Genomic DNA, 141,541 nt, shown 5'->3' with positions numbered 1-141,541 from the left:
GGGGGAATCTTCCAGTGTTAACGATTTATCATTAAAATATGAATTATTGACAATATTTGACTTCTAATGCACCATAACTGAGTAGAGGCAAGCAAAATCTGCCTTGACTTGCCCTCAAACAACGCTTTCTAACTCTAAATCTATTTGGAGTATCGATATCATTCTTTCACCGTAAGAGACAGCAGGCTTTGGTGAACAGTCATGGAAATTTTCAGGTCTCTGTGGAAATCTATCAAAAAGATATGACGAGAGAAAAAAGTGTCCCATTTCCAGAGTTTGAAATCTGAAGAAATCTGAGCGAGGGACGAATTTCCTACCCTCAAACAAACCCAATTCATGGCCAAATGGTAATAGATGAGAAAACAATTCTTGAATTGTGAGCATCAAAAGTGTCTGAAGATATATTGGCACAAGCCTCATGTCTTAACTTCGCTTCGTTGGGGAGATATGACGATTCGAAAATGCCTCTCATTACAGAAATCAAGCGGTGATTTTAAACGAACTCTCCATTGACTTTCTATGGGGATTTTTGAGACTTTGTGTTGGTCTGAGGAGATTTGCCAAAATTCTATAAATCCCACAACAATGATAGTGACATTTTCTGAAAGCCAGCAAAAATACCTACGTTTTGATGTATAATTTGTGGAAGTTGAGTGGAAATTGAGCGAGTAGCAAGAAGTTGTTCGGACATGAAGAGAAAATTGCCAAAGGTACAGTGGCTCACTTAGAACCAACTGCATAGCAACCATAACAACGCATGTATTTTGTGAAAAATCACAAAGATGAAACTCAAAACTTGAAGAGGGATAAGATGAAAATGGTAACAGATATGAAAAAGCTGAATCATCCATGAATAGCCCAATAATTTGAGAACATTTTGAAGTTTGAATGGTTGTTCTACGTGAAAGTAGTAAAAAGTAGTTAAGTTTCAAAAACAAGCAAAATTTAGCAGAATTGCGGAAGTTTCCCATTCATTTCAATGGGACAAATTAAAGGAAAAAAGCTTAATATTTTAAAAAGTATAACAGCAGAAAATACCAAAAGTCATTGCCGGAAAGAGCAAAAATAGCAGAATAGTTTAAAATTTGAACGGTGAAAATAGCACAAAAATTGTGGAAGTAGTTCTACGGCGAAAAACGTACGGAAGCAACTTGAAGAATAATAATAATAACTAGAAAAATTTGCATTTCCTGCGAAAATGCAGTGTGGATGCTGTAAAGCTGAAGCTGTCAGCTGAAACTAGCTGAAAAAGCTGAAAAGTTGCAGAAGTTGTAAAACCTTTGCAAAAAATTGTAATAACTTTGCAGAAGCATAAGAACTTAGCAAAAATGTAATTACTTAGCAGAACTGCAATAACGTAAAGAAAACATAATACTTGGCAGAAATACAATAACATAGCAGAACTTAGCAGCAGAAATTAGAATAAATATTATAACTTAGCAGAAACAAGATAACTTTTCAGAAATACAGGATTTTAGCAAACATGGTACAAGATTACATAGATACTTTATTTAAACAAAAATACCTAAACATTGCACAAATACTGTGATTTAGGACAAATACTACAACATAGCAGAAATGCTGTAATTCAGCAAATATATTATGCTATGGCACAAATAGAAAGAATATGCTCAAATACTATGATTTTGCTCAAATAATATGATTAAGCAATAATACTAAGATTTAGTAGAAATACTGTATTTAGCACAAACACCGAAAAGTAGCAGAAATACTGTAATTTAGTATAATAGTAATAACTTGCACAATTACAAATATGGACATGGTAAATGGCCTGTATTTATATAGCGCTTTTATGGTCCCTAAGGACCCCAAAGCTCTTTACATATCCAGTCATTCACCCATTCACACACTGGTGATGGCAAGCTACGTTGTAGCCACAGCCACCCTGGGGCGCACTGACAGAGGCGAGGCTGCTGGACACTGGCGCCACCGGGCCCTCTGACCACCACCAGTAGACAACGAGTGAAGTGTCTTGCCCAAAGACACAACGACCGAGACTGTCCGAGCCGGGCCTCGAACCGGTAACCTTCCGATTACAAGGCGAACTCCCAACTTTTAAGCCACGATCGCCCCCATATATGGAAACACACATGCACAGAGACACACACAGGATCCAATTCAATCAACCAGTGTAAATATATTGATTTAAATCACACAATAAGATACACCCATAAAAAGGCTCTCTCTCTCTCTCTCTCTCTGTCATACAGACACACACACACAGACACACACACACACACACACACAGCAGCAGCAGCAGAAGCAAGTGAACAAACAGGGGCTGTACATACAGTGTTTCCTGTATGTTTCTAGGTGGGTCAAAAAGCCTGGAGCTGCTTAATTTGAATCCACCAATCAGAAAGGCTATGTACTTTTTCCCGCCAAAACAGGTGCACCTGTTTTTACACACGCAGCACAGAGACAGGATTTGTGCAGTCTATTTTTCATAGTGAGGACTCCTCTCAAACAAATGGCTATAATTTGCTTACCAGCTGCCCCACTGGGAAAGACAGTGAGCTCTTGGGAAACGGGGTGATGAGCAGTCAGAATTAGATCGCGGTGAGAGGCAAAGAGCGCTGTTTTTTGGAGTTACAAAACGTCGTGTAACTCCAAAACTAGGTGGACTAGAAGCATAATTCTTGTACTGGGTGAATCAGCGGACTTTGGTGTACTTTGACTGTGATTTTCATTACTCTTTGTACATCCGTCGCTGAGATATGACGAGAGAAGAAACGGCAGACCTCAGATATGATTGGCTGGCTGGGAAGCTGGCAGAAATATATAGTAATAGTGTGATTAAGCATAAATACTACATTTAGCAGAAATACTGTATTAAGCACAAATCCTATAAAAAGCAGAAATACTATATTAAGCACAAATCCTATAAAAAGCAGAAATACTATATTAAGCAATATAAAAATCCTATAAAAATGGTATAAAAAGCAAAAATACTGTAATATGATTTGGTAGAAAAACTATAATTAATCAGAAATACTATATTTGGCAGAAATACTGTAATCAGCACATATACTGTAACATGACAGAAATTCCTCCACTTAGTAGTAATACTATAACATAACACAAATGTTATGATGAGTTGAGCGGCTGGTACTCTGGTGCAGTCAGCACAATCTGGAGCTGAACACTCTTAAAACTGTAGAGATGACAGTGGACTTCAGGAGACATCCCTCAACTCTGCCCCCCCTCATCATATCAGACAGCCCTGTGTCGACTGTGGAGATCTTCAAGTTGCTGGGTACCACCATCTCCCAGGACCTGAAGTGGGAGACCAACATCAACTCCATCCTCAAAAAGACCCAGCAGAGGATGTACTTCCTGAGACAACTGGGGAAGTACAGTCTTCCACAGGAGCTGCTGATCCAGTTCTACACTGCAGTCATTGAGTCTGTCCTGTGCTCCTCCATCACAGTCTGGTATGGTGCAGCCACTAAACAGGACAGGTGCAGACTGCAGCGGACTGTACGGGCAGCAGAAAGGATCATCGGCGCCCCCCTGCCCTCCATCCAGGATCTGTACCTCTCAAGAACCAGGAAACGGGCAGGGAAAATCATCACAGACCCCTCACACCCTGGACACAGACTTTTTGATCTGCTGCCCTCTGGCAGACGGTACAGAAGCCTGCAGACCAGGACCACCCGACACAGGAACAGTTTCTTTCCCCTCACCATCTCCCTTCTAAACAGTTGAACTGTCACACTCCTCCCACTGCCAGACTGCAACTGCACCTTATGTACATTCTGTAGTATTCATTCCACCTCATTTCATTTTGTATTTTATGTATATACGTTTAGATTAGTTTTTTATAGTTGGTTTACACAGCTTTGTGTATGTATGTGTATGCATGTGTAATGTATATATAGATACGTGTGTGTGTGTGGGTGCGTGTGTGTGTGTGTGTGTGTGTGTGTGTGTGTGTGTGTGTGTGTGTGTGATTTACATTGCTGTGCTCGAGAGCCACCATCTACCGGAACCAAATTCCTTGTATTTGTCTGCACATATACTTGGCCAATAAACACGATTCTGATGATTTGGCACAAAAACCATGATTTAGCAGAAATACTATGATTGAGCAGAAGTACTAAGATGTAGTAAAAGTACTTTGATTTAAGAGAAATCCAATTATGGAGGAGTAATACTTTAAAATGGGAGAAATATAGATACACACACACATTCACAGAGCCTAAAGGGAACAGTATTTGTGCCATGGAGTGTTAAGAAGAATCTGAGGTGATGAGCAGTCAGAATTAGATCGCGGTGTGAGGCAAAGAGCGCCGTTTTTGGAGTTACAAAACGTCGTGTAACTCAAAAACTAGGTGGACTACAAGCATAATTCTTGTACTGGGTGAATCAGCGTACTTTCGTGTACTTTGACTGTGATTTGCATTGCTCTTTGTACATCTGTCGCTGAGATATGACGAGAGAAGAAAGGGCAGACCTCAGATATGATTGGCTGGCTGGGAAGCCGTGCAGGCCCTGATATGTAAATTTTATATTTATGAGTCCTCACAGAGGATTAGCTGCCTGGGGACCTGGCAGAAATATATACAAATAGTATGATTAAGCATAAATACTACATTTAGTAGAAATACTATGTTTTAGCACAAATACTATAATTAAGCAGAAATACTATATTTGGCAGAAACACTATATTTAGTACAAATCTTATGAAATAGCAGAAATAGTATGATTTAGCAGAAATGCTGTATTTAGCACAAATACTGAAAAGCAGCAGAAATGCTATGACTTAGCACAACAGTAATAACTTATAGAAAAATTGGAAAAGCAAAATGGACAGCTGGAAAAATCCTGAACATGCTAAGGGTCCCTCAAATCTAATTGTTAATTGAAAAAAAAATCAGCAAAAAAAGTATGACAGTCACACAATCACAAATATGGGCACATATGGAAACACACATGCACACAGAGACACACACAGGACCAAATTCAGTCAACCAGTCTAAATATATTGAATTTAAGTGATATAATAAGATGCTCCCATCAAAAGGCTCTCTCTCGCTCTCTCTCTCTCTCTCTCTCTTTCTCTCTCACACACACACACACACACACACACACACACACACACACACACACACACAGAGCCTAAAGGGAATAGTATTTGTGCCATGGAGTGTTAACAAGAATCTGAGGTCCATATTACAAAAGCTGCTAAAATCATAAAAGGTTGCAGAATTGTAATAAATGATGAATATGAATTAGTGGTCTGTGATAGTGTATTAATTTGTAGGGAAAAAACACATGTTGCCCAAGGTGTAATTGAACCCACGACCTTTGGGTTGCAGACCTGTGTCATTACCAACTGCGCCACTGGGAAAGAGAGCGCGCGCCTGGAAAACAGGGTGATGAGCAGTCAGAATCAGATTGCGGTGAGAGGCGAAAAACGCCGTTTTTTGCAGTTACAAAACGTCGTGTAACTCAAAAACTAGGTGGACTAGAAGCATAATTCTTGTACTGGGTGAATCAGCGTACGTTCGTGTACTTTGACTGTGATTTGCATTGCTCTTTGTACATCTGTCGCTGAGATATGACGAGAGAAGAAAGGGCAGACCCCAGATATGATTGGCTGGCTGGGAAGCCGTGCAGGCCCTGATATGTATTTGTATGTATCAGTCCTCACAGAGGATTAGCTGCCTGGGGACCTGGCAGAAATATATAGAAATAGTATGATTAAGCATAAATACTACATTTTTTAGAAAAACTATATTAAGCACCAATCCTATAAAAAGCAGAAATACTATATTAAGCAATATAAATATCCTCTAAAAATCCTATAAAAAGCAGTAAAACTGTACTATGATTTGGTAGAAAAACCCTAATTAATCAAAAATACTAAATTTGGCAGAAATAGCAGAAACACTATATTTAGCACAAATCTTATGAAATAGCAGAAAGAGTATGATTTAGCAGAAATGCTGTATTTAGCACAAATCTCATAAAATAGCAGACATAGTATGATTTTGCAGAAATGCTGTATTTAGCACAAATACTGAAAAGCAGCAGAAATGCTATGACTCAACACAATAGTAATAACTTAAATAGAAAAATTGGAAAAGCAAAATGGACAGCTGAAAGAATCCTGAACATGCTAAGGGTCCCTCAAATGTAATTGTTAAATGAAAAAAATCAGCAAAAAAATGTATAACAGTGACACAATCACAAATATGGACACATATGGAAACACACATGCACAGAGAGACACACACAGGATCAAATTCAGTCAACCAGTCTAAATATATTGAATTTAAATCATATAATAAGATGCTCCCATAAAAACTCTCTCTCGCCCTCCCTTTCTCTCTCTCTCTGTCTCACACACACACACACACACACACACACACACACACACACACAGGGAGAGACAAGCAAGTTTCTAGGTCAGTCAAGCAGCCTGGGAGCTGCTAAATTTGAATCCACCAATCAGAGAGGCTGTGTACTTTTTCCCGCCAAAACAGGTGCAGCCGTTTTTACACACACAGAGCACAGAGACAGGATTTCTGCAGTGAATTTCTCATAGTGAGGATTCCTCTCAAACAAATGGCCATAATTTCCTAACCGTAGGGGCTAGAACGGTCATTCTTACACCGTTTTGTTCAGAAGAGATGGGGGAATCTTAAAGTGTTGACACTTTATCATTAAAATATGAATTATTAAAGATATTTGACTTCTAATGCACCATAACTGAGTAGAGCAAAGCCAAAACTGCTTTGACTTGCCCTCAAACAACGCTTTCTAACTCTAAATCTATTTGGAGTATCAATATCATTCTTTCACCGTAAGAGACAGCAGTCTTTGGTGAACAATCATGGAAATTTTCAGGTCTCTGTGGAAATCCATTAAAAAGATATGACGAGAGGAAAAAGTGGTTCATTTCCAGAGTTTGAAATCTGAAGAAATCTGAGCGAAGGACGAATTTCCTACCCTCAAACAAACCCAATTCATGGCCAAATGGTAATAGATGAGAAAACAATTCTTGAATTGTGAGCGTCAGGAGTGTCTGAAGATATATTGGGACAAGCCTTATGTCTTAACTTCGCTTCGTTGGGGAGATATGGCGATTCGAAAATGCCTCTCATTACAGAAATCAAGCGATGATTTTGAACAAACTCTCCATTGACTTTCTATGGAGAGTTTTAAGACTTTGTGTTGGTCTGAGGAGATTTGGAAAATTCTATAAAACCCACAACAATGATAGTGACATTTTCTGAAAGCCAGCAAAAATACCTACGTTTTGATGTATAATTTGTGGGGGTTGAGGGGAAATTGACCGAGTAGCAAGAAGTTGTTCGGACATGAAGTGAGAATTGCAAAAGGTACAGTGGCTCACTTAGAACCAACTGCATAGCAACCATAACAACGCATGTATTTTGTGAAAAATCACAAAGATGAAACTCAAAACTTAGAGAGGGATACGATGAAACGGTAACAGATATGAAAACTCAGCTGAATCATTCATGAATAGCCCAATAATTTGTGAACATTTTAAAATTTGAATGGTTGTTCTAGGCGAAAGTATGAGAACGTAGTTAAGTTTCAAAAAAGAGTAAGTTTTAGCAGAATTGCGGAAGTTTCCCATTCATTTCAATGGGACAAATTAAAGGAAAAAAACGTAATATTTTAAAAAGTATAAGAGCAAAAATACCAAAAGTCATTGCCGGAAAGAGCAAAATAGCAGAATAGTTTAAAATTTGAACGGTGAAAATAGCACAAAAATTGTGGAAGTAGTTCTACGGCGAAAAACGTACGGAAGCAACTTGAAGAATAATAAAGTATAAAGAATAAAGAGAAACAGGAACTCAATAGTGTGGATGCTTAAAGCATCCACACAATAATAAAGAATAAAGAGAAACAGGAACTCAATAGTGTGGATGCTTAAAGCATCCACACAACTAGAAAAATTTGCATTTCCTGCGAAAATGCAGTGTGGATGCTGTAAAGCTGAAGCTGTCAGCTGAAACTAGCTGAAAAAGCTGAAAAGTTGCAGAAGTTGTAAAACCTTTGCAAAAATTGTAATAACTTTGCAGAAGCATAAGAACTTAGCAAAAATGTAATTACTTAGCAGAACTGCAATAACGTAAAGAAACATAATACTTGGCAGAAATACAATAACATAGCAGAACTTAGCAGCAGAAATTAGAATAAATATTATAACTTAGCAGAAACAAGATAACTTTTCAGAAATACAGGATTTTAGCAAACATGGTACAAGATTACATAGATACTTTATTTAAACAAAAATACCTAAACATTGCACAAATACTGTGATTTAGGACAAATACTACAACATAGCAGAAATGCTGTAATTCAGCAAATATATTATGCTATGGCACAAATAGAAAGAATATGCTCAAATACTATGATTTTGCTCAAATAATATGATTAAGCAATAATACTAAGATTTAGTAGAAATACTGTATTTAGCACAAACACCGAAAAGTAGCAGAAATACTGTAATTTAGTATAATAGTAATAACTTGCACAATTACAAATATGGACATGGTAAATGGCCTGTATTTATATAGCGCTTTTATGGTCCCTAAGGACCCCAAAGCTCTTTACATATCCAGTCATTCACCCATTCACACACTGGTGATGGCAAGCTACGTTGTAGCCACAGCCACCCTGGGCGCACTGACAGAGGCGAGGCTGCTGGACACTGGCGCCACCGGGCCCTCTGACCACCACCAGTAGACAACGAGTGAAGTGTCTTGCCCAAAGACACAACGACCGAGACTGTCCGAGCCGGGCCTCGAACCGGTAACCTTCCGATTACAAGGCGAACTCCCAACTTTTAAGCCACGATCGCCCCCATATATGGAAACACACATGCACAGAGACACACACAGGATCCAATTCAATCAACCAGTGTAAATATATTGATTTTAAATCACACAATAAGATACACCCATAAAAAGGCTCTCTCTCTCTCTCTCTCTCTGTCATACAGACACACACACACAGACACACACACACACACACACACAGCAGCAGCAGCAGAAGCAAGTGAACAAACAGGGGCTGTACATACAGTGTTTCCTGTATGTTTCTAGGTGGGTCAAAAGCCTGGAGCTGCTTAATTTGAATCCACCAATCAGAAAGGCTATGTACTTTTTCCCGCCAAACAGGTGCACCTGTTTTTACACACGCAGCACAGAGACAGGATTTGTGCAGTCTATTTTTCATAGTGAGGACTCCTCTCAAACAAATGGCTATAATTTGCTTACCAGCTGCCCCACTGGGAAAGACAGTGAGCTCTTGGGAAACGGGGTGATGAGCAGTCAGAATTAGATCGCGGTGAGAGGCAAAGAGCGCTGTTTTTTGGAGTTACAAAACGTCGTGTAACTCCAAAACTAGGTGGACTAGAAGCATAATTCTTGTACTGGGTGAATCAGCGGACTTTGGTGTACTTTGACTGTGATTTTCATTACTCTTTGTACATCCGTCGCTGAGATATGACGAGAGAAGAAACGGCAGACCTCAGATATGATTGGCTGGCTGGGAAGCTGGCAGAAATATATAGTAATAGTGTGATTAAGCATAAATACTACATTTAGCAGAAATACTGTATTAAGCACAAATCCTATAAAAAGCAGAAATACTATATTAAGCACAAATCCTATAAAAAGCAGAAATACTATATTAAGCAATATAAAATCCTATAAAAATGGTATAAAAAGCAAAAATACTGTAATATGATTTGGTAGAAAAACTATAATTAATCAGAAATACTATATTTGGCAGAAATACTGTAATCAGCACATATACTGTAACATGACAGAAATTCCTCCACTTAGTAGTAATACTATAACATAACACAAATGTTATGATGAGTTGAGCGGCTGGTACTCTGGTGCAGTCAGCACAATCTGGAGCTGAACACTCTTAAAACTGTAGAGATGACAGTGGACTTCAGGAGACATCCCTCAACTCTGCCCCCCCTCATCATATCAGACAGCCCTGTGTCGACTGTGGAGATCTTCAAGTTGCTGGGTACCACCATCTCCCAGGACCTGAAGTGGGAGACCAACATCAACTCCATCCTCAAAAAGACCCAGCAGAGGATGTACTTCCTGAGACAACTGGGGAAGTACAGTCTTCCACAGGAGCTGCTGATCCAGTTCTACACTGCAGTCATTGAGTCTGTCCTGTGCTCCTCCATCACAGTCTGGTATGGTGCAGCCACTAAACAGGACAGGTGCAGACTGCAGCGGACTGTACGGGCAGCAGAAAGGATCATCGGCGCCCCCCTGCCCTCCATCCAGGATCTGTACCTCTCAAGAACCAGGAAACGGGCAGGGAAAATCATCACAGACCCCTCACACCCTGGACACAGACTTTTTGATCTGCTGCCCTCTGGCAGACGGTACAGAAGCCTGCAGACCAGGACCACCCAACACAGGAACAGTTTCTTTCCCCTCACCATCTCCCTTCTAAACAGTTGAACTGTCACACTCCTCCACTGCCAGACTGCAACTGCACCTTATGTACATTCTGTAGTATTCATTCCACCTCATTTCATTTTGTATTTTATGTATATACGTTTAGATTAGTTTTTTATAGTTGGTTTACACAGCTTTGTGTATGTATGTGTATGCATGTGTAATGTATATATAGATACGTGTGTGTGTGTGGGTGCGTGTGTGTGTGTGTGTGTGTGTGTGTGTGTGTGTGTGTGTGTGTGTGTGTGATTTACATTGCTGTGCTCGAGAGCCACCATCTACCGGAACCAAATTCCTTGTATTTGTCTGCACATATACTTGGCCAATAAACACGATTCTGATGATTTGGCACAAAAACCATGATTTAGCAGAAATACTATGATTGAGCAGAAGTACTAAGATGTAGTAAAAGTACTTTGATTTAAGAGAAATCCAATTATGGAGGAGTAATACTTTAAAATGGGAGAAATATAGATACACACACACATTCACAGAGCCTAAAGGGAACAGTATTTGTGCCATGGAGTGTTAAGAAGAATCTGAGGTGATGAGCAGTCAGAATTAGATCGCGGTGTGAGGCAAAGAGCGCCGTTTTTTGGAGTTACAAAACGTCGTGTAACTCAAAACTAGGTGGACTACAAGCATAATTCTTGTACTGGGTGAATCAGCGTACTTTCGTGTACTTTGACTGTGATTTGCATTGCTCTTTGTACATCTGTCGCTGAGATATGACGAGAGAAGAAAGGGCAGACCTCAGATATGATTGGCTGGCTGGGAAGCCGTGCAGGCCCTGATATGTAAATTTTATATTTATGAGTCCTCACAGAGGATTAGCTGCCTGGGGACCTGGCAGAAATATATACAAATAGTATGATTAAGCATAAATACTACATTTAGTAGAAATACTATGTTTTAGCACAAATACTATAATTAAGCAGAAATACTATATTTGGCAGAAACACTATATTTAGTACAAATCTTATGAAATAGCAGAAATAGTATGATTTAGCAGAAATGCTGTATTTAGCACAAATACTGAAAAGCAGCAGAAATGCTATGACTTAGCACAACAGTAATAACTTATAGAAAAATTGGAAAAGCAAAATGGACAGCTGGAAAAATCCTGAACATGCTAAGGGTCCCTCAAATCTAATTGTTAATTGAAAAAAAAAATCAGCAAAAAAAGTATGACAGTCACACAATCACAAATATGGGCACATATGGAAACACACATGCACACAGAGACACACACAGGACCAAATTCAGTCAACCAGTCTAAATATATTGAATTTAAGTGATATAATAAGATGCTCCCATCAAAAGGCTCTCTCTCGCTCTCTCTCTCTCTCTCTCTCTTTCTCTCACACACACACACACACACACACACACACACACACACACACACACACACAGAGCCTAAAGGGAATAGTATTTGTGCCATGGAGTGTTAACAAGAATCTGAGGTCCATATTACAAAAGCTGCTAAAATCATAAAAGGTTGCAGAATTGTAATAAATGATGAATATGAATTAGTGGTCTGTGATAGTGTATTAATTTGTAGGGAAAAAACACATGTTGCCCAAGGTGTAATTGAACCCACGACCTTTGGGTTGCAGACCTGTGTCATTACCAACTGCGCCACTGGGAAAGAGAGCGCGCGCCTGGAAAACAGGGTGATGAGCAGTCAGAATCAGATTGCGGTGAGAGGCGAAAAACGCCGTTTTTTGCAGTTACAAAACGTCGTGTAACTCAAAAACTAGGTGGACTAGAAGCATAATTCTTGTACTGGGTGAATCAGCGTACGTTCGTGTACTTTGACTGTGATTTGCATTGCTCTTTGTACATCTGTCGCTGAGATATGACGAGAGAAGAAAGGGCAGACCCCAGATATGATTGGCTGGCTGGGAAGCCGTGCAGGCCCTGATATGTATTTGTATGTATCAGTCCTCACAGAGGATTAGCTGCCTGGGGACCTGGCAGAAATATATAGAAATAGTATGATTAAGCATAAATACTACATTTTTTAGAAAAACTATATTAAGCACAAATCCTATAAAAAGCAGAAATACTATATTAAGCAATATAAATATCCTCTAAAAATCCTATAAAAAGCAGTAAAACTGTACTATGATTTGGTAGAAAAACCCTAATTAATCAAAAATACTAAATTTGGCAGAAATAGCAGAAACACTATATTTAGCACAAATCTTATGAAATAGCAGAAAGAGTATGATTTAGCAGAAATGCTGTATTTAGCACAAATCTCATAAAATAGCAGACATAGTATGATTTTGCAGAAATGCTGTATTTAGCACAAATACTGAAAAGCAGCAGAAATGCTATGACTCAACACAATAGTAATAACTTAAATAGAAAAATTGGAAAAGCAAAATGGACAGCTGAAAGAATCCTGAACATGCTAAGGGTCCCTCAAATGTAATTGTTAAATGAAAAAAATCAGCAAAAAAAAGTATAACAGTGACACAATCACAAATATGGACACATATGGAAACACACATGCACAGAGAGACACACACAGGATCAAATTCAGTCAACCAGTCTAAATATATTGAATTTAAATCATATAATAAGATGCTCCCATAAAAACTCTCTCTCGCCCTCCCTTTCTCTCTCTCTCTGTCTCACACACACACACACACACACACACACACACACACACACACACAGGGAGAGACAAGCAAGTTTCTAGGTCAGTCAAGCAGCCTGGGAGCTGCTAAATTTGAATCCACCAATCAGAGAGGCTGTGTACTTTTTCCCGCCAAAACAGGTGCAGCCGTTTTTACACACACAGAGCACAGAGACAGGATTTCTGCAGTGAATTTCTCATAGTGAGGATTCCTCTCAAACAAATGGCCATAATTTCCTAACCGTAGGGGCTAGAACGGTCATTCTTACACCGTTTTGTTCAGAAGAGATGGGGGAATCTTAAAGTGTTGACACTTTATCATTAAAATATGAATTATTAAAGATATTTGACTTCTAATGCACCATAACTGAGTAGAGCAAAGCCAAAACTGCTTTGACTTGCCCTCAAACAACGCTTTCTAACTCTAAATCTATTTGGAGTATCAATATCATTCTTTCACCGTAAGAGACAGCAGTCTTTGGTGAACAATCATGGAAATTTTCAGGTCTCTGTGGAAATCCATTAAAAAGATATGACGAGAGGAAAAAGTGGTTCATTTCCAGAGTTTGAAATCTGAAGAAATCTGAGCGAAGGACGAATTTCCTACCCTCAAACAAACCCAATTCATGGCCAAATGGTAATAGATGAGAAAACAATTCTTGAATTGTGAGCGTCAGGAGTGTCTGAAGATATATTGGGACAAGCCTTATGTCTTAACTTCGCTTCGTTGGGGAGATATGGCGATTCGAAAATGCCTCTCATTACAGAAATCAAGCGATGATTTTGAACAAACTCTCCATTGACTTTCTATGGAGAGTTTTAAGACTTTGTGTTGGTCTGAGGAGATTTGGAAAAATTCTATAAAACCCACAACAATGATAGTGACATTTTCTGAAAGCCAGCAAAAATACCTACGTTTGATGTATAATTTGTGGGGTTGAGGGAAATTGACCGAGTAGCAAGAAGTTGTTCGGACATGAAGTGAGAATTGCAAAAGGTACAGTGGCTCACTTAGAACCAACTGCATAGCAACCATAACAACGCATGTATTTTGTGAAAAATCACAAAGATGAAACTCAAAACTTAGAGAGGGATACGATGAAAACGGTAACAGATATGAAAAAGCTGAATCATTCATGAATAGCCCAATAATTTGTGAACATTTTAAAATTTGAATGGTTGTTCTAGGCGAAAGTATGAGAACGTAGTTAAGTTTCAAAAAAGAGTAAGTTTTAGCAGAATTGCGGAAGTTTCCCATTCATTTCAATGGGACAAATTAAAGGAAAAAAACGTAATATTTTAAAAAGTATAAGAGCAAAAATACCAAAAGTCATTGCCGGAAAGAGCAAAAATAGCAGAATAGTTTAAAATTTGAACGGTGAAAATAGCACAAAAATTGTGGAAGTAGTTCTACGGCGAAAAACGTACGGAAGCAACTTGAAGAATAACTAGAAAAATTTGCATTTCCTGCGAAAATGCAGTGTGGATGCTGTAATGCTGAACCTGTCTGCTGAAACTAGCAGAAAAAGCTGAAACGTTGCAGAATTTGTAAAAGCTTTGCAGAAGCAAAGGAAGTTTGCTAAAATGTAGTAACTTAGCAGAACTGTAATATCTTAGAGGAAACATAATACTTGGCAGAAATACAATAGCATAGCAGAACTTAGCAGAAATATTGTAACTTACCAGAAACACGATAACTTCTCAAAAATACAAGAATTTAGGAGAAATAGTATAAGATAACAGAAAGAATATATTTAGCCAAACATTCTTAAACATTACAGAAATACTATGATTTAGAAAAACAGTACAACATAGCAGAAATGCTGCGATTTACCAGAGACACTGTAAAATACTATTAATATTGAAATTTAAAAAAAACATACTATGTTTTAGCACAAATACTGTAATTTGACAGAAATACTATCATTTGGCAGAAATACTATGTTTCAGCAGAAATACTCTGGTTTAGCACAAATATTATAACATAGCAGAAATAAATTATATAGCAGAAATGCTATATTTAGAAAGAAAAATATAATATAGTAGAAATACTATGATTTAGCAGAAATACTGTAATCAGCACATATACTGTAACATGACAGAAATTCCTCCACTTAGTAGTAATACTATAACATAAAACAAATGTTATGATTTGGCACAAAAACCATAATTTGGCAAAAATACTATGATTTAGCAGAAATACTATGATTGAGCAGAAGTACTAAGATGTAGTAAAAGTACTTTGATTTAACAGAAATACAATTATGGAGGAGTAATGCTTTAAAATGGGAGAAATATTGATACACACACATACACAGAGCCTAAAGGGAACAGTATTTGTGCCATGGAGTGTTAACAAGAATCTGAGGTCCATATTAGAAAAGCTGCTAAAATCATAAATGTTTGCAGAATTGGGAAAGAGAGCGAGTGCCTGGAAAACAGGGTGATGAGCAGTCAGAATTAGATTGCGGTGAGAGGCGAAAAACGCCGTTTTTTGGAGTTATAAAACGTCGTGTAACTCAAAAACTAGTTGGACTAGAAGCATAATTCTTGTACTGGGTGAATCAGCGGACTTTGGTGTACTTTGACTGTGATTTGCATTGCTCTTTGTACATCTGTCGCTGAGATATGACGAGAGAAGAAAGGGCAGACCTCAGATATGATTGGCTGGCTGGGAAGCCGTGCAGGCCCTGATTTGTAAATTTGAATGTTGCATCCCTAAGATAAGATTGGCTGGGTGAGAAGCCGTGCAGGCCCTGATATGTAAATTTGAATGCCTCAGTCCTCACAGAGGATTGGCTGCCTGGGGACCTGGCAGAAATATATAGAAATACTATGATTAAGCATAAATACTACATTTAGCAGAAATACTATATTAAGCACAAATCCTATAATAAGCAGAAATACTATATCAAGCAATATAAATATCCTATGAAAATTCTATAAAAAGCAAAAATACTGTACTATGATTTGGTAGAAAAACTATAATTAATCAGAAATACTAAATTTAGCAAAAATCTTATAAAACAGCAGAAATGCTATGATTTAGCACAATAGTAATAACTTAAACAGAAAAATTGGAAAAGCAAAATGGACAGCTGAAAAAATGCTGAACATGCTAAGGGTCCTTCAAATATACTTGTTAAATGAAAAAAATCGATAAAAAATATATAACAGCCACACAATCACAAATATGGACACATATGGAAACACACATGCACAGAGACACACACACACACACTCATACACACACACACAGGATCCAATTCAGTCAACCAGTCTAAATATATTGAATTTGAATCTTACAATGAGATCATCCCATAAAAAGGCTTTCTCTCTCTCTCTCTCTCTCTCTCTCTCCCTCTCTCTCTCTGTCACACACACACACACACACACACGCACACACAAGATCCAATTCAGTCAACCAGTCTAAATATATTGAATTTGAATCTTACAATGAGATCATCCCATAAAGAGGCTTTCTCTCTCTCAATCTCTCTCTCTCTCCCTCTCTCTCTCTGTCACACACACACACACACACATACACACAAGATCCAATTCAGTCAACCAGTCTAAATATATTGAATTTAAATCTTACAATGAGATCATCCCATAAAAAGGCTTTCTCTCTCTCTCTCTGTCACACACACACACACACACACACAAGATCCAATTCAGTCAACCAGTCTAAATATATTGAATTTGAATCTTACAATGAGATCATCCCATAAAAGGCTTTCTCTCTCTCTCTCTCTCTCTCTCTCTCTCTCCCTCTCTCTCTCTGTCACACACACACACACAAACACACACACACACACACACAAACACACACACACACACACACACAGGGAGAGAGAAGTAAGTTTCTAGCTCAGTCAAGCAGCCTGGGAGCTGCTGAATTTGAATCCACCAATCAGAGAGCCTGTGCACTTTTTCCCGCCAAAACAGGTGCACGCAGCACAGAGAGACACAGGACTTTTGCAGTCTATTTCTCATAATGACGACTCCCCTCAAACAAATGACCATAATTTCCTAACCGTAGGGGCTAAAACAGTCATTCTTAGACCATTTTATTCAGAAGACATAGGGGAATCTTGAAATGCTGACCATTTAAAATACAAATATGAAATATTAGAGATATATGACATAGATGATTGGTGGGCTTAGAAGCCACGAAGGTCCCAATATGCAAATTTAAATGTGCCAGGACTCAGATATGATTGGCTGGCTGGGAAGCCATGAAGGCAACAATATGCAAATTTAAATGTGCCAGGACCCAGATATGATTGGCTGGCTGGGAAGCCATGAAGGTCCCAATATGCAAATTTGAATGTGCCAGGACTCAGATATGATTGGCTGGCTGGGAAGCCGTGCATGACTTGATATGTCAATTTGAAAATTACAGTCCTCACAGAGGATTGGCTTCCTGAGGAGCTGGCAGGAATACATAGAAATACTATGATTACCCAGAAATACTGCGTTTAGTAGAAATACTATGTTTTAGCACAAATACTATAATTAAGCAGAAATATTATATTAAGTACAAATCCTATAAAATAGCAGAAATAGTATGATTTAGCACAAATGCTGTATTTAGCACAAATCTTATAAAATAGCAGAAATAGTATGATTTAGCAGAAATGCTGTATTTAGCACAAATACTGAAAAGCAGCACAAATGCTATGACTTAGCACAATAGTAATAACTTAAATAGAAAAATTGGAAAAGCAAAATGGACAGCTGCAAAAAGTCCCACAAGCACAGAGAGACACACACAGGATCAAATTCAGTCAACCAGTCTAAATATATTGAATTTAAATCATACAATAAGATGCTCCCATAAAAACTCTCTCTCGCCCTCTCTCTCTCTCTCTCTCTGTCTCACACACACACACACACACACACACACACACAGGGAGAGAAAATCAAGTTTCTAGCTCAGTCAAGCAGCCTGGGAGCTGCTAAATTTGAATCCACCAATCAGAGAGGCTGTGTACTTTTTCCCGCCAAAACAGGTGCAGCCGTTTTTACACACAGAGCACAGAGACAGGATTTCTGCAGTGAATTTCTCATAGTGAGGATTCCTCTCAAACAAATGGCCATAATTTCCTAACCGTAGGGGCTAGAACAGTCATTCTTACACCGTTTTGTTCAGAAGAGATGGGGGAATCTTAAAATGTTGACAATTTATCATTAAAATATGAATTATTGACGATATTTGACTTCTAATGCACCATAACTGAGTAGAGGCAAGCAAAATCTGCCTTGACTAGTCCTCAAACAACGCTTTCTAACTCTAAATCTATTTGGAGTATCGATATCATTCTTTCACCGTAAGAGACAGCAGGCTTTGGTGAACAGTCATGGAAATTTTCAGGTCTCTGTGGAAATCTATCAAAAAGATATGACGAGAGAAAAAAGTGTCTCATTTCCAGAGTTTGAAATCTGAAGAAATCTGAGCGAGGGACGAATTTCCTACCCTCAAACAAACCCAATTCATGGCCAAATGGTAATAGATGAGAAAACAATTCTTGAATTGTGAGCGTCAGGAGTGTCTGAAGATATATTGGCACAAGCCTCATGTCTTAACTTCGCTTCGTTGGGGAGATATGACGATTCGAACATGCCTCTCATTACAGAAATCAAGCGGTGATTTTAAACGAACTCTCCATTGACTTTCTATGGGGATTTTTGAGACTTTGTGTTGGTCTGAGGAGATTTGCCAAAATTCTATAAATCCCACAACAATGATAGTGACATTTCCTGAAAGCCAGCAAAAATACCTACGTTTTGATGTATAATTTGTGTGGGTTGAGTGGAAATTGAGCGAGTAGCAAGAAGTTGTTCGGACATGCAGAGAAAATTGCCAAAGGTACAGTGGCTCACTTAGAACCAACTGCATAGCAACCATAACAACGCATGTATTTTGTGAAAAATCACAAAGATGAAACTCAAAACTTGAAGAGGGATAAGATGAAAACGGTAACAGATATGAAAAAGCTGAATCATCCATGCATAGCCCAATAATTTGAGAACATTTTAAAGTTTGAATGGTTGTTCTACGTGAAAGTAGTAAAAAGTAGTTAAGTTTCAAAAACAAGCAAAATTTAGCAGAATTGCGGAAGTTTCCCATTCATTTCAATGGGACAAATTAAAGGAAAAAAACGTAATATTTTAAAAAGTATAAGAGCAGAAAATACCAAAAGTCATTGCCGGAAAGAGAAAAAATAGCAGAATAGTTTAAAATTTGAACGGTGAAAATAGCACAAAAATTGTGGAAGTAGTTCTACGGCGAAAAACGTACGGAAGCAACTTGAAGAATAATAATAATAATAATAAAGAATAAAGAGAAACAGGAACTCAATAGTGTGGATGCTTAAAGCATCCACACAATAAAGTATAAAGAATAAAGAGAAACAGGAACTCAATAGTGTGGATGCTTAAAGCATCCACACAATAAAGAGAAACAGGAACTCAATAGTGTGGATGCTTAATCAGCATCCACACAACTATAAAAGATATTGAAAAGATAATTAAAAGATGAATAGTTCAATGTCTTGGCTTTTAAAGTTTGAATGGTGTCTGTAGGTGCACATATGTGGAAGCAGTTAGAGTTGAAAGAGGAGTACATTGAATGAGAATTTGAAGAGTCTGCCAATTGAAATACATTACACATTTTTGTTGAATAAAGTTGAATCTTTTAAAAAATCTAAAAGTAAGAAATGACAGAAATAGAACCACACGTCTAAAAGAAGAAGAATCTAATGGTGTTTTTCTAAGTTGAACGCTGTTGAAGGAGATAATCAGCGAAAAATGTACAGAATAAAAATAGCATCTCAATACTGTCAATGCTTAATCAGCACTAATTGTGTCGTTACTTATGTTAAAAAAGGTTCTTCAGTTCACATCGGGCAGATAGAAAGAAAAAAACATCGATCAAACATGCTTTTATCTTTCTCCATACTCTAGCTACAATCAGGTGATTTCAGTTCATTTGGGAAGAGAAAGTTGTGGAGCAATATAGCAATACAGATTTTGAGGAGTGGAGATGCGAACATTACTTTCATTTTTATTGTGCAAAAGAACAAGTGTGTGATGGTAAAGTGCAAACTGCATCCAAGATAGAAACAAGAGCAATATACTGCTAATACAACTTTGGCTCTTTACAAGCATCTGAACAGACAACATGGTAACGCAAAGACCAGAACCCAAGAACCCAGAAGGATTTTGAAACTGAGTGTTTGCTAAACCCAGCCCAGCACCCAGACCCTAAACTTCTACAGGTAACAAAGTAGTGATGTGCATTCTGGCTAGTAGCCTCAGTTTCTTCCTGTTCATGTTTTACGGTACAATTGCAGTGAAGATCCCTTTGAAGTCTCTCTGTGCTGGATTTCATCTTTTCTTTGTATTTTCGGCTTTGTTTACACCTAAAAACTAAAAGAAAGATAGTGTGTGTGTCCCCATTAGGATAGGGATTGGTGTTGGTGCGTTAACATTTATATTGTTAACTGGTAATTATGTGACCATGCTTTTCAGAGTACTGAGAAAGTAATGTAATAAGTAGTGTAACAAATTACTGTCTCTGGCAAGTTTTTAATTAATGTACTCCATTACTTTTTTTGACAAATAATGTGTAATACATTACTTTTTTTGAGTAACGACCCAAACACTGTTTCACTGTATGTATATATGCATATATCCTATGCAGCTTATATCTAAAGGCTAGTGCATACCATAAGTGCCATAGGATGAGAGGGGGGCGTACACACTGAACCCTGGGTGTGTATCACAGACAGCGCCCTCTACTTCCTGGGCTACAGCCTCCCATTTAAACACCACATGCTAACTACTAACAATTATTACTTATACTATGAACAGATCACTGATTGAAGCTTTGTAGTCATAGATTTTCCCCTAATTTTATTGTCCGAAGTGAGAAAACTTGTGGTGCAGCAGCTTGTTTGATTAAAAACGAAACACAAAAAAGCATTAAACAAACAATAAATACAAAAACCAACTAAATAAAACTTAAATTTCATTCATACAAATGAGGCGATGGTACAAATTACACTGTTAATCTTTGAGGGTTTAAACTTTTGTCCCAAAGTTTAGTACTGAAATTCGCAATGGTTCTTACTGGCCTTGGTGCATCTGCTGCTCCCAGACAGTTATACCATTAAACTATTCATTGAGTATCGTATGTGCTTATTTCATCTTCTAACCTATACCTGTTCTTAAAATGTCCAAAAAAAGTGCAATGTCCAAATGTGTCAACAAATAAAATTCTAGCGTGTCCTTCAAAATGTTTGAAGATGTAGCTGAACTTCGTTGCAGTTTCTGCATGTTGTCTAATTGGGCACTTTAAAGGTTCAGGTTGCCACACTGTGCAATATCATCATATAGGTGTGTGATCGGTCAAACAATATGCCTGACAACAACCCCAAGCATAAATCCAGTGCAATAAACAACCACCTGGAGACACAAAAACAACCTCCCTACATCAGATGGGATACCAATATCAATATCATAAGAATGTATCAAAAATATATAATGACATGATGCTAAACACAATACTTAATTCAGTTTGTACTCATTTATTAAATAAGTCATCACAAAAAAATCAGTAAACATTAGTTTATTGAAAACATTCAGTCCAGCATTTTCTTAATGTGTTTTCAGTTAAAAATGCACATGAATTTTAAAAAACAAAACAAAATACCACAATGCTATGAATTTTGACCAGGAGACTGAAAAACAAATCGGTAAAAGTATCAGTAAAAATGAGAAGAAATGGATGTTAGATGAAAGGCAGGGACAATCATGTATGCACCCATATATGCAGTTTAACATTAGTCACTTCTTCACTTCACCACATCCTCGTCTGTTGTCTTCTCTTCTTGATATAAACCCCCCACCAAACAACCTGATTATCTACTGTAAAGACACGGCACCAAAATAGGAAAATATGTGAAATCAGCAGCTGAAATATGCAATTTTATATTTTCATGGTTACATTAAAATGATGTAAAAACCTGATTCTGCATTTTTTCTTTGCCTCCATGAACCACTTTACATTAAAGGTACTCTAAATTTAAAAAACAAACAAACAAAAAAAACCTTTCAGTCTCATATCTGAAGTTATCAGTGCTCCATGGCGGCTCAATCCAAGCCCGGCGGGGAGCAAATGCACCTCTAGTCCAAAGCAAAGAAGAAAAAAACTTGATTCATACATCACAAACCTTTTTCTTTTTTTCTTTTTTTTTGATTTAAGGAATTTTCTCATAACATCACTCTACATTGGTAAAGTTGCTCTTTAACAACAGTTCACTCAAGATGCACATGGGAGAGAAACCTTAGCTCCAAATGCTGTCAAACCTGGCAAGATGCAGAGGAATGATGCATCTGTCTGATGTATCTGCAGAGAAATGAAAACACTATTACTTTAAGTCCGCTCTGGGCCCTTCACTTTTCTCATCTGCTTCCTGCTGCTGCTTGATCGAATTGATTCAGACTTACTTAATTAGCGGCGTGTCCGCCTCCATCTATAAACCGGCAGATGAGTTTGAGACTGTGTGTGTTTGTGTGTGTGTCCATTTTCAGAGAAAGAAAGAGTAAAGAAGACAAAAAACAGAGAGAGCATGGATATGGTACCCGTGCTGAACATCTCTGTTGACAGACGTGTGAAGCAGAGAGACAACACACAGACCAGGCAGTGCAAATGTGTGTACAGAAAAGAAAAGCATTTTATTTGGTATTTGCAGAAATATATATGTGCATGGCTGTGTGTATGCGGAAGGAAAAAAAATAGTGGAGAGTATGAATGTAAGTAATGACACTAAACACAGAAAAATAATGAACACATAGATGGTAAATCTAAATTCCCACAAATACAGGTAAAGACACAATGACAGTGAGTAAGAAATGTGTTGCATGTGTCACTGTGCTCAGATCCACTTATTTTACTCTCCACATAGTGCACGTCGTCTTATATTAACCAGCCTGCCAGTAGCAAGTGTTATCCGAGTGCAAGGCTAATCCTTCACTTCTGATCGAGTTGGATAAACGCATCACAAAAAGTCAATTAACTCGCCTGTCAGATACCTTGATTACCCGGAATTATTTAAAGTCTCAGAGATTGAAAAGAAGTGTACCGCTTGGTGAAATAAATCCTTCCGGTTTGAGTCTGCGCTTCCTCAGAAGCAAATCGGGCAGAAAAAAAAAAGGAGCAACATTTAATTGGTTGTGAGAGGAGAACGAGGTGTGCTGACAGATTGAGCACACGCTTAATGGACAGAGGAACTACTGACCATAGGCCAATAAAACAAAGGGAAAGGAAAGGTGAAGCTTCAGTGTTATTTATTTTATAAAGCATCAGTAAAATCAGCCCTGAAAGATAACTCGAGTAACTGTAAAAACATCCACTTTTTCAATTTGCCTTAGTATAAAATCCTGTTTTAATACAAAGATATGAAGCTTCTACAGTAAGTAAGAGAATTAGAAGTTAAACAGATTTGACGGAATCAAATTTGCCAAAAATAAATAAAAATTAATTAAAGAAAAATGCTTATTGGAAAGTTAGCACATTTAAAAAGTAGCTTGAGTTGAACTTATTATGTTGGAAATTGATTGGAGCTCTGCTTTGTAATGATTCAGCCACACAATAACATGCAGTGTAATTAATCTATTTTGAAAACACCTTTTAACCCACATCTTATTCCTGTATGACTTAAGTATTGTTAGTAGATGCGTTATTTTCATATTCAATTGTTAGTATGTTAATGCTTTAATGGGTATAGATGAAGCATGCAGGAGTCATAAAACTGGACTTTGAGCTGTTACCCAAATAAACAGTTGTCCAATAGAATTAAATTCAATTAGGTTAGTAATTAGTTTGATTCCAATTTTGACTAAAATAAATCTTTCTAGATTTGACAAACCGCAAGCGCCTATAATTGGCTATCAAACTCATGTATGCTACAAAAAAGTACATGCTTAAAATAAACTTGAAATTTCCTGATCACTTGAGAATCTATGACGACAAATATGTTTCTAAATGTCCCAAATCTAAAGTTCAGGAATGATGTTTGTTGTAAAGGTCCAATGCTTCTGCAGTGAGACATCTGCACTGGCTACTGAATGTAGAGCAAAGAGCTGATTTTCAAAACTTTGCATCTGGAGCAGTTTCATCTAGTCTTCGTGTTCATCTTTGCACATTTAGTTTGTTTCATCAAATTGTCCCTTCATCATCATCATCATCATCATCATCAGCAGCAGCAGCAGCAGCAGCATCATGCTGGTGTAAATCTCCGCTCCGTTTTTTCATAAGTCAGTGACGCCCGTTCGTACTGATCCAGGATTGCACTATTCTCAAGAAGTCTACATGATGGAGACAATGCAACATAATGCAGAACATAAGCAGACACACACACACACACACACACACACACACACACATATATATATATATTTGTATATCAGGACAGCACATTTTTTTCACAGTAGAAGACAAAACAGTGGGTAGCATTTTATGCGGCTACTCCACCTTATGCAGGCATGAAGCTGCAAGCATGATCTTATATATCGCTGAGTCACATTTAAACCAAATGAAACTTTAATTGTCAATTAATTTCAAATATGAATCAGAAAAATTACGTGCATTTCAAATGTAGGCATCACCATCGTTATTTCATATGCTGCTTTTTGCAACTTCATGAAAGCACATTTAAGGAGCATACGCACATGAAATGTTACACACAGCTATAAACACTACGCTTCGCAATTAACCAAACATAAAATCAAACACTACCACTGGCACAGATCATGCAAATCTACAGAGGACTTCTTTATGAGTGTGTGATAAGTAAAGACTAACAGGATATTTACATCATCTCAATGTGCTTTCTTTAAAGCATGTAATGTGATGTTGTAATAAAAACATTTGAGTGTGTGCTTTTCCCTTTTGGGCCTTTATGTGAACTTCAGTGAAGTATGATTTTCTGTAGGCTAACTAAGGAGAGCTGGGAAGGGGTTAGACATATTAACTGATACCAGCACCAACTAAAGATGAAATTGGAGAAGTCCATGCTAATGAATATCCACTGAGTGACATAATGTATGCCTTCAAGGGGAAGAGGACATACAGTAAACTTGAGCATCACAAAGACTTCAAACAAACTCACTAACATGGCCAAGATGGCTGCAAGCAAGAAAACCATCTTGGTGAAAATGAACAATTAAAACATAAACATAAAAAAATAAAATTAAATATAAACCTGCGCAAAACAAACAAAACAAACAAAAAAAATCACAGAAAAATAAAATACATAAAAGTATATATTAACTGGGCAAACGATGGATACACAACAACATATAAAGATGTTGATTGTTGGATAAGGGTGCTTACCTTGAGATTGTCTCTTAGACCCTAGTTGTGTTGTACTCTGATTCATGTTTGCTCAAAGAGCCAATGAGGCAGAACCTGAAATATCATGGCTCTTTCATTTAATATCAAACTCCTTTTGCATAGAGAGATCAAAATGCATAATGTGCTACATAACAGCAATAAACGTCATTAGTGCTTTGATGGCGTCTGAGAGCCTTGCATGCAGACTTGGTAGAAAATTAATTCAGTTGGAAACACTCTGGACAGAGCAAATAGAAAGTGCATGCAGGAAAACGTTGCATTTTTAAAGTTTTTCCTCCCAAAAAAACAAAAACAAATGTACTCTGATTGACATAGTGATTTTGTAAACATATACAGTTGCTTTTCAAGCAGTCACGGTACAAGTACAGAGTAAAATCTTTTTTCTATAGAAAATCTTGCTCATGCCAAAATGATGTGCTACTGGATAGAGATTACAAGTTATGTTTTTTTTCAGTTATCACAGTTAGAAATACAAATGCGTATTTTATAGCAAACTGCATTCATTTGATGTCAGTGAATTAAATATCTCTGTGAGGCACCGATTCAAGCCCTTGTGGAAAACTGTCAAACCAGACGATTACAGAGTTATCATCTGCTAAACTGAGGTCTGTGTTTTCTTAAAGATCTCTGACAAACCTCAAAGCACAGTAGAGTTTAGAGTAGGAAAGCTATGAATCAACATTCATAAAAAGCTAGCTGGTAGAGGGTTTTTTTTGTTTGTTTTTTTACATTTTCAAGGATTAACATGCAAGACGGGACAAAGACATATTTGTCCTTTGTATTGCAGCCCTTTGAAAAAAAATTTTAATGTAGGAAAAAGGGAACAAATAACAAGGATCAATGCAAAAATAAAGGTTATTGTAATATTAAAATAATAAAAGAAAATAGGAAGCTAAAATGAGAGGAATGCAAAAATAAATGTAAATATCCCACATATATCTCAAAACATCCCCATAGTTAACTCTGGGGTTGTTGCTCTTCCCTGATCAGAAATCTATGGATACTGACCGCTGTACTGCCTTTTCGTGGCGTGAAAGCCGGTGGCTGGTGGTGGGAACTTCTTCCAGGTCGTCGTCCAGGTCACATCCATTGTCTGCTGCCTCTTGTGAGTAGCTGTGCTTCATGACCAAGATGCTCCTGCGGTTTCCCGTGGCCGGCAACAACGGCCGCACTGCCATGGACGGCTGCGGAAGGTCTGTGAGCAGAGTGGCAGCCGCAGCGTCACGGGCGCTCAAGTTGCCCCGGCTCCCTCGTCCACTGAGTGACAGCTGGGATATGTGCGCGGAGCCGGGGTTGGAGGAGGAGCCACAGTGGTGATCGTGAACGCAGCGGGAAGAGGCACGGCGAAGGGCGTGGTAGTTCTCAAAGTCTTCCGCCAGGTCGACTAAGTCTGCTGAGGCCGCTGTGGGTGTGGTGGCGCTCCGTAACGTACACAGCTCATAGTGAGGTGGCTCAAAGACCTCCTGGAACATGGTGGGGTCAAAGTCCTCACGTCGCAAGATATACTTTTTGCGTGGCTGTTTGATCTGGACAATAACAGAGATGATGAGGAGAATGAAGACAATGCAACAGGTGACGCCAATTATGGTCCCATTAGTGTTGTTCAGGTTGTCCAGGATGTTGGCTTTCCTCTTTTCTGTAGTGTGGGAGAAAAACAGCAAAACAAAAAAGGTAAAGTTTTTTTTATGTGAATGCAATATAATCATGAGGGATGTCTCGTAAGGCTTCTTAAGATCATCATCATCAAAATAAGAAAGCAGAAATGAGATTAGTAAGCGTGTTCACAGTTAATTTACTCAGATAAACCCCTCCAGGAAACAGTAATTGTACAGTGTTAACACTAAGAGCCTGATTTAACTTACTTTTAAAATGTATCTCGGGCAATTAGACCAGAAGTGGTCAGCAATGATTATATGTTAAAACAACCGCCAAGACCTGCTGTGATTCAAACATTTAACCACTTCACACATTTGGCCACATGTCTTTTGTAGGTCACATATTTACATACACACAGTGCTGTGAAAAGGTGTCTTTTCCCCCCCTGATTTCCTGTTTTTTGTATGTTTGTCACACTTAAATGTTTCAGATCATCAAAAAAAAATTTAAATATTAGAAAAAGATAACAAAAGTCCAAACCTACACAGCCCTGTGGGAAAAAGCCTCTCCTGGGAAGGTTCATTACTGGTCCATGTTTTTGGCATTTGTGGATAATGGCTCTCTCGTTTCACTGGAGTCCCACAGCTTTAGAAATGGCTTTATAACGTTCTCCAGACTGAGAGATCACAATTACTTTGTTTCTCACTTGTTCCTGAGTTTCTTGGATCTTGGCATGATGTCTGGCCTACTTTTTGGTCTATCTTTTGGGGATTTTAAAAATAAACACCTTAATTTAGAAACAGCATTTTGTGTTTACTTGTGTGATCATTGTCTAATATTTAAATTTGTTTGATAATCTGAAACATTTAAGTGTGACAAACATACAAAAAATAGGAAATCAGGAAGGGGGCAAACACGTTTTCACACCACTGTATCTGTTTGGTCTTTAAGGAAAATAAAAAATAAAAATAAAACATTGTCTCATTGTTTCCTTTTTATTTCATCACATGCCCTTTTACAAATGACTTTTGTCCTGCCAGCCTCAACCACTAGAACAGCCTGTACAGCCATATTGATTCTTGAAACACTTCATTTCTTTGCAAGCCAATCCTAACAAATGCTGCACTTGACTGTTGACAGGTGGATGAAAAAAAATGGTTAAATGACTTAGTAGGAGAAGTCACGCAGACAGAACAGAAATCTTCAAAAGTCAGTTTGACACTTTGGGGACATGTGATTGACACTGGATACAAAGGTTGTGGTAACATTTTAAAACCAAGTGCAAATATATTTTAAGACAAACACAACTGAATGCTTTTTAAGCCTTTCTAAGAGAAAGTGAATGAAGTATAATACAAGTTAGTTAGCATGCCTTGTTTACTGTAGTACAGCACAAGCCTTGATAACCAGCACATTTTCCATCATACTGGTTATTTTGTGGGGGAACGGTGTGAACTAACACAGCTCAGTCCTGCTCTATAGGATTTTCTGATTACAGTATCAACTTCTAACTATCTAACTATCCAAGTCCAATCAAACTAAACCATTAACCAGGTCAGCACAAATTTGCAGACGCTAGAAGAAAAAAATCTCTAAACCACAAAACAAAAATGTCTGATGAAGAGATTTTGACATGCTTTACTTTAGACTTGAATTTTTACTTTAACTTAAGCTGTCTTACAACATTATAACATCAGTTAGAGATTTGCATCGTCAACCAATTAATGAAACTTATTAGTGGTTATTATCTTAATTGCTAGATTAAGCTAGATAGCAACATGAAAGCTGCCACTTACACTGAAATTGGAAGCATGCTTTTGTCTGAATTTAAGGACCAATTATACATAATATTAGAAGAATTTCTAAATGGGAATTAGTGATGGGATGAGCAAATGGTCAGGTATGTCCTTTAAAAGAGCTTAAGCTTAAGATTAAGTGCAGACTTCCATGAATTATCAAATAGATGGACATAAATTTTATTACAGGATCACAGCTTTAGTCTATTTATTACACGGGTCACTATAAAGACACACACACACACACACAGTACAGAGAGCCAATCAAGGGTGATGGTCTGTGACATTTAAATGCTTGATGAACTTGTAGTGCAGTGGACTGAGCTTCAATGACAGCAAGTGGTTACATTCAGACATGTAAAGGAGAAAGAAATGAAACTTGACATTTTACTGCTAATGAGGACAAATGTGGGGCCAACACACTACCAGAGCAGAGTAGGAGTCTGAGAGACAAGCCCTGTTCTTGCTGATTTCTGCACAATTTCAAACTCAGACTGTAGGCTGGAAAGGTATCTGGTAGTCTGAGTGAGTAATAGGTCACGCAGGATTTACCTAATTGATAAAATTTGTCAGCGGTTCTGCTTAAAGCTTCAGAGGGTTAGAGTGCACATTCAGAATACGCAAGCATCTTTTCTGTGCAACTTTTCAATCTGAGGGAGAAAATATATACAAAATAATATAGCAAGAACACATCTTACTTGCAAACCAGGCACAACACTTTAATAGTCTAAAAAATACATGTATTGAATAAGAAGGATGCTGCATTATAAAAAGAAAAAAAACCAACTAGTCAATTCTTACTCCACTTTCTTAAATTACTGAATAAGATCTAAGACACTACAATCAGCAAACCTCCTCATTATAAATTATGAAGTGCCAGTCACAAGATGTTTGGGATCAATGTATGGATTTGGTGGCATTACAATTCTGAGAGGAGTGAAGGACTGAGCAACAGAGGAAATGTAAAAAAATGGGCATTAGCTCAAAATACGGGACTACAAAGGACAGTGGAGTGGCATCAGCTTGGATCAGTTTGACGATGGGTTCAAATTTGGGTGAGGGAGGAGAGGGAGAAGAAAGAAGGGGGTGGCATACAGCAAGAAGTGGCAGGTTTCTCTGTGTCACTCTCCATGGTGCTGAAACATTTAAACATCCACTCCTATCTTTGTGTGTTGCTGTGACTAGCTGTTGGAAATCTGCTACAGCTGTGCCGTGAGCTGTCGAGGGGTCAGATAACTACACGTAACATCTCACCTTTACACTGGTTCTCATCCCAGGGGTAGACACAGTTCTGCATGCCATTACACACAAGTGTGTTATTTATGCACATGTTACTGTGACAGAAGAAGGCATCTGCATCGCATGGAGCTGGAAGGGGAGAGAGCGCAATGAGCAATTAAGACATTAAAGAAGTTTATTTATATTTGCACATTCAGTTCACAGGACAAGTTCAATGCAATTTTTAGTATATTTACCATCTTTAAAAACAGCAAACGCAAAGGACTCTTACATGCACTACTGTACTGGTCAGCATTAGAAGTAGAGCAGAAGTCCAGCGTGGCAGATTTTCAGACTCAGTTCAAACCTGCTTCCCCTGAACCCATCTGTTCTTCATGAATTTTCATTATCACCCTCCTCTTCAAACATTTGGAGAGACAACTTGTGGATATGAATGAATTTCTTGTTATGTGTGCGAGCTGTATGTGTGTGAGTGTGCGGGGTGTCTGGAGAAAAAGTCATGACATTTTACAATCATTTGCGCACACACACCCAAAACAAATCCTTTCTATTTATACTGCATGTTGTTTATTTGTTCACCGTGACACCTGCCCCCATGGTGTGACCTGACGGAGACAAAACATTCACGTGTTTTGTCTCAGTGTGAGGAAGAAGAGCCATTCATCAGAAAGACATGGCCTTCAAATCAATGTGCTGATGTCGCAGGCTATTATACACTGTATTTTCGCGTTCATGTGAAAAAGAAGGTTTTCAGATAACTGTATCTAGTCATGTGAAAAGCTGAGTGCACCCTTCTTGCTTCCCTATGATTTAAGAGGGTAAGTAGCAGCCAGGTGCTGCTAATCAGACACGTTTGATTAAATGATCGCGAGCAAATTTGAGCACCTTTATAAAAGCAGAGGTTTTGGCAATATTCAGATGTGCAACATTCAGTTGAGTGTTAGGACAATGCTGCAGTCTTCCCAATTGATGTCTTGGCAAAATCATCCCAAGATGAGACCTTGGAACGCTCAGAGAAACTACAAAAAAACCCAAGAGCTACATCTCAGGCTCTCCAGGGCTCAGTTAGTATGCCAAATGTTAAAGTTCAAGAAAGTATGGCAAGTTTGGGTTGCTAGGAGAAAGTCTCTTTTCTCTAAAAAGAACGTGGAAATGCGGCTTAGATTTGCAAAGTCATGTACATCCTCAACGCCAAATCAGACTTGCGGCCCATTTTCTGGGTGTTAAGTAAGAAGTTTCTGTTTAACACTGTATAAACTATTTGATGTCATTCTACCAGTCTAAAGCATTTACACACGTGGTTGTAATTTTGTAACTGTGTTAGTTAGAAATTTAAAAATAAATAATTTAATTAAAAGATAAGATATGGACCTTTTTACTGTTTATTCATTGTAACTGATAGATGTCTTTTATCACCTGACCCTCCTGTTATTTTGCAAAAGTATCACTAAAGCATACAAAGCTGAATATGTCTGCTCCATGCACATGGTTTATGTGAAAAGGATGCAGAAAGCAGAAGTAATGCAGGATCGCTTTCAGTTTCTCTGTGTTTCAAAAGTTAGTGACATGTGAACAGAATGGATGGTTCTGTTTAGCTGCTGGCTGTTTGGTTGCAGAGGAGCTGTCCTTCCCCGGTCTCTTGCATGTCTATTATTGTCTCTCTTTATCTCTCACCTTCTCCCCACTCACACACAACACTGGCACTGGTGCTAAAGCAGCTTGCCAGTGGTATGGCAGAACTGGGGACTATTTGACAGTGTTACCGCTGTGATGTATGGCTGTTTTCATCCCAGCTCTCATCCCAAGTGAATAATAACACACCAAATTAGAGTGACTTATCTGTATCTCTCTCTGTAACCCATCCTGTCTGGGCCTTTGCCAGCATTTCCTGAGTCATATTGGCTCTCTGTGTGTGTTCTAATACTCCTCTTCTCATTTTCTCCCCCCAGCCTCAGTCTGTTTTTCTAATCCTTTATGTCATGTAGTACACTCCACACCAAAGCTGTGACAGTTTGTTTTTGCTAACAGCCACCAGAGGGAGCCCACGCCTTCTCGTTTTCCACTCAGGGCAGGGTGGGACAAGATGTTATAAAGAGCGTGATCCACACTAATCTCCTGCAAAATTAATTTCAAGACATTCTGTAATAAAAGTGCCCTTTTGCCCACACAGAAATGTTCACAGTCGCTGCTGGAAGCATAAATTAAGTCGTAAATGAGTGGCTGATGAAAATAGTCTGGGTGTCTCTGCAGAGCGGGGCTCTAAGAGCAAAGAGGAATCTGCAGTGAAGTGCTATAAGCAACACCTGGTTATCATGAATCTTTAAATTCAATCTACTGTAGATCTCTGCTTCTTGTTAAGTGCAGTTATAGTATTTCTACGAGATGCGTTTGATGAGTCTTTATCGTTTTTTTGTCATCAGTGATTTTTTAATAAAGATCTTTTTTATTTGGTGTATGGTAACACCTGCAATAATGCAAGCTCTCACGTGCTATGATTTGGGATAGTCAGCACCTACCAGAGTCTTGTTTTTTTTACCCATAGAGTTATTTTCTGTTACTCCAGGGACTTTTTCATGCTTCTTTTTTATTTTCTGCTATGATTATCTAGATTTCAATACTGCTGATAATAAATACAGTAACACTACCCAGCAGAGTGCATGTGGTACTGATTTTTTACAATGCCCAGCACTACAGTCTCTCTGTAATCCTCCCAAAGCATTCTACCTGCAAAGCAACCAGAGTGCCTACAGATGATATAATCTAATCTGAGACCAAGCACGCTGACAGGCATTAGCATATTGTGTTGGTCTCAAACTCTTTCATGCACACAGTAAAGAAGCTTTCCTATAAGCAAAAAGTGACATGTGTAGTGAAGCCAGAGCAAATTTCCATCTGCAACCCCGGAGACGTGTTGCAGATGAGCCGTAACAATGCTGACAGCTGAGATGTCGCGAGCGTACATTTATCACCTAAGACATAATTGGTTCTTGGGTAGAGGTAGGTATCACTCGTGCTTCACATTTGTAACTGCATACTGTATACTGCAGGCCTTCATAGCAGGGCTGTTTATGCGCTTGTGTGTGTGCGTGCATGTGTGTGTGTATGTGAGAGAGAGGATGGAAGCAGTAAAGTTCAGTGCTAGTGTCAGCAGGTGTAAACTCTTCACAGATGGTAAAGCTGCATGTTTGTGTTTGAGAACATTGCGTTTCCCACATGAGCAGTTTGCCGGGTGTCAGCAGGTCTGAACGGTACTCTAAGAGCGGCTGGTTCCACTGGGAACCAACGGCTGAGAACAAACATCCAATGGTTTAGGATCTCCATGGCTGGGGAGCACTTATGGTAACAACTGGGCTATAAGCAGCTGCATGTGCGCACAGCAGAGTCACTCATCTGCAGTGATTACATAGGGCATGAAAGCTATTCAGATTAGTTTTTTTTTCATATCAGCTGGTTTTTGCTGCTCTGAGCTTTTCTTTTTCTTTTTGTTACATTTCTGTGCAATAAAAAGTCATTTTATTTCTTAAAACTAAATCTAAACTAAATTTTGACATTGCTTTTTCTAAGCTTACATTTGGCTGTTTAACGGGGGATCTTTTATCTCACACAAATGTTCAGTGACTCATTTAAATATTTGGAATATATGATGAGTTCATTAAAAACAAACAGCAGAAAAATCAATGTTTGTTCATGCAATTGAAACAATAGACCTGAGGGCACCTGTTCAGTAAATGTGTCTAACAATATCAAATAGAGTGCTTTTCATATTTATCAGACCACCTGTCATAAAAACCCCCACAAACTTTTTAGAAATCTGTTAAAATCAAAAATGTTATTGTCAAGGGAAACAATTAACTGCTAAAACAAACTCTTCTCTTCAGGAATGCATGCTATAAATTGTTTTTTGGCATCTTAATAAAAAAAACCAATATAGTACATTTTCCAAAACAGGGCACCACTTTATACATATCAAATAGAGGCAAATAGATCTGTACTGAGAACAGATAAAGAGCGTAAAACAAGCAAAGCCTGAATTGTTTGCGTTTTTCGCAGCTCTGGTACATTAGTGCATTCACTGTTGACAGGGTTGCTGCAGTGCTGCTGAGCTGTGGTGGATGCTGCTCTAAAGGCTGAGGTCTGGCCGGGGATCGCCTGAGTGACTTAGGCAGAGGCGTTGCCCCGGCAACAGCACATCCTGGCTCTGCTTGGTGAAAGGGCCTCACAAAGGGGACACTGACTTCACAACATAAACAACTCTGCCACTATTGCAATTGCTTACTGATTAAGCTAAGCACAAGCACACAATAAACAGCCAATGAAGACAAGGTGCAGGTGTGTAAAGTGACAAACAGATTGCAGTTCAGCCTTTTATTAGACCTCGCTTTTTATGAGTTAATGGTTCTTGTCACAAATGATAATGTCAGTGGTTCCAGTCCTTTTGAAATGGCAGCAAAAAGCATTAAAATAGCTTTAAAATGCAGTAATTCTTTCATTTAAACAGTTTGAAAATAATATTCTAAGATTTTTTTCTTGTCCTATCTGCATTCAGAAAGAAGCCCCATTCAGTTTCTGAAAACGCTCAATAGTGTGCAGCTGCGTGCACCTATTTCCTCGTGTCCTTGTCATTAAAAGGCACCGACTGACACTGACACGGTGTAGACTAATGGGCCCCAGACCCTCTTCATTCATGTCGCTAGTACAAAGAATGGCCTCTCCACACGACTATCTCTATCAATGAAAATCCGCTGAATAAGAAATAGACAGACTTTGAGTGTGTTTGTGTGAATTTCAATCTCGCTCAGATTTTTTGGCCTGAAACAAAACAGGTAGATGTGAACATATTGTAGCTTTGGCGCAGTCACATTCTCTACCTATTTTAAACAAAGGAATTAGCTGGTGCAGATGCTCCACCTGTGTTAATGCAGCAGAGCTGAACTCAAATCCACCTGTGCTGTCATCTTCACATTTACCCACAGGCAAGATTCCCTGTGATGGAAATCGTGTTCTGTGGTTTCCTGCTTGCTGCTGTTTACATATAAATCTTAATGGAAACTCATTATAGACTCTTTCCTATGACAAAAGATTCCAGATGAAATATGACCAACGTGCAAGAATCACAGTGATATCTCTGATTGTGTCTTTAAACTGGTTATTGGAATAATTCTGCAACTGAACATAGCGTGGGAAAATGTAAATGCCTCTATAACCTGCGATTACTAGGTAACCAACAGGAATGCAGCATGAAATTACACACTGATCGACACTCAATTAAGAAGAAAATCTAGTTGAGGCAAAAGCCTTGTTTGCACGATGTGTTGACCAGCTGTTATTATGACTGCACCGCGGGGGGTTTAGCATGAAAAACAAATATCAGAGGAAGTAATAATGTGTCGCGTGTGTGTATGTGTGTTTCAGCAGGTCTGCACAGACCAAACATGATCTTGTACACAAGTTTCTTAAGGTTTACATAAACTTATAAGAGTGCAGCAATCTCACAGTTTGTAGGTGCTTTTATTTTGGCGACTGCAATTAAGCAAAGACCAGATGAAGAAAGCTGCCTAAGCAGGTAGATCATACTGCAGCAAACATCAGCTTACGTTCTTGGTAGGTTGTGAAAAGGATGCGGAAGCGACTTTTGCGGCTGGCCTCGTCTGCCCACATCCTGATGACTCCCAGCGTGGAAACCAGCATGATGTCGTTGGCCACCGTGGAGCAGAACTTGCTCTTCAGGTCTTCCACTGAACTGAGACATGACGGGATGAGATAAGCATGCATATTTTATTATCCAGTAACATAGGCAGTCACTCTGCATCTTAATAATCCACAGTGTTGGAAAGAGCAGTCGTGGTTGCTTTAATGTTTTTTTTTTTTTTTTCTGGGCTGTTATCGTCTGATCACTGCTAAATATTCTGAATCTCTCAAGATAATAAACTGCCGCTGAGCTCAAGTGTGTAGTAGATAGTGATTCAATTATATCCTTATCTCAGTGTATCAAATATTGTTTTCTTTAATCTGGATTTTAAAATCTCATTATTTGGAGATTAAAAACAGGTTACTTTATATTAATAGACTTGTTTGTGAGAAGTGTGCGAGAAGCAAGTGTGCAGCTTGCATGCTGTGAGTTAGATAAAAAGATGAATACCGCTCTCATATCTGTCCTTAAACTGCAAATCTACAGTCAGCAGTTGGTTAGTGTAGCTTATCATGAGGACTGGAACGGATAGCCTGACCTGGTTCTACCCACAGCTAATAAAATCCAGCATCCAGATCCTCTAAAGCAGGGATGTCGAACATAAAGCCAAGGGGCCAGAATCGGCCTGGCAAGGACTCCAGTCCGGCCCAATAGATGGCTTTAGATTGTCCATTTTTGGACAATTAAGTGTATTTTAATAAGTTTTACACATTTTGACATTTTCTGTAAACTCAGTGTTATAATTACAGGACAGTTTTTGAACTGTACACATTTATTTTTTACAGCTAAAGCCCAAACAGTCATGCTGACACATTTCTTTCATTTGCTACAGCAGCATTTATATATCATGTAGAAAGACTGAGACGTACTGTTGGAACTGCACTTCTTTCTCTTATAATGAAATATCTCAGGGATTAAACCTGCAGTTAAAGTCTGGCCCACTAGTGATCAGAGTGGGTTGTATGTGGCGCTCGACATAAAACGAGTTTGACATCCCTGCTTTAAAGCTTGCTGCCTAAAATTTTGCGTAAGTAAACTCAAAAAGAAATCCGGCCCAAATTCCTGAATTTAAATAATTTAATTGCATGTAAATTTTCCATGTAACTTTTTTATTTTTACAATTGTAAAATTTTACATTTAATCAAATTTGATTCCCTCGATTGGTATACATTCAGTTTATAGCCAGCACATTTCCCTTAGTGAAGAATTATTTGAATAAATTAACCTTTTGATAATATACATTTCAGTTGCATATTACTCAAAATTATTGCTTCATGTTTATTGAGGGAGAAGAATCCTATTTTGACTGCGTAAATGGAAATTGTGATGTTACATATGCTGTGATTTGACCCTTTCCAGTCATTCAGCTCAGTTCATCTGTATTTCCCATATAGACATGAGTAGCATCATTCTTTTTATCCAGCTTTCATCAACAAAGCCAATATGTGATTACAATTTAAAATACTTAAACAGTTTCCAGTTGACAGAAAAAAAGATCAGAAGCTCATGTAAGACTAACCTATCATTAACTGAACAGCACAAAGTTGTTATATGAGGATTAAGTGAGGTTAAGTAACATTTTTACAATTGAAGATTTAAAACAAAGCCCTCTTGTGCAACAAGAGCATGTCACATTAAAGATGTCAAAAAAATCACACCTGCCGCCATCATACACTGCCACAAAGTTGCGCTTGCATTCATTGGAATTTGCCATCTCATAGTCGAGAAAACGCAGGTAGATCTGTCCGAGGAGGCAGAGAGGAGGGCAAACAACAAAGAGAAGAGAAAGAAAAAGAAGCGATCAGGGGAGGAAAATCGAAGGACACAGTAACATTTGGAAGTGACAGAAGAAAGATGTGAAGCAAACAGCAGAGAGGAGAGACAAGTGAGAGAAAAGATTTCAGCTCTTTCCTATTACTGCCCGGGCATCTCAGTCATTATCCAAGTGCCTGATATAGCAGCCCTGTAATGAAATAAGACTGACAGACAGCAGCTAGCACAAAGTCATTACATACGCATTTCAAATGAAGACTCAAAGACAGACGGAGTCTATTAGCTTTGCACTCATTATCCATATCTGTTGAGATAAAGAATTACATCAAACTTACAACCTTGTTAAACTTTAAGGAGATGTTGGACATTTTGCCACCAGCTTTGGATGTTCAAGCAAAAGAATGTCATCATTTAAAATTAAAATGCAAAGAACTTATACACCAAAGGACATATTTGGTATATAACAGACTTACCTTATGTCTAACTATTCATGAAGCAACTAAGACGGATACAACACATGCTCTGTTTTAATATCCTAACAATCCCTCATAGAGTGAAATATCCACCTTGCTATCCACCTTGACTCTTCATAGTAGCTATTCTGCACTTCCTAACTGTCTCCACACCATTTTCTGTCACTCATTCATCAGGCTGAGATCCCCCAATCACAGCTATGGTTCTGGTCGGCCGCGCACAGCACTTGCCATCATTACGGTTAATGAGCGGACGGCTCCTGGACTGTGACAGGGAAATTTGACGCTTTAAATACCCAAAGACAAAAGCTGCAGATGGAGCAGGATAATGGACCCTGCAATGTCAACTTGGCTTCAACAACATGACAAGCGAAATGGACTAGAGGGGGGAAAACAAGCTAGCCAATTCTCCCAAGGTATCACACTGATGTCAATAATCAGTCTAATAAAAAATAATCATATTCAGCTATACTGTCACAGGGATGGGGGCAGCGTTTTCTCTCCTATACTGCGACTGTGGAATTAAATACTGTCAAATTCATTGCAGGCTTTCTGATGCAAAGATGTATCCAGTTATAAACTCAATCACATAGGAAGCATGCGACTAAAAGTGATTTGTCCCAGGGAGTGTATAGATTACATTCATATTAATGGCTCTACACTGGGAGAGGGGGAGATACTCTGAAAACACACTTAAGCTGATGCCACTTTGAGTGCTGTTGTGTTCTTGTCAATATTACAATGATTCCCAGTACAGAGCATGAAATATGACTGAAAGCTTTAGACTGGAGATACATGCAGTAAGTGCCTAAAATTTGGTTTCTCAGCAGTTGGGATAATGCCGTGATTAAGTTAGTGATCTGAGATGAATGTCACTTGACATTGTAGTACAATATAAAAAGGTTTCTAAGTTTAGAAGTTTTAAGTTTTTAAGAACAAGGAAAACTTTGGATTAAGGGAAAACTGCCAGAAATCACTTTGACTAAGAACAAAGAATTTATAATACGCGGATGATGGCTCCTTTCCATATGGCAGATTACCAAAGAAAATTTTAAGGTTATAGTGAAGGTTAAGGTTACAGTTAGGGACTCTCTGCCAGTTTTTTCTTTGTCTGTTCTAGAGTTGAGGAGGCAAATAATTGGTAAAAGCACCAATGAGCATGTTAATTAGGACACTTGGCCCCGTCGTTTCATCGTCAGCGAATAGTGGGAGAATTAGACATGAAGTTTTTCACCTACAGCACAAAGAATGCACTAAATTCAGCCATCTGTAGCCGATAAAAGTACTTTTTCAGCAAGCGGAGACTAATTGCTAATGCAAAACAATGTTGATATAATGAACATTAGGATTTTGGCATAGACTTCAACTGGTAATGGCTAATTAAAGCAATAAAACTACAACCATTAAAGAGCATGATCCCCAGTCTTGACCATCATGACTGTTTCTGGATGGAAGCATGACAGTGGTGGTGTTGAGGAAGGGGGCATCGACTGTTTCTCCACACTGATCACGTTAGAATATCTGAACGGATGAACTGTCACAAAATTGTGTACAGAGTCTTGGTTCTAAAGCTGGTTTATGAGCAAGTAATGAGAATAAGGTCAGCTCCATTTTAGGCTTGGTTTTGAATCATATGGAAACCTGTGGCAAGGTTCAAAACCTTTGATACCGGAAGCATTCTGGTTTTCCGTTTCACCTGTTTTTGGTTCAGTTTCTTTTAATCAATCAGTTCCTTTGCTGATATCTCAAAATGGTCAGTTATTGTGTGAAAATGTAGCTTTTAATTTTAAATATATAACCCTTATGAAAGCCTAACCAGTGACCTGCATACTAACCAGTTAAGCTGAAAAACTGGCCCTCAGACTAGCCGATGGCTTCCTAGGGTGAGAGTTTCTAATATTGTAGCATGCTAACATGCTTAACTTGAGTACTTTTGTGTGGCAGGCCATAAGGATGCGTATGTCTGTGAAAAAAAATCCTAGTATTGTCTTTGATCAGGCGTTGCATACACAAACTCATTATCTGACCGATGTAGTTACTGTCTGCACTGACTGGAAGGTGAACAGGAAGGCCTCATTATGCGACAAATACATAACAGTTACTAACAAATTCACAAATAAAAGCTTCTGATGTTGTTTTTCTGTGGCTCCTAAACCCTAACAGGCCGATGATGAAGAAAAAATCTGAGTGCAGATGGCATCACAACACAGAATGACAGCAACGGATAAGATAGATACAATCACCAATTTGTACGGTGAGAGATTGGCTCCAGCAGGGAAATAGGCTGCTTCTTCATTGATTGCAGCGCCCAATAATGACGCCGAATCCATCATTGACCGGGGAAGAATATGCTCTCTCTGTTGCTAAAGGGTGTCTGTAACAGTGCGTGCTGTTCATTACAGTCAGAATGAATGTCCATATTTTGACCATTATCTTGAAAGGATGTAGAAGGTGTCAGACAACGCGGGCAAGAAAAATCCAGACTGTGTAAAACAGACGGGACAGAGATGCTCTGTGGAAAACAGAGAAACTGATGAGGTAACTGAATGCATCCCTCAGTACAGCTAATAAGTTTTCGCTGAATTTGGACAGCTGTCCAAAAAAAGCCCAAAGCACCTAAAAAACAGAGCAGTGGTGATGGGAGAGTTATAAATTTAAATATAATGCCGTTTCAGTTCAAAATTGTTGTAAATCACTCTTATTAGGCGTGTATATCACTGTGAATCCTAGTGAAGGGTAATCTATTCTGAAGTGGAGGATGAATGGTGGTGTAAAGTAACGTGATGGTATTAAATTTGGTGCATTGCTGTGACTTCTGGCAACAACACATGGTCATTACTGCTTACTTGCAGGTATGTTTTTCAGTCAGTCTCCACCTTTCTTTCCTTTTTACTCCATCCCTCTCTCTGCCATCTGCCATGTGCCATCTCACCCCCAAAACTCCATCCCTATATATTTAAGATCTTCAATAAAATGCATTATTAAGCATTGCTTTCCCTTATCCCCTCCTTTCTCATGCTTCCACCTCCTCTCCTACCCCCTTCTCCCGGCTTCTCTCTGGAGTGCTCCGGTGCAGTCTAATTAGAGCCTCCGGTATAGGATGTCATTATCTCTCTGCTGTTTCTGGCACACTGGGTGTAGTGCAGTAGTGTATAAGCATAGGGAAATGAACACCTTGCCTTACACACAGTGCGACCTCCATGCATGCGTACACACAGTAATGTAGTCCCCCTCTCTGCAGCAGCATGTGAGCATGCATGTGTCTGCTTGACAGAGGTAGTGAGGAACCAAAGCAGACAAAGAGTGAAACTGTATTTTTTTTATATTTTATGTGTAACTGAGTGTGAATAGTTGCAGTGCAGGTGGGAGCTTCAGGACTGTGATTTACAGAAGATAGAGTTGTACTAAAAATTTGATTCGCTGCCTTGTCCATCAGTGCCAATGACTGCCAGCCTCTGGCCCATGACTTGGCCTCGGAGGCATTTCTGCAGTACGAAATGTGACACTTATTCAAACTAATACATCATACTGCCAGGCTTGCATGCTTTGTTACTCTTTCATGCACATAACTAACGTATTCACACACACACGGAGCATGCATGTGATGCACACAAACTTGACTTGTCTGTTTTGATGGCTCACTGGCAATGCACCAATTGATCTATCTTTTCCGCAATCTTTTAAAAAAAGAAGAAAAATCAAGCATAACCTTTAACCCTGGCAACACTCCCTGCTAATAACTGTTTCAATTTAACACTTATTGTATGCTTCCATGTGACGACTGAGAGTAAGTCTCCTGATTGATGATGCAGTTGTATAACTCCCGTGGCCTTGAGTTTTCAAAACAGCTGAATCCGAAGGTCATTTCTGAAGGGAAACCAGAGCATTAGCAGGAAATATGCGACCCGAGGAATATGCCAGATAAGAACAAATACTGTGCCCATGAATAACAGTCGAACCATTATCAGCCAGTCATATCATAAGCCAGTGTGTGTGTGTGTGTGTGTGTACAGTACAGAGAGCCTGCAGTTCAGTATGAAAAACCTGTGTAGAAAAAAATACTGTGAACCTAATCATAGCTTCCATCTGATATAAACCATGCCTTAATAGCTTCTCTAATGTGTACTCTATAAATCTTAAAAGATCTCTACAGTAACCATAATAGCATGGCATCACTAATAAGCACTGAATTAGTGAAACTAATAGTGACACAGTAAAGCTGACAATACAGCTACCTTACCTCACCCCCTGGAATAACTGAACAATGCACGTACTCAGAAAAATGGATTCCTATTAACATTAAGTCAGAGCAAGTCACTATTTCATATCCTGCTGTAGTATCTTATTATAATGATCATAGCATATCATCTCTTGCCAACTGAGAGACGATGGCAGCAGAAACCTAAGAAAGAGGAGGAAGAGGAGGAACCATCATGGAAGGACAGGCCCCTGCACAGGATGTACGACCGGCAGATAGAGGAAGTGGCTGACATCAAGAAATCCTACCAATGGGTGGACAAAGCTGGACTGAAAGGCAGCACAGAGGCACTAATCATGGCAGCACAGGAGTAAGCTCTAGGCACAAGGTCCATAGAGGCTGGGGTCTACCACACCAGGCAAGACCCCGGGTTCAAGCTGTGTAAAGATGGCCCTGATGCTAGCAGGCAGGGTATACATGGAACGCCATAACCAAGTGGCCGGCATAGTATACAGAAACATCTGTGCCGAGTATGGCCTGGAAGGCCCGAGGTCAAAATGGGAGACCCCCCCTAGTGTGGTGGAGAATGACCGAGCTAAGATCCTGTGGGACTTCGAGACACAGATGAACAAGCTGGCTAACCACCTGGATATAGCGGTGGTAGACAAGCGAAAGAAGACGGCTGCAGTGATCGATCTAGCGATACCGAATTACAGCAACATCAGGAAGAAGGAACACGAGAAGCTGGAGAAGTACCAAGGGCTCAGAGAAGAGCTCGAGAAGATGTGGAGGTTGAAGGTAACAGTGGTGCAGTGGTAATCAGAGCACTTGGTGCAGTGACTCCCAAGCTAGGCGAGTGGCTCCAGCAGATCCCAGGAACAACACCGGAGATCTGTGTCCAGAAGAGCGCAGTCCTGGGCAGCTAAGATACTGCGCAGGACCCTCAAGTTCCCAGGCCTCTGGTAGAGGACCCGAGCTTGAAGGATAGCAGGGGCGAGAGGGGAATAATTTTTTTATATTACAGCCTATACATATATATATATATATATATCACTATGAAGGCAGCAGTTTAAGGTTAACTGATGAGCCTCCGGGTAAATTTAGATCGAAAGCCAAGACGTGAATCCAGTAGGTTACAATGTGCATTACAACTGGGATCCTAAATTATTGACCAAAGAAATCAAACATGTACTATGTCCCTTAAATGTCTCTTTTTAAATGACAGTTTAAATGCGTATGGGTTTTGCCACACCTAACATTACTGTATTCCAGGTAAACATCAAACCCAAGGCTTACATGTTAGGTTTTGTTTGTCTTTAAAATTGAACAGATTTCTATGTAGCTTGCAAAGAAGACAAATAAATGTATATTTATTAATTAAATGTATATACATTTTGTTTTTAAGTGTTTACATACAACCAGTTCTTTTGATCATCTGACTCTCTACAGTGGCATAATGAAGATAATAAGAATGATAAAAAAAAATGAACCACATGTCTGTGCCATAAGTGAGTCATAGTTAAAGAAGCCCGTCGTGACCAAAGTTATAAAAACATTCTCACATACGTACAAACCAGACATGCACACATCCAAAAGACACTGTAATATAAAACATGGGTTTATTTAATGCCACAATTTATAGTTTTAGTATTACGAGGGAGATCAAATATTTTAACATTTTAACTATGCAGACACCATAATTCCTTCCTGCCCTTGAAAGAATTGTTCTAACCATGAAAGTCAAAGTAAAATTGTGGCCTTATGCTATTAAATCAAACCCCTCAAATGCACTCAGAAGAGGGCCAACACTATTTGAGCAGCAGATTTACTGCAGTCATGGATGTACAGGATCAAACCATATAGACTCATATGAGAGGTGGAAGCATTTGTAAAATATAGCCTTTTCCTGCACTGCTGCTCTGCCCTTAGGAAACACTTAATCCCATGCATTAATGCAGCACAGGTACCTCTAGTAGATAAGGAAGCACGTCTAGTGTGTATTAGGGGTTGGAGCAAAGGTGTGCATGTATATGCATGTCCTGTATTTGTATATGCACGGAAAGTTGTGTGCAAAACACAGGCGAGGAAAACAAATGCAGGCTGTTGCAGGCCTCAGGGTCAAACTGCAAAGCAACGCTATTTTATCAATGGTAACGCTTCCTGCCTCTCTTTGTTTGTTCAGTCCTCTCTCCTTCTGCAGCTCTCTCTTTTTTCCTTCCCTCCCTCTATTCCTCTTGGCAACAGCTCACTGATTAAAAAAATGGGCCTGACCCCAAATAAACCCTTCTGCCTATCTGTCTGACCCTAGCGGGGAAACAAGTCCTCCCCCCAGCCACAAACACTCACGTCGGGATACTGCTGACAGCTGCAGACAAACTGACATGTAATATCAAAGCTTCCTGATGCAACCCCTGATCTTACTGCCTGTGTGGCGAAATATAGAAAGGAAACAGATAATTATTAAGAAAAAATCTCCTCAATATCTCGACAGAAGCCGGAAATTTCACAAGGAATACATCCAGGATTTGTCAGCTGAACATTAGTCTTTCTGATGTAACTATGTTGTGCTGTCATCAGCCCAGCTAATGGGGACGCAATTTCATTTCCATTTTATTTCATGTGACATTTCAAAATTTGGCTTCAAATCAAATTCACAGTTTGATGGGAGCGTAGTTTACGTCACTGACCTTGGAGCGCGGCGGGGCACGGATGTACCATTTACAGTCGACGGCCTCGGTGGCACCGGCCTTTCCGTCTCTGGTGATCTGATGAGACTCGACGATACCTTCTGGGCCAACCATGTCATACTGACAGGCTGAAACACACACATATGTATAAAGACACCCAAAACAAATGCATGCACACATGCGTGGTTCATGCAGACAAACACCGATTAAGAGGTGTAACACATGCACAAGTGCAAACATTACCGAACCAAAACACAGTATGTATATAAGTGATAGTAAAACAGCATAAATACACTTTAGAGAGACAAGAGAAGAAGAGTGGATGTAGAGAGAGAAAGAAAGCAGAAAGAGGGAGAGAGAGGGAGTGTACCTACAGGGCAGAGGTGGGGGTATTCCCAAGTCTGCAAAGTCTGGATCTGAGGAGAGAGCAGAAAAGAGGAAGGGGAAATGATTTTTTAATATATGATTACAAAATCAAAATCGTTACAGAGGAAAACACAACAAGGTTTATCAATGTACTGAGGAACTTCCTGCAAAGACAACAAACTGCTGTCCTCACATATAAATTATTTCGGCGTCTCTGAATGCTTTGCTGCTTTTTCCTCTTTGAAGTCCATATAACATCTGGTTATCTATGACTTTTGCACTTTCGAAAACTTTTGTTGTTTGTCCACCCCAAAACACAATATCTATGTATCTATGGAGCTTAACAAATTTATTAGTCAACCAGTCATAAAAACAAGAAAACATATATTTTAAAAATCTATCAAAAATCTATGGAGTATTTGAAAAAAATGCTTTTTTGTTTCCTTAGAGTAGTTTGATAAAATTACTAAAACAAATCTACTCCACCCACATGCAAAGTCCTGCAGTACAATAAAATAACCTCTTAATATGTTTGTCAGATATTGCTCTAAATAAAATCAAACGATTTGGAGGATTGAGGCAAATGCACGCTTGCGCTTCAGTTCAATATTGTTATCAGGACATTGCAGCTGTGTTTTACAGTAATTTGGCTTTAAACCAAGACAGGTGATGATTTTGTGAAGTGTAGCAGCCAACTTATTGATGCCAACATGAGGTCACCGTCAAGTCAGTATTTACTCACATTCAGGGTCGGGTAGCGACAGATCACATGCAACCTGCATCATTTAATATTATTCTTTAAAGAAACAAAAAACAAAATTAACCGTGATAAAAAGAATCTGTTCGATTATAGATGATCAGTTATTATTAATCATATCTTAAGTACGCCCTTAAAAGGCAAAAATATTTTTTAAATTGGTGACGAATTGTGTTTATTAACTTATGATGAAGATGCCTAATGTTTACGTTTCTTAAAAAATGTCCTGCTTGGTGATGCATTTCAAGGTCGATGTTGGTAATTCTGACTTTTGAGAGTCCTGACTTTACAATCCATGATGGCAGCAGCGCATGCAAATGTTAGCAAAACTGTGAAACCTGTAATCTGCTGTGATCTGTGACCTGCTAAATAAGCCATATAAAGAGCCCTGACCAGCCTCTATCCATGACGGGTTGCAGAAGTGTTTTTAAAAGCATAAAACTGGTACCGCGCTGTATTGCTAGTGGTGGATGAATGACTCCACCTTGCTAAGAAGAACAACAAATCCTCACTTTTCTAATTTTACTACTGGAACACAAATAGCTAAATGCACAAACATGTCAGAGCTGAAGAATCTTTCTCAGTTAGATAGCCAGTGTTTTAAAAAAAATGTTCATTAGGGTTGGAATTTTGTTTTAACCATCAGATAGCTTGCATGGATAATGGTAGCACTAGCTTAGCTCATTAGCTAACACATAATATCACCGATTTTAGCTATATTTCAAAGCAATTCGGGTTAGATTACATTTTTTGCAAATCAGTGGATGAATTGGTGTATCCAGTAACTCACAGTATTTAAATGATCTAATCTGACCCTGCTTCCTGTGCACATGACGCTGTAAGCCTCTGGAAAGTATACAGCAAAGATAACATTTCTTGGACTCGGCTCCCCGAGCTCACTGCATAAGTCTCATTTTTGTTCCATTTAGCAGTGCCAGAACAAAGCATAACTGAGGCTTAACAGACCTAAACGGAAGAGAAGAAACATTAAATATGTCCTAAAGAAAGGTTTTAAAATTTTAGCAGACTGCGAGGCTGTGACGGTAATCCTCAACCAAACTTTTACACATTCAGAACAAAAATCAAACTCAACTTCCCAGCTGTACGTGATAAGAAACGTGTCATGCAAAGTTTAAAAAGTCAGCTTCAAGTGAGAGCTTTTTAGCAGTTTTTCCTGAATAATGTTGCAATAAATTACATCAACAAGGCCAGCCTTTCTGAGCTGTGTTCCCTCCTGCTAGCGCAACATCACAGTCTCGTCCCTTATCCCCAAAGACTCAATATCACTCTTCAAATGACTTCACAGAAGACAGAAATTGACTCTTGAACACTCTCACTAGTCTTTCACATCATCATTTCAGTGTGTGTATCTTGTCAAGGAGGTTTGTGTGTGTTTTATCAGTCTATCAGAATTTCATAAGCACAAACCGGTGAAGCTTAAACGCGTCCAAAATTCATGCGATGTGTGATTATTTATGATCGTTTCTCAATAAAAGGAAAGAGCAATGAAGTTATTAGGCTACTTTTCTGATACAGCATTCCACTATTACACCACTGCATGTCACCTGCCCTGAAACACAGCATTCTCTTTGATGTAAAACCTCCACAGAATTACAATACATTCCCGCAGACCCCATTTTATTCCAGCCTAGTAACAGAGCGGTTGGGCTTTCAAAGATATGCCGTTAGCTGTGATCTTCGGGCTGCATTCTTTTGAGGACAGAGCCTGCAGAAACAAGAAACACAAAAAAAGGCTTCACATTAAATCTGATTGTTCCTTGCCAAATCTAGACATGGCTACCATTGACTGAGCTCTGTGTGGAAAATGAGGTCTGATTGCACAGCGTGAACACCTTGTCTAAATGTCAAAGTTTTTTTGTCTGTATGTATGCCCTAATTTTTCTGTCTAGACACGAGTCGGTACTTGAGTGTGAGCACTTCGGATTCGGAAAAACATTGCAGCGACGCCTGTGCTGCGGTGATATAAAAAAAAAGGGAGTCAAATGATGGAACAGATAGGATTCAGATAGACACTCTTGGCTCAATTTCTGCTTTGTTCTCATAGATTCAGAAGATGGGAACCTCCCCAAACGGTGAGAAGACGAGCCTGTTGAATACCTGTGACAAATGTAGCAAGACTGCCGAAACCCCTTCTCTCTTTGGCACTTTAACACCGTCTGGGACAGTAAAACATTCATGTGAGCACAAAAGCAGTCAGGAGACGTGCTTAGAGTGTACTCAAGAGTTTCTCCTGAGGCTTTTACTACACTTCCCTCCTGATTAATTGTTGCTTTCAACTTAGGCTCAATGATTCAATCTCTAAAAAGCTGAATGGGGAATACCACGCAATTTTAAAAGTGGCTCCTCTGGCCTTGGACAGCTAAGTGGTAGTAAACATGTTTTTTGTCTTTTGGGGAAAGCAATGCTTTGCTTGTACATTTCAAACAAATCCACCCACTTGTCATCTTTCCATCTGGAGAAGTGGTGAAAGATGCCGTATGCTTCAATATTATGAGTGATTTTTTTTTCCTTTTACAAGAAAAACATGGGAATTTACTGTAATGTAAAATAACATTTGACAATTTTGTGAATGAGAGTGGTGTGGCCTAGTTTTTGTATACGGTTAAAAACCACACATTTAGAGCCCATTTAGCATCTTTATTCCATTGATCGTTTAAGCTCATTTTATCTTTACATATACTATAAATAATGAAAAACAAGAAAGTAAAAGGAGGATCTCGCTCTCTATCCACACACACATAAGCAGGTATTGTTTATTCATACACGGGAGTTTGAAATAAACAAAATATGATGCATTGATTCTTCTGTATATCTTCTTTGTCGTCTCTGTTCTTGTGGACTGACTTTGAGGCAGCCTTGGTTTAGATATCAGCCAACTTGCAAAGGTCTGATGTTAATTAGTACGGCAGGTATATTGAACTCGTGATCACCTTAAAGATGCAGTAATTATAGACTCTGAAATATAAAACTATGTTATGATAAATATCAACATTTATCAAGTAATAAGAGGCATTGACAGAGATAAACATTTATCTCATCTGGGCGGTGCATCTGCAAGGCAAGGATCAGATGCACAATAACAAACTAGGCTGATCAGAAAGGTAATCAGTATATTTCCTTAAATGTCAATGCATTCCTCAAAGCCTGCTGACTGCACCACTTATGATAGCCCTCCTTCTCTTTATCCGTGTCTACGTTGCCTCTCAGAGCATCTTTACTAGGTGTAGTGGGGAGTTACGCAGGCAGGAGAGCAGAAGGGCATGAGGGATGAGAAAATCAAAGTGGAAGACACTTAATGAAATGGTAACCTTCAGGTCATCGATGATAGTTGCGGCACAGATTTATTATTGGGCTTTGGCATCACTTACCCAAACACGATCACAGGGGCAAGGAACCTAAGTGGAATACATGCATCTATGGCGATGCACGCACACATACGGGCAAACACACACACACATCCATGAACCTTTGATAAAGGTTATTCTTAACATCAAGAACCAAGAGGGTGCTATGCCTATAAATGTCACTTGTGTGACCTTTGACCTTTTTAAACTTCAGCTCTTGAATCTCATTCTGATGGGTCCCATCCCTCTCGCCATCCATCACCTCCTCTCCTTCTCTGCCCTCGCTGATTAATCAATTTAATCAATTACATGGATTGATGGAATGATTCATGAACCATATACAGAAGAAGTGTACTCCTTCCACAGCAGCTGATTTAACCCTGTTAAATTGGATGCATCAGCTCACCAACACTATTAATACTGATTACACTGTCAATGGGAAATTTCAGAAGGCTCTCTCTGTATGTTGCTACACTGAAGGTAAATATCATAAAATAGAGATTTCAGCACAGAAAGCTGACATGTGGGATCTGTGCGTTCTCTGCAGACATTGTATTCGCTGCAGTGTCTTTAAAGGCCCTGCTTTATCGTATAAATGCTTTTGACTGAGCAAGCTGGATTCAGAGCACATCCACACTTGGCCACACCCTCTCCTCCCTTCATAAAGCTCGCCTAAGTGTAATCTGGGACTTACTGCATTTACCCTTTGCAGCACAGAACAGCTCACTTTAAAGCCTGGGATGCAGACTTTAAGTCCTATATGTGCTCTTCATTCACAAGCAACTTAAAGAGAAAAACACCTCCAGCGTACAGTTTAATCCTAACCACACTAACAGCTTTTTTGTATATTATTATGTGTACAACAGGTATGGTTAAAAAAGAGAAGGTAGCACCGGCAGTGCAATTCCCAGAGACAGAGCAGAATTCACAGAAGCTATAATCTGCATGCTAAGTAGGCTACTTAAAAAAGTACTACAATAAAGTGCCAAGTCTCAACTTCAGTTTCAGTTAGTTTTTTTGAATATTTGAGGAACTCTGCACAAGCTACAGCTGCTTCAACAAACAGGGTCCAAAGTCTAGAGGTATGAAGCTAAAAGGGGCACTTGCATGTCTCTTATCAGTCACTTGGTATTACTGTCTGACATTATCCATACAAGTATCCCAGAAAATACATATACAAGTGTCTACTTAAGAAGACCAACAAAGTCAGTGCAGTGAGGAGAGATCATTAGAAGAAATAGAGCATAATTAACAGAATACAGAATTCAATTATGGTATTTTGTGATTTGACTCTGATGGCCCATCACGGCAGAATGAAATCCTAGTGGTGATGGGAATTAGGGCAGACCCCCCGAAGATGGGGAGGAGGTGGTTTGGACGAAGGAGTCTGCAAGGGAGAATGAAAGAGGAGCAGTGCAAGTTAAAGTATACAGAGTGGAGGCTGATTGGCTTAAAGAAGGCAGGCAGATAGATCATTGGACTACAGCAATGATGTCGGCATTGAGTTTTACAGAGCGGCAAAGAGGAAGTGAGGCAACGAATAGACTAGCAGCCAAGCATAAGCTTCTTCATTAAAGGCAGGAAGGCTGAAGGTGGCACAAGCATACCAGACATTCACTTGGGAGACTCCAGTCTGGGAGTATTTTTAATTTCTGCTTACACTTTCTATTTGCTTTCATTCTTATTCCTGGTTTAGTTACGTTTAGGCATACAACAATTAGGATGTTAACGATAGAGTGAGATAAAGGCAGATGTGGCGACCCCTAAAAGGAGCAGCCACAAGAAGAAAGTCAGGCGCTACAACTATCTGTTCACACAGCCACAGAAACTACTTGATTAAGGTTAGATCTTCGTTTGGGTTAAAGTACACTGTTAACCATCTGATTTTAAAAAAAGCACATCTAAAGGTCACACAAAGCCACACATTTTACTTGCAAACATTCACATTGTGTTTAGTTGTCATTAAAAAGTAACTAAAGGTTGTAATAACAGCTTCCACAAAGGAAAACGACTTTAAAATCCACAAATAGATGAGTTCATTGTATAAAAAAAGGCTGCATGGAAAAAACTTCCCCACAATAAGCAAAACTGAAGGTCTGTGTGAGCAACACCAGGGAAGATAAAAGGGCCTGGTTTGTGTGTCAAAGACTTCAGGCTGTCATTGAAGTTTTTGCTTTTTTTCTCTCCACAGAATATTAAATTTTTTTCTGACTTCATGTCACTTAGATCCCTAAAAATCTGGCCCTTATGCGTAAAAATACCTCCCACACAGTTCTCTCAATATTGGCATAATCCTGCTCAAATTTTAGCAAAGACTAGGGACTTCAGTGTAATATCCAATATTTCATTTCAAACTGAATGCGCTGAAGCACAGCCCCGAATGAGCGGAGGAAAAAAATGTAGCTGTGAAAATACACACGGTCTGGACTGTATGTGAAAATGCCCCCAGAAGCAAACACGAGCAGCTTGCAAATGCCAGCTCAAATTTGCTCATTACATTTCTTCAAAACATGTTTGTACTAGCAGTTTGGCAGTGGTAACTCCGGACATGAAAACAATCATTACGAATTTGCTGTGGTAAAACTTTCTGAAACAAATGATACAGGGGTCCTGATTATCCCTATTTGGCAGCATGTTTAGTGATAAATGTTATAAATCTTCTGTATACAGCACATATAGCCTATACTTTAGGCCCACACATAGAAATGAAGCAGAGCCCTGCAAAGCTGTCAGGAGGTGTGAATTTCTAATAACTGAACAATCCCATAAGTATTGTAATGCTCTTCATAATGCAGGCACAACAAAATGTTTTATTAATGAGACACAATACGTCTCATTTGGAACTGAACATTAGGCTCCATTGCTACATATCCCTTCAGTATTAGCTGCTCCCCCAAATGCATGTATAACAGCATATGAATGAGTTCAAGGTTAGCGGTGTGAGGAAATATTCCAGCAAGTAAACATGCACAGCGCGCAAACACACACACACACACACACACACACACACACACACACACACACACACACACACAGACAAGCAGCCCACACACAAAAACTCAATTTCCCAGTGGCCTCATTTCCTCTCAGCTGCTCGGTGGTGACATTTAAATAAGCATCTGATTAATAATCTCTGCTAAAGTGGTTGATCAAGTTAATGAATGGCTGCCATTAATCACGCCAGGCGTAGCTGAGGATGGAGTTCAAAAGACAAGCAGAGGAAGATGCAGAGTGAGAAAGTGAGGGCCAGAAAACAAAAGATTTTCCACAGTCCGGCCCGTTCAATCAGTTCAATCTGAAGAAGAATTCTGGCAGAGACGATTGCCTGTGTCGTTCTTTCACGGCTTCCTGTTTGGAGCGCACTTTTCGTTCTTGCAGTTTGACCAGCTTTCAACTATCAAAGCAAAATACATACTGGACTGTTTGCCTGAGCAAACAAAAGGCTATTGTGAAAGCCTCTTTCGATGAAACGGAGCTGTAAAGATTAGCCATATAGCTAATACACACTCAACAGTGCTTTGTTGACCCTGTGGATGACAACCCAACTATACAGAGGAGTAGCTGAGAAAAAGTGGGGGGGCAATATCTGCTGGGGACTGATAGGATTCACCACACCCTGGTGACACGGCCAGTGAGCTGGGTCTTTGCCCCAAACAGTGATTAGCACTGATGTGTATCCCAGTGCCACACATCAATGTGCCTGCTAAGAACTGTATTGAGCTAGTCTGCAAAGGAAAAAAAGACAGATGGAAAGAGTTCATCTTATGCTTATGGTGCACAAAATGATAGGCTAGGATGTCACTGACCTGCGAATGTAAAATTATACTCTTTAAAGGAGTGAGATGAGCTTGTAGCTAAAAAAAAAAAATCCATACAGGTCAAAGCAGCTAGTGCCTTCCACCCCTACTTCAAGTGCCCTTGAGCAAAGCACTTAACCCTCAGTATTTTCTAGTGGAGGAAAAAAATGTGTCTTTTTTAAAAAAGAAAAATCCTGTGTCAGCAGCACTGACTGTTACATCGTTTACAGAGACATATAAATTACAAGAAGTGGGGAATCTCTGTCCTTGTGGTTGAATTTATGATTCATGTGATACATTATTGATCTCTATAAGGAAAACGACTATAGAAAAGCTCTTTAGGCAGACAGAGATACAGTGTCTTGGTCAAGGACACTTCAGCAGGGAAAACACGACACTCGGGGTCATCTGGTTTATTTCTAACCTGTAAAGGCTTCTTTTTGTCCCATAGTCCTCTCCCTTGATTGACACCATTCACCATGTTGCATTTGGATCATATAAAAATGGCTGCTGTTATCTTTTCAAAAGTTAGTGTTCAGTTAAGATGACTCGCACATGTGAACTTAATTGTAACAACTTACTCGTCATATCAAGACAGTCCAGTAGAAAAGCGGTCTCCAACCCTCGGGCCACGGACTGGTAGCGGTCCATGAGTTGTTGCTGCGAGAGTTGAGGCTCGAGTGTGAAATTTATGGTTTTCAGGGTAAAAACCATAAATTATTTTTTTATCGTTTTTATTGTTAACACGGTTTCCTGGGTCTTTTCCCATGTATTATGAATAAATCTTCTTTTTTTTGGTACCGGTACTGGTTTTATTTATCAGTGACACCTTAAAGGCCGGTCCGTGGCACAAAAAAGGTTAGGGCCCGCTGCACTAGAACCAAAAACTGCTGTTCCAAGAGTGGCCACTTGAGTTTAGCTCCAAAAATGAGGCAGTTCCTACAAAATGTTGAACTTCTGTACAAAAAACACAATGTTTGCATACTACTTCAACTCCCCTGTATGACAAATTACCACTTTAAACTGTATTAAGGCTTAAAGTTTGCATGAAAAGGGCCTTGGCCACTTTGAGTAACAGCTCTGTACCAACACAAGGTGTTATAGTCCATTGGGGTACATTAGCTAGTTCAAATTACTCAAGTAGAATGTGTTTTAGTGCTTTAACTGTAATTATCTCATGAATTCATGACTTGCTGTGCACTCATTTTTAAAATAACAGACAGCCTAAGAAGTGTGCAGTCAGATTATTTCAGCGAATAACATTCCAGTATAATTTTCTTATTAGCAGGTACCTGTGCACTGTAGTAACCAAGCTAGATTGGCTCAGCTGATAACTTTGGTCACTACCCTTCCATCCAAACATGGTGAGACATAGCTCCTAAGAAAATCACACAGCCAAAAATACCATAAGTGGTGTCTTTTATAATCTACTCTGCAACCTTTCCATGTATGAGCAAATGTAGACATATCGCAGAAGCACCTCTGGCAAATTACAGCTCTAAATCTCTTCAATCAGAATCGCATTATGAAAATATACTGAAGTGTTGCAATGTCTTTAATTATGTGTTTTGTTCATTTACTGTAATAAACTCTTAATTAGTTTTGGTTTCACAGGCTGAAATGTCTTTCTTCACTACAGACCATTAAGCACATCGGCATTGAAGAGAAAAAAATCATATTTATTAATTAATATGCTCAATGGTCCATTCATCCATCTTTCTGTCCCCATATCCTCTGGAGTGTAGTATGCTCCTTTAACAATGCTAGTGTAAGGAGTTTGTTAGGGAAACTCACAGTGTATATGCCGCATTGAATAAATGTGTCCATCCAGATTTCTGGGGGAATTCAGTCACTGGGATGGATTTTTACTTTATTTTCCTTTCTTATTTACACTGATGGATTTGAGAAATCTGTTTACGGTTGTGTGTGCCCATAGCTCTATGTGACTGTGTGTGCATGTGCATCCATCTCTCCCATTGATCAAACTGTTAACTGCTCTCCTCCTTCTCTCCTCCTCTTTCTTTCCAGAATACCCCGGGGAACAATGACAAGGACACAAAGCTGATACAACGCTACTCCTGCATCTTGCCAACAATGTCCCCCATCCTGTTTAGGTATGTGTGCATGTGCTGTTAAGAAACTGCATGCTGCAGTGCTGGAGTGGTATATTGGTAGGAAGAGCTTGAACTATTTCACTCTGGGGTAGTTTAACTTATAAAATCATGTTTTATAACTGGATCTATGCAAAAATATTCTTTATTCCAATATTCTATGCCAATATGCCAATATTCTTTAGCAGTTTTTTTTTTATCAGTGGCTCACTATATGTTATACAATTGCGATCATAATCTAAATAGAAAAGTGCTTAGAAATATAGATCAAGTAAGCAGATTTCTGTATAATCTGTTTTTGCAAGCAGACGAGTCACTCCCTCCTTTGGTCTTTAGAAAAAATAGCAGAGCTGGCTTCACATTTCAGACCTGGAGGCCATATTTATTTCTTATATACAGTCTGTTGTTGTTAGATTAGGATAGCTAAAGCACTTTGGTTCATGTTGTGAACCCAATTCTGAAAAAGTTGGGCTGCTGCGTAATGTATAAATAAAAATAGAATGGTAATAAATCAATATTTTATTCACAGTAAAACAAAAAAAACATACCAAGTGTTTAAACTGAGACATATTCTTTATCTTAAAATTGTACAAGGTCATACTGAATTTGATGGCAGCAGCAGATCTCAAAAAAGTTGGTAAATGACTATGTTTACCACTTTGTGTAGCATACCCTCTTCTTTTAACAACAGCCTGTACATGTCTGGGAACTGAAGAGTGTTGTCCCATTTATTTGTCTCATATAGGATTCTAGCTGTTCAAGAGTCCTGGATCTTGTTTGTCATAGTTGTCATTTTCTGATGTGCCAAATGTTTACAACTGGTAAAAGGTTTGGACTGCAGGCAGGCCAGTTCAACACTTGGACCTTAACAGCTGCAGTATGTTGTTTAGTGTTGCCCTTCTGTAATATTCAAGGTCTTCCCTGAAAACACATTGTCTGGATGGAATCATGTGGTTTTTGTGAAACCCATGTATACCTTTCAGCACTGATGGTGCCCTTGCAGATGTGCAAGCTGCCCATTTGACAGGCATCAATGTCTAATTTATTACTATTTATTATATTTATTTCTATCAAGTTTTACATGTTCTCAGTTCAAACATTTGATATAAATTCTAATGTGAATAAAATATGGATTTATAAGGTTTGCAAATGATTGCGTTCTGTTTTTATTTATATTTTACACAGGATGCCAACTGTCTTTGGAACTGAGCTTGTAAAAGATCACACTTGTAGTTAAATAAACATAAACACGCTTGTTTCCTCTTCTTCTTCTGCTCTTCTTTTCCTGTTAAACAAGGCTAGCATTTTGCAGTCAGAAGCTTCTCAGGCTGACTATACCGGCACACACACTCCATTACACCTCGGGTATTCTGTGCGTACGGCTTCATTGGATGATGAGGAAAATTTGTGCAAAATGACTGTGTAGCTTTGTCAGTACAGAATGCATTTTTTGTTTTCAGTCCTAGCGCTCGCAATTGTGTACCTGTGTAAACTTGTGTGCGCGCATCTAGGATAGGCTGATGGCTCAGTCGGGAACCCATTCCTGATGGAGCGGTTAGTTGTCCCTAGGCATCACAGGTGTTTCCATCTAAGTGACACCCCAATGACAGACAAATTCCATCCAGGTTCCATTTGGGCAACCATGCAATAAATCAACACAACATCGCCACTCTGCCACTCATTACTGCACGCAGAGTGTCTGAGAGGCAGGGAGAGAGACTGAGCGAGCGATACAGTGACATAAAGGGACAGAGCAAGGATAGTTCTGCTGATCTGCAAACAATGCCCCCCCAAGAAAGGTAATTTAAGAGTCTGATTGCTTTCTTGAGATGTGTTTCATTTCACTGTCATGGAATTATGAGTGGTAGCAGACTCCTGTTTCAATTTTCACTGCCGCTGTGCATCTGTTCCAGAGGGCCCGGGGAGGCGATCGATGGCTCACAGACATTTCTATACCAACAACAGGCTGCAATTTGACCCAGTGGGGTGATAAACTACAGGCTAACATACTTCAACTAGTAGCCAATGCAAACACATGAAAGGGGGATTGCTAAGCATTTATTTTTTCCACGTTAGCTCGGTAACAAGTTTAAGATTAGGTATAATGTGATTACAAGGTTAAACTGTGTGCAGCGTTAGCTCTTAAACAAACCCTCAGTTGGTTAGAAGGGTGAAACCTAAGAAGAATGAGGGTGGAAACAGTAAAACTGCAGTCTGACAGCTGAATCTTTAATTACGGAGAGAGTGAGAGGACTAACAGTGGATGAGGGATTATGAGCGAGAGATTAAGAAACTGAGAGAAAGATACAGATTGAGACTTTGTCTCCCAAACTGCTGCTTACACTTTTCCATCACAAAAGTGATGGACCATAATAGGATTGACAGCTGCATTAAGAATATTACACCACCAGTGCAGCCGAGTAGCACAACAAGAGCTCTTAAGGGATCTGGTCATTAGAACAAAGGCAGAACAAGCTATAAAATCTACAGCTCTGGTAACAGTCACAACTGTCAGCCACGCTGATACATTTCCGACATTCATGTTCCCTTTGAGAACATAATCCCAACAACATATGGGCTACTTACCCGAGCTTCTTCTAAAATCTGTTTCTGGAAACACGGCTGGCAGGGTGGAGTTTACAGTCAGAATACAGAGAGAATGACATGTTCTTGAGGCTATAAACTTTGAGCTTGATGAAATTGATTGATTTTTTTTTACAATAAAGAATGAGGTAATTTAATTAGGAAGCTAAAATCCAATTTTATAGCCCTAAGCGCTGGATTACTGTTAGGATTTTACACCAGTGGTGAATAAATTGATGAATATTTTGAATCAATTATGGAGACCAGCAGAGCAATCTGTCTAAAAACACACATCATTTATGAAGTTTTAAGGGATTCTCCGCTGACTGTACACATCAAAGACTTCATGGGGAGGCAAACTGTTATGTAATATATTCTGCGGCTCAGAAGGAGCTTTGTCGAGCTTGAGCAGCTGGAATGGAAATGTGTTTTTCTTCTTTCCTGGAAAATAGCTATAAAGTAGCTTTTTGGAAAATGTAGCATCCGGTGTTTACCAAAGGAATAAAAAAGAAAAAGTGTATTTCTACTTTTAACAGTGTACGTGGCAAATTTACCAGCAAACATTTTTTTTACACATCCAGAAGACAGTGCTCTGCATTTATTCTCGTTTTGACCTGTAATTCTATGCAGCTGAGTAATATCCAGGGTCCATTATTCACTCTTTTTGTCACTGTTTTCCATCCACCAGCTGCTAAATGCTCTGATATCTTGGCACGCTGCTATCTGTGTGGTTAGTTTATATGGTGGGCTGCTTGCATGAGGCCTGTATGAGTCTATCCCAACTGAGCCTGCAGGATAATCAGTGCTGAGCTTTCTTCACCCAGTGCTTGGGTCACATACAGGCATTTTACCCTCTAATTAAATCATTGGCCATTTGATTAAAAAGGTTAATTTCCTATCGTTTTACATAATAATTATTTCATGAAAAATAAAGGCAGGTTTGATCTGTTTTAATTGCATTCATTTGGTCTCACTGGGTTTGTAATAGAAATAATGTAACACACTCGCTGTTTCTGGGCTAAACTACTTGGCCTTATCTTGCTCACCCTCCTTGACTTTCTCCACACAGTCTATTTCCAACACACCCCAGCCTGCTAAAATATAGCACCCATCCAACCATGATTGCGCATTAAGGCCATAACAGCCAAAAAATATTTATGCCAGTCAGCAATTTATTCTTGGAGAGCGTATTCAGACAGAGTGACTGGCAGCGAACTGCCAAATCCGACTCCACGTCCATCGTGACCGTCATTTCACAGGATGCTGTTTAGTGGGGGGGGAAAAAAAGAAAATTCACTTTTTATACATCATAGAGTATGTCACTTCTTCCCCAATATGTTGCATGAAGTATGAAATCAGATGAAATTGGCAGGTAGGTAATCACCCAGAGTGGTTAAGCATAATGATGGCAAATTTCCAGGCAGAGAGCTTTTCCATGCAGCATGGCACATTTTCAAGCCAGTTCCATTACACCCAAATAAGTAAATGCAATCAACAGTGAGAGAGAGGGGGATGCTGTTGGAGGGTGGAATGGTACCATAGTTACATACTAATAGAATTTAAATTTCTATGTGCGCACTGAAAGTGTTTCAAACAGCTCTCAGCAGTGTGGACGAGAGAGTAATGGGTGACCCACGTGTTTGACTTCATATTGCCAGTAATTTGGGAACAATGAAGGAACTGCAGTGCCTGAAATGTGAACTGAAATGCAACTTGCTTTAGATGTTCACTCTATTACATAGTTCAGCAATCTGAACCCATACCTTATTTGCCTTTAATCCCTTTTTAATGGTAGTAATGGTAATAAAGGTCGAACAATGAGCTGATAATCAGGGTTTGTGTGGAAGATGAAGCCAAGGATGTCTGACCTGTGCCCATAATGGCAGGTTTAGACATGCATCTGTCACATTATAAATTCACCCAGGTTGTTTGGGATAAATCCTGGATGTGCTGAATGTCAACTGAGAGCTAATTTTTGTAACCCAGAAACCTCTGCCAAAGTCTCGCATTTTATCCTAATGATGACCTGTTGGGAAAATCTTGCTGGTGTGCTGCAAGTAAAAAATCCATACAGAGGTGGATGTCTTTCACAGCAGCTACCGCACTGTATAAAAAAAGCTGACAGAAGCAATTCCTGCTGGACTCACAGTGAGGCAGACCAGGTTAGGATGTTTGATTATTCGTCAATTCCTCTCATACTGATCAGGGTTTAAAAGCTCAGCACTTCCACAGGTTTGCACTGTTTACCTTAATTGCAATCTCAGTGGAAGACAACAATCGATAACAAACAGCATAGCTTTAAGACCTGAACACACCAACACATGACAAGTATAATTAACTGGACTTTTACCCAAAGTATGAATGTACATTTTGTTTGGTCATGTATAAACCACAAAGAGCATGAATTTAAATGACTGATTGCCAAGAAGTTAAAAGATATAGCTTAAAAAATATCCTTAGTACACAATACCAGAGTTTAGGAAAAGATTAAGGTTTGGAAATATTCATGCACAATGTCAATTACTCATGTTAAAAATATAACATTAATGATGTTACCTCATGGCTTACCACTCGGATGACCTTAAGAGTCACCCTTAGAGGTCACCCTCTAGGAGTGAGACTCTCTTGTAATTTTTAAAGTGGTCTTGAGCAATAGTTCTCTGGCTTTCTGAAGGTCTTTCAAAGTTTTTCTTTGGCTATTTTTCCCCTCATTTTTAGTCCAGTCCTTGTATTCGACCACTGACTTATGAATAATTCAAACATAAAGGCCCCTAACTCAAGTGATGAACTAGCTGTTGGTCTACACATAACAGAGAATTTAGCAAAGTACCGGTTTTAAACTGTATCTTTAAACACTGTATTACTAGCAGCCTGTCACAAAGACACATAGATTCTTTCCATTTCTTTAGCTGAGTCTATAATTTAGAGGTTTACACATTCACCTAATAAGCAAACAATCCCTGGTTTGATTCCAGGAGGAGGCATTAATCCCTCTGGGGTTGCTTCAGGAAAGGACATCCAGTGCACAAAGTCTGCCTATGCATCCCAAAGAACTATTAGTTGAAAAATTGCCATCTATCTGCATGGTGTGCAGTGTGTGCTTAAAAAAAAGTGGAGGACAAAAGAAAAACTGTCAGTCCTAAAAAACATTGACAGCAGGAAACACAACTGAATAGAAAAACACACAATGGAACACAGTCATGGATTGGCCCCTGCAGACCTCAACATCACTCGAGCAGTGTGGGATCATCGTGACAGAGAACAGAACAAAAGGCAGCAACATCCAAAGAAGAGCTTTGAATATGTTTTGAGAAGCCTGGAGAACTACTCCTGAAGAGTACTTGCCCTGGCTCAGACTTTTGCACTGTACTGTGTGTCTATCTACATGAAGCTACCACTAATAGTCTGTTAGTCTTAGAAAATCATAAACAGCGTAAGTGCAGGGGGTGAAAGCTATCCTGCTCTGTCCAACGCTAACAAAGATCTACCCCTAAGATGGCTGGCTGCTCGCTGAAGCTTCATATTTACTGTGCAGACAAGAAACTGAACAAGTTTATTTCCCAAAATGTCGAACTGTTCCATTAAATCAACACCTGCACAGTGGAAAAGACTTGAGATTTACACACTACAACGGAACAAGGTGTTTAATCCCTCCACTTTATCAAACAGGCACAAATAGGTTCGCACACATAAATATACCTCCGGCTCCACTTACTGTAGTGACACTTGATTAAGTCCCTGTTGGCACAGCAACAAATATCTACATAAGATAAGATAAGATAAGATGGCCTTTATTAGTCCCACAGGTGGGAAATTTGTTTTGTTACAGCAAAAGTGCAAAGTTATGTAGCAGAAATTAGAAAACACTGGAATGCAATAAAATACAATAAAATAAAATAAAATACTATATACAATAGAATAAAATAGAATAGAATAATATATACAATAGAATAAAATAGAAATACAAATACTATATACAACTGAGTAGGAAAATACAAAAACACAACTTCGTCAGAAGAAGAATTGCACGTATAGCAGTCTTATTGCACATGTGTGGGTTTGTGTGTTTGATCAGCTGCAAAAGTCTTTATTGTAGAGTCTGACAGCAGTGGGGAGGAAAGACCTGCGAAATCTCTCCGTCCCACACCGTGGGTGCCGCAGTCTCCCACTGAAGGAGCTGCTCAGTGCTGTCACAGTCTCATGCATGGGGTGGGAGATGTTGTCCAACAGGGATGACAGCTTAGCCACCATTCTCCTGTCACTCACCACCTCCACTGGGTCCAGAGGGCATCCTAGAACAGAGCTGGCCCTTCGGATCAGCCTGTTCAGTCTCTTCCTGTCCCCAGCAGAGATGCTGCCCCCCCAGCAGACCACACCATAAAAGATGGCTGAGGCCACCACAGAGTCATAGAAGGTCTTCAGGAGTGGGCCCTCCACTCCAAACGACCTGAGTCTCCGAAGCAGGTACAGCCTGCTCTGCCCTTTCCTGTAGAGGGCGTCTGAGTTATGAGTCCAGTCCAGTTTGTTGTTCAGATGAACACCAAGGTACCTGTAGCTGTCCACAGCCTCGATGTCCATACCTTGGATGTTCAGTGGTTGCAGTGGAGGATGTTTGTGCCTGCGGAAGTCTACCACCAGCTCCTTGGTTTTACTGGCGTTGATCTGGAGGTAGTTCAGCTGGCACCAGTCCACAAAGTCTTGAGTCAGTCCTCTGTACTCCTTGTCGTCCCCATCAGTGATGAGGCCGACTATTGCAGAGTCATCAGAGAACTTCTGCAGGAAGCACTGGGTGGAGTTGTGGGAGAAGTCTGCAGTGTAGATGGTGAAGAGGAACGGAGCCAGAACCGTTCCCTGTGGGGCCCCCGTACTGCAGACGACCCTGTCCGACACACAGCCCTGAGTCCTCACATACTGTGGTCGGTCGGTGAGGTAGTCCAAAATCCAGGTAGTGAGGTGATGGTCCACTCCAGAGTTCTCCAGCTTGTCCTTCAGAACCGAGGGAAGAATGGTGTTGAAGGCACTGGAGAAATCAAAGAACATGATTCTCACAGTGCTCCCAGCGGTCTCCAGGTGAGCGAGGGAACGATGTAGGAGGTGAATGATGGCATCATCCGCTCCAATGCCAGGCTGATAGGCAAACTGAAGTGGGTCCAGTGATGAGCTCACAAGGCGCCGAAGCTGAGCCAGGACCAGCCGCTCCAGGGTCTTCATCAGGTGGGATGTCAGAGCCACCGGCCTGTAGCTGTTGAGGTCCTTGGGGCGTGAAGTCTTTGGCACTGGAACAACACAGGAAGTTTTCCAGAGCTGTGGGACTCTTCCCAGCCTCAGGCTCAGGTTGAAGAGGTGCTCCATCACACCACACAGTTGGTCCGCGCAGGACCTGACGACCCTCGAGCTGATGCCATCTGGACCCGCTGCCTTCTTGGCTTTAATCCTCCTCAGTTCCCTCCTAACCTGGGTGGTTGAGAGAGACAGGCTGGAGCCTTGTGTTGAGTGTGTATTGGATGCTGTTGTTGGGGGTGGGGAGGAGTGAGCAGGGTGAATAGAGGAGGTGTGAAGTGTCTGAGGTGTCAGAGGTGGAACAGCAGCAGTGGGGGTGGGTGAGTCTGCAGCCGATGTTGGAGACTGCCTCATGGCTGAATCAAATCTGTTGAAGAAATGATTCATTCATTCATTCATTCATACATGCACACAGAGCTACTGATGAACTGTCATCTAAAAGCCACCCACATAGCACTGTGTCCATATCTTCTCCTCACACCCCATTCTCACCATCATTGTGCTACAGGGCAGAGATGGTTGAGCGTCACACACCCTCATCACAGCGGGCACATGAGTGATCACCGTCAGCGCTGATGGATCTCATTGAGATCGTTATAATGTTGTGGTTGATCAAACCGTACTCGGGAGCTCCTGCAGGGGGAGTTCAAGCTGTTTTTTCCCCCAACTCTCAATGTGAGCATGTAGGAATGTGTTTTATATGTAGGGATCCTTTATCCAATTACATGGCTGCACATGTGCTCTCAAGATTGGCGCGTGTCTCCAGCTTTGAGCATCCAGATGTTCCACTTTGTTGTATTGTGTTCTGTCATTGCTTTCATGACTGCTCATCCCATGCTCCCATATGGACACATCATTAGTGACGGGCTCATCATTCAGTCAGCAAAGGCCACTGACATGCTTTTTACTAAGACTGGACTTCTGCCAGATTTCACACTGGAAGCGCCGATGCACAAGCACATCCATCTCTTTTCAGTGTTCCTTGCAAACTGATCAGCACCCGCAACACAAACATTCACAGCGTTCTTAAACACTTAGTTTTCTCAGCCTGTTAGCATGTTCTGATCTCTCTGAGATCGCTCTGATCTCCCCGTGACTACGATGACACGTCTTCTAGAGCCACAAAGCGGTTCATACTTGAGTTTGGAGTAGAACCCCTCAATTTTTATACTCCCGTGAAATTCATGTCCCTGTGAAGACAAAGTGAAAAAAATGGAGGCTGACAGTGGTACAAATCTGAGAGATGAGCATGAATTGCTTATTGAACTCGAACTGCAGCTGCACATTTTAAACCCCTGGTTCCAAACGAGGAGAAAAAAAAAGTTTAGAACCGCAGATGAACGTAAAATAGAGTTGTCAGATGGGGTAAATAAGGTCTGCGAGACACCTGTGATAGCATTTGGTGAGTATTTACAATAATCTTCGCTGTGACTGTAGAAAGAAATGAATCCAGTGGAGTTAACCCCTGGTGCTGATATCTTTTGTTGAAGCGGGAGCGGAACATTCGAGCTGAATCTGTAATCAGTCAGGAGCAATAGCCTCAGTGTGAGGCTGCCCTTGAGGGCTAATCTATATGTATCCCTGGTGCTTACAGTGTCCATGAAATGTAGTGATGCCCAGCCTGGAAACCCAGGGGACTCGGAGGCTTGGGAATAGGGGTGAAAGGTCTAATTACTGAATGTGGATCTGCTTCTTTTTTGGACCGTGTTCATATCCTGTTTCATTTTTTTCCCCCATGAACCTTTCTTTAGTACCTGTCTATTTCCAATCTCTATTGTGAGCCACTGGACTGAACCCCATGGATACTGAAATATCTCTCTGTCTCGGGGAGATAAAAGGAGAGAAACGGTTTCAGTGGATATTGATACAATAATTTTCATTTCTCACAGACAAAGTGAAATTGCAGAATTTTGATCATAGCACTCTCAGCGGAGGCGGTCCATAATAGAACAATGCAACCTCCCCCTTTCAGCTGTACTTTGCTTTATATGCATGCTTCGGCCATGGTACAAAACAAGTTTCTCCTTCATCATCCAAAACGTTACAGTAAAGGTTTAGTTTGTTTCGATCTATAAAACTTTCCGAGTTTCATCGTTTTTTTGTAATCTTTGCTGGGTTCTTTCTACGGGCTCTGCACTTTTTGTTTTGATGGCTTTGCTTTCTCTCGTCTCCCACAGTACACTTTTAATAATATCCTGCTGAAATATTTTAGCAGTGCTCTTCGGGGAGCTGCTGGCGCACTCTGCATTCTAAAAGCTCGCTTCATAGTTCACTCGTCAAGGTGATAGTGTTGACAGGGCACCTACTTTTCTTTACAACAAATTATGTTGAGAAGAGCCATATGCCAGACCTCTGACAGAAGTCAGGAGTGAGGCCTAATATATACAGTAAATGCCTCTTTTGTATTAAAATCAGCTCTACTCTGTTTATGTAATCAAATGCATACCTGTGAGAATGTGTGTGAGTGTGTGTGTGTGTGTGAGAGAGAGATTTCAGCTGTCAACATGCCAGCCTTTCTCCTTCCTGTCCCGTCAACCTCTCTCTGCTTGTGCTCTCTATCCCATGGTGCAGAACAGAGAGAGGTTAGGAAAGCCTCTCTTCCCCTCCCCTCCCCTCCTTCATCTTCCTGCCTTTGCCCGTCATTTTTGAGTTGCAAACGTCAAGCCGACAGTCTTTGCACCATTATACGTCACACTGTCAACATTTCCCCCCCATCAAATTGAGTGTCCCGTGCAGGCATTGTATTAGTTACTATTTGACATCCGAGCTCTATATCCTGGAGTTCATGTGTGTGACATCTCCAGCTTTAGTATGGGCTTCTAGGTCTGTTGTTTCAAAGTCCTGCTGTCACTGTGAAGGTCTAAGGTCAGCAGCCTTGGACTCATGAGAATGATGACAGCCCAGAAACAAAGACACCAGACTGAGGCCCAGAGGTTTGCATCATTTCAACGTGTCACACACACATGCCTCACATCGCTTTGCAGCAGGGATGCTGGCCTGTTAGCAGTGTGACATCTCTGTCGAGACACCCAACTTGATGGGCAGCCATGTGAATCCCGACTTTCACTATGATATTATGAGCACTTCAGCCTCCATTTCCCTTATTTACACTCAAATGTGCAGATCCTGCAAAAGTGTCAAGAGAAAAGGATGCAAGCGTCAATTACAAACATAAATTAACATAAAGCGCTCATCATCTATCAGTGATAGTTAGTTTTCATTTATAGATCAATTGCACAGCATGCACTAAAATATGTAACTTGAAGATCTCCTGTAGGATTTTCTTGTTAATTAACCAAAACAAAGGTGGTCATTATACTATTTTCTGTTTGCAGGCTCTAACCCCAGTGCAACTCTGAATTGGATACATGGAAGAAAATGGATGGATGTGCCGATTTCCTGTTTGCACTGCCCGTGTGGGTGCATTTCCTAAATAGTCAGTCAGTAATTTATAAGGAAAGCCGCATGTTTGCCCTTGTGCGTGTGCACAGCCGAAATCAAATAAGGACTCACTCATAAAAAATTACTCTGTGCTAATAGTGGTCAAAAACTCCAGAGGGCAGCTTTAATTTAATATTGCTAGACAGTAAGCATCGTTTCATGATGACAAGTGGCAGTTGCTGGCAATGATAATTAAGCTGTTTGCAATTTGCTAAAAATGAAGAAATTTTAATTACCCACACGATAAAAATAAATGGGGAAAAACGATCCAAAGCCTGGAAATAACATCTCATCTATTTTATTCTTTCTTTCTTTCCATGATGGCATTTTGCATGTAATAATTATGCACCTCAGATTGTTCACAGGTTTTTTGTCAGTGTGAGCAAATTGCATCTTAACTGTCTTACACCGTTCAGTCTGCCAATCTCAGCCAGCAGAGTGAGTTTCATTTGCAAGATATTTGCAGCCAGCCATTTCAATTCAAGTCACATACTTCCCACTGTCAGATATATGAGTATGGTGATGACCAGTAAAGCTGAATCAAAGCTGCAGAGCACATAATGTTGATAACAAGGTTCCTAAATGAACTCTAAAACCACTCGAGCTCTTCTCCATTGCCCTCTGCATGTCTCAGTTTCCATACTGACAGCATGTGCTGAAGTACCTTCTTACGTTACCTGAAATGTCAAACATCTACATGCTCAGCAGTTCAGATCGTGTAGTTTACGGCGCCAGTAGGTGCATAACTGTTCCACAAACTTCTCGCACACCAATAAAGCGCAACAGAATACAGAGATATGACAAAGATATGAGTGTTCTTCCACTTCATAAAAGTTTTATCACAGATTGGCACTTTTTTTTTTTTTAAATCAGCAGCTTCATAAGTCATATAAGCGCCACTTTATGAGTTTGCATCACAAGCTTTATGAGGGCAAATTTGAAAGTGGAAGTGGATTAACTTATGTGGGTTGTGTGTGTGTGTGGGTTTGTCTAAGGATTGTGCGTGTAGTGCATATGCATGTATGCACAGTAGCTGTGCACACAAAGGTACAGTAAATACTTGCAGTGCGCTACATAATTTATAGTATCCATTAACAGTATCCTCAGCGCCCTTTGCAGCCGCACGGGAGATTAAAAAATAGATTTCAGTTTAAGGTTTCCTGATTTTGCTGAAGACACACAGAGGAACCGCTTGTGCATATCGGGACTGACATTAATACTTAAAATAGTTTAACAATACTGAAATGAAAACATGTCACCTCTCTGTCAGTGCTGATGACAGTTTCCGTGACAGGTAGTGTGCGCTTGTTTATAGGTGTAGGATGTGCAAAATAAGAAAGTGCAGCTCTCTGCCTGTTGAAACATGGCAGATCAACTGAAATTCATTGGTTTTTCAGGCTTTTCCTGAACTTTTCACCAATTCAAAAATTACCTTCCTCCAGCCAGTGTAGACATTTCAGATCTATCACAACATTAGAGGTGCTGATTTCCTTTGAATTACTTTTAATGAGATTTTATCAGAGCATAGAGAAATACACAGACGTAATGTTTCATAACAACATTAGAAAGAAAAAATTACATTTTGCTGCATTTTTAACATGCAAAACTACTTTGGGAGTTCATATTTATCTCCAGTTTGATTTAGAAGCAGTTAAAAAGCCTCATGCAACAGCAGTGATACTTTTTTCCCCGAAAAATAATAAATGCAGCTTTAAGGACAGATAAGGCCTACTTGGCAGTGGGACTCTCGCCTGCCACCGGCACAATAAGAAGGCAGCAGGAAGCTAGCCAAGCACTAGCTCTCAGCACTAGCTGTAAGGTTCTAAGCAGCAGGGAAGCTGTACTGCAACATAGCTTTTGCTACATGTCTGCCAGATTTGAGCATGAATAAATAAATGCAGCAAGATCAGTCCAATTTTCCCTTAGCCCCAAGGCTTTATACCAGAATACTTCTGACACCTGCTATGATCATTCATTATCCTTTCCTCACATGCATTATTTCGCGTATGCCAAGTTAAAAATAGTTCTATCCATTTTTGATGGATGCCAACGAGTAAGTGAAATGAAGCCCCACTTGTGTTTGACAGAGCACACAGTGCCAGATGAGGAGATTACTGCTGGTTAAGCTGTTCCCACTGTGGTTCCCACAACCAAATTACTCAACAGGTCACAGTTCACTTGTTAGAAAACAAGGGAGCCTTCTGTGGATAAGAAGGCAGCCCAAAACATCATTCAGGGGCCGAGCGGTGGTGAAATTTAACAAAGATTTTTAGTATTTGGATGTTTTCAACATTTTGTTGGAGCATGTGCAAACTGAAAGGACAACTTGGCCTGCATTAGGAAGATTTTTGTACTTCACTGCAATTTGCAAAGGACAGAAATCAGTTTTAAAAATTCAGAATTAATGAGATCAATTGGACTCGAGCTCAGTTCCCTTTTCTGCAAAATGCTCCACATTCCTTAGATCTGTCATGAATCGTGCGGCTGGTTAAGCTGAACATAACAGACAAAAAGAAGTCAGAGAGACAGCGGTGCTCAGTAGCACCTTGCTGAACCAAGTGAAAGCCACAGTCGAGTCTGTCTGTACTTGTCAAAAGCATGCCAAGCAATCAGCGATTCACATCCTAGTGGGATATCTTTCACAAGAACTACTCAGACATACTGCACAGAATGTGTAGAGCAGCGCAGCGCCACTACTTTCCATATCGTAAATGTGGCACTACTCATCCGCTATGATGCAAACTGCTAATTGTGTGACAAAGCTGCAGAGCCGTGCAGGTGCACATCTGCACACGGGAGGCACAATGAGACAGCAACATGTACGTACAGGGGAGAAATTAAACCAAACATATTTGACCTCTTTAATTGATAGCATTAAGTGGATGGGAACGTAATATTAGGCAGTCAGGGCTCTCCAGACAGTAATTTTCTAGCTTACCTTGTTTAGTGTAAGCCACAAGTGGCTAAGCCCTCAATAGATTTTGCAGTATTCAATTAAAAAACGTTGAAAAAAACCAAAAACACAATCAGGCTCTACCTGCTGTTTCATTTCCTATCTTTCTGATTACCTGCTTTGATCTCTCATTTTCCCCCGATGTTTTCACATCTACCTCAGTAGAGTAACTTACTGAAGGTTTTATTTTGAACAAACCACAATTTGAGGCTTCTAGATCAGTGGAATCAGAAACAAAGATGGTTTTGATGAGTTTGATTTTATTTCTGAGTCTAAACCTGAGGAGAGTGATAAGTGTTTGTGATTCAACAAAAATCATCTTACTCTTACTACTCTTAGTATTACAAACTGCCTATCAAATTGTCCACTCAAAACATGGGCCAAATAGATTTGAGTCTTCTTAAGTTCACCCTTAACGTCAGTTTACAAAATAACTGATCTGACCACTGAATTTGATTGTGTTAGGGTTTCCATTTCCACAACTGATTAATATTTGCTTGAAGCACTGGCAGAAATCCAGTTTCTGCAGCAAGGCAATAATAATGGCAGAAAATTATTATGAACATAATAAAAATACGAATGGAGCGTAAATTACTTTTATCACAGTTGCTAATGATCTACTGTGGGCTGCGTCAAGTCAGTGTCCCCCTTTATAAGCAGATTTATTGACTGATATTATATTGCTGAAAGTTTTCTGGTCAGGATTAAACCCTGAGAATGATCAAATATGTTTTTTAAGCCAAGGAGTTAGCAAGGAGACTAAGAGGGCAGTGCAGAGGAATGTTAAAGTCATCAATCTGCATGGGGAGAGCTCCATGAAGGGACAACATGGGTCTGTTGTCAGGCACCTATATAAGTTATATTTACAGGCGCTAGCTATGGTTCTTAACATTAACCCTGTAATGCCTGAACCAGGAAATAATTGTTATAAATCCTAATTTTGGAGTGTTTATTGAACATTCTGACAAATGTAAATTAATAAATAAAATTAATTAAATATCCAAAAAATTGCATTTATGTGCAATTAATTGCTCACAGTAGCACTGCATGTTTCTGATTATATACATCAGATTTTTCAGAAAGAAAAAAAATCACACTGATGATTGAAATTGTCTCTCTTGGGTCTTGGAACTACTTTTCTACATTTTCTGTAATTTTTATACTAAAATAATGAATGAGTTGCTAATGAAACATATTAATCAATAGTGAAACATAATTGTGATGCTACGTGATGATATATAGCAATTAGTTGTGCTCTAAACTAAAATGATGCGTTTCTAGTGCCGTATAGCTAAAGGGAGACAAGCATCGCTGACGCTTACTAAATCATCTACTGTGACATAGTCAGTGAGCTAATGTGGTACTAAGAGACAGAGCCAGGGTAGCACCTGTCCACCTGTAAAATAAAAAACAGACTGACACACAAAAACTGACAAGGGCATAAAAAAAATGGCCTTGGCTGTGGAGAAACAGAAAGTGAGAAACAGAGACACAGAGGGGTTTGGAGTAGAAAGAGGAGATGGAAACAGCAGAGTGTTGGGAAACAGTGGGAGCTAGAGAGTAGGGAAGAGATAAAAAAGAGAAATCCAGGCTATTAAAGAGTATCGAGAAATGGGAAAAGCTAGTGATGGGGAGTGGGTAAAACAGCGCCTGACAGAAGCAAAGAGAGACTGAAAAAAAAGGAAAAAAGGATTGCGAGCTGTCTACATTCAGATGAGAGAGGCAGGTCATTAGTAGTGATGTGATGACTCGAGGTATGGGTGTGTGTGTGAGTCTGCATATGGCTGTTGATGAAGGATGGCTTTCTAGCAGGAAACCAGCCACCAGCCAAGTGGTCTAGCACCATCCTGGGAGAAACAGCATCTGTCTCAGCAAAATAGAGAGGAGCAATCAATAACTATACAGTTAAGGTGTGGGTGCACTCTTGTATGCGTGTGTGTGTGTGAGCTACGCCTGCACTGGCCGTTGTAGTTGTGCTTACACTGCATCTGTGTAGCTGCACTATGACAGAAATGTATGATATGTGGATGACATGTAAATTTGTAGATGACTGTTTATGATTTTTAACATCTGCTCGCAGCCGCACTCGGCAGTGTTGGTCTGCCTTTCACTTGATAAATCTTCGTGATGGCGGTAACCTGAGTGACACTCGACTTTTGGAATTGATACTGATGGCAGTATTAATACTAGTTTAAGAAAATTTAGTCGCAATGTTTAGGCTAAAAGTCCATCCATTTTCTTAACTGCATGTGCACTTCAGGGTTTCATGGTTTAGAGCTTATTCCGTCTGTCATACGACACAAGTCATCAATCTATAACAGGGTTAGTCATTTTTTGCTTCCTTCTAAAAACAAACAATCCCTTAGATTCCTCAGATTTTCACTTTCACTGTTACCTGATAGACTTCCTGTGTATTCGGGTTGACCCAGTTTGACTTAGATTTTTTGGTGCTTGTGGTCCACAAATGCAGCATTGGCCCCATATTTACTTGGCTCTAACAAACTGAAACATCTCCACTATTACGCTATGAACTGCCACTGGATTTTGTGCAGGTGATCGTGGATCTGTGATGATTTATTCTGACTCTGGTGATCCTGCAAGGATCAGTGTGGTGGTTTCAATTGTAAACTTTCATCAACCGGAGTGAAATTTGATTAATGAAATCCGCTACAAGACTGTCGATCGTACATTATGTAGGACAAATTTTTACCTGTTCAGTACTTACAATACAAATACAAACACAATACAAATAAATAATGGAAATCCAATCAACCTCCAGTGTACTTTGTAGTTTTTGTTAATTTGCTAATCCTGCTAGTTAATGTATTCTGTTTGCAGTTCATTAACCTGTTTCAGAGCGAATAAAATGTAGCAGTAGTATAAAAATATTGCACACTTTGTGTCTATTTCAGAAGAGCAAATATGCTCTTCTGGGTGTGTTTATGGGTGTAGAGCACATGTAAAACACAAGCTAGCATGACAAGGACAATGGCTTCAGCGCAGACTGTAAATTGTGTTAATTTGAAACAACTTAATGGAAACAATTTAAAACAATTAAGACAGATCACATTGTGCCAGCACTACGTCACCACAAACTGTAACACACAGTCAATGTGGTCACCTTATCTCATCAATAACCTCGACTTTCCAGACATTAGAGATATAAATACACTCAAGGAGACGGGCCATTATCTCACCGAGAAATCAAAGAATACCAACATCCACTTATAATTAGAAGTCAATCCTGACTAGAAAGCCCCAGTTACGAGTGGCAAAATATAAAACGCTACTACAGATTCAAAGTGAAGCAGGATCAGCTGTATGTAAATATCTGTTTCTGTGACCTGTGGAGAGTACAAAGTGCAGTTCACGTAATGGATTTTCATCCCTTAGATGGGTTTACTATGCAAAGCCTCTGTGTTTGTTTTCATAATTTTGTTTAATTTTTATTGCCAGGAAACTATGCAAACATTGCTCTGCATGACTCACACAAATATGCAGATTCATGATGGATTATGGTGTATCCACAGCTACCAGAGGATGAATATATATATATATATATATATATATATTCATACTGTATATGAGCTGCATTTATTTCTGCATGTAACCTTTGAAGTCTCATAAAAATGGGAAGAAACACTCTGATCTCCTAGAGAGAATAACCCTGTTGGTCAGATTCACTGCAATCAAAAGGACCGTCTGTTTCTCAATGTGTGTCAGGGGGAATTAAGACCAATGAATGAGAAATCAAATCACACAGCATTTCCTTTCATCTCCTCTTGAATCGATACCATGTCGTAAAGTATGTTGGGGCAGACCTCGCAGCATTCTGGCATTTTCTACTGAAGAGCACGGCTGCTTCCTGACTCTTTCGCACAGTTTCAAATAGGACAGAGCTTCTTGCGACACCTGCGAGTTAATTCTTCAAAATGTCAGGTTTATTCACAGTCACACTGACAGGCTGGGATTACACCTTCATCAGAGTATCTGTGCCTACAATACAAACATTTCCGTCGTCCAGTTAAGTCAATTTAGGCTTTCCCCTGCTTGGCTATTTGACGGATGCCCAGAGTAGTTGGCAGTGGAGTGGAGAGTAGGCTTTGATGTCCAGGCCCAGACTGTTAGAGTATTCAGGTTGACTTTGATAAACCCTATTAGACTGTCGTTATCTCCCCCTCTCTCTTTCTCGCAAGCGCTTACATGCTATAAGCCTCAGAGGAATGGGTTTGAGGGCAAAAATACAAGGTTGCTCAGATGCTGTATAAAACACGGATAAAGGAGAAGGTGCTTTCTGAAAGGGGAGGGCAAATTGACCGAGATGACTCAGAATGAGTGGGGAAAAAAATAAATGACACACTGTTGCGAAAGGTTTGCATATGCAATATCACAATGCCGCAATTAAGAGCCGCGTTGTATATCTGTGTGTCACCGCAGACAGCTGGTCCTCTGAGCTCGCAGACAGAGCAGAGAGCAACATCAGCTTAATGCAAAAAAACAGAATGAAGGATTCGTCAAGAATTGTGGTGGAGGTCGACGCGCTGCATGCATGCCAACGTAAAGCCCCATTCACCACTCACCGCTATCTAAATTGAAAAGAATATTTATACCAACTTAGGGTTCAGAAGTTAATGGAAACAGTCATGCATCAATTGAGTCACATAAAAATGTCCGCTGGAAAAAAAGCGAGATAACTACATCCTTTTAAAAGATTTTTAATTTTCTTAAATTGGCTTTTTGTGTCTGATAGAGGGTGTGTGTATGTGTGTGTTTGCATGTCTGTGTGTGTATGTGGGGGGGGGGTTGTATGCGCATTACTGTGAGAGTTTTAATCAGGCATCAGAAGGGGTATTAACAGGGAAATGTTCTAAAAGAGAAAGATCAAATAAAGATCTCACTCCAGCGTAATGAAACACTGCTCTTTGGTGCGCTGGCTAATTATGCCGGCCACGGTGCAGCAGCGATTGCTCGCAGTGAAAAAGTCCAATGACAGAGGTGGGAATCGGATATGCCTAAATAAGGACTCGCCCCCCACCCATCCAACCACCCACCCTACACAGGAAGCGCTTACTCGTTTACATATCCTGCCCTCATGTAAACTCTTTTGTCACTCATAATGCCGATCTTATAATCCCATCTGCTAGTTTAGGAAATTACTAAAGTTGCGGCTGCTTCACACATCTAAACCTCAGGCAAGCTGTTGCCTCCAGGTGATGAAATCCCTGTCGCGTTTAATGAAAAGAAAAGTCCCGATCAGGATTGCACTGAGAACACCCAAAAGAGATTTCCAAGTGCACTGACAAAACACAAGCTGTGCTAAAAGAAATTGTAAAAACACTACAACAGTTTCTAATCTTTGAGAAATGCCAAACTTTAAAGGCTAAACTCTGCAATGCTGTTTAATTAACATTATCAATATAGTTGTATGGTTGGCATCAAAAGGGCAAATTTAAGTTGGTAAAAATGAAATCAAAGCTTCAAAATTCATCACGTGAGCGTAGCATCTTCACTCCTTGTTAACAGGCATGTTCTTTAGGGGAGACTAATTTATATTCACAACTGCAGTCTAACCAACAACACCCGCCTTTGTCGCTGTAAGTCATGCCATTGGCGTAAATGGCATGACACAAATGGCTTCTTCCATTAGGAGGAAGCCATTTAGGAAGGAGCCATTTATGGGTTGAAAATTGCGGATTTAATCTTCAAATAAAGCTTCATGAGGTGGTGCGCTGGCACCAGAGGGAAGAAATTCTCTCTTCTCTACCAACAGATGCTCAGAGTACCGTTCAAAGCAGTGATACCTGAAGCTTGGTGTTTTAACAAACGCAATGTGAGGTGCACGCAGGATAAGAAACCAGTAGGATATTGTTTCCTTTATTGAATGGAACCAAAGAACATCTAAGACTCAACATTTGCCAACACCAAGAAACTGTGAAAGGTGGAACTTCAAAACACTGTTTCCAGCACGCCGCAGCAAACTGTAGCACTCATGTTAGCCAGTGTTCTCCAATAAATGGGCAGGTTTGTGTCAAGAAGGCATATCTGTAGCCAAGTAACATATTAAGATAGCTGTCTAATCAAAGACAGTACATGGATCTGAATAATTCTGTAATACAATGTTTTACGGGATGCTGAAGTACGAATGGAGGCAGATAATCCCCTTCAGGTAGTAGGTGAAAGAAGAAGAAAGAAAAGTTGTTATGCGCAGCAGTATAGTGGCAATGGTAAGAGAAACATCTGTCCAATCAGAACTGAGAGCAGCACAATTGTAAACAAGAGCTACACAGCAAACATGCTTGAAATCCCAACATCCTCTATAGCAAAAACTGAAGCTTAAAAGGATGGATGCCAACGTTGGTCCTGCGCAGAACTGAGGTAAATTCAAACAGGGTGTTACAAAGTGAAAAATAGGGATCTAATTATTGCAAAAAAGCAATTAAATACATTTATTTTTTAAAAAGAAAAACTAATAACGAGTCCACACAATATCTTTTCCACATACACAGATGTGTTTTACCTGACCATGTTTTTTCCCACTTTTTCTTCTGATTAATAAAAACTTTTAAACTATTTGTGTTTTTTTACACCTAAATTGAATTTCATTGGTGAAATAAAGCCCTGCGACAGACTGGCGACCTGTCTAGGGTGTACCCCGCCTCTCGCCCTATGACAGCTGGGATAGGCTCCAGCGCCCCCCGCGACCCTGAAAAGGATAAGCGGAAGTGAATGGATGGTGAAATTAACACATCAACCTCAGTTACAATGATTCCATCTCTTTCTACAGATGTCTACACTTATGACATCAGCAATCCTATGATGCATATGTGAAGTGAGTTAACTCAGTCAGATGACATTGTGAGTTGGTCTGCTTTTTTCTTTCTCTTCTTTTCTATCAAGAAACTTTAAAAAAATGTTTACGTCACTTTATTGTAATTGATAAAACAATAGTAAAAAACAAAGCGTCTCTTGCTAAAAAGTCTAAAAAGGGAAGTCTAGGCGATGCTTAAGAAGTACTTCAAACTGATGTCATGGTAATGTTCCTGAACTTTCCTTTTGGAAGTATTTTCCAACAATGATTTGACATCGAGAAAAGTTGACGGACAGCCAGCGGCCACTTAATGTCCAAATGCTTACTTGGTGTCTTGCCAAACTGAAGGGGAAAAAAAGATAAACCAGTATTTGACAGCTCAGAATGCAATCTGAGTCAATGTTTCTCTTTGGATATTTCCATGTGGCGCACTAAATACATTATCTAATTACTCACATGTCTTACGGCAACAAAGCTGGGTGTTGTTTAGACTGCAGTCGTGAATATGAATTAGTCTCCCCTAAACAACATGCCTGCTAACAAATACTGAACATATTTTGCTCATGTGATACATTTGGATCTTTACATTTATTTCAAGGAGCATCTTCCATCTCTGCTTTTAAATCGAAGCTCAAAGTCCACTTTTACACTTTGCCCGTTCCAACTCATGAATCCCTCATTTGTTGTTCTGTCTGTTGTCATTATGTATCTACTTATTGTTGTAGGCCTCTTAATTCTGTAATGTACTGTTTATATGATAGATATTCCAACGTAAACAGAAGACACACAAAGCCTCAATAAACATGTCCATAAAAGCAACATCAGGTAGCTTGTGACAATCATTTTTTTTTATCAGATTAACAAATACAAAACTAAGGCTATTTCTGCCATAATAATCTAGTTTTAGGTTTTAGTTTAGTTAACTATAACAGCCTTTTTCTACAGTTAGCTTCCTGGCTTGCAATGACAACATCAGTATTGGCTAAATAGAGTCCTTCTGCTGGATGTTTGGTGGTCTCTCCCTTTACTCTGCATTGCCAAGACACGACATCCATTGAGGGCTATAGTCAAAAGCTTGAGAGTGTACACTTATAGTGGTGAGCATAAGTATGGAAGTACCAGCCTGCTCTCACTCCCGACGCGTAATATACCAACGATTTGTCACGTCCCGAGACGTTCCACGGGAACACGAAAGGTGACCACCACCTTAATCGTGTTAGATAGTGTTTTCCAAAGCGATTTAAGTAAAATAAACACACATGTGAAGATTCATTCCAAACGGTTCCCATGTTTCCTCATTTCTCCGAACTCATAATATAGGGACGTGTTGGGCGGCCGACAGCATAATATACCGACGATTTGTCACCTCGTGTAAAATGTTACACTTTGGGAGTGAGAACGTGTTGGAAGTACACAATTTGAGACACAACAATAAAGTCTATGCAAAAAAACAAACAAACAATCAAACAGAACAATTACACAGATGATGCAGTGCTATAGGATGACGGATTTTCAGAAATAGCATCCATTAACAAACCACTTATCATTTCTAAACTGCTAAAGCAAACCTCTTTATTAAGACACAAAAACACCTTTGTCCACAGGAGAACAATAAATGCTCCTGTAACTCAACATTTAAACCCCATGCTTTTGAAATCAGCTTTGCGTCAGCCCACGGGGCAAAAATCACTGATGTTTGACAAATAGTGTGTCAAGAGATCCACTGCTTGGAGCTAAAACCTTACTCCAGAGCTACTGCCACTAGCAAATGAATATTTAAGCCACACCAAAGCCCTCCTCTCCAAGGACTCAATTTAGGCATTTTCACTGAGCTTTTTCTACTACAATCTAAGTTTCCACAAAGCCCCGCTCTTCAGAGGCAGAGCACGATAAAATCAATGACTCAGACTTTCTTCTTGATCACAGTCAATCTCTCCTATAAGCTACAAACACACAACGAGTTTTTGTAAGGGAGGTTTTAAATCTAATCTCATCTTCCACCTCCCACTTTTCTTTCTTTCTCCTTCTGACGCGTGACCCTGTAATGCTGTTTCCAGCCCTCTTACCTTGCTGTGCTCTGGTGTTTTCATTACATGTGGCGTAGTTCAGTTCATGTCAAGCAACAAAAACATTAGTCAAATGTCTCTGAAGTGGTAGGTGAAGTAATTTCCCACATGTACAGCAACCTACACACATAATCTCCCTTTCTACAACAGAGACAGAGTGTGAAATATCTACTAAGTCAGAAGGTAAAAGCTGGCAGACTTTTGAAATACCAGGAAATACAGTGGTGCCCAGAGGGAGACAAAATTTTCAGCCGAGCTCTGCAGATTCAACTTCATCTTTTCTAATTTAAGAAAAAGGAAATTATGTCCTTGTGGCACCCAGTTATCTAGGGAAAGGACGATGATTCAAATCGCACTTGAATTCTACATTTTACCAGCAGAGCCCCAAAACGGATTACGCCTGAATATTTAAGATTGTCCGGTGTATAAAACGGACAAAATGTGTGCAGCATTGTGCTGCGTGCGTATTCCACTTGAAGATAGAGCCCTGCTGCTCAGCTAGTTCACATCATTTTATTCTTCAAGGCTTTCCTCCTTACGAACATGGAGATATTTTTTTTTTGCTCCCAGCACACAAACCCAGGACCAACACCACCCCTACAAATAAACTGGAGGACAAAATGAAAAGGATTTTTAGATCTGAGGGTTCAGATGTAGCCGCTCAGCGGAGGTCCAGAGTGTATGTCTGTGTTTGTGCGCAGGGATTAGGAGCAGCATACAGATTTGAGCAGTTTCGCCCAACCAAAATCCAGATTGACTCAACTCTTGGATGAGAAATATCCTCTACACACAAACACGCACACACGCACACACAAGAACAAGATTGTATGTCTATGACCATATACGTGGACAGTGACAGCCAGCCTTAAAAATTAAGTTTACACAGGAAAGATCTTGTACCTGCAGAGTACAGATTCTCCAGCGAACTCATTTATTCTCACAAAGATATCTGCAACCCCGAGCAAAGTGATGCAATGTGATTACAAAAAATCACTGCAAACCTGACTATCCTGGATCATATCTGAATAAAAATTATATAAATGTGCTGAATGGATGAATAATCTGCTTTTTGACAAACTGAAGGATTTCCTAAAACAATTTAACCCCCCCCCCCCCCCCCCCCCCCCCTCCCTCCAACCCCTGCAGCAGATCAGATATTTCATTATTAAGAAAGAATAAGCAATCATACTGCATGCAGGAAAGCAGATAAAGTCAGCAAGCCTCAATTTCAATCCCGGAGATATTGAGCCAAGCAAGTGGCATTTAAAAAAATGTAGTAATTTCTTTAGTGCACAGCAACTGAAACTTACTGAGAGTAAACTGTCATGGTACTTTAAGATGTTTTGAGGCTGCTCGTGAGAAGGTTACAGGAACAAGTATGTGCATTTGTGTATTACGAAGAGTCATTTGTATGCATGTTAGGCACACAGGCTTATTAGAAGCCACAAGGTAAAAGCCAATTGGCATCCTTTTATAGATGGTGGCGAGAAAAGCCAGTGTCAGCTCAATGAATATTCAGATAGAAGCAGAAGCCTTGAGGGGACATGGAGCAGCCCCAGTCTTTTATCAGTCTTCCTCACAGCGCAGCCACAACCTATTCACAGCAATCCAAATCTTTCTCTGTATCACCGAATCCTCCTTTCATTTCTTCCATCTTTGTCTCTTGTTCTCTTTTCCCTGTTACTTTTATCACTCATATATACCCTTCCTGTATAGTCTTGCTCTTTCTCTGCCTCCGTTTTCCGTGCTGTACATTTTCCCGTGTTGGGGAATAATGAGAGCCAGCAGCAGTGGGTGGCCATGTGCGTCGCATTGTATAGGAGTGCCGTGATTAATCGAGCTTGCCAATTGGAAAATGAAAATGCCAGCAAGGCCATGCCGTCAACACACTGTTAGTGTTTGTTTGAGAAAGAAACAGACGAACACACACGATCGACTTCCTGACTTTTCCACGTCCTTCCATTCTGCCAGAAAGACTTCAGTCACTCACTGAAAGAAGATGGCTTTAAATGAGCTGCTGGAGCACGCCGGTGTACAGTCAATGGTCTGAGAAGGAAATAAAATTCTCTTGCGCGAACCTCAAAAATCGTAGACGAACGAGCAATTCGAGCTTTGACGAGGGTAAAAGGAGAATCGTGTTTGTCATTTTGACAGTTTTGTCAAGGTGTTTGACTCGAGGATGCAGAGCGAGAAAAATGCTTGGCAGCTCAAGCAAAAAGTGAACTGAGACAAAATAACACGGAACATCGTGCAATCTGGTTTACACCTCTATGAAACCAAATGTCACATGCACCTTTAGGACGACAAGCGGTCAAATTTAAACTGGCCTTTCTTATAGGAGCAGTTTAGGACCCTGCAAGCTCACTTAATGGATCCTCTGGGTGCCATAACCCTCTGCACACATAAGAAAAGGCAGGATGAGGCAGCCGAACTAAGCTGGCAAACTCAAGTTTTGTTGAACATAATACAGTCTATCTTTTGCGCTCTGCTTTGTGTAAACATTTTGTTCCATTATAATCATGTTGAGTATTTGTTCCTTGGTTGAACCTTGAAAAGAAGAATACATGAAATAAGCTGAAATAGGAGGAAACTCATTCAGTTGTAAACCATAAACCACTTGTCACGGTTTGCCCGTAAGCCTAACAGATGGTAATGATATACATTAAACCTCCATCACGGTCTCAGCAGTGTATGAAGCAGAGTAGCTGGTATATGACCCAAGCTGCACTATTAGTTCACGAAATGTACCATCAACTCGTTTTATTGTCATTTCCTATAAGGGAATATTATATACTGGTGTGGCCATCTGCTTGAATCCGCAACTATTTTATTATTCTGCAATATTACGAGGATTACTGACATTCCACATTTCATAATCCCATCATGGTCCTGCCCTCCTTCATTGTTGACATCATTCTTCCAGTAGACAAACAAAAGCCTGCCATTACCTATTAGACTGCCCAGAAGCCAAATGTGATTTAGGTCCCTTTGGAATCGGACATTTGCTCTTAGATGATAAGCTGGGAATTTAAAGTCCAAGCCGCTGCCAAACTGGATGTAAGAAAATGGGGGAGCAAAAGTGTAGATAATGAAAACAGAACGTTCATCATTCATCCCTGAGGAAGTGTCCTACTGATGAGAAGATGAAAATAAAAGTAAAATCCGTCAAGCACAGAAAGCAATCTGCTCTGTGATGCCATATGGAATCAGAGGTGCAAATCAGGAGTGACGAACAAACAAAATTCCTTCACCTTCCAACAATCAAAAGACCTTTTCAATCTGCTCTTAAGGGAATAACTCTCTTAGACGTTTTCGATGGGTTGAGGCCTTAATGTGTACAGAGATAAAACACAGAGCTCAATCTCATTCCTGCCTAATACAGCATAATGGAAAGAGTCGGGCTCTCGGCATGACAGCCATGGATCCACCACAGCGATAGGCTAATGAAACAAAGAGCCCTAGGCAAGCTGTTATACCTACAGAGGTAGGAAGAATGCAAAAAAAAGCCTTACAACAGTCGAGCTAATTTCCAATGCAGTGGAGACCATATGCATCATGTGCACAATGTAGCAAACACAGCGTGCATACACAATAGAGCACTCTATTGTGGATGTAGCACAGGAAGGACACAGGGGTTTGAACAGGAAGGCAGCCAAGATTTTGGTACAGATTGGAGAGTTGCATGGTGTAGACAAACACATGTACACACACAAACACACACCCTACTCCAATCCCCACACCAAGCCACAAATAAACCCCCACACCAAGCATGGTTTACATTACTGCAGACTTCCAGCTACAACAGAGAGATGCCCTGACCCCCGAAGCATCTGTAGCTGAACAGCAGGCCTGGCTAACAAACCGCCACAGAGGATAGAAGCAGGAGGCAGGCTGAGCTGCTGATTGATCTGCAGCGTAATTGGCTAGGAGTGGCTGAAACAGCCAGAGGACGTAAATATCAGCCATCCCGCTGGATAGTGAGTTAAGTTCCACAAGAGGGATAAACTCTGACTGGTTGTCCCCTGAGTGAAGGCTTGTTGTCTGATAAGCTGGGGAACACTCTGTGCTGAGACTCCACTGCTGAGCAGGAAGGAGCAAGGTGTAATATCAGAGCAAAGGATGTGAGAGGAGTTGAGTGGGGCAGATGAACAGGCACACGAGAAAGCGGCACAGCTAAGTTCAATCACTTTTTTCCAACATATGTAGTTTTACAAGATAGCTTATATATCTAGCTGGTGAGAAAACCACTAAAAAAACAGCTAGTTACCCACTGTAATTCTACAAAGGGAGTAATTAAAGGGAAAAATCTAAGTTAGTATCTTATTTAAACAATATGGTGTAAATATCATAAATTGGAATGATAGAAACGGGGTTTTAATATTTGAGACTTACCTTTTAATTGCATGTAAATTTGCAATTTTCACATCACAGAAAGTGCAAGAATCGTGTGCTAATGGAGGTGAATGGGAACTGTTCTCTTTCATAAACTTGGTGTGAACCATGCATGGCATGAGAGAAGAAAAGAGGTAGTGTGCTAGCTGAAAACAGAGAGAGATGAGTGAGGAGAGCGAGGGCACGGCTGACCTCATCCACAGCTGCAAGAGGTGTGCCTGCAATGCTAACTCGCTCAATCCGTCTCATTTTGCTCAGCGCAGAGAGAAGGGAGTCTTTAGCTGAGCTCGAACGTACCACCTGTCGTTTGACGTATTTCACCTGATGCTAGCGCATGAGATTCCTCTTGAAATTAGATTTTTGTTTTGTTGTACCACTCAAAAACAAAAAGTTAGAAAAGAAAATACACAGGAGAGCCTATTCTCTTAACACAGGTTATTTTCTATTTGCTAAAGCCTTTAGCATGATAGCGTTCCTTTGGTGAAACAATATAACACATGGGGAACGTGTTAAAAAAAAAAAGTACACCTACATGTGTTTCCAGTAAGGAAAAGAAAGACCCATAATAATCAGAGAAACAGCAGGCAGCCCTGAACAATCAGAAGAGAAACTCCCAGAGAATGTGACCTGCACTGTAGGCAGCGCTAATGGCAATAAGCACTGGAGCAAAACATAAGGAGGGAGATCATTTTGTTGTTGGCGGTGGCTTTGTGATTTATTAGTAATGACTATATGCGAGAATCTTATTCAGGCAAACACACTGAGGTCTTAAGGGAAGACCCAAAAGTGTACCACGGGAGATTTCTCTCTCCATTTCTACCTGTTCTCTGTGCTCCACTGAATTTGAAACCCTACCACTGCTGGGCCATGGAAAATGAAATTTAACTCCCACTACCTTAGGTGCTATACCACTTTGACAATGTTTTTATTAGATTTATGATGGCAAGTGGACCGCATCTCACATGCACACACTACAAGACTGAAATGTGTTTGAACTAAGTGTTATCAGCCAATAACTGGATACATGTTTGGTACTTGAAAAAGATTTTGTAGCGTGAAAACCATCATCTTTTTGTCTTTTGGGAGAAAAGAGCTACGAGGAACAATTGCAGTAGCTAACAATAGGTTGCAGTCGGGGAAGAAAATGCTTATCAGGAGAGAACAGTCCAGACGACAATTACATTCAATACCTCGATACAGCAAAACATTGTATTGCTTCATCGTGCTAATTATTGGCACAAACTATTGAGCTACTCAAATGGATTCAGACTTACTAGAGTCACTGCATTATGACTTCCTGTGGTGGGGCTTATCAAATAAATGTGAAGAAAGTGAACAGTGGAGAAGGAGAAATAAGAAGGTTACCCAGTGGGACCCAATAGGGGGTGTTGGTTAACTAAATTGACACATAACTGAATGGTTGAAACACTAGATCAGTTGCTATGGTGCAGTGGATAAATACACACTTCAGGTCACTTGAGGGTTATATTTTTCCCTCTCTGGGAAGATATTGTGATGGATCGCAATAAAAATTGATAAAAATTGAACCCCTTGGGGGGAATCTGATGACATGTTTAGGGTTCTGAAAGGAACGCGAGTTAGACAAGTGATTAAAACAAGAAATTCATATACAAATACAGACAAAGAGTAGAAAACAATCAGCCATAAAAAAAGTCATTTAAAACAATATAAAATCTGTCAGTTGAGATGAATAGCAAACAGTCATCTCCACAGATATTGTGATGGATCGCAAATAACTGTGTTGCAAACTACTGAAGATCATAAAAGTGCTACATAATAATACGATCCTGATAGATACTCCATGACTCCCACTTCTGTTTTTCTTTTACACTTTCATGACATATTGTGAGTTTTTGCAGACAAATGTAGAATATGTGAGAAGTATTAGCTGCTAGTTCACTTTTTCTACATCTTCTGATTATCCATTAAACCCTTGCATCTTTACAACGGAGCTCCAGATCAGTACTTCTCTCTACAGGCAAATTTTGGACAAACTCCCTTAAAATTGTCCTTATTACATCCTAAAACACCTATGTGACTATGTTCGCTTTCCACACACAATACCATGAAATGATTATTTACCTCTCTCTGCCTGTCTGTTTAATGTCAGTGTCTTTAGAAACTTCAATCTGAGAGTTTGGTGGATGCAATTAAATAAAATGTGACTCAAACATTTAAATGTCAGTTGCTGGCAAATGGCTTTGGAAAGAGATGTGTTACTGGGAAGTTACTGAACTTTCTACCCAGCCCCAGCGATGGTGCCGCTGTACTCAGCCGCTTCCAAGAGAGACAAGTCGATCTCTGTGGTTCAATTTCCAATTTTCCTGTTTGAGCCCATCTAGGTTCAATCTCATGACCCTGCCTCCTTTGTGATAGGCCCATACATCCTATTCCAGATATAATACTAAATGCCATTTGACTCACTCCAAAATAATTCTCAGCCCAGTTAGAGCTCGGTTGGCTCTGAAGCACTCTGATCACTCAGTGTCATCTTGATTACCAGCCATGGTTGAAATTTTAAATAGAAGAAAACATTAAGAAGATGTTCGGTTAACATCTGAGGTTTCCTGTGGAATTTAAACAATGAGGAATATTAGATTGTGTGCGGCACACATTTCAAAAAGATCGAACGAAAACCATTAAAACAATCAACATTATAAATGTATGGTCGCTTTTCATGGAGCGCCACAGTCTCCATATTTTATCACAAACCACACAGCATCTGTCTCAGTTCCAGGTCTTGGCTCTGCAAACAGCCGAGTGCAGGGAGCAAGAGGCGGGAGAACTTGCAGCTTTTATTTGCTCTGGCTTTCGCTTAAGGTGCTGAAACACCACTTAATCTACCAGTCCACAAGGGTCCAAGGTCACGGCGCCCTAGGACAACCTGAATAGCAGAATGCTGCTGAAATCCCCCAGCAGTCTTGAATGGACATACACACAGAAACACACATACCACAGTTCCTCCACTGAGTAATTTCCCCTGCTGCACACGCTGTATTCGACTTTTCTACTTGCACTTTCATATTACACAATATTACTAGAAGGCTGCCCGTCAACCTAATGCATTAGCTCTCTCACTGACCTCCACAGATGATGCAAATCTGTTGGCCACAACTTCACATGTGCTTTTAAAATATAACAAGCTTATTACTGTGCTGGCTTTTATGACAGACAGCTAAATTGCGCTCATTATAGTTTCTTTCATAGCGCCACACAACGGGCTTTTGCACACAATGGCTCAGTATCACACTTTTACATTTCGCCACTAGTTCACAATTACATTATGGTTCTGCCATGAATACATGTATATGCAGGCATTGTAATGAAAAAGACAGAATAAAACAACGCAAAAATAAAACCACAAATTATAACACATTAAGCCTCAGGCCTTATTCTTCTTTCTTAAAATAGTTTTGTTTTGGAATATTTGCTGATCACTATTTAGTCTCAATCCCTTCTGGCTAAACAGGCTTTTTTTATATGTTCACTTGATTACTGAGCAGTAGAATGTGATAAATTCTGAGATACACTTAGGTTTGCATGCTGTTTCAAAGTGGTATTAAGATTACATGTCAAGACTAAGTGTACAGCATTTTGGTGTTTTTGAGAAACTAGTGTGACATTTTAACAAATACGCTGGTGAAACTGCTCTTTTGCAAAGAGTTCGCTGCCAAGACTGAAGCCACTCACATGTCTTTAAGCTACTACCAGTATGACCAATAACCTTTTAGCTTAGTGTGAAGGCTGGAAAATGGTTACTTCTTGCACTGTGGGCGCCAGTAGATAATAGCATGACTAGCAAGTCTGAACTGCATGCTTTTGCATAAACAGCAAGAGATATGCATCATCAACTCTGCCTCTAATTCAAAGTGAGATTAAGAAATACGTCTGTATCTCATTGTCACTATTCCCACTTCAGAAGCACAGTTTCTTTTTACAGAGCCTGTGTGGAAGTCAGGGTTTCTGTATGGAGCACACACAAACACACACAGATCCTGCTCTTAATGAGTACAGTGGCATGCATTAAATGTTTAAAACTGTAGTTTCACTGGAGTTCACACTGATCCTTTACCAACAAAATTACTTTAAGTGACTTATGTGTTATACACGCCATGTCTCAAATGGCTGCAATTGGGGAGCTGGGGAACCTAATGAGGTTTTGCATTTACGTGACAGCTAACTAAGTGAAGTTAACTTATCAGCCATGTTGGATGTATGAGAATGCAAGGCCAAGTAAATTAGGTCCAAGTCAGACAGGCCTCGAGACTGGACTGGGCCCATCTACCAACCACCCGTTGCAAGCAAAATATGCATGCTCCCAAACTGGTTGGCAAGTGGTTGCTGGAGGTTGATGGCCGTCAACGTGAAAGAAAAATGTGTTGCCATTAATCTCCTTGTGGTTTCTTTGGTCACCTGTAGTTTGTATGGAATATGCAAACTTTGCATGCCTACTTGACTTTGCAAAATGCTTTGCATTTCCTCTTTGCATCACACTTTTTCAATTTTTAGTACTTTGAGTGTTTGTTTTTAATGCTAACTTGACCCAGTCTCAGCAATCCCAAAATGGTTTTTGGTGCAGCCCTCTCTTTTCAACTGATTACGCTTAGTGACAGCCAGGAGCATCCAGTAACAGCTCGCCAACCAGTGTGGAATACACATTTTTTCCTCATAACTGGTAGTTGTATCACATCCAATATGGCGGACAACTCTCGTGCAAGATGTGGGTGATGTCATTTGAGGAACCTCTATATGTGTCAGGTGTTCTAATTCAGTCAGGTGGCTCACTTGTGAGTCACACAGGCAGCTTGCCATGGCCTGGTAAGCTTCCATTATAAATACTGCAAAAGTGCCAGGCAATCTTGTAATTAAAAATGTGTCTGAGTGACTCTAAGTAATTGAGTAGGAAGCTACTGTACATATACCTCCAAAATATCTGGCAAATCCCAACGTAACTTTGATTTCTTTGCAAAAAACAAGTTACAGCGCAGTTTGCAGAGGTGAAAAAAGAATGCTGTACAAGTTCTGTGACACAATAGACTGAGTATAAAGAATCTGGGTGTAATGTGTTTGACAACTAAATTGTGAGTCACATCAACAGGAACTTTAAGTTCATCAAAGACTATTATAGTTGGATCTCTTCTGTCTGCTAAATCTCTTATATAAATATAGAATTTAATACATAGCTCCTTCAGACTTCAAGTACCTCAATATCTATGATAGGACACTAGATACTAGAGATTCCAGTCATTGGTTATTCATTCACTGGCTGCTGTATTAACCAAATTAGTCATCAAGAGCTCTGAAAGGACAGTAGCAGAATGTGAAGGAGAGGCACAATTTTTTCTTTATCTGGCAGCTGCTAAAATGACTGAGGAAAGAGAGTGAGAGGAGATGATTCATGTCACCTTTGTTGCCACATCTTTTTTCTTTTGCTTCCATTCATGAGAGGAGGGCTGTGTAAATTAGCATGGTTAGCAGAGCAGCTGCAGATGTGAGACACTATTCACACTGCCAGATTTCAGAGTATCGAGTCGAGTGAATTCAAGACTTTTGTCTTCATTAATTATGGAAATCATATGCCTCAGATATTTCCTATCAAGTCAAGAGGCAAAGCTTTTCACTGTTCTCTAAGCAAATTTTCAATAGGACTCCCAAGAGAAGCAGGAAGTAGAAACAATGCTTGAATTAGACACCACTGGGAAAAAAGAGGGGTCTTTAACCATCAGGGATGAAAAAAACATCCTTTATGTGCAACTCGTTTTCAGAGCAATTTTGCAAATTACAGTACAGATGTTAATTGCAATTACCGCATGTGAATTCTTATTCACACCCATTAGGAAATAAAGCTATGCAGACTTAGTCAGGGTAAAAACTCAGAAAATGCTACTATTTTGACATTTTATGATCACCTTTAACATTTTGGAAACAGTGCTTATCTCATATAATTATTAGTTTTGGTGAAGAATTGACATCTGCCTCTGTAAAGTGAATCGAAGAATATTGGCAGAGCTAATCGAACATAAATATAAAAGAATCTTTGTGTTAATGAGCGAGCTTAATGGTGTGCTCCTACTCAGATAAACCAAAGCCAACAGAACAGAATGGCACGATGTGCAAGGCTACCGTACTGCAGTGTGAAGTGAACTGAGGTGAAGAGGAGTCAGTATGAACAGCATGAAATTGAAACGCTTCCCTGAGGTAAAAGTTGGGTTTATCCCCGGGCTACTTTGTCAATATACTGTAGAAACCCGCAATTTCCTATGAACAGCTTCACCATTTGGATTTCCACAAAGCAATCGGAGATAAATCTGCAGCTCTCTCCCTTTTCACCCCAATAGCTTTCTTTTCAACTGCCTGCAGCTAATAGCATGTTTTTCAGATGAAAGGTTCATGTACTGCATGTGTTCATTATTTAAACAATGACACGCTCAAATATCCGATGGTAAAACGCCCCTGAAGGTTTGGAGACAAATTGGCATACTCTATGCATTTCCTGGCACTATGCCTTTCAAGCCTTTGACTCACTAAAAAAAAAAAAAAGTTGACAGTGTTATTAAACCCAGTCAAGTGTGGGTGAGTGAATATTAAGTCATTCTTATGCCCTGATTCTTTGTCACCAATCCTCATGCTGCTTCAGTAATGCTATCACGACCAAAGATGAGGTAAATTAAAAAACGCCAAGGTTTGTGCTCGACACTACAGACAGGTTAGCTTCTCCCTGTGAATCAGTGTTGATGAAACTGTTCCGTGTCTCTACACATATAGAGAGAAAAACAAGAGCGAGCCAACCAGTCACAAGAGTGTCCCAGCCAATGACAGCATAATGCCAATGGTAACAGTGAGCGTGTGCAGACAGACAATCAATAACACTCTAAGAGGCTTCCACAAATATCAAGGCCGAGCTCCCCGGATGATGTTCGTTATTCATTTGGGAACCTGCTGTTAGAGCTATAAACTCTGAATATGCTTATAAAGGAAGTCTAAAAAAAAGCCTAAAAAGCTACAAAAACAATCATACCTGCAGTGAAGTTGTAATTTGCAGAAAATCCCACTGCTTCCAGTTCACCATCCGTAACAAATTTTATCCACAGATATCTGCCGCTACTCCTGATGTCAGGCGGGCTGTGCTGACCGCAGTACCGTCCGAGAATCGGGGAGAAGCCAAACGGTCCATCTCGTACCTCAATGTTGTCAAATTTACATTCCCAAGAGGACTCGATTGAATAATTCTCCTCAAAGTGTAGGTCGATACACTGCCTTGGGGGAGCTGCAAGACACAATGGAAATAATTACTACCTAACACAAAGAATGGCGTACACTATTAGTCATGCTTTCAGTGATGAACATTCAGCTTCTTTCATTATCAGCGTTCATATCAAATTCTGGCTGATAGTCAATTCATCTCTAAATAACGAGAGATGTTATTTCCACATTCACTTTGGTACTACATTAATGAGGCTATGTGCACTGACTTATCAAAAACCATCTTTTTATATTAAAAAAAGGCTTTCTAGGCTTGCCACTCAGTCCAGTGTGTATCATCGCTCACTGAGGATAGCGTCAGTAGGGCTTTAGTTGAGAATAAACAGCTAGATCACGTTGGCTTTTTTTCTTCACTACTGCTGTGTTTAAAGAGACGATTTACCTTCAAGGATGTAAACACACTCTGTGTCTGGGGGGTATTTGTTTGGGTAATTGGGAGAAGTGAAGAGCCCTCCTTCTGCTTCCTTTACCCACGTTCCACACTGACCTGCAGGCTTCACTCCAGAATTGTTTTTCACTGAAATATACACACACATACATTGTGTATTTGATAGTGTTAAGCATATACGTATGAATTTGAAGAGAGGACATTTGGACACCAAAAAGACAAGCTGATGATGGCTATTACCTGCTGTATCCTTCTTTGTTGCCCCACACAACCCAAGTATGAGTAGACTTGCAACAACTGTAAGGACAGAAAGATGAATTCATATTGGGGTTTTTTTTAAAAATTACACTAGTTTTTGTCTTTGTTTTGTTTTTTTCATTTAGGTTGGAACAAAGGTATTAATACTGTATTTATTTACCTAATGTAACAATCTGGTCCCGACCTAAAGGAATAAAAAAAACACACAATACCGCCAATAATAATAATAATAATAGTATATTACCTCAGAACATAACCTACAGGCTGCTACTAAAAGTCTCTTCCAACAAAGACTACACCTATATAAAGCCCCTTTTCGCCAGAGGCTTCAAAATTATATATTTTTTAAAACGATAGGCCCACATCACAAACTGCAACAATCTCAATATGACTATTTCCTGCCATAAATAAAACTGAAGGTTAAAAAAAAAAACTTAAGACTGTGACCTTCACTGTGAGTTTACAGGTTGCAGGATGCAGTGCATCCGTTTTTCATCTCATATTTGTTTATCCCCACTGAATCACCATTTTGTTCCTATGTTGATTTCGATCTGTTGCTCTGATATTTACAGTCCGTCTAAACTGATTAAAAGATTATCATGCCGCTTTTGCGCTTGGGTAGGACAAACATTAAGAGCTTTTCAGCAAGTGTGCTTCAGTTGGTGAATAAGGATGTCTTACCGTGATGGAAGCTGTGCCCATGTAGCATGTCTGTTCCTTTCACAAACGGCTTTAGGCTCAACTAATTCCATTTAGATTAGGAATACTTGAAGAGAGAAAAAAAGATAGAGATGTAAGTTTCTGAGTATTCACGCAGAGATTTCGCTCATGTTATCAAACCTTTCGGTGGTGGGTTAAAAAAAAAAAGCGAAATTTTACTCCTTATTAAAATCTCAGAGAGAAAAAAAAATCCTTCCAGATGTGTCACAGCAACTACTAATCACCAGTTTCATATAAAACCAAAAACAGTTCCAAACACTCGCCCGATTTCCATCCAAACGTTTCTAGTACCCCTTGGCGCGTTTGATGCACTGAAAGGATTAATAGTCCCTTCATCAGCCCTTCTCTAATCGCTCCACCTTTGCAATCTTCTTTTAGAAAATATCACGGGCAACCTTGTTTTGTCCGCTTTGGTCCCTTTATCAAGAGAGATGATCCTTCAAGAGCACGTAAAACCACGCAACACTCATCTCTGCGGCGTTTTCTGTACTCTTTTGCGCTGCGTAAAAATCTTCTGGAAAACAAGAGGTTGCCAAACAGATACAAAAAATAATAATAATTAAGTGGATTTTTGTTTGGCTTTCATTTGTCGCCCCGTGTTTCCCCACAAAGCTGTCAGTGTTGTTCTCACTGAGTCCCTCTGCCTGGGTTTCTGTCAACTGCTTGAGTCCCCGCAGCCGGCAGGAGCTAATGTAAGATCTTCTTCCTCCTCCCGTTCATTCACCACCGACTACGGCCGTCCAATGCGCCACAGTCCTCACGTACTTTTGACGCACGCATCGAAAAGTTCTCCAGGACACGACTTCATCCACACACACACACTAACACACACACGCACGACACGCGCGCACGTGTTTGAACAATAAAGCACGCGCTGCAGAATTCATTTTCACTAGATCCACCGCGCAACAAAAAAAAAAGCGAAAGGTAAGCAGAAAAGGCAAGGGGATTGGAAATGAAATAAACAGTCGAGGAACGCGAAGGAGCGAGGTTAAACAAACGGAAAATGCACTGTTAAGCGTAAAGGACTCTCAAGTCATATTTCAATGGTCGAAAAAAATGCACATCGCCTGCTTTTATCAGATTAAGAATCCATCCATTTGTTTCTGCTGTGTTTGGGAGCTATCCTAAAATGCATAAGCAGGCTAACGTAGTTTATATAGAACAACAACAGACCTGCCATCCACTTCCAAGTGATCAAGGATGGCATCTTTAGAAATTCTGCACTTCATGTTTCCAGTTTCTATAGAAATTGGAGCGATAAGAGGACACTCCACTTTTCTTTCTTTTTTTCTAAAAGCGTGCCAGCGACTTTCCTATAGTGCGAGTGTCAGGATGCATCTGCACTCTTCTACTGACTGTGTAGTCACTCTCACACCTGATGACAAAGCTGATCAGAGGGTGCCCAGGGACAACTCAGGGGCTCAGGCTCCCAAAATAGTTTTTGGCTCCCATCAGACAATATCCATCTTCAGATACTCCTACTGCAGTGGCAAACTTGGACTCGGTTTCTCTGTGCATATGTTATTGTTACTGGTTTGCTATTGCACCGCAACTGCAATCAGCTTCAACAGAACTGTTCACGATAGTGGACGTTTATGTCTCATCTTTTGCAGCATAACAGACTCCTGTACAACTTTGTTTCCTGTCCTGTCTCCCTCTTCCTCTTTGTGTCTTTCTAGGTCACAAACCCACCTGAGATTTGTAAGATAAAGATTCACTATTGCCTCCAACGTCCTTCTCTTAATTACATCCTGTTCCAGAGATTGGCTTGTTACTCTTCACTCTAAAAGTGTTTGGTTTTATAGCAGGTAATGTAGACTCTGAAGGTGCCACGCTGACTTGGAGAATGCATGTGGGAGTGGAAAATCTCACAACTCTTTTCAACTAATAGGCTCCCGCTAATCTGTTATAGAGTGATTTAATGGACTTGGGATTTGGACCCCCATACACGAACCAAAGCTTAGCCACTCACTTTCTTGCTACTGTACAAAAAACTCCCATGAAACCTGTAACCCTCTGCACAGTGTAGCTCGCTCTGCTCCCTCCAAAATCTCACAAACACACAAAAATGCTGAAAAGATTTTAAAATGTCAATTTCTCGGCAAAGGCAAAGCTTATTATAGATCTTCGAGTCTGAAGGGATGTCAATACTATCATACAATGGAGTGCCCAAAGCTTGTTATTGATCAGCAGCGATGCTGTGTCATCGGACAACTTCATAAACACAACGGCACACATTTCTGATGGGTAAACTCGGAGATAAAGCAGCAGAGCTATATGGGTATTATTCAAATGAGGCTTATCTAGCCCACTGTATGCAAGAGTAGCCTTAGCGAATTTAACAGCAGCCTCCAGTTTAGCTACATAAACCGCCTCTCTGACTCAGTAGCACAGAGGCAGTGGGAGAATATCAGAGAAATAATTCATTCAACAGCAGTCTCAAAGTCTGCCATTTTTAATTAAGGAAGTCTATCATTTGGCTGAAGATAAGTATTGCGCTGTGTCGGCTTTACCTACATTTGTAATTGTAATCAGTTTGGGGAATTGGGAACATTCAGGTCTGGAACTATACATTTTACTAACAGCACGCACATAACTAAACAGCCAGTTCAACGAAGCCGTTCATTACACATGTTCTGCTCTGTTTGCTGTTTCATCTTCAGTTAAATTTCACGATTGCTCATTGTCTAGAGGCAATTTAACTCCTACAGTCTGTGGCCTCACCCCCCAAAAACAAAACAAAAAAACCCATCAAGGCTCATTATTTTCATTTAAAACATGCAAAAATGCACTCACAACAAGTATATTACTCTTCTGCATACGCAAAACAGAGTAATTCACGATTGCTTCCTGTTCATTTGGCTCAGACCTCATGTGCAAATTGGGCATTCACCTTCTACTTACTGTCATTCTAATGACACTGCCAGCACACTTTCTTTTTGTCATTCTAACAGGGGACAGTGCTAAAGCGGATAAACACTTAGGCTAATGCCTCTTGCCCACTGGGACTCAAATTAACCTTATTAGTGATGCATTGAGCAGTGTGTTGGCTTAAAAAAAACACAATTTATTTGTCATTTGAGGCGCCTTGTAGTTCATTAAGCAAGACCCAGTTACAAGAAAGGGTTGCTCCGTCCACGGGCAAATTTTGAGCTGCTCTTTATGCTACATTAGCTGTCTGGGTCTCTGGCGATAGACTGCCTTTATCCTGGCCCTGCACCTGGAGCTAGTAAGAAAATAATTCCATGAGATGATAACCCATAAACTACTCGTGGTTTTATGTTTGTTGGCAATACAGCATGTCATTTTAGGTCCTGGGCTCTTCCTCAAAAAAAAAAGAGCATCTTGAGTTATGCAAACAAGGTACGGTGTGAAAATTCAGATTGAAGGGAAATTATATTTGACACACAACACAAACAAAGCGGGAGAAACAAATAACACTCACCACTTTTGCAGTTGTGAAGAAGATAAATTCTAATATAGAGGAGATTTAAAGTTATGCTTTAAATAAGTTTCATTAACTGTTAATCTGATGCTTATTTTCTGGCTTAACCAATGAATCGTTTTCTCTTTAACAGTCAGTAGGTAAGGCTTCAAGGAATCTTTGTTTTCATGTTGCTGAATGTGAAAAGAAATAAGACAATTTTTTCGGTTTTCTGCACTTTTTATCTGTTTATTAGCAAACTGACTTCATATCGTTTTACCCGAAATTGATCCGCCACACAGGCCGTCTGAAGTCAGACATTAATCAATCATAACATTCAACGACTAAGACAAATTTTTCTCTTCAGGAATCGGAGTAAATAACTGTAATTTGGCATCTTAATCAAAAAATAATGACGCGTTTTGTTATTTTTTCTGCTCTTTTGTAAAACAGTAAATTTGAAAAGTCATGGATAACAACAACTACACGTTAGCATTAAAAATATCATTTTGCTCAAAGAGCTTGTTCGTACTGTTGCACTAACCATTACAGAAAAGTTTGGAAATTACAAAATGTGTTTTATGAAGGTAACATAAACTTTACCAAATAAAAATACCTGACAGTCTTAGAGGTGAAGAGTCGATGCCAAGGCTGTAATCCATTCAACAAAGCTGTAAAATTGAATGCAATTGATGCCTGACTTTGTTCTTATTTTGCTTCACAGCGCATACATGATGCTGAATATAGAACATTCGGGGTCAAACATGATTTGTTACCTCGGGACACTATTAGATTTAAAGATGGATGCAACATGAGCTACCTGCCCTTGGGGTGAATATTTTAAAATATAAGGACACCAGACACAACACCACACAGGCATGAGATAGACTCCTAGCATCACTCTCAGGATATGTATTTGGTGGTTAACAGTGTCAAGAAAAAAAAACCCCACCTGCAATGCCTACAACTCATCCACTGATTGTGTTAATTGATAACTTCTAATGACCTTCAATCATATTTTGCATGATGAACTCCAAACATTTGGTTCCAGCAAACCATAATCTGAGAAACTTTAAACACTTAGCACTAATTTCCCTCCAAACTGCTCCACATTCATCTCTCTCAGTCTCTTCAGTGATTCTCCTCATCTGTCAATCACTGTAGCTTTATCCATCCAGCAATTAATCTCAACCCAAGAGGGGCAGCTGCACTGTCTATGAACCTAAATGTCTGCTGAATTGCTGCGCCTGGTCTGCAGATTTCTGCTCTAGTTACAGGATTGAGAGGAATTACATCTGCGTGTAGTCCTTTATTTTAACCACTTTTCAGCAAATTCTTTCTCAGTGTTTCCTCCACATGCCTTTCATTCCTTCATTCTTCGCATACACTCAAGCATGAAGCAAGCAATGGCTTACTGTTTCACAGCATTTGCGCTAACATACCCTCTGCAATCTGTTCTGTAGATGACGTCCCGAGCCCCTTTGTTAAACCGACTGTGTAATTCGTCATTTGACCTCATTAGCCACGTTGAAGGGGGGGGGCCATGGACACTGTGGAGTGGCACTCTGTGGGTAATAACACCAGCGCAGGAGTAAGAGTCACCAATGTCATACCACCGCCTAAAAAAATTTTTTTTTAGATTGATATACTGTATGGGGAATGATGCAAGAATCACAGCTTACATGTATTTTGAAAGGTAAGGGAGATGTCATTAGCTAATAATATTATTTTTGAGGAAATATGCTATATTTAAAAGATAAAAAATATTAATATCCACATGACATCAAAACATTTCGTCATGCAAAAAAAGAATAAGATATTAAACAACAGATTATACAAAACACTTAAACAATACTTATAATTGGACTAAAATTTGTTTCTGTATTTACTGTAGAGACACAACAATCGACCAGCTAGGGACCAATTTCCAGCCCTCACTGGTGACCGACTGGGTCAGCCTGACATATGTCAGATTATGAGCCAATTTGATTTCTGCAGGTTCGACACGTGTACAGTTGTCCAGAAAAATAGTCACACACATATTTACAGCCATACGCTAACACCTCGTTAGCATTGGAAGCTGTTCACTGTGAGTGAAGACACAAAGTAAACTATGGGGTGACCACCATAGTGAAATGTGTGTGTAACAACAAACAAAATCACAACCTTAAATCGATCATCATGTTGAACATGGACATTTTAAAGACACTATCAAAGATAGAGTGGCTAATGCTAAAGCTGTGCAGCGCTCAGAGCCAGCCTCAAGCTAATAGCCTTGAACCAGAAAGCTGTTCTGAGAAAAAGGATGGATTTCTTGTTGTGTGGTGAAGTTATTATTAGAGAACCAATGTAAGTACCTGACATTTGTTTTGTCATATAAATCTGTTGCGGCTACTTTTGTTGCTAAGGTAAAATATGTTAAGTAAAAGTGGGTGTACAGCAATTCATTTTCAGCTAATTATTTATACATCTATTCAGTAGCAGAACACTTTGTTTTCAGTTGTTTCAGTGAGAGGGTCGGGTAATGTAGTGACGTTAATTTTTAAATTATGTAGTTGTAAATCACAAGTTCCACATGATACAGAATGAGCGATCACTTGCTGTAAAATGAAAGATCCATTTTTTCCTTAAAAAATAACCAATTTTAAGTAGTTCATCTGCAAATTTTATGATAACAAACTGCAAAACTGAAGTGTACTGTCAGCTGAAATAACATGTTGAGGTCATCCTGATAATAACCATTATAAATATGTATTTTGGTTTTTAATTTTCACTTCCTCACCAACCGTGGAAGTGTAAAAATGTTATCCGCCCTCATCCTGTGCTCAGTGATGCCCCACTGTAAGCTGGCATGGACAGAGATCATTTCCGCTGAAACGCCAGGTGGGCTCTGTGTCATGGAGAGAGACGACCTTTTATATTTGACCCAGTGTTTGAAGATAAAGCATAACTGCTAAGATCCTCTCACCCTTAAACATCCCTGCTCAGTTTTCACATTGTGACTAACCACCGTGTTTGCTCATGGTACATTTCGCTCAGTTAGCAGTTACACTGCACTCAGTGACAGTGCAGTGGAAAATGTCACAGAGAAGCATGTATTTTGTTTGAAGTAGTTAATCAGGATAAAATACAATAAAAACCCAGTTAGATCAAAAAATCCAAAATTAAATATAATTACCAGCTATCATCAAATTCTGTATTTATGAATGATACATTTTGACATCTTAATTTCATCTGTGGAAGGAGAGAAAAAAATTGTTACATAACATTACACGACTCTCCAACAAGAGCTTTCTCATCTCCCTTACAGGCAGTGTTGGTCTAGAAGCTGTGTGATGTGAAAAAGTCTTGACCTACTCATTGATTTGTGTAGTTGTACCACTGGTGTGTGACAAATTCAGTTTTCTGGGGCAGAGTGCACCAGTTGATGTCTATAATGGAAGAAATAATTTTGTCTAAATGAAAGAGGAGAGAAAGTTTTATGCCAACTTTGAAGTTGTATATCTGAAGTCATACAGTGGAAGGTGCTGAGATTTTTAATATCACCGTAAAATGTTAATTTTCAATTTTGTCTTACCAACTAACAGATTGATTAACTTATTGCAAAACTATAATTAGAGGCAAATGCAATCTCTTATGGAACTTGCTGTCCTACATGGTTTTTGCAACAGGCAAAAAATTGCTTTATTTCACAGTTTATGACACAGTTTCTCTCTAGCCTTAACTTTGTACTTAATCGTGTTAGAGATGAACCCACCATTAGGCAAAGAAACGACAAGAACTACACCTGATGGTTGGAAACAAGTTACAGAAGCAAATTTTCAAAACTACTACGATGTTCCACAGTTTCATTCACTTTTCCCAAGAGCTGTCTATCTAGAGTGAAGTAGACTCATACACATGTAGACCAATGGGTTTAAATTCATACATTTAATATGGGCTCGAACAGCAGATTTTCAGCTTTAATTCAAAGGGTCATTTACTGAAGTTTTGCATTGTTTGTAACTGTTTAGGAATTACAGCCATTTTTATACAAAGTTTCCCATTTTCAAACACTTTCATGGTCATATGAGGTCTGTTACCTTTCTATTTATGAAATATTAAGCAGATAAATGATCTGGAGTTAGTGCTGAACCAGACTGGAATTCTCATTACTGTATGTGGTCCAAAGAAATATTGACACAAATGAAGGCGGTCATCACTACAGATAGTTTATGCTTGTCATTATCGTGCTAAGTGGAGTTGGCATGAGCCAAAAATGCGATCGGAAAATGTGAAAAGATGAGACTTTCTGAAGAAAACTCAAAATAAATAAATAAAAAGGTTACAGTTTCTTTGCTTTCTGTTTTGACTTATTCTGCTGCTATACCCGCACCGATGCAGACCTATTTTTCTGAGTGGCAATACCTATCATTTAGCCGAAGGCTGCACCGAGTCTGGTGTGCCCTCAGGCACCAAAACCAGCGAAGAAACGACTATGATGTCACACTGATCATAAACTAGAGGCTAGTAAAGCCTTCAGGGGTGGCCAAATCAATAATTTGATAAATTCTTTAAAAAGAAGGACTGCACTGACAAGCTCACAAGCCTCAAAGACCACAGAAGATAACTAAAGTGGATTATTGCATCTTGCTTTTCTTGGTTCATGATATCTAGCCAAGACAAGAACACTCTCGAGAAGGTACATCATTGTCAAATGAAGAGACACATTCACCGGTTACACATAAGAAGGCCAGATTAGACTCCGTGGGAGTGTGTATATGTGCATATGCTGTAACTCATAAATGTTTGTTCAACACCTTGAATTTAAGCTGAAAGTCTGCACTTCAATTACATCTGGACTGTCAGATTTAAAATCCACTGTGGAGGCAACATTACAAAAAAGCATCACAGCAGCAAACTTACAGTACGGATGTATCATCTCAAGTTCCTACATCTTTAGCTGCCCTGAAACAGCATCAGTTAGCATGCGATCCATTTCTGATTGTTTGTGCCGCTGGATTGTTGGGACAACCTCATCTCATTTGGCTTAATTGTATAGACTTTGCATGTAATTGTGCCGTTTGCAAACTTCACTTCACATTTGACATGAAAGCACAAAAACGCATTCTTTCGGCTACTGAACACTAAATTCAGTGTTTGCCTTTTACCAAAGATGTTCAAATTTCAGGGGGCATACAGGCTCAGACTCACAGGGTGGTGCAGCAGCTGGCTGTGGCTTTCTCTTTTTGTGCGTTTTTGTTACTGGTAAAGTACTCTGGCTTCCTCGGCTACCCAAATATTTGCTTAATCGTGATTGGCTGTGGGTCTCAGTGGTGTCAGTAGGGTAGCAGTAAGCTGATCAAAGAAAGAAAAACAGATCAATAAATTACGTTCTATAAATCAAACAGCTCAATGAAAGCTAGTTTTCCCCCAAAGCTGTTTACAGAGGGGTTTAAAGTCAGTATTGTCAGTATCTGGTCACAGGTCAGATAAAATGATGGATAAAACTGCAATGAAACTTCATTGCTAGTATTATCCTTATTATATTAGCGCAATTTCCGAGCCCCAGCAGTCAGGTGGCAAGAATGTAATATAACAGTGAACCACAGGACAAGTCAACAATAGATATTTCCACAGAGGTACTTTCAAGGGGATTTCTTAAAAAAACAAAAAACCAAGACATGGCAGCATATGGATCTATGTGTGAATCATAGTCTTGCCCAAATGTTGCAATATGGCAGCTTAATAATTAATCTCAGAGGGAGGCTCTAGCCATTGCTGAAATCTTAAACCATGTAGACTTCATGTGATGCTGACAAAGAGTCATTTTTCTTTTCTTTCATATCAATAATTCTTCTTTAGTTTCTATACTCGAGCCCATCTTTTTGTTGGCTAATTGAGTGTAACTCATTTGTCATTCACTTTCATTGCCACTAAAAGGAATATAGGAAAAGCAAATGGGCGGCACGGCGATGCTGTGTTTAGCAGTGTCACCTCACAGGGTTCGAATTCAGTCTGAGGTCTTTCTCTGCAGAGTTTGGATGTTCTCCCCATGTCTGCATAGGTTCTCTCCAGGTCTAAAACCATGCACTCACTAACTGGTGATGCTCAGGTGTGAACGTGAGTGTTTATGACTGTCTGCCTCTCTGTGTGTCCGCCCTGTGGCATATTGGTGTCCTATCCAGGGTGTCCCCCACCTATAACCCTATGGCAGCTGGGATAGACTCCAGCTGTCCCCCCATGACACTAAATTGGATAAGAAACTGGGTGGTTGAATATTAAATGCGATGTTATTGTGTTTTGTATTTAAGCAGTTAGAAGGGGCTGGAGGCTTACATTGGTGAGTTGGTATGAGTCTATTTTTTTGTTGTTTTTTGTTGTTTATAGCACATTCTTGTTGACTGTGGCCCATAACAGTGCAGTGCAGGATTATCTGTTGGTATGCGCTAGAATTCTTGCCATTAGTTATTGTCGATATCTTCGTACGGCATCTCTTAACAAACACTGGAGCACCAGGTAGCAGAAGAGCGGCGATAAAGCAGGGTAGAAAAATACAAGGGGAGGATGTGGGGGAAGGGTGGAGGAGACAAGAGGAAAGGAAAGGAGGAGCGAAAGATGATAAATGATGACGGTGTGGCCAAGGTGGCTCGTGAAATGAACAAAGGCTTAGCCAGCAGCAGACCACAGGGAGCAGAAGGTGCTTCACAGACCCACACCAGCTCAGACCCAACTCATGGATGAGTGCGTGCTAGATTTACTAGGAGTTATTCATATTTCTGATATCTTAAACTGGAAATGCTTGCTTGAAGGCTTGGGTTTGTGGAGTAATAATAAATTCTGATAAAGCATCCAGAACTGGTACCAGAGGGTGACACGATACAATGAAGTCCCAGCTCACATAATAATGTTATTACCTAACAACATCCTGCTTGTCTTCAAAAGAAATCACCTCAGTTAGGAAGTGCTGATGTATCATAGGTAATTTATATATTTCTTACACTAAAACTTACTTAACTTCACATGTTTTTGGTTTTGCAAAACAAAAAAAGTGTTATTATTCTCTATAGGTTCAGACCAGTTGAAATAATCAATCATTGTTGGTTAAACAATCATTGAGGACAAAAATCCCCGTTAAACACCCCCCAGAAAATCAATTATTTCAACCGTGCTGCGGGAGACATAATTCTAGTGTTTTTAATCAGTCCTTTCTGTATTCAATGAATGCTAATCACGAAAGCAGCTGACTCCCTGTGGACCGGTAAGGATAGTGCTGTGTCAGTAAGAGATAAGATTTTTGCTTGCTAACAGGAGACAATAATTACTCAGAGGACACTGTGATGTTAGAACAAAAACATTTGTTGTTGAACATCCGTGCAGTTACACAGAAACTATTTTTAGTCAAGCTTTTAATGAAAAAATAAATAAAATGAAATCCTATTACGGATGACTCTTCTCTGGTAAGCAATGCCTTTTTCAAAAATGTCTAAATATAAACTCTGTGAAAAAAACTGAGGTATATTTCAAAGTAAGCGCTACAGCTGAACAACATGCAGAAGCAGTATTTCTTGACAGAGAGCTTGCTTACATGTTAAGCCTATAGCATGGGTGATGTGATTAAAGGTAGGGTACGCCCTGGACAGGTCTTGAGTACTGTACAAGGGCAAGACAAAGAGACATAGAAATAAAACACACACACAGACACACACTCATTCGCACCTGCTGCCAATTTAGAATCATTAAGATAACCTAATAAACATGCCTTGGGACTGTGATGGAACCTCAGGTATCCCAGTCAAGAGATGGCCTTAAATAAATGCAGAAGGTTGTTTGTTGGTAGCTGATTTGTGTTGTTTCTGTTTCTCTGTGCTCTGTTTCCAACTCAGAACCCAGGAGACAACAGCAGTACACCTGGTGGTCCCTAGCACTGTCTGTCTATATAATGAATTTGTGTCATTTAAGAGTGAATGCTTCCAGGAGTTGAATGCTGATAGATAGGTCATGCCACAGGCCCGCACAGGCCACCTGGGACTGTGTGTTTATTTCGAGACATGCAGTCAAAAGTTTCTAATTAAATGTTCACTTGTAGACAAACAGCCTGTTTACTGCTTAATTCGCAGCCTTCAGCGGTGCAGGCACAAAGTGGGAACAAGCACATAACATTGTCAGCTGTTACTCTTGGCCTGAGCTGTTCACAGTCACTAAAGACTCCAACATTGGCAGCAGGTACATGAGGACACAGGAGAACATGTGGAAATAAAGAGACAAGCGCAGACAGCAATAAACCAGCCTTGACCTTTCTGAGTTTTGTTGCTCAGTTAAAACTGAACTAATATTTTTTTTTAAACTTTGAGATTCACCATTCTGTGGTTTAATGTGTGTAGGAAATGAATTCGCTTCCAGTTACAATTACCTTCTTAGTAAGCGATGAATGATTTTGTGAAGTGTTTTGGTGACTGAGAAATAACTTACAACTGTTTTTTTAGGTCCTAAACTAAATTAAATTAAGTGCTTTATAAATTTTAAGACTGGTCCTATTCCCAATAAGTGTCATAAATGAAAATGAGAATTTGGAAGCATTTGTAAATAAACGTCTGCCTGAGAAGCCTGCTTTAAGTGACAAAAGAGAATAAAGAGGCTTTGAAGTTAGCTCTCAGTCACACAAGCCTAGAGACCAGCCATTGACTCCCTGGCAACTATTGGTCACTAGGGAAAGATGTGCATTCACTGACCAGTTAGTGAGTGGTTGCTGGCAGTGCCGAGGTGACACTGGTCACAAAGAGGTACATGGTGCTGAACCATAACTCTTCTTGCGATTGTTTTAGATCATAGCAGATTGCCACAGTCGCTCCTAGTTTACATGGAAGACTGACTTGTTTTTCAGACGCTCGCTAACGAGTGTTCAAAATAAAAGCTCTTCCTTTTAACTTTTATGTTAAAGGCAAACAAAGGAGACAGGAAAGGAAAGGAGACAGTTTCACTGCCACGCAGGAAGTAGTTGGCGAGTATTTGCAGATAAGTTGATGTCTTCCATGCAAACTGTATGCAATCACAGCAAACTTCCAAAGCAATCACAAGAACTTTTCTGGTGCAGCACTGTATCCATCTTTCCGACCAATTTGACTTAGCAACATACAGCAACCTCCAGCAGCAACTCATCAATCGGTCATTTTTCTGTAGCGACCAGTGGTTGCCATGGGGTCGCCAGTCGGTCACTAGGCCCATCTGATTGAGGCCTTACCAGACTCTAAGTAAGCACAGTCACAGTTAAATTTATGTTGTTACAGTTCTTCTTTCAGCAGCAGAGACAGTTTAATCTAGGTCTGTGTGAAGACATTTTAATATGTATATAAAGTGCTACTGGGCTTTTTGAAAATTAGTAGCTAACCTTCAAGAACCAAAATGTTACAGTTGAAAATTTCTGCAAACTGGTGAGAGAGGGATTCAAGTGTTGAAAGCAACACCTTTGGTTGGGGTATTGATATTTCCAGTGCCTGTTTTATGCATCATATTAAACTTCAAATCCATTGTGCTACATTTCATGCCGTAACTCTGCATCGCTGCCTAAAATCACAAACACTTGTGCCGGGTTTGTTTAGTTCAATGTAAGCAAAGTCAAGCAAAGCTGAATAATTAGGAGTCTTCTTAACAACAGTAATGCAGAATATGAAGACAGGCGATTGTAATTGCAGAGCAAAAACATACGCTTTTGTAAATAATGTATAAAAGTTGGTAGCAGAGATGGCAAGAAAGCAAATTTCTGCAATGTGCTGCAATGTCAAAGTGAAGAGAAAAGAAGAGAAAGGAAGAGAAAGGCAAGTCTTAATATGCAGCCACTTTTCCTGCACTTACTGCCTGTGTGTTAGAGATGACTTCACGAACACAAGGTTTACTTTTCAAGGTCAGTTCACTCAGTTTTTGAGCACAACTTTTCATATTTTCAAGTCCTGCGTGTCACACCTTTCCCAGTGTCTCGGTACATGCGGGTTAAGCTGTATAGACCAAAGGAGACCAGACCTTATTTAGCTACAGAAGGAGCCTGGGTCCATTTCCGGCCTGAATATGTTTATTCAGTTCTAGGGACTCTTTGGCTGTAATCAGCTTGCATAAATCTCTTTGATGATAGCCACTAGAACATCTGCTGGAGCAATAAAAAAAATCGAGGGAGGCAATAAAATGTCTGGCTGAACATATGTTAATGGAAATGTGAGTTGTTCTGAAAAGTTTGTCTCAAAGTAATTGCCGCAATGTGACTATGTCATTTATAAATTCTTGTAAGGATCACCGAATGTAGCCCAGCTGATATTGTTATTCCGTGTTTGCAGTTCGATGATCATCTCAGAGCATGATGAGCTTACCTTCTGTATTTAAACTAGAAAAGAAAATGATTGATATATTTAAATAGGTAGTCAAACTATATTTTGTAGGCATTTTTTAACAAAAATAAATGTTAGCCATATTTAAGCTGTGGGGTTTAAACTCTCCAGCTCTTGTTTCTAAAAAGAGAGCCAGAGTTTTCTCAGACCTAAAGATGGACAGAGTTGCAAGGATCTGCGAAAAAATGCAACTACAAAGTGTGGAATAATTTCAGAATAATGTTCCTCAACATACTACTTTGAATACATTGAATATCTTATCAGTTACAATGCATAACAGTGTCAACAGATTGGGACAATCCCTGTGTGTGAGGGACGCAGGCAAAAATCATCATTGGATGCCGAAAATCACTGCATGGGCCGTGCATTGAGAAAAGCATCTGGAAAAGCGCTGTCAATGCTTAAAGGTATATACGGGTGTTAGAGCAAAAGATGGTGCAGTTTAGATGACATCTTTATCAAGGTCAGCCTTGCATATTTCAGCAAGACAGTACTAAACTGCACATTGCATCTATTACAACAGCACGATTATGTAGCAGAAAAGTCCAGGAGATAAACCGACTGCCTGCAGTGCAGAGCTTTCACCAATGGAAATCATTTAGAGCATCATGAAACAAAAAATACAGCAGAGCAGACCCAGGACTGTTGAGCAGCTGCATTATTAGGATGTAGGGTATTATATTACTCTATATTAAACAAGAATGGGACAACATTCCTCTCCCAAAGGTTCAGCAGCTGCTCTCCTTAGTTCCCACATGTTTACAAACTGCTGTTCCAACTTTTTTAAGATATGTTGAGCCAATATTTTTCTTAAAATGTTCTCATTTTAACATTTGGCTTTTCTATATAAAGTTGTGAATAAAATAGGGGTTTATGAGATTTGCAAATAATTGCATTCTGTTTTTATTTACATTTTAGTTAATGTCCCAGCTTTGAAGAAATAGCTTTGAAACGAGTCATGCTTTAGTGAAGATTAACGTCATGCAGGTGTGTGCACACATAGCGGTTTAAAGACAAGTCAAGCATATAAAGATGATGTCATCACTCAGAGGTCTGATTTCTGCTCTGACACAGGTTTATATGTTAACTCTGAACAGAACAAAAGCAGGTGTCAAGTGTGTGTCAAGTTTTTCCGCTGTGAATCAAGCACACATCGTACACAACCTGATCAGTTGAATGTTGACTTATACAAGCAAAGCACAGCTTGCAAGCAATCAGGTATTCACTAGACTGCCACTGTCGCTGTGGAACAACACATGTGGTGCATTTTTGTCAGGCTCGAGGATTGTAAGTACTTTTTAGGAATATATGTTGGCTGCATGTTAAAGCACACTTTGAATATCAAATGTGTGGCTTTTGTTGGTGTAGAGCAGGGATGTCAAACTCAATTTACATGGAGGTACATATACAGGGACGCATAATTGTTTGTAACCAACATTTTTTTAATCAAATTTTCGGTAGCACTTTCTTTTACAGCTCGGTAATAAAGTGGTAATAGTAGGGTAACAAGGCAGAACCAAGAAGTTAATAACATGGTTATTACCACTCAATTACCTGTGGTAGTTTTTGTGTAATGAGCACGAAACAAAGCTGTAAAATGCAAAACTGCCTGTTTCTATTTAATAACATATTTTTTAACATATCAAAGGAAACTTCAAAAGTGTGTCACGTTTACCTGGAAACAACTGTGGTAGTGAAAAACATGAACTCTTCTGCTTTGTTGTGGTATAAATGGCTGTGGGGGAGGTCTTTATTAGAAAAAAATAAAGTTAGGTTTAGGTTAAACTTACAAGTAATTTGTCAATATTTGTATATATTTTCCTGACTTCTCTTTTGAGAAAAAAATAAATAAATAAATAAATAACAGATAGTTGTCTGCTTCAGTGTATCATTGTAAAAATAACTCTATAAGATTGCATAATTTGGTGCTCTGAACACACTTGTCATACATACAGATGCAAAACAGCTCTTAGAATCTAAGGTTACAATATGGAGCCAACATTTTTTAGTTTCCTAAGCCGCCCCTCCCCACTTTAGTGCAGTGTCATTTTTCATGCAATACAATATGTATTATTAAAGCAGAAGCCACTGCACATAAACCTAAAGGGTGTGTGCTACTCCATTTAAAAAGAAAGTCCAAGCATGTGTTAGGCTAAGCTGGAAATTATCCAAAAGTAATGACATTATCTATGCAGCACAATCATTAATTATCTATTAATTTTATTATAATTATCTCCCCTCCTTCATGTCCCTTACATCTCAGCACAAAAAGCAATTAAAGCAACACCATGTTTTATGACAGCCAGAAGAACAGTAGGGGGCTTTCACATTTACAGCGTATCGCTTTGTCACAGATATGACTTTGCCGAGTGGCTCGTTGCTGGAGATTGTAAAAACAACTGCAGCCTGGGAGCTGCAAGTCCAAACTGTTTGGACTTGCTACACTTGCCAGATTTTAGGGATCACTGCGTGTGCTGAGGGGAACAAAGATGGGATCTGAAGGAGCGCTAGTTGAAATTTTATTTTCTATTTTTAGAAAAGGTTTAGAGGGTATGCATTTTAGATCGATTTTTATGAGTGAGGAGGCCTTTCCCAAATCATCTAGTCCTCTTGACGTGTGTCTGGCTGAGTTAATTGCGTGAGAGTGGTGTGGATGGGTGCCTGTAGATTGGATAATTGATCCATTTTGTGGGTGTGAAAACCACCCGCAGAGCAGGGTGAAGATATGGCTTCAGAAAGCATTCACAATGCTGTAACCTCCCCCGCTGCTAACCACGGTGCAGCACGGAGCTGCGGAATTCCAGGAGCTGAATCCCTGCTGAGGGCTGGGGAACAATTTGGATGCGTTGCTTTCAATTTCAGTCAGAACTGTCTCAATGGAATTGCCAGTACATCTTCATACAAGACTTCTAATACAAAATAAATAAATAAATAAAAAACTAAATATGTAAAAACTCACCCCTTCATAAATTAATCCAAAACAATCTGCGGCTATACAAACACAGCGTGGGAACTGCAATACGTTTCGCTCTTGTGTGAATTATTAATTTGCATTTCACAAACACAATGCAGTCACCTCCCACGACACCGGGCAGCTTCTGAATGTGCAGCGTTTTCTGCTGAAATGTATTTTCGAAATTTTAGCTTGGTGTTTATCAAAGAGTGTCACCGCATTGTTGTGTCAGTCGGCCCTGGCTCATACAGGATATTTTGCTTCCATGTGTTTAAAGTCTCTGCCGCGACAAGGTCCCAAAATGCCTTTGGAAACTGCTGGAGAGTGTGCGCATATGAGAGAGAAAGAGCAACAGAAGCAAATGTGTGCTTTCATGTGAATGGAAACATATTGGGGAGAGGTGATAATTGTGTGTGTGCAGAGAGGGAGCACTTGTGAGCTGTGGCAGCGTTTTCTTGGGAGCTGAAGAAAGCAGAAGGATGGATGGGAGAAGGGAGGACTTCAGATTTCTCGCTGACACTGGGTGACAGTGTGCTAGGCAGCATCCCAGGTTTATGTCCTGCTGTCAGCTTTGGATCAGAAACGGCACGAGCACCTCGTGTACCCCAATTACCCAACTGATCTGCCAGTTGACATTATAATTTTCTCTGGGCATGTTCATGTATTGTGGTTTTTAGTCATCTCTGGTCTTCTGCTCCCATCCCCACATTTAGCTAGACAGTTCCTTTATTACATTTTGGTCTTTTAATTCTAGTTTATAGGCTTTATTATAATGTATCTGTTGTGGCATATGTGTTGTACCAATCTACACAACCGACACCTTCTCAAATTTCCACTTTCATGCTGATTTGCTCCAGGGCTTTCTCACATCGATTCAAACTGGTGTTATGTTGTGTGTTTTAGTGGCTCGTGTGTGTCAAAGGAATGCAGATTTGAGCCCATTCCTCAGCATGGCGGTCTCAAGGCCATATCATTAGAGTAAGAGGGCTGTAATTAGTGAGTCCATGCATATTAAACAGCACCCTGCATCTCCAGCTCTGACAGCCTTGAATAACAGTGCTCAGCTGTCACTTGCCACCATTAAGTTACTGTCTGGAAGGTTACAGATAGCGCCCCAGAGCATTGTGCTACCAAAAATCTGTTGGGATCCCCACCACTCCCCACACTTAATCTGTGATGCAGAAGATTCAATTATAGCAACATTCAAAGGATTTATTCCACCAAGTACCAGCGAGGATTTTAAAGAGAAGAAGACTGGACTACTGAAACAGCAATCATATATAGCACAGTGTTTTATAGTCCCTTATTAAGAGAAAAAAATCTGTGAAAACCTGCCTGACTCTGTGTGAAAAAGGAACAACCCTCTTTGTTAAATCAACAATTTATAGTGATTAACCAGTTAAAGTTCACTAGCCACACCCAGAAATGATTACTGCCAGACCTGTTACATCTGGTGTAAAACTAACACAGCATTTCATAATAAGAACATCACACCAACAGTTACACATGGTCGTGCTAGTGTGACAGTTTCTGCTTCAGGACCTGGACGACTTGCGGTAATTGATGGAGCCATGAATTCTGCTCTCTACCAGAAAATCCTGAAGGAGAACGTCAAGCCATCAGTTTGTGCCCTGAACCTCAAGTGTTCTCGGGTCTGAATGCTCGAAAAGCTCCTGGCCCAGACGGTGTGTCTCCTGCTACCCTCAGACACTGTGCAAACGAGTTGGCCCCAGTGTTTTCTGGCATTTTCAACTCCTCACTGCAGACATGTCATGTGCCTGCCTGCTTCAAGTCCTCTACCATAATCCCTGTCCCCAAGAAACCAAGGATCACTGGACTAAATGACTACAGACCTGTGGCTCTGACATCTGTGGTCATGAAGTCATTTGAGCGCCTGGTTCTCTCCTACCTCAAGACCCTCACGGCCCCCCTCCTGGACCCCCTGCAGTTTGCATACAGACCCAACAGGTCTGTAGACGACGCTATCAACATGGCTCTACACTTCATCCTGCAGCATCTGGACTCCCCAGGAACCTACGCCAGGATCCTGCTTGTGGACTTCGGCTCTGCCTTTAACACCATCCTTCCAGACCATCTCCAAGGCAAGCTTTCCCAGATGAATGTGCCTGATCCCATCTGCCGGTGGATCACTGACTTTCTGACGGACAGGAAGCAGCATGTGAGGCTGGGAAAGACTGTCTCGGACTCCCGGACCATCAGCACCGGCTCTTTCTTTCTTTCTCTCTTTGTTCTTTCTCCTCTGCTCTTCTCCCTGTACACTAACTGCTGCACCTCCACCCACCAGTCTGTCAAGCTAATCAAGTTTGCAGATGACACCACCGTTATTGGACTCATTTCGGACGGGGATGAGTCTGCCTACAGGAGGGAGGTTGAAAATCTGGTGTCCTGGTGCAGCCACAACAACCTGGTGCTGAACGCCCAGAAGACAGTGGAGATTATTGTGGACTTCAGGAAGCACACAGCCCCACTCCCCCCCATCATCCTGACTGACACCCCCATCACCTTTGTGGACTCATTCCGCTTCCTGGATACCACCATCACCCAGGACCTGAAGTGGGAGCCCACCATCACCTCCGTCATAAAGAAAGCCCAGCAGAGGATGTACTTCCTGAGGCAGCTGAAGAAATTCAACCTGCCAACACGGACGATGATGCAATTCTACACTGCAATCATCGAGTCCATCCTCACCTCCTCCATCACCGTGTGGTACGCTGGAGCCACTATCAGGGACAAACAGAGACTACAGCGTGTTGTGCACTCTGCTGAGAAGGTGATTGGCTGCGGTCTCCCATCTCTGCAGGACCTGTACACCTCCAGGACACTGGGGCGTGCAGCTCGGATCACAGCTGACCCTTCTCACCCTGGACACAGACTGTTTGACCTGCTCCCCTCAGGCAGGAGGCTCCGGTCCATTCGCACCAGAACCTCTCGCCATAAGAACAGTTTCTTCCCCTCTGCTGTTGGACTCATGAACAATAACCACATGACTGTTCCCACCACTAACACGTGACCCTACACTGTGTTCACTGCATCATTCCATGTTTGGCACTGATCACCACCTGCACTCATGTATATATTTATCTACTTAGCACTTTTAATTTTTATTTATTTTTATGTTTATTTAAGCGTTATATGACAGTATGTTTGCACTAAGTACCGCAGCAATTTCCTAATGTTGTAAACCTGCTCAACATTGGGCAATAAAACCGTTTCTGATTCTGATTCTGATTCTAATCCAGCAGGACAGTGATCCAAAACATACCAGCAGGCCCATCTTTGAATGGATTGAAAAATAAATAAAACAATTTTTTTTTAAATATAAGGTTTTGGAGTGGTCTAGTCAAAGTAACGATTTATATTTGATAGTTATGGTCCCCAGGTCTTGAGCCCAGAGTTTTGAGTTTGTGGGTTCAGGATTTCTTTGGGGTTTTGTGAAGGGATTATGTTCTAGTTCTATTTAATCTTCCGTTTATCATGTTATTCTAGTACATTTGAGTCTCTTTATTATTTGTGCCTGTAGATATTTGTTTAGGATGGTTATACGTTTGTTAGTTTCCTTTTGTGATCTCATTCTGTTTCTCCAGGCTTGTCTTCATGGTTGTTTTTCTGTGTCTAGTCCTTATGTTTGAGTTATTGTCTTAGCATATGTTGTTTCCTGTCTTATTTTGGTAGACTCTTGTCTGGTGTACCTCGTATTGAGTTTAACTTCCTTTGTCTTGTTATCCTTGATTTGTTCCCACAGTCTTTCCCACTTGTTCCCCTAGCCTCTGTTTATTTATTGTCAGAGTCTCCCCTCGTCCTTTGTCACATCCTCCCTCTAGGTAGTGTGTTTCCTTGTGCCATGTTTTCCAGAGTGTTGTGTTTACGAAAGAGTTCAGCATTAAAGCTAAATTTGGATCCACGGCCTGCCTGCCACACTGCCAACCTGTGACACTGATTGAGATGCTTTGGCGAAAACCCTCCAGTGTGGCTGAATTAAACCGATTCTGCAAAGAAAAGTGGACCAAATTTCCTCTTCAATGATGCGAAAGACTCGTTGCCAGTTATAACAAAGGCTTGTTTGTAGTTCTTGCTGCCAAGGGTTGCACGACCAGTTATTAGGTTTAGGAGGAAATTACATTTTCACACAGGGCCAGGTAGCTTTGGATAACTTTTTTCCTCTTAATAAATGAAATCATCATTTAAAAACTGCATTCTTATTCATGAAAAAAAGAAGCCAGGCACACAGATTCATGGCTCTGTGTGTTAGTTTGTGATAGAGATATGCTGGCCCATAATATGCAGAAAATGAAGACGCTTCATTTTGACTTGATGCTTTTCAAATTAAGTTGCTTGTTACTAATAAAGTTGCTTGACTGTAGGAGACCATTGATGTAGCATTTTAGTCAGAGCCACATGTGGGAAATAAATTAAAACTGGAATTGAGCTGTCAGTGGTTTCATCTTTCAGTGTGCAAGTGTCCAACTGTGTGTTCTTCAAATATTTCTTAACTCTGCAGACTTTCATGTACACATAATCAAATCGCATCTATTGGGGTCAAAAGACCTGGTGTACAGGCTTATAATTTACATACAGATACATACACACTGTCAAGTATCAGCAACGCAAGTAGCTCTTTAAATAAGACAGAATGCTACATGTTGCTGTGTTCAGTTTGGGTTTATTAAGACTCTGCAGGATATCCACTGCAAAGTGCGGATAAAGGAGTTGAATATGAAAATATATTTCCAGATGAAGTAGTTGATCAGAGACAAGTTCTGTTAGGATAACATCTGATATGCTACCAGTGTCACAAACAAGCATCAGCAAGCTGTAGTCATTATGATGGCTTACTCACAGCTGAGACGCGATGTCCGTGGTAACTTTCGTTGCAGCCTCCTTTCACTAAATATTTTCTCCTCACGCACACACACAAGCATACATCCTCTCTTGCGTTCGCTCTCGCTTTCATAAAGAAAGACGGTCTGCTACGTGACTAAATCAAAGTGGAAATGTAAAACTTTTCTTGGTGAGTCACTATTTTACCTCTCTTTAACATTTTACTGAACTTCCATCAGACAGAGGAAGAAATGCAGGATCCCTGTAATATTTTTGTATAATGAAAAATCAATGGGAGAAATATTTGCAGAAACTGGGGAGCCAAAGAAATGGGCAGAAGAGAAGGATTAAGCTGATAATAAAGAAAAAGCCTTCTTTCATATTGTATGGCATCCCATTTTAGCAATACTATTTGCCAGCTCACTCTGTCATTAACTACAGTCCTTGTTAACACCACTATTAAATCAGAGGTGACGATGGACTGCAAAAAAGCAACACAAGTTACCCTTTCTCAGTAAGTTTGAAGATGAATGAGTATTTCCATGATTACCTACAGAGTTGTTGTAGGTCTAATGATGAATAGCTTTCTTTATCCTTATGCTGCTCACTCAGATGTTGCTCTAATTGGCTCCCTAATAGAATTCATTACTCAGCACATGCAACAACATACCGCTCCACCATACTATAAACTCTGCAGCCCCCTCTTTCCCACTTAGCCCGTGTCCCAAGGCACATGTGTTGTTTTTGACTTGCTAAAACTAACAAAGAGGAGGCACATAAATTCTTATTATTCACTGGAAAAAATGACAGTTTTACAACATTTCACTTGCAAAAGTGAATAAAGAGGCTTATAAGTATTTTGTTATTGATTTACTCCTAAGTGCTAATTAAACACTTGTCATGCCTTGTTATTGTTCAGTCTCATATGATTTCTAGTTAAATGTACCTTTACCGAATGTAACAGGTCGGCCTTTTGAGGCTGGATTTACAGTGAGGCAGACCAAGACAAGTATAGTGGAATGAGGCATTTATTCACATTATAGCTGTCCTCACAAAACCATTCACTCATCTAACGACAACTAAATACTTTCAGCTGTCACAGGCTAAACCATAATTCTATTAACAGGTGAGTTCTCAAATCCCAACCTTCCACCACATTATACAATACATCAACTTCAATAAATAAATATATAAATACATTTTACATTTACATTTTTCCTTACACCATACCCATTATTGTAAAAACAAAAAACAAAAAACAAAACCCCAGTCACAAAAGATTACCCACACTCCCTTAACCCATGGCCTCTCCTGGAACCTTTAAATAGTGTCTGGACCCCCAGGGAAACGTTTGCCCAAACACCCTGGAGAGGACACAGGAAAGAAAGGTAAGTGATCACATCTTACAGTCACTTTGCACGACCTTTATTTCTAGATTTTTACACACTTGCATTAATTCTCCTTACTGGTAGACCTTATTTGCTCTCAACCTCTCCCTTTCACAGACAACCACCACATTTCTTGATGAGGAGCAACTGTGCAGGGCCTGGAACAAAGGCTACCAACTGATTTTAACATACACAATAAATATTCAACAAATGATTAAACTTATTGTGTACAAATGTTCATGTGCAAATCTATGCTTAAAGTGTGATGCTAAATAAGGTGCTTTCAGTAAAGTGAAAGGTACTCATAAAGTGCAATAAAAATTATAAGTAGTAGTAGTAAGGGAGTCATCTTCCTGACACCGAAATGGAATTGCCACGTGTTTCTGCAATCTCCTCAAACCTGATCCTGAGGTTAGCAGGTTAAAGATTGTGTAAAAGCATCACAGGTAATACTGTTTTATGATGTGCACAATATCACTTATGTGTGGTTGCACAGTATGGCTAACAAAATGCAAAAGCAGAAAAGTAATAGACAAAATGCAGAACATTCAAAGCAAGGCACATTTTGGGCTGGAGAAATATCACAAGTAACTGTAAGATATGACTTGATTAATTTAATACATTTCTCTGTGTATCATTGTGGATCCAAAACATGTTTGACCAGCAGCATCTTTCCTCCTCTCCAGCTGCTGGGATCTTGTTCCTCAGCTTTCTGAGAGTGTGAAGAGCTCACCTCTGTTGCAGTTTGTCAGAGCTTCATCTGGAAGCTTAGAGAACATCTTTTTCTTTCTAAAGGAACTCCCTCTGCCCATCTTTCCTTCAGTATGACCATGCTATTTGTTTTCTGTTGTTCTCTGGCCCTACTGATCAGCTTGTCGTTTTTACTGAGGAGATTTTCAAGTTGGCTGCCTTTTTTTTTTTTTTTTTTTTTTTTTTTTTTTTTTTCTCCTGCCACCCACCTTCCACACGCTGGGATCTTTGTATTCAAGAGCAGAGCCCCGCTCAGTTCAAGAGAGGTGACCTGCTCAACTGTCAACTTTCTCCAGAGAAGAGAGATGGTGGATAAGAAAGCTAATATTCTCGTTTGCCTCGTGGAGGTCACACTTGAGCTTTCTGCTCTCATGTTCACTGACAGACAGCTTCTCCTGCAAGGTTTTATTTTCCTAAGAATCGTTGTTTTCTAAGCTGCTCCTTTCTATTGGACCATTTCTTTCCTCAACAGTTTATCTTCTACTTTTATCTTATTTACATGCATCTCCTCAGGTCTTCCACTTTCCAAATTATTGTAGAGGAATACATTCCTGCATCTATATATTACAGAATAAGAATTGTATTCTCAAACTGATAATGGAAATAATGATAATTGGTTGTAGGAGGTAGTTATTATGCTAGCATTGCCTACAGTTTGATGACACTACAGGCAAAGGTAATATCTCAGGGATTCCAAAATGAATGCAAAATTACCATCAGATGATAGTATGACAAGGCTTTTTATAAAAACTAAAAATGTGTGTAAACGTACTGCTGAATTGTATCTGCTGTGCCTCCTGGTTTTAGCAGCTTTTCCTGCTGACTCTGCTCTTATGGCTGATGAAATTGGAAATAATTCAATGAGGAGAAAACATGAAAAAATCTAGCTCATAGGTTGATTGAGAAAGTGGTCTTGAAATCTGTGAAAGCTGCTAAAGTTTTTTGTTTTTTTTATGCAACTTCTAGCCACTGTATAATTGGGTCCATGTAAAACTGCACTGGTATCCATCTCATTTGATTTTGTGGTAAACTTCATGCTGCGAGCTTATAAAAACCAAATTTTCTACCATCTGTTTAACATCTGTAAAGTTTCAACCCTAATGATCACCTCAAAACATCTTAAAAAATCATAAGAGCATAAAAGAGTATACAATCAAGCAGATAGCCACACATTCTGCCTTTGCAAACAATCACAAAAGAACGGGCCACTGGAAAGAACATGGTGCAGTAATAAGATGCCACCATTGCAGCAAGTCAGTAAAATTAATTTTCTCCTAAATATTGAAGGATGAACTGTAATGGGGATTATTGTATTTAGGAACCACAAAAGGTAACAGATCACATAAACTGCTCAGATCCACAGAGCGTCAAAGTCTTCAGTGTTCTGGTCCCTAAATAACTGCAGAGCTAGAAACCTCTGACATTAACATCAGCAAGAAAACTGAGGCCCAGGACCTTCATGGGATGGGTTTCCATGGTTGAGCAGCTCCTGTAGGTGGCTCAGTACGTTTGTCCATATAGTGTGTATTTCCAAGCAAAAGACCCCTTTTATGAGTTTGGAGGCCAGCATATTATTATCTTTGTTAGACTATACTTTAAAGCTGTTTTGGACTTAATGTAAATATATCCACTTGTAATCTAAAGTTAAGAAGTAGTAAGGATCTTACTTCAGAGGCTACCTGGGTCCCAGGTAAAAAGTTTTGCATCTTCTGTTTGTATCTTTTTTGCAGGGTAGGATTAGACCGACACAGCTGGAACAGCATGTGCAGGAAACTGTGCTTTCCTAAAATGATGGTGCACTTTGTACTGATTGCATGGCAACATATGGCTGTAAAAATTATGTGTTTAAAGTTTTTATATTAAGTAATCTTTATAAGTATATCTTTATAACTATGTAATCATTTTACTTTTATGATTAATAATTGTGAATATCTGTGAGTTCATTCTTAGTCTTACCATAGATGAAAAAAAATATTTTGAGCAAGAAATGTCCAGTAATTGATATAAAAACCTTGATAACATGACTGCTTGTATATAAAGACTAATAAACCCACATAGAACTACTACCTCCCCTCATGGCTTTAAAAACTATACTGAAGTTCCCTTCCACACCACAGGGCGTTTAAACTTTTTTACCTCATTGATATGATTTTTTTAGTGGTTACCTTTTTTTAAAAAAAAAAAATTTCCTCTCTGTCAAAGTAAAGTTTATAGTGCTCTAAAACCCAAACATATTCTATTTGCTCTGCAACAAACAGCAAAGCAGCTGTTTTACCTAATACCAAGTGCCAACATGTTTGCTAGCAAGTTTGTTATATCAACCTATAGGGTAATATGCTAGTGCTAGCATGGCTCGACTGTCTCCACACGGTCAGTTAGCTGCAGGTTTAACAACAACATTCATCTACTTCACTTTTTTAGTTCACAAGGTCATTCCGTCCTTAAGTCCCAAGCAAAACCAGCAAATCTTGGACAGAAATCATTCATTATGTAGATGTATGATGGCCGCATGACAAGACTAAAAAAACTGGCTCCTGCCTCGAGATCCTGAGTCATCAGACTCGGTCGCTGATGGGCTCTCAGACTGTTGCTGGTCAGACAAATACAACACACCTATAAAGAAAGGGTTAGAAGACCAAATTAAAGCTATACCAGATTATCACATTTGTTGATATTTGTTCTACACAGAGGGAGCAGACCAAACTATCAGGCATAATGAAAAGCCAAGCTAGCTTGCTTGATCCTACTTAATTGCAGAGCATTAATTATGCATCTGGAACAACGCTCCATGGTGGGCTACAACGGGTGACAATTGTCCTTTGGATACAGCATGCAAGACATCATTTACTGCCTACAGTGGGAGTGATAAATAGGCCAACTCCAGCAGCAAGAAATCTACTGTCATAGGAATAACATGAATCATTAAAATTGATAGTGTGGCATGTGTTCGTTACTGACGCAGTTGTTTGTTACAGAAACTGAATCGTGCAACCGTGATATCCTCACCACAGTCCAGGTTTTTTAGACCATATTTAACAATCGACCTTGCTGTGAACTCGGTGCAATGACAAAACAGGCTAGCTGGCATCCTTTGGTTTAGGGCTTCTCTCTTATTTATGGGTCTAATTGCTTGCTCCTCTTCCTCACTGGGAGATAAAATGTTTGAAATTGTGGGCCAAAGCACTGATGTTGTGCTGGCAAACTCAGTTCAGCTGGAAAAGGCCATAAGAAAAAGAAGAGAGTGCAATAACTTGTGGCATAATCATTACTCTCTGGCTTTTCTTTCTCAGAAACCTCACTGTCTCTATTTAATGCTATCAAGACAACAAACCAATGATCAATAATCAAATTGGAAATAAAAGGTAAGTGACTACCAGAGCTGGGGTTTTTTTTGTTTTCTTTTTTGGCTATACAAAGGCTGTGTATGAGCTTAAGGTTAAGACTAGATGATCACCAAGTGACCCTGATGTGTCAGTATTGTACCCCTCCCCCCATTACTGGATAGTTTCTGCACCCGCTGCATCCTCCGACAACCTGCAATGATTACGTTTTTCCCCTGAATTTCCAATTAAACAAAAAGATGCAAGCCCGAAAAAGGCAATAGTTTTACATGGTTTTAGATGCAGCCTGTATAATAAAGAGCTTCTGTCTTGATGCCATAGAAAAACACTTGAGGACATTTCTAACCCAGCCAATAAAGCCAGTGTTGTAACTGCAGACTGTGTTTTGCAACGGTGAATTAGAATGACAATATTAGTCTGCAAAACTAATTACTTTTCATAGATTGTGAAATTTATTCAGTGCTCACAGCGAGAATAATGAATAATTAATTGAGTGATTAGTTAATCAATGTTTTGCTAATTGTGTTTATTAGCTGCTTTATTGATTGTGCCATGTGGAAATGCATTTAATCACACTGAATTGTTTTATATACCTTTTAATCTGTTGTAATTATCCGGTGTTCAAATAATTAATAATGTGACTGGCAAACTTTGCCCTGCCTGCCGGATAAAAGCATCATCTGCAGAGTGAAAACAACCAAATGTTAAAAATAAGCAAACACCGCCATCGCGCTAGAGACGTCAACAGTCTCAAGAGTATGGAGATGAAGACTGATTGGCAGGCTCATCGCTGACTGGCAATCAATGTCTCCTTGCGCTGAACACAGTATTGTCGATCTTTCAAGGCCCAACAGAAGATGTTCCTCCTCATCTCCCTCCTCCCCCCGCGAAAGAAAAGCTGCAACATGTCATTTGACTGACGGTGATGGTTGTTAGTTGATGACTCTGTTCAGTGTGAAGGCAAGCCAAAAGCCAAAAGCGGGCTCCTTTTGACCCCTTAAAGCACAAAAAACTGCTTCTCAGCCATTGAAGCCATTTTCCAGTGCTTTAGTGTCAGCAGCACCACCTGCAATTGCAGACGTTTCGCTCCCACAGTACTTTGATCAACCAGCCTTCCACAGACACACACTAACCTGCTCATCCCACCATGAAAACTGTCACATGTGCATGTAGCTACACTTTCAGTTGTCCTTTTTTATCCTGCAGAACACGTATCTCATTATTTGAAGCTCTTTCAAGCCTTTTTCATCAAACCTAATTGTAGGTAGTGCTAACCTACAAATACATAGGTTACAGCTAGCACCATAGTTTCATGGACGAAGACCTGCCTTAAGTTTTGTACGTAATTACTGAAAAGCATTTACTCTATTGGGTTAACATCACTGAATATCTCGAATGGGTTGCTTTTGCAGTATGCTTTGCGTCATTAACCATCTGACCAGTCAGTACTGCAGCATTTTGTCTGAAACTGAGCACTTCATAATTCATCCTGCTACTTCTATCATCAGTCACATCATCAATAAACACCAGTGGTTCAGCTGGCAGTCAAACAGTTTCCAAAGATCCAAAGATTTCGTTTGCAGACCTGTCCAACCTTTTTTTTTTTTTACATGTTTTCTGGCAAAGTCTAATCTGGCTTTCTTGTTTTTGTGTATAACCGCACCTTGTTGTAAACTCTTTGTATTTGCATTCATGATGGTGTCTCTGATACACCTACTTCCTTGAGAGTGTTCTTGACTTAGTTAGATGCTGTAAAGTTGTTTTTCTTAACCGCAGAACAAACTCTGTTCTCTGTTGTCATTTGCTTTAGTTGCCGTCTGTGTTCTTTCAGACCTTTTGGGGTTGCTGTTGCAGTGCATTCATTGTACCAGACTGTTGTTCGGGCCACTCCTAGAGTTTTTGCTGTTTCTCTGGATGGATTTATTTCATATCTTATTTAACATTAGGGCTGCACAGTTCATTGAATTCTAATCTTAATCACATTTAAATGATCATAATCAACTGATCTTGGAATTGAATGTTTCACCAATAGAATGCAAAGTAAATGCAATTCAAGTGCAGCTGATAATGTCCCTGCATGTGCCAATCACAGCTTCAAACTCCTGCTCCACTGGGCTTAAAGTTTCCTGGATGTAGTCTGAATGAGTAACACTATTACCAACTACTATCTGTCGAATTAATTTTGAGCCAATTCCTAAAAAATCATGTAAAATTTTTGTTAAACCCTTTGGATTAAAGTCCAAAGGCTGCACTTTAATCACACATTGATTGTTTCATTTAAAATTCACTTTGGTGGTGTACAGAAACAGAAGTACAAAAATTGTGTGCCTAACTGTATTTTTGCTTTGTAGCTTAGTATAGTTGGAATCACATTGTACAAAAAGCCATTCAGGGTAAAGAGTCTTAACAACTTTTGCAAATCCCCACACAACTTTCACATAAGACACACGCACACATCTTCTAGGCAGAAAACAAACTGCTTGTGCCTGCAAAGGAGCTGCAGGAAGGTTTTAGCTGGCAAAGAGGAGCCGTCCACCATTGTGCAGCACCGATACACAAAAGGGTCTACACAGAGGAGTCATCAGCAGAAAATCTCACCTGGAAACTCATCATAAAAATCAAAGTGTGAAGTTGTAAAAAAGCAAAATCTTTGAACTATTCTGGAAACAAGTGCACTAGACAGATGAGGTTAAAATTGAGCTATTTTCCCACAGTCAGTTTGGAGAAACGCATGTTTAAAATCCCTGTGCAAAATCCTTTTTCTTTTTACTGTCTTCCAGGCTTTCACAGAATCTTCCCAAACTGATATTGCTGTGAATATGGTGTAAATTCAATATATTGTATTGAATACACAACTATTATAAAGTCTCTGATTGTGCTTCCTGCAAACTATTCAGTGGATGGTTAGAGTCGACAGCCTTCAGTAGTTTTTATTCTACATTTCAATGCAAATTCATTCAAGTTTATCAAAGAGTTGTATCAGAAGGTGTTATGTAATCCACATATCATCGGTGAACAGGAGAATTGTTTTGGATGAAGCCTTCTTTTTCTATTTAAAGGTTTCTGCATACACCTGCCTAAGGCATAATTTATGTACTCAGAAATGGAGTCTAAAGCACTATATTGCATTACAAGCACTAATCACCACAATGAAAGATCATCTCTTTTTGCAGTTGTTATTTTTTTTAAACCAGAATTTTTGTTCCCTATGAGTTGTTTCCATAACTCCTTAAATAACAGGGCGTAATGGAGTTATAAAGAGGGTTAATGATACATGAACACCCACTTGAATCCGCTGCAGTGCTTTATTATACTAAGATCCCAAATTAAATATGATGTATACCAAGCTGCTGATGTGAGAAAAGTTGTAACATTTCTTCACTAAAGTCTTAAGTGACAAAATCACCCAGATTTCAAATTAAAGGAGTGATTTTCTGGAGCTTTAGAGGAAAATCCACCTCTATCCTCCTGTTGAGTGAGGAAAGCCTGCTGCAAATGAAAGAGTTCTCTCTTGAAACCAGGCACCGAGCCAAGCACAGTGTCTGTTGGCATTGCCAACCCTTAGGATTCTAGCTATTTATTTTTCTTCTTTTCATGTTTGGCACACAGGAGACAAAGAAAGGATTCATTCAAGACCGGCAAAGGAGGTCGACTTTTCAAATGCAGCAATTAACCTGCGGCAAAAGATTTTTTTGGTGCGGTTATGGATTTGTCAAAAGGAGAAGCTCCTTAGTTGCTTTTTTTTTTTTTTTTTTTTTTGCTTGGTTCACTTTGACGGAGAAATACAGAAAACCTAATTATAGAGCTGCTGCAAAGGGCTTTAACAATGCACATGACTTGTGTAGAGTTAAGCAACATGTTAGCACAAGAGGGAATGTTATTCAGGGTGTAAAAGTAAATCAAGCAGGGAAAGCAATTAATTTGAGATGCTGAAGAGTGGCTCTGAGGTCAGGAGTCCTGTAAGTTTATTACCATTTTGCCAGCAGCAAAGTATCCTCACACACAAATATTACTCCAAACATAACAAAATAATGAGAAGTACAATCCTGGGACCTACTATACAGTGTGAAACTGTGCAGCAAATTACAGTCTAGCCAGGTGTTCAGTTTGAAGCCACCTTAGGCACACTCAAGTCAGCCTCTGAATCTTGCTTGCCTTTGCTTTGACTGCCAGCTAATTTATTGTATGACAGCCAGCCTGGCTGCTCAGTGAACATTACTGTAATAAACAATTCAAGTGAAAAGTAAACTAACAACACCTTTCCCTGCCCTGATTAATGATGTTGTTTCTGTTTAGCATGGAGCATCTGGCGCCGCCTGTTCTAACAGACCGCGTGCCTGTAAGAGTCAGGCTTCCGGAGCGTGACACAGGTGAGAGCCGGTCAGAGGGCACGTGTTCATAACAGGGCATCATGCTAGGTGATGTCCTCCCTGAATTCTAATTTCCCAATTGCACAACAACGTCATTAACCTTCAGTCATGGCTATCTGATAGCAAAGCTCACTGGAGCAGCAGTTAATTTGTTTAATACCAGTCGCTACCTGAGGATGATGGATTGAAAGAGGAAGTCAGTCAGCAAATAACAGAGAGGGTTGCTTTAATCCTTGCCTTATTTACAGAGATGCGGTGTGTAGAACGCAGTTGTTAGGACCTGCTTATATATTGCTAAAAGGGCTAAAAATGCTAATAGCACACAAAGAAGCTGAAACTTTGAGACTATAGTTTAAGCTACCTTTACTTTTGAAGTTTCAGAAGGTTTAGGCACTTCAAACTAATTCTAACCCTTTTGTGTTATTATTTGATGCCAGGTTCGAGCGCCTCAACTAATAAGGCACATTTGCGAGGTGAGTGTTGTCTCGTTGCAGCAGCGCGCAAACAGCCATGGTTTGTCACAGACAGACGCAGACATTAGTCATCAGGCCAATCTGCCTCTGATGCCTGATGAATTGGCAGGCCACAGTGGAGATGGCAGGCAGGCGGCCACACTACAGCAATTATCAATCACACACGCTGTTGGACTGCACCCATATTTCATGCCACCATTGTCAAATGTAATGGACGTCACGCAGGTGGATTGATATGCAATAAAAACCTGCAGTTATTGTCTTATTCATCCTTATGTAAATCATAGCAGTTTGCAGCTTTGCATTAAAAAAAAAAATCCTTTTTATGGACAAATGTCATTTGACACACGTCTTGTGATCCATTAAGTACAACACAATCAGTTATACTGACCACATCTCACCAAACACATTTTCAGACAGCCGCTGTTCCAGGCTCGCACTTAAAAGTCTCCCCCAAGGCTCTCAGTCTGACTCCAGAGAAGTACTCAGTGTCACTTGTCTTCCACAACCAACTGTTAAGTCAGTGAATAACTATATTATAGTTCACTGCAAACACTGAGAGGGGAAAATACTTTGGGGTTAAATTACCACTCCAAGATAGTGTAATTTGAGCCTCATTTCAATTAGCATTTACATTTGGGTGTGTATGAGAAGTTAATGGTGTCTGTGAATCTATTTCTTCAATAAACATACATAATGAAGTCAGAGTGAACAATCAGAGGCATCAAACAAAAGGCACAGAAAGAGAAAAAGAGAGCTACTACCAGAGTTAGAGGGGGATTTAATTAAATTCAATAGCAATATACTATTTATTTTAAGTCCAGTATACAGTGCAGTGCAACACGTCTTAAGTCACCCCTCATTTCTTTATATTTTGCCAGGAAAATGGGAAATAGGTGCAGTGATTTACTTAAACATATACAAACATACATGGAAATATAGTAAATAAGGCAAAAAAAGAGCTTGTACAGAACTTGAAAATCAGGATTTGCTATGGCCACCTTTATTCTTCAGCACAGTCTGAACTCTTTTAGGCAGCTTTCTTTCTGAGGAGTCTGCGGGAATAGTTCCCAGGCTTTCTGAAGGACAGTCAGAGCTCTTCTTTGGATGTTGGCTGCGTTTTGTTCTGTTCTCTGTCAAGATAAACCTGCACTGTTTCTATAATGTTGATATCTGGGCTCTGGGGAGGCCAATCCATGACTGACAGTGTTGCATTGTGTGTTTTCTATCCTGGTATGCTTTTACTACACTGGCAGTCTGCTTGGGATCATGATTATCCACTATACAACACAGTTTACAGATGGTAATCTCCCTGCATTTTGGCAAGATCCACAACACACAGCTGGTGGAAATTCATCCCTAAACCATGACAGAGCCTCCACCGTGTTTTACAGATGGCATTTACTAGACTGCTGCCCTTACCCGCTCTGTACATGAGACCTCTGATTTTCTGTCCAATTGTGTAATTTTGCATACCTCAACTTTTTTCTCCCTATTTCCAAAACCTTTCAAAAGCCTGGAGAACTATTGCTCAAGACAAATTTCAAGGAAGTCTCCTTGGAGGCAAAAAAAATACAGAAATGAGCGCGGTTCAAGACTTTTGCACAGTACTGTACATGTCGTATATTATGAACCTATACATAATTTTAACACCATGCTTGAGTTTCTCTTATTAACATATGGGACAAAAGCTTCAATAACCACTTTCACTTTATACGTACACTACAAATATCTCGTCCCGTCCTTAGACGACATTGAATGAACTACATAAAGACGGTACAAGCAACCTGATTATTGCTGGAGAGCATAAGAAAAGTTTAAGTGATAGATGTGGGCACGAGGAAATGTGTCAGAAGCCATCATAAAATAGGTAATAGGATGGCTGTGAACTGGGAATAACTGACAAACAGTCCTTATCATTTGTCTGTTACGTTCTCCTTGTTACACAGGCCCAGGGATAAAAAAAGAAAAAAGAAAGAGGGAGAGTTTGAAAGGTTATATAAAGAATATGCACAGGTAAAAAAATAAATTCATCCACTCTGTGGTTTAGAGGAGAAAGCTAGACCTCGGGCAGGGTAGAAATTAAGCTGAGGAAGCAGCAGCAAAACAATTCAGTGCTATTTAATGATAATGATCAGCGTTATTCAGTTATACTTCAGAATGGATTCAGTCACGCCTGAGGGGGAATTATTGAACGATAGCAAAGATTATTAAACGGCACAGGAACTCAATGCATAAACATTTAGAATGAAAACATATGTGCAGCTACATTAAGCTCATCTTTGCCTCACCATGACCATTTCTTCACCACATCGCTGGAGTCCCTTCATAATAATTACCTTTTGAAGTTCATGCCAAAGGGCAGTCATGAACATCACGGTTTCCTGTCAGTCTGTCAAAAACAGTTATTTGGGGATTTTTGTCCCGTTGTGGATTTGATGTCTTTTTTTCTAACTCAGTCAGCCTGATTTCATTGAGTTAGATTTGAGTTCATAAAAGGCGATTCTAGGATCAAACTTTTATATATGCATCGTAAAGTCATGCGTAGAGTGCCAATAGAACATGCTGATTGCAATCATTTCACATTACATTACAATGGTAGTTTCAAAAGCAACTTAATTAATTAGATTACCTATTGTACTATCTAAGAATAATTCAGAATGAACAATCACAGATTTTTCAGGATGTAGCAACCTGATTTTGCCACTTCTAACACTGTAGCATTTTCTCAGACAGGTTTTTTCTGTTTTCGCAGACAGCTTGTCTCACCTGCACGGAGAGCTCCTTTAGCCACATGTTGATCAAAATCTTCAGAATACAAGCCACACACCTCATATCAACTCCAGGCCTTTTATCTGCTTAATTGATAATGAAATAACGAAGGAATTACCCAAACCTGCCCGCGAAATAGCCTTTGAGTCAATTCTGTTTGATCCCTTTAAAAACAGGGTGGCACATGTTAAGGAGCCAAAACTCCTAAACCTTTCATCCAATTTGAATACAGATACCCTTAAATTAAAACTGAGAGTCTACACTTTATGTCCATGTCCATTATATAACTATACTTGGAATATGTTTCAGTAAAAACTGTGCTTATAAATAACATACATTCCAGCAAACTGTTTTTCAGAAGGTTAAAATTAACTAATAATCTCAACTGATGTAGCTGATGTAACTTAATGTTTCTGACACTATCTAGAGACCAAAGACACTCTTTAAGTCACATTAATGATCCTGTGTTATCAGATGAATTTGAAATTGCTAATGTAAACGGTAACGGTAAGGTTAGACTTGAGGACCCCAAAAATGGGTCTACTCTCACCAATGGAGCTAACATGGCAGAAGTCCACAGTTATTGGAGGATAAAAATCTAAAAAGCACAGAAGCCCCCATGTGTTTCCAAAGGTGTTGCTTTCTTTTTTATTTCTTGTGTCCTTTTAAGAACCAGAAGATTATAATACCATATTCAAAACTGGTAAGGATTTGACTCTGGATATTCTCACCCATTCAGTGGAAACCTTAAACTTTTTTCTTCACTTTAATATTTTAATCTCTCATTTGAGCCGCCGCCTGAGCCGGATCATTCCTTACACTCTCCATGACATTTCAGATCTGCTCCATGGGATGAAAAAAACTGGTGCTCTGATGCTTCAAAGAAGGAAAGCCAAACAGCTAAAGAAAACACGCACTCAAAAAGAACAAATTTTATTATTTTCTCCTAATAATTAAATATCTAAAGACAACAATGTATCGAGAAAACTTAAACCATCAATTTTATAACTCGCTGTTCATTTGATCCACTGATCATGATTTCATAATGTATGTGATGTTAACTAGGTCATTAAAGTTAGATTTCTTTGTATTTTTATGAAATAAACCTGATTCTAACATTATCTTTTAATCCCCTCCATTTGCAGTTTGGCATTTGTGATAAATCTCAGAATCATTCATATTCCAGTCTCCAGTATAAGTGTGTTTACTGGTTCTGATCACCACTAAATAACAATGACAACAGCTTTAGTACTGCCAACGGCTGATGAATCCTTTTTGGACCAGTTGAGAAACCAGCATTTCAGTTCACAAAGTCACACTCTTGGACTTGATGAATTCAAAGATCTGGACCAATGCAAAGTTCTTCTAATTAACTAACTTTTATATACAGTTTCTTGGGTTGGGCTGCAAGCAGATACATCTTTAATTCATTCTCCTGTTTATGTAATGTATTTTTCTTATTCGTGGTCAAAAGCAATCTACTTCCAGAATATTTGCAGTCGTGTAATTGCTAAACATTTGACTTTAACTTTTTTGCCAATTTGGAAGTGTGATGAGGTAGGGTCAATAGAACAAAGCCCCTTTTACACAGGCCTAGAGACAGTTTAGCAACCATATGGCAACCACTGGTTGCTAGGGTTACTTGTTGAGTGATTGCAAAGTGAAAAAGGCGGCAAAGTAAGATGCTGCAGGAAAAACCTTGTTGTGATTGCTTTGATCTCTGGCAGATTGCCACAGTTGCCTGTAGTTTGCATGGAAGTTGCTGATTTCTCTGTAAACACACACTAACTATTAGCCAAGCAGTGGTAAAACTTAAAAAAGTGTGACACAAACCAGAAAACTCGTGTCTTAGCACCGCAGCCTACACGTTCCAAAAGGTGCAAATTTAATTTTCTATTTCCAGATTGTGTTGCACTTCTCAAAGCTTTCACTGCAGTTTCACCACTGTTTGCAGATAAGTCGGCATCTTCCATGCAAACTATGGAAAACGGTGGCAACCTGCTACCAACCAAAGCATTTGCAAGAACGTTTTTTCTGCAGCATCCTCTTTGTGACCAGTTTCATTTCCAGATACCAGGGAATACATACTGTGGCTGTATCACACCTATATGATAGATTGCTATAATGAATTGGGACAAAATGAATACCAGACAAATTTTTGGTAATCACAGTAATTCAGCATAAACATTTTCCCAATTAAGTGGCTATAATTTATATGCTTTTTAAAAAAAAATAAACACAGTGTGAACACTGTGGTGAAAATTGCAACGATAGTAGGGAGTAGTCAGCTGAATCTGCACCTTTTTTTCTCATTTTATGAAATGTAGGAGGCTGCACCGACATGAAACCTCTGGTTTGTTTGCAGAAATGTAGTGCACAGAGAACTCGAGTGGCTCACTTGGGTAAACAGAGTTTGACCTACAGCTGAACTGGAAATTAGCATATTTCAGTTGTCACAAAAGACAGGCTCTGTTATATTAAAGAAATATTGTTATACAGTCTGTGTCTGATCATGACTGAAAAAAGCTGACATTCTCTATCTCTCTTCACAATAAAGCAATTCAGAAAGAAACAAATTGAATGCTTGAAGAACATCTTTCAAATTACAGATAGTGGTGAGAGAAAACATCGACGAGGTCAAGCCCATCAAACCCAAAGAGTGATTGTGACCAGATGAAATGGAGTGGAGATAATCACTGGGATTAATTAGGATTAATTTGGCATTAATGTCTGCTTTTAGTTACCTTATTGTTTCAGTCTTGTACTTTAGGGTACGTTTCATTTTCCCTGCCTGATGTGCATGCTTTCCATCCTACCCTCCATCTCCTATCAGCGACGCTGCCTCAACACTAACATAATTTGCGATGGCATTGGACCATCTTTCACATTAAGGTTGAATCATCCATTTGATTGCAGTTGACATAATTGGAAATTATTCCGATAGTGTCTTTCCAAAATAACAATTAAGAGCAGCGGAGCCACGGGGAGCCAGAGAAACCCCAAAAACTGAGAAAGAAGGCAGAGAAAATGAGGCGAAAGGAGGAGAGAAAAAGAATCGAGAAAAAGCTTTTTTCCAGGGCCAGCCAAGCAGCAACTGCTCTGCACAGTTGAGCAGTGGAGATAAGCCACAAAGCAGATGCCTGCATATCAAGTGCTTGCCTTACTTGCCACATTTCCAATAGCTGACTCACAGCTGTGATTTGCCAGAAGACAGGGGTGTATGTTTGTGAATGTGCTGTATTTCTCCTCTATGCCCGTTTGGGTCTGAATGTTTGCGGCATTAGAAAGGTGTCCAAGACAAAGGGAAATGTCTTTGAGAAGGTTACGGTCTGGTTATTACCTTTGCTCAGCCTCTGTGACAGAAAGTGAGGAAGGTGCATCAATCATGTGAGGCTCTGTGAGCCCGGGAAGCAGTCGAGATTCTTGAGGAGATAGATCAGCGTTCCAGTTCCTAATGTTAATGAGCGAGAGTTAATTGAAAACTAAAGTCTCGTGGAAAGAGATGAGAAGGCAAGATGTGTGGAAGCAAAAACTTCGATCCCGCTTTTGAGTTATTATGCAGATGTTGAAGCCTCAGTGTCAGACCAAATAATCTTCCTGTGTGTCATGCAGACTTTGACAGGAACCACTCAGTAATGATGTGGCACAGTAGCATCCTCAAATAATGTATTTTTTTCCCCATCTGCACCTTTGACGCTTCCAATCATGTTTTTCCACCTTGTTCAATTTCATTTGTTGTCAGCGAGTTCAGTTGGGTCCGAATTCTCTGACACTTTAAAATGCAAGCTTTTCATAGAAAACAAGCAGTGGAGAAAATTAAGAACGTTTTATACGCGCTAAGCAAAATTTGCCCTTAACATATGTCTTACGTGTAATAGCAGCAAGGAGGATGTAAGAAATATACACATGGATTGTTTTTCAGTGAAGTAATTACCAAATACATAACTCGTTAATCTCAGCATGGACAATTAGAAAGATATAAACGTCCTGCGCATGAATATACGTGAAGCTAAGGTGATGGCACGAAGACATGCGGTTATTTCTAGCCCCGGTATTCCCAGTGTCCATGCCTTAAAGAAATACAGAGATGATTCCATAAAAGGCTCATAACAGTGCTATGTGAATATCCTAATTACAGAGTGTGTTAGAGGGTCTGTGCGAATTAAAGACATGAAGCAGAGACAGAAGACCAAAGCTATAGCTTTAATAAGCAAACATCAGGGCAGCGCAGCCAATTATCAGGCACTCCACAGCAGAAAATGCCAGAGCACACAAGATAACAGATTAGCATTAGCACACAGCATTATTACTGAGTGGGGCCTGTGAGAGTTGAGCAGAGTGTCAGTGATTTTTCTATTGCTGATCAGGCAAACATAAACACCAAGATGAATGTTGTGTGAAAACCAGTTATTGATTTTGCCCATCATGAGGCCCGCTCTCTAAGGGACTATTGAACCGCTTCTAGGCGTCGAAGACACGGAGGGATTTGTCTTTAAAGGTCAATGAAGATGATGCATGTTTAGTCGTGTCTTCGTTTAGACATTTCAAAGAGTTACTCCCAACTTCGCAGGCCCTGGGAGGAAGTTAGGCTCTTACAGATAAGTGTGGAGAAATAATTAGATAGAAATTAGCCTGGAAAGCGACCGTATGTTATCGCACTTTTTAATTTGCATGAATGCTGACTGAGTACGCTTGTTTGTCTTGAAGCTGCATACATACATCTTCACCTTCTTTTTCATTACTGGCCACTGCTAATCAAGTTTACAGTCTGTAATTTTGATTACACCTTTTAGAAGGTGGCTCTACAACTAGTGAATCATACAGTGCACTCAGTCTTCACCGGGCTCCTTCGAGTCCTTTGAAAACTCTCTTTTTTGCATGACTGTATGAGCAATGTGCTGTACAAACATATATAGGTAAACATTGTTTTTTTAGCAAATATAATATTATTTCTTGTTTTCATTTTAGGTGCTTTAAAACAAATTAAAGTGAGGAGCACGGTGCTGTGGTTGTTAGCGCCCTCGCCTCACAGCAAGAAGATCCTGAAGCCTTTCTGTGTGGAGTTTGCATGTTCTCCCTGGGCCGCAATGGGTTCCAGTACTCCAGCTTTCTCCCACAGACCAAACTCATGGATGCTAGGTTAGTTGGTCGTGGGAGTAGATGTAAATGTGAATGGTTGTTCTTTTCCATGGCTTTGCCCTACAATATGCCGGTGAGCTATCCTGGGGGTACTCTACTCCTCTGGATGGATGGATGATAGTCAACATCACAATTCATAATCAGAAGAGTTGTGGACCATATAACCTTTGCTGCCCAACCAATAAATCCCATTAAAGTCTTCAATATATGTTGGTGAGGGAATACATCTATAAGCCAGCAGTTCTGCTTACATGATTAAATGTGACAGAAGGTTTGTTTTCTGTCACTGCTTTTTCTCCTGGTTTCAAAACGAGTCCCATGGATACATGGCAGAGCAACACCTGACTTCTTTTTTATTCGTCTCTTCTTCTTTTTTTATTTAAATTTCAGGCCGGGCAAGAGTGCAGATTGTAATATTTACTTCCAGGCTTTTAGTTTCTTATTGCAAATGTTTATTTCAGTACAGTTCAGCACAGTTAGACGAGCTAGTTGATATTTTGTGCAGACATAAATAATGGGTCAGTGCAGGAAGTGGAATACAAAATGTTTTTATCGGCACAATTTCCCAGTCTTTTTTATTCCGTTTTTTAAAGACCCATCCACTGATGACATGATTATGTTTCATAGTTCAAGTCGTGTTAGTAAGCAAATCCAAATGACAGATAATTTTTTCCCCCCACAAAACATCTTATTTTTCTTCTCCTTTTTAAAAAAAATAAAAAATTTGCGAATCACATTGGAGTTTTGTTAATGTTGTGTGTTTGGTGTAAATTCCCCTTATGTGATACACTTCAGGGACAGAAAGGAGAAATTTTGCCTGCATATTACTGAGGCAGAGGAGAAAGTGGAGTCCTTTGAATAATACATGTTGTTTGTCCACAGTGTTATACATGTCTTTGTCTAATAGAGACTGGCCTTTCGCTAAATAGGTTGGGCAGTTAAGTGAGGTCATTGAATTATAGATCTGACCTTACCCAAACAAATGCCAGATACAGTCAGTAAGTCTTCCCTTAAATGCTTCTGGTTTTGGATGTAACTGTGTTAGCTAGCCATCTGTAGCAGACCTTTAAGGTAAATATCATTTTGCAGTTTACTTTCACTCTGAGATTTCTGACATGGAAAGCAATGATATTATTTTAATTTTATACAAGGAAACAAAGATCAGTGTAAATTTCATTATTTAAACAGTTATTGGAGATTTATATATAGTTATCAGAGTATATAGAAAACGTTTTTTCACCAGGTCTCCCAGGTCTTAAAAAACTACCTGTGCCAGATGCAAGGTCCTGTGAAACTGACTCAGCAGCTTGTGGAGCCACCTTTAGAAGCCACAACTTGAAATACTTGTTTTCTGTTTCGCTCTATCAGTCTCTCACATTGTTGTGGAGAAATTTTGGCCCAATCTTCTTTGCAACATTGCTGCAGTTCATTGAATTTTGGGGAATTTGTTTCTTCAAAGCTGTCTTCAGCGTCCTCCACAGGGCTGTACTGTTGCATGAGCCACCTTTGGCCATGTCATGGTCCCCGTGCCTTGCTGGCTGACTCCGTCTTAGACAGCATGTGTTGTTTTTGTTTTCGTTCTCTCTCTCTCTCTCTCTCCTCTGCCGCGGCGGTGCTCATTGCAAGCTCCCGCCCCTGGCCCACGCACCTGTGCTCATCATCGCACCTGCCGCTCATTCCAGTAAATCGGGAGAGTTTCTTGAGATGGCAGACCTACGCTACTCTTCGCTGGATCGTTGAGCCATCAGCGTCAGTCATTCTGCAGTCTGCTAATCAGAATCTGTGAGTCTTTGTGTGATTTATTACTAACTGGACTTTCTGTGTGTGTGTAGTTCTTCCCTGGACCCATCCTCGTGATATTGAACGAGCATGTGAGCGAGAGAAACGGGTGAGGAGAGGAGTTGGACTTTGAGTGGTAGTGTGTTTAGGGCCTTTTCCCTTTCCCCTCGGACCCTGGAGCCCAGGACCCTTTTCCCTAACACATTGTGCATACTATCACCTGGCGTTACCACTGTAAATAAACACACTTTTGCAAAGGATTCTTGGTCTGCGCCTGGGTCAGTTTACAAAACCTTGTCAGGCCAAGCTTTATCTGTCTGACAGATGGCTTCACATTTGACTCTAGAATATTTAGGTATACAGATGATCTCATGGTCAAATCATTGACTGAGAGGTGCCCAGGTCCTGTGTCTGGAAGACTAGCTCAAATCATCACCACTCCACCATCAAGTGTTTGTGCTGATATGTTTGTCTTTGTCAAACTTACCTCTGTGGCCAAACATCTCCAATTTGGGTCTCACGTGTTCAATAAACACTGTTCCAGAAGTCTTTTGGTTTGCAAACCTAAGCTGTGCTGCCTTTTATATAAAAAAAAAAAGAGGTTTTCTCCTCCTCCCAGTCTCCTTCTAATTGTACTTTCGTTAACTTTTAACATGCTAACTGAGGCATGTGCAGTCTGAGATGTAGCTCCTGGGAGTTTTGCAGTTTCTCTGAGCATGGCATGGTCTGACCTCGGGTTAATTTGCTGGTACGTCCACTCCTGGAAAGGCCGTGGTATTGTGTTAACACATACTCAAATGCACCAGACCAGCAAACTGCTGAAACATCTGGTTTTATAGAGGCGCTCGTACTTGCTGATGTTCAGTTAACAAAGTGGGTTTGACTGACAGCACAAGGCTGATATTTATCCTGTTAATTCCTACAGCAACAGTAAGGATGCTTAGTCTGCATAGAGTCCTTACAAAAAAAGACTATTTTTCTTTTCCATAAGACTGTAAAATACTGACAGGTTTGAAAATGCTTTTTTAAAATTTTTTGTTAGTAACCCAGTGTTTTTTTTTTTTAATTTTCTCATGTGTTTATGCTCAGTACCCTGGGTTATTTGATAAAGAACAAATTGAGCACTATTTTAGGACGCACCCTAAATAAACAACACACAATGAGTTCATCTGGTCTCAGTCTCACCTAAGGCTGCTAGCTAAAAGGCCAGCAGGGGGATAAAGTGGTGCTTGCTGCAAAAAGACATCTGATTCTGCAGAAGTCTAGCAGAAAACAACTGACTGGATCGCTTGATCTGAGATCTCATTCAGCACTTTCCTGATGAATGATTGTCTCAGTCTCTACTTTCAAGGCTCATTAAATACAACACAATGTTCATTTTATAAATAGTGGCTTATTGTACTGAGTTGTTTTTCCTTCTGGTTTTTCGATCAGATCCAGATCTGCCAAAATTCTGAAGAAGCTTCAAGACAGGACTTGAAAACATGTTAGCTTAGAAATATAGATTATTAGCAAATCATAATACCAGCGTAGCTTCAGTTTTGATGCCAGTCAGTCACGTTAAGTCGTGAACTCCTGCGTATCCTGTTTCGGCTGATGCACGAGACGCTGTTAATGTCTACCAGGGTCATTATTAAAAAGGCTTTTCTGAACAGTTCACAGAGGATCTTTAAACCAGACAAATGCTACTATAAAGAACAGTAAAATGAAAGTGACTGCAGTCCCATTACTCTAATTGCACACAGAATGCCATTAGCATTTCCACTATGAAAGGAACTTTTGTGATTCTTTAATGCTTGCTTACTCAGTTCAGCATTGTTTATTGGAACACAAACAATAAACGTCATTTTTAAATGTAAAAATAAATTGAATATATTGCATGTCATAAACATTTTGGCTGGAATGCAGAAATGTTTATTCACCTTGAGATATATTTAAATGTCATGCTGATGTACGGATCTATGTCCTTTTCTAATCTTCTGTGAAATAATCAAGTTTAAAAGATATATCGAGCAGCGTATGCTATTCATCATTTTGACATTATCTCTCACTTTGATTTATTTGCACATCAACAAGGAGACAATCTGTAAACAAGTGAAAGCTGCGTGGATTTAGCCTATTGATGTGGCATTAAATGCATGACTTTGAGGAGAATTTGAGCACAGCAGTCAGGTTATGAAATATCATGCAAAGAGAAAAACAGAACAAAACAAAAGGACTACTACAAAAATAGCAACACGCATCAGGTTTCTGCAGAGATTTCTGCAAATTCTGACTCAGTGTTTAGATTTCAGCTTCAACATTAGTTTAAATCACTTATGTGGCAAAGTCAGAAATCACAGACATGCACACCACACACACATACCCATCTGATAGCAAAAAAAGATGCATAAAAGTGTTTCATGACATCTAAAATGAAAGGTTATTGTCATACAGGGCATCAAATTTGTCTAATTTAGATCCATTATGCCATCCAGGTCTTAAGTGCACTTATTACTGTCTTATGATTAGAGCGGTGGGCCACGAAACACACAAATGCTTTATTCCACCGCTTTTCTACTGGTGCCAAAATCACATTTGGGTATTTGCATGTCCACAGGCTTGTTATCTTTTTATTGGACAAGTTTATTTGGCAAGGAGTGGAACACAATATGCTAATGAGCGGCTACAGAGCTGCTGCAGGCAAATTAATTTGGAAGTGGCTCCCGACCGATTTTAAACGATTAATCATCAAATTAATGACCAAAACAATAATCGCGTGGGACTTCGAAATGCACCTTGGAAAGCACCTTGATCATAAACATCCAGAGCTGAGCAAGGAGTGGCATCATGTCAACTTTCTGCTTTCTTCTTTCTGTTCCTCCTTCCTCTCCCTCCTCTTTCGCCTTATCTTTGAACCCCAAAATGTCTCCTTAAAGTTCGGGGCAGCTCAACCTGTAATGGAATCATCTTTCATGTGCGGCAGCTAAAGCATCCCCGTTCGTGCACTCTTTTTTTTTTTTCCTCCCTTGTAATCTGCCAAGTGATTACCACAAAAACAATTGAAATCCTTTCAAAGGATGCAGTATTACTGCATTTTAGTCTTAAATTACACGCGGATCAAAGGTATGATGCTGTGTTATTTGATTCTGGAACATTTTGTGGCTTTTACTGAGACTGTGTGAGTGACAGCAGCAGGGAATCAGAGAGGATTAACTCAGTCTTTAATGTTTCCACCCTGCATGCAAAACAGCTGAGCTTGTCAGTTAAGATTGTATCCAAATAATGTGCAAGGGAGGTCGAGAGAGAGAGAGCGGGATCAGTGGATTTTAAGTATAAGGAAGCATGCATGTAAAGCTTCTTTGCATGCACTGTAATAGAAATGTTGTAGTCAATATTGTGAGTGGATAAAAAGTCATGATCCAAACAAAAAAAATCCTTCCATCATAAAACGGGACCATGGATGAAAACAAAATGCATTCAGTCGTTGTTTTCAGTCAGTCCTGTTTAGATTGCAGAACAAGGAGGGAAACGGCAGCAACTCACCAAGTTCAGACACTGACAGATAAACAAAGTCTGACATGGAAGAAAGATAATGCCTCTGACAAAGGTTGAATTCCTATTAATGTATGCACACATTAATTTTAGAAAGCATCTCCACAGCTAGAGATTTAACTCCGCCGAGCCGAGAAAGGGCTTACAGTAGCTTTTCGGGGCCGCTTAGCCTTTTTTGTTGTGAGGGAAACGGGTGCAATGTGAGTGACGTTTTTTTTGGAATTGTTTGATGATTTGTTGTAGAATATCTGATCCAATATTTCTCTGACATGTTGTGATAACATTACATAATGTGTGTCAGAGTGACACAGGTTTATAATGTCTAAATATGGAATACAAAACAGCGTAGTCCTGTGAAGTAAATCCAGAGTAACATTCATGTTAATGATTAAGAATTTTGAGTATTAAACCCCAAGAAAGCAGCAATCACCGATTCCAATTAATGCATAACAAATGCAGCCATTATTGTATTATTTAGAATTATAACAAAATTTTAAAAAAAAATTTTTTTTTACAGATTAATAAATATATTTTAATATAATATTTTTAGGAATTTACTTACTAGCGAATTTCATCTGCATAACTTTATAGATTAAATTTATAGTCAAACTGGTTACCTTTTCTTTCTACTTGCTTAACAGGAAAGCATGTAAAACTGCACACCCACCATGTCATGGCTGTAAGGTAACATCATTAAATAATCAGACGATCAATATCAATCACATTTTATCACCGCGGAGCCAGCAGAGGAGAATGGACACGGAGTTATCTTTGCCTTCTTTTTGAAGAACAAATATCATCTAATCCCATTTACGTTTCAAACGGTTCAATTTCTCTGTCAGCCATCTGAAATTCAAAGATCGCCGCAAAGGTGCAGGGAAAAATGTCGAGGCCTGCAGCAGGCAGGCGCACAGCTTACTCAGGTGTTAAAGGTAATCAGTAAAGCAGCAGCGCGCCTCTTGTGAGACAAATAAACTTGGGCAGATTTCATGCAGCCACACTCAGCACTCTGTCGAGTATGTGTCGCTTTAAATTTATAAAAAGCAGTCTCTGCCTTTTTTTTAAAATATATTTAAAACTGCACACTGTATTGTCCAGAGGTGTTTGGCTGGCTAATTCTCACACTTTTACCAAGCCGCTATTCTCACAGTGGTGTCAGTATTTTTCTCACAAAAAGAAGCCAATACTAGAAGTGAAAAACAGTGCTGTCATCACAGTGATGCGGCAGCAGAAAGTGACAATACTCTACTGGAAACATTTGCTTTTTGTGCAAGCAGGTGATCCAGCGTGTCGTGTCAGAGCCCCCCTGTAGCTGTACTAAGTGTGACAAGAGCAAAGGAGGAAGTGAGATGATGTAGTTATGCAGCCACAGTGTCTGTGAAGAGAGGGTGATGGAAGTCGATGGATGGGTCAATAAAACCTTTTTACAGGGGAGACAGCTGTTGGACACTAATTTTAAGTTTCTGCTAACCAGAACTTAAATGAGCCCAATGCAGCCTGGACATTATGTATCATTTAGAGGAAAACTAAACTAATCTAAGCTTTTTTATGTATTTTACGTTATTGCCCAAATATAATGCTGTAGTCATATCATTTATGGCCTTCACACAAAATGAGTTTTTCTTTATGTTTACTGCTGTGGATGCATGCAGTACATGACACTAAAACAATCAAGGTCCATCTGTCCATCCATCCATCTTTAGCCCAATTCAGGGTCATTGGTGTAGGGGGCCGGGGGAGGGGTGTCTATCCAAGCTGAAATAGAGCGAGAGGCAGGGTATACCCAGAGGAGCTGCTTACCAGCAAGGCCGTTAACTGTTTGGGGCTCCAGGCCACTGGGAGGCCATCCCTGAGAGCTGGCAAACTTCAAACTAATGCAGTTGCAAGGGGCAAAATTTGCAATGACCTCCCTAAGGAGACCCCATCTGACTCTACTCACTGTCAAGCAAGTGCTGTGCATGATTCTGTTTCAACAAATCTAATGACGATAATGAAAGCCGCTCAAGGAAAATGAAGAGGAGTTATCCTTCTGGGAGTTAAAAGAAGAAAGAAAAAAGAAAAGAGCCAAAAAAGCTCATAAGCGGAGCAGATACTAACAATTAAATATAACGCTAAATAACTAAACAGTAGGGGATGAATTTCCACTAGCATCACATTACTTCTTTTGTTCAGTTCAACATTAATAAACTTAGCTGACAGAGGAGCCGAGTATGTCAGGTTTTGCTGTGAGTTAGCTGTGACACTGTGACGGCAATGGACTTGTTAGCCTAACATGAAGAGGCTCCCAAACAGACTCCACAATCACTAGTGGTTTCATCCTAAAAAGACCAGCAGTGCATCGCAGAGCTAACACACATTCACACCTACAGCAAGTTTAGCATCCCCAGTTAAGCTAAAGTACATGTCTTTGGACTGTGGGAGGAAGCCGCAAACTCAACATAATGCTGTTGTCATGCCTTATCTAAAAGCCTCTAAAGAGATTTTCTTGTTTAGATGCGCTCTTTCCATTTTATAAAGTCTCAAAGGTCATACTTTTCGTTTTTTTCGTTACTGCATCAGATATCTGAGTCTTCAGACGGTTCTTCCTGTATGAGCAAACCTGATCCTCCTTGACTTGCTCAACAGTTAAACGTATGGTTGCTCTTCTAGTCATGGTGGAAAACCATCTCAGCAAAATTCTTTCCTTCAGCCACACAGAGCGAAATAACAGTGGTATAAAAAGACAATAAGGTATTAATACCCAGTGGGTCATGTTAGAATGTTTAGATAGTAAATCTATATGATTATTTATGCCAGAAGACTTGTTGATCAGAAACCAGGCATTATTATGAACTAGTTGAAGTCATTGGGTTTAATTAGCCGGCTCATGTTTTAATCTGTTTAGAAATACCACATAAAAGTGCCTATTTGTTACTTATGTTGGCAGCCACTTTGTCATTTTAAGTTGATGGAGTATTTTTGCTTGATGGAATAACTGCCTTTGATTATATAATTGCCACTTACTTTCCACCAACACTTGTTAGCCTTCCCACAATCAGTGTAACACGGTCTTGTTTTGTTCGAGTGACTCAGGAGCTGAAGAACTGGACTTCTATTGACTATATTTGTATTTCCGATGTGCCATATTCGAGGGATTTAAAATCAAAGTGCTGTTTGAAGTAATTCTTTTAATTCCTCTATGCGGGCTTATGATTCATTCTCATCATACAACAACTGTGTGAGACTGATCGTCTCGATTTCTATTGAAGCCTTATCAGCAGCTTTTTCCTCTGTGGGAACTGTGGACGAATATGAGCTTGGACCCCTCCTGCTGCCCACCCCAGATCCTGTGCCAGCATAATGCATTCTATTCACTAAAAAAATAATGAACATATTTAGTTGGAGCTTAAAAAATATATGAAATTAAGAATGTAATGTTCTCTTACAAGCTTGGTGAATAAAGAAAAAGATAACATACAACCTTTTGTACATTTTCCCCTTTAGTTTGTCTACAGAGGGAGAATTTTAGTCTCATTTCTTAGGGGAGATTAAAGACAGGTTCAACTCTTGGGCGCACACTAAAGCAGGGGGGACACTTAACACCCAACACTCAGCAGTAAAGCAAATACAGGGAGCCTTATCTTTACTATATAGAGTATAACTAAAGTAGTATTTGGAGCTTTGGCCCTGGGAGTAGGCTAAATAGTCAACCACAATAATGATTCAGATTTTCTGTTGCAAAGCTGTTTTATATATGATTTGACAGGTGGCTTTCTTTTATGTCTACTATATATATCTTCTATAGCAGGGGTGTCAAACTTTAGGCCCGGGGGCCAGAATGAGCCTGAAAAGACTTTAACCAGCCCACTGGACAGAAAATGTGTATAGATTTTGAACATAAGTTTTACAGCTTTTCTTATTGATAAAGACGTCTCCCATGGTCATTCATACTATACTAAAGTAAGTAACTAATAGATAAACATTTAAATGACAGAAAAAATCCTGTTTTTATACTATCTGCTATAGAAATAAAAATAATAATAATGTAAACTTCCTATTTTATGATTATAGGACAATCTGAGCAATAATTTACCTGAACTTTATATATTTGTCATGTAGGTCCGGCCCACTTGGGTTCGTAGTGGGCTGTATGTGGCCCGTGATATAAAAAGAGTTTGACATCCCCGTTCTATAGTTTTTCATTTCTTGGCAATATAAAGTAAATTTGGGCCGTCATCTTTCCAGTGTGACAAAGTTTGAACTTTCCACACAATACCTCTGAGGCATGTTGCCACAGTTATTCAGCGTTATCATGTCCTGCATGCAGTCGAAATGCATTTCACAAATTTTCAAGGCTTTTTCCCATTGTCTTTGTGACAATTTGTTTTGTTCCTGTCAGAATTATAGTTGAAATGCAAAACAAATGGACTTGACTGATGCCTTTTATGACTAAAGGATAAAGAAATGTATCATATAATTCTGCTCTGTTGGCCCCCTTGCAGGATGTAGGGAGAATAATAGCATCCCCCTCAGCACAGCTCACTTTTAATACTCCCCAAAAGGGAAAAAATAGACTTACACTAAATCATGTTAATAATTTAGCTCAGGGGGCAAAGCCGAGGAACAAGGTGTTCTACATTTCAAAGTGAAGTACTTTTATAAATTAAATTAACAGCAGGTTAAAATAATGTGCCTCAGCCGTCGCTGGAGATAACACAGAGAGCGTTTGTAAGGTGTCGTGTAAAATGACGAAGCGTGCTTTTGCAATATCAGAGGCTGTTTGTCACATCCGTGTCATCGTTCACCTTGTGGATTTACTGTAGAACTGAGAAGCCGACGGAAGAGAACAAATGAC

General features: G+C 39.7%; 1 protein-coding gene across 11 annotated transcripts; it reads right to left on the bottom strand.

Moving 5' to 3' along the window:
* Positions 1-21,721: 21,721 nt before the first annotated feature.
* Positions 21,722-92,402, bottom strand: neto1l (neuropilin (NRP) and tolloid (TLL)-like 1, like). 11 transcript variants are annotated; one of them, XR_003221709.1, is made up of 14 exons: positions 91,549-92,388; positions 91,028-91,051; positions 90,850-90,906; positions 90,604-90,738; positions 89,977-90,225; positions 45,393-45,434; positions 45,019-45,146; positions 37,546-37,628; positions 35,793-35,938; positions 30,214-30,327; positions 26,576-27,203; positions 22,660-24,519; positions 22,519-22,558; positions 21,722-22,335 (listed from the first exon to the last, which is right to left on the bottom strand). XR_003221709.1 is itself a non-coding variant. In XM_019363428.2 (14 exons), the coding sequence occupies exons 1-13, from the start codon at positions 91,574-91,576 to the stop codon at positions 22,303-22,305; spliced, it is 1,707 nt and encodes a 568-aa protein (XP_019218973.1). In that variant the 5' UTR covers positions 91,577-92,388; the 3' UTR covers positions 21,722-22,077; positions 22,261-22,302. The 11 variants fall into 11 exon arrangements, 7 of the variants coding, with proteins under 7 accessions (XP_019218973.1, XP_019218975.1, XP_019218976.1 ...); XR_003221710.1 differs by adding an exon at positions 25,547-25,621 and having other exon boundaries at positions 21,722-22,558; positions 22,660-22,711; positions 91,549-92,387; XM_019363428.2 differs by lacking the exon at positions 22,660-24,519 and having other exon boundaries at positions 21,722-22,077; positions 22,261-22,335.
* Positions 92,403-141,541: the final 49,139 nt, after the last annotated feature.

This window comes from Oreochromis niloticus, linkage group LG9, assembly GCF_001858045.2.
Source record: "Oreochromis niloticus isolate F11D_XX linkage group LG9, O_niloticus_UMD_NMBU, whole genome shotgun sequence".
Lineage (NCBI taxonomy): Eukaryota > Metazoa > Chordata > Actinopteri > Cichliformes > Cichlidae > Oreochromis > Oreochromis niloticus.
This window is presented reverse-complemented; position numbering and strand designations above follow the sequence as displayed.

What these genes read in the sequence shown, in the direction of transcription:
- neto1l (XM_025910461.1), bottom strand. Translation starts at nt 91,576, where the DNA reads ATGCTACATGGGCACAGCTTCCATCACG. An exon ending in AAATTACAACTTCACTGCAG is followed by an intron (nt 45,435 to 89,976) that starts GTATGATTGTTT and finishes CTCTCTCCTCAG; the next exon opens with ATCCAGACTTTGCAGACTTG. An exon ending in TTTCACAACCTACCAAGAAC is followed by an intron (nt 30,328 to 35,792) that starts GTAAGCTGATGT and finishes CTCCCCTTCCAG; the next exon opens with CTCCATGCGATGCAGATGCC.